Consider the following 144,179-nt stretch of genomic DNA (forward strand, 5'->3'; position numbering starts at 1 on the left):
CGTTATGGTTCCAAGTAAAACCGAAAAACCCTTGAAATTCGTCAGTTATGGTAAGCTAAGCAACCATAACTCGCGCCACCACCGTGCACTGCTAAGACTAACACCCAGGACATCAAAGATGACATCACAAATGTCATTGATGACATCACTGATGACATCACATGTGTATGTACTTCTCATGAAATATGTGTAGAAGGGATTCTTGTTATGTTGCGAAAAAAGTGTCAAGAATCATTGCAAGAAGGGGGGGCGTGGCTTGATGGCTACGTGAGAGGACGTTCCCTGGAGGAGCTCCTGATGATCCGATCCTGATCCTGGGAAAAAAGTGATGGTTTTTGGCAGACTTTCGAGCCCACGGTGCATCTAAAGGCGTATGAAAGTGGGGGGCATACGGTGCGTGCCTTCCCCAACGGCGGGACTGCATATTCACGGAACTAGACCCCGAAGAAGTTGGCGGTCGCGCAAAGGAAGGGGAGCACCCAAGATGGCCGCCTGTGGACAAAGGGCCATAAAAGGTCCGACGAGCTGAGGAAGACAAGGTTGGTCGGAACGTGGGCGAGCCCAACCAGATAGACGGGTCGCATGCGCCTCGGGCCGAAAGCAAGCAAATAAGGGCGAGCCCCTACTGCAGCGGCCATGGGTTGTGGCGGACTAGCATATTGAACCCGCTAGGATACAGCTGGGCGTGTGGGCCCAATCGACGCAACAGGATGTCTTCCAAGGTGGTGCGACCCCGGATCAAGCAGTCTACGATGGAGACCTATGCTAGGTCGCCCTCGGGCGCGGAAGGGGGCAAGAGCCAAGAAACCCCAGCGGCGGCGACAGAGCCACCGGGTACCATCCAGGAGGTGCTGGCAGCAATTGCTGACCTGAAGGTGGCCTGGGAGACGAAGCTGGGCCTGGCCATGAAAGAGTTGCAAGAGGGCCTAAACCTCAAGATAGGAGCGGTCCAAGAAGAAGTGAACCTGTTGCGCCAGGATGTGCGAACGATCGCGGAGCGTACTGGGGAACTGGAGCAGGAGTTGGCCCCGACGGTGGAGGCGTGCAATACACACGCCAAGGAACTTCATGCCCTCGTGCAGCGAGTGGGCAATTTGGAGGACAGAGCAGAGCAGGCGGAGGGGCGCGCCAGGCGCAACAACATTCGCATAGTGGGGGTACCGGAGGGAATGGAAGGATCGAACCCCACGGATTTCGTTGAAACCATGCTTTTGCAGGAGATCACAGGCGGAGAGCTGACCCAGGGGTTCGCGGTCGAAAGGGCGCACAGGGCCCTGACCAGGAGACCGGCCCCAGGAGCCCCCCCGTGGCCGCTGATTGCTAAGATCTTGAACTATCGTGACCGCAAGAAGATTCTCGAATTTTTCCAGAAAGGGGGCACGATAGAAAGGGGGTCAGCGAATATAACAGCGTACCCGGATTACACGTTGCTTGTACAACGGAGTCGAATGAACTTTGGAACGGTGAAGAGGAGGCTCAGAGAGGCAGGCCACCGCTACATGTTGCTTTACCCCGCCAGGTTAAAGGTGATACATAAGAACAGATCCCTCTTCTTTGAGACGCCGAGCGACACGATTGAATGGCTCGATATGCAAGGTCGACCACAGGAATCGGATGCCCAGACAGAAGCGGATGGAGATAAGTAGCACGCTGCAGAGGCACCCGTGAGGCCATAGCTATGACATTGGGACTAGAATATAGTTTGATATTGTGCTTGTGAGGTGGAAGTCACAGCATCTGCCGGCGGGTCCCGTTGAATTCACTTCTCCTAAACAGATGACTGAGAGCTCCGGGGGAGCAACCTCTGTACCCGATAGTAGTATACTTAGTTAGGTCACTGTTAGATTGGTGACACCACGCGGGGTCCTTGTTCTTGGTTACGAGACGGGTCCAGACGTGGGTAGGCCTGAGATCCAGGGATGGAGCTGGGCTATTGTTGGGGGTTGGTGAGGAGGGGGGGGAGTTGTGTGCAGTGGTGTGAGGTTGGCGAAGGGGAGGGGAGAACGGTTTGTTAATAGTAGGGAAGGAGCCAGGAAACAACCCTATATGGGGAACATTATGGGGAGGGATGGGATGGAGATAGACCGACTAGATGGCATCGGGTAATCTCAGAATTGTGACCTGGAATGTACGGGGCCTCAACAGCTACCTTAAATGCAACAAAGTGATGATGTATTTAAAGAGGATGCGCGTAGACATAGCCCTGCTTCAAGAGACCCACCTCACTAGGGAAAGGCTGGGGGTGGTCGGGAGGAAATGGAAGGGCACCGTTGTGGGGGCGGCGTACTCAGCGTATGCCAGAGGGGTCGTCACTTGGGTGGCGCCCCACGTGCCGTTTCGAGTGCTTGCTTCTTCGGTGGACCCGGAGGGTAGAATGGTGGTGGTAATGGGTCTCTTGGAAAACAGAGAAATACACATCATAAATTTGTACGCCCCCAATAACGATACAGCGGCTTACTTTAGGACCCTCTACGGTAAACTTGGCCCCCTGGCGGGGGGTACAGTAGTGTGGGGGGGGACTTTAACTGTACCGTAGACCCCAGTATGGATAGGTCCAAGGATAGGGCAGGGAAAATGGCACCGGCGGCTAAAGCGCTGAATACCCTACTGAAAGACCTAGGCCTGGAGGATGCGTGGAGGAGGCTGCATCCCACGGATAGACAGTACTCACACTACACAGCGCCACATGATTTGTACACAAGGTTAGACTACATGTTTGTAACAGCCGGGATAGTGAGAGAAATAGAAGGAGCAGAATACAAGGCCCGAGTGCTGTCGGACCACTCGCCCTTGGTAGTAGACTGGAGACACCAGCCCCCATGCCCGCAGATCCCTACGTGGAGACTTAGGACCGAGGCTCTGCAGGATGAGGGGTTTCGGGAGAGCCTGAGAGACGCCATTGAAGAATATTTTGATAAAAACACGGGAAGCGTAAGCTCCGTGGGCACACTGTGGGAAGCGTTTAAGGTGGTGGTGCGTGGGGTAGCTATTTCCCAAGTCAAAGGGCTACAGGGGGGGGTTGAAAGGGAGCTCCGGGAGGCAGAAAGAGAGCTAGAGGAGCTCACGCGTTGCGTGAGCGCCGCTCATGATAACAGAACTAAAGTAGAGGAGCTACAGTCGTCCTGTGGTGCACTCTGGGATAGACTGTGCAGACTCAGCTACAGGAAATATATGGAGCGGATACACGCAGGGGGCGATAAGCCGGGCAGATTGCTGGCTTGGTTGTACAAGAGTGAGACCCCCCGCTCGGTGATTAGTGAGATTCAGGGCAAAGAAGGTAGCATATGCAACACCCAGAAAGAGGTAAATGAGGAATTTTATAAGTTCTACAGACACTTGTATGAGGACACGGGGGAGGATATGGGTCAAGACATACTAGACACCTTGGAGGACATTGAGCTGCCCACCTTAGATGATCTAGAACGCTCTGAGTTGGACGCACCCGTCACCTCGGATGAGCTGGAGGTAGTGATTCGGAACTTGCCCACTTGCAAGGCGCCGGGTTCGGATGGGCTGTCCAGCGAGTTCTACAAAACATACCAGCAAGAGTTGCTCCAGCCACTGCTTGCCACTTTCAATGAGGCCTATGAGAAGGGAGAACTCCCGTTGTCTCTCTGTGATGCCGTAATCATCCCACTCTTGAAACCAGCAAGCCGGCCGTGGAGTGCGGGTCTTACAGACCGCTGTCCATGCTCAACAAGGACAGCAAAATACTCACGGCAGTGCTGGCTAATAGACTGAAAAGGGTGATTAAGAAACTGATACACCCAGATCAGACGGGATATGTTCCGGGCAGGAACATCACCGACAACCACCGGAGGCTACACCATGTCATGGACCAAACTGAGGAGGACACGGGCGAGCTGGCCATAGTGTCGTTAGATGGCCCTGGCTGAAAGCGGTCCTGAAGGGGTATGGAGTGGGACCCGGATACCTCAGATGGGTCCAGTTGTTTTACAGCACCCCGATGGCGAGGGTCAAGACAGGGTCCACGGTCTCAGATTCTTGGCAACTGGGCAGGGGGACCAGACAGGGATGTCCCTGGTCACTAATGCTATATATACTGGCGTTAGAGCCGCTGGCAATATGCCTGCGCCAACAATATGGGGAGGTGGGCATAAACACGGCCAGTGGAGAGCATTTGATATCATTATATGCGGATGATATGCTCCTTTATTTACGCTATCCCGAAGAAAACCTACAGTATGTCATAGAGGTGATAGAACAGTACGCCATCCTCTCCGGTATATCGGTGAACCCTGGAAAGTCCAGCCTGTTCCCTTTGGGTAGATATAGGAAAGTCCCGGTGCAGAGGCTGCCTATTCTGCCAATACCATGGCAGCCCGTAACATTTAGGTATCTGGGAATAAACATTTACCACAAGATCGAGACAGAACACAAGCACAACACGGAAAAGGCAATAGAGGGGATTAGGAACAGTATGGTATTTTGGTCCAGACTGCCCCTGACCATGATGGGGAGGGCGGCCTTGCTCAAGATGGTGGTCCTGCCTAGACTCTTGCACTTTTTTACAAACGTCCCGTTTCTGATACCCCGAAGCCTATTTGCGAAACTTCACAGCATTTGTAGGGGTTTTGTGTGGGGCAGCTCTAGGAATTGGGTGGCTCTGTGGAAGCTCCAGAACCCGTGCGACAGGGGGGGATAGGCCTGCCTAACTTAGAACTCTATTACCTGGCGGGGCAGCTGCAGTACGTGGCCAGGTGGCTCTCGACTGAAGATTCGGCGGAAGCCAGGCTCCTGCGCGAAGATACAGCCCCATACTTTCTGATGGAAGTGGTGTGGTTGAGTAGAGATAAACTGGTGGGCAAGGGGCGGTTACTGAGGTTGGGCTGGGAGATCTGGCACAGGACATGGAAGATGGGGGGGGATTCGGAACCATACTCCCAGCAAGCCCCTTTGGCGGCTCTGTGTGGGTACGACTCCCAACTACTTGAATCGGTCCGCAGATATTGGGAACAGGTAGGCCTAGCCACCCTCGGGGACATATGGCAGGAAGGGGAGGCGGTGGACTTTCAGCAGCTGCAGGAAGAGACGGGAGTACATGGTGGCCAATATATAACCTACACTAGGCTGGTGAAAAAGACTAGAGAAAGATGGCCGGAGGCAGTGCTCGCGGAGGATCCAGATGCCTCCCTGGAAACCATGTACGATGTATCGGAGGGCGGGCACGAAATATCGAGGATATATGAGCTCCTGCGGGCAAGGGCAGGGAAGGAGTTGCTCCAATTGAGACAAGATTGGGAGGAGGAGGTGGGAGGACCCATGACGGATGGGCAGTGGGAACGGGCCCAGAGGTACCATAAAAAGGTGTCCCGCAATGCGAGATTCCAACAGCTTCAGTTGTATGTTACCCACAGGGCCTATTTAACCCCCGGGAAGATTGCAAAGTTTGGGGGATCAGCTATACAGCAATGCCCCAGGTGTGGGGAGGTGAACGCGGGACTGCTACACATGTTTTGGGCTTGCCCGGAGGTGCATAGATTTTGGAATGAGGTCAAGACGAAACTGGCTGGCGGGGGGTAGTGCTGGATCTGGAATCGGCCTGGTCATGCTTGCTTGGACTATTCCCTAGACCCCGGCATTTGAAACACATAAGCAAGATAAAGGACCTGGCCTATGTCTTGGCCAAACACAGGATCGCCATGGGCTGGAAGGCGGCCCATAGACCCAGGGTGGAGCTGTGGTGGACAGACCTCTTGAGATGGGCAGAAGCTGAATCCGTAGTCTGGTTTGAAGCGGTCACCAGGGGGGGCGAAGAAGAAGTAGGGCCCTTGTTGGCCTGGCGGCAATTGGTGGCCTCGTTGGCAAACCCTCACCAGGGTGAAAACGAGACGGAGGACCCGGTTGATGGCAGTCTAGGTAGTGTGCCACCCAGTGATGTTCCCGTAAATAATATGTGAGAACTGTTTCTAGTTTAAAGGGGGAGGGGGGAGTTGGGGAGTTTGAAAATGTGTTGAAATATGATGCTTTTTATGTTTTGAAACGGTTGTAGTGTGTTTGTTTGACCTTAAAAATAAAATAAAAATATATAAAAACAAAAAAAAAAGAATCATTGCAAGAAATATACCCTAATAAGTGCATTGAACGATGCATTGATATAAATAGCATCCTATTATGGGGTTCTATCTAGTATACTAAGCTACTCATACAGAAACATAACATTGTGTGCAGCGTACAAGATGAAGGTATGATATTCGTAATGTTAATATGTTGAATAATGAAATGATAATTGTTTTCTTAACAGATTTTTGTGTACTGTGAAATATGTAATAAGTAGCTAATAAAACCCATGTATAACATAATTGCATTACTATAGACAAAACACAAAGACACAAGAACACATACCAATATGGGTATATACAGGGAAAGTGAAGTTAGCAAAAAAGCACAAGTAGTAGCAGAAACAATTCATAACTTAACAGATTAGTTTCATGCAAATAAATGATTGCTCTGTTTCAAAGCTGCTATTTACCCTATGTATATGTATCACTTGATGTGATTGGACCCTAAGGAAAGTAGTGTGAGTACAATGTATACAAATATGACCACATACAGGGAAAGTACAGCCATAAAAAAACAACAGAACTATCAGAAAGTGCTCATAAGTCTAGTGATTATCTTTATGCACAAAAAGGATTGCTGTCTTTCAAGCTTGTGTTTTCCCATATGTATATGTTTCATATGATGTGACTGTACTCTAAGGGAATTACTGTAAGAACCTACTAGAAGGATATGTCTACAAATAAAATAAAATTCTTAGTTTCTGACTGTTACTGAAGAAAACCATGTGGCCTAGATATGTCAGCAAAAGTAAAAATAGTGAGCCAGACATGTGATGTCATCAGTGATGTCATCAATGACATTTGTGATGTCATCTTTGATGTCCTGGGTGTTAGTCTTAGCAGTGCACGGTGGTGGCACGAGTTATGGTTGCTTAGCTTACCATAACTGGCGAATTTCAAGGGTTTTTCGGTTTTACTTGGAACCATAACGTCCCTTTAACAAAGTTTTTTCACTGAATTTCATAGGTTTTTAGTAGCGCAACTTAACCATAACGTCCCTTTAACAAAGTTTTTTTCACTGAATTTCATAGGTTTTTAGTAGCGCAACTTAACCATAACGTCCCTTTAACAAAGTTTTTTCACTGAATATATATATATATGTATATATATATATATATATACATATATGTATATATATATATATATATATATATATATATATATAGAGAGAGAGAGAGAGAGAGAGAGAGAGAGAGAGAGAGAGAGAGAGAGAGAGAGAGAGAGGGTACATAGAAATAGGTAAAAAGGTAGATAGTGCGGAATACAAGCTAAATATATAACAGAATATAATAAACATGGAATCAGGGTGGCATTCAGTAGTGGGTGGAGGTTTATTAGATATCCTTAGTACAGAGCCAGTTCAGAAGGTTACGTCTAAATCTATTCCAGGCCAGAGCAGCTTTGACTGGGAAGCTAGCTCCTCCAGCTTTAGACAGTTTGAACCTTGGAATTTCTAGGCATAGATTGTTAGAGGCTCTAGTGTGGTGAGATGAGGTTCTTCTGGTAAGTCTGGCGGAGATATAGGGAGGTGCAGCATTGTTGAGTCCTTTGAAGGTAAGGGATACCGTTTTAAGGAGTATTCTATCGCAAATCTTTAGCCAGTGGTGGTCTTTCCTGATGTTGGAAATATGCTCTCTACGGGGTATGTTCAGAGCTGCTCTTAGGACATTATTTTGCAGTATTAGCATTTTGTTTAGGATATTTTTGTTAGCGCCTGCATATAGGGCATTACAATAATCAAGCGTGGACATTATTAGTGCACTGGCAAGTGTAATACAGTTAGTTTTGGATAAATAGGGTCTGCAAGCCCTAATCAATTTACAGGTATAAACTGTAGAGGAAGCCATGGAGCTGACTTTTTTGAGAGATAATGTGGAGTCAAGGTGAAAACCTAGTGTTTTTACCTCGGTTACTACTTTGATAACATTGCAGTCAATGTTAAAGGCAGCGTAGCTGGGGCCAAGTCTTTTGAGGTTGGAGTCAGAATCCAAAATCAGGGGGCCTCATTACACGGTAGGCGGTAAGGGTTTACCGGTACCGGTAAGGGCACCGGTACTGGTAAACCCTTACCGCCTTACTACGAGTTCCCTTTGCGGGACCCGACCTTAATGGCTGGTTTTACCAGCCGTTAAAGTAGGGTGCCGCAAAGGGACCTCGGTGCTAATTACGGTACCGCAATTTGCGGTACCGTAATTAGCTCCTTCCCCATTCCCATTATGCCCTATGGGGGCAAAAATGGGAATGGGGAAGTGCCTTGGTGAATGGGGAATTACCGCCCCCGCTCACTTTGGAGTAGGGTGGTAATTCTGCCATCCACCAAGGCGGACATGGTAAAATACCGGCAGCAACCATGGCGCTAATAGCGCCATGGTTACCGCCTACCGTGTAATGAGGCCCAGGATCTCTGTTTTGTCGTCATTTAGGCAGAAGCCGTGTGAGGCCATCCATGCCTGAATGAGGAAGTATATCTTATTTACCAGAGCCGTGTCTTCGACAAAGTTGCCCGAAAGGGGTATGAGGATCTGGGTGTTGTCAGCATAGTTCGTATATGTGACACCCAGCCTGTCAAGTATGTCAAAGAGTGGCTTAGTAAAAATGTTATACATTGTCGGAGAGACACATGAACCTTGTGGAACTCCACAGGTGATTTGGATTGGGTCTGCTGAAGCTGAGGGGAAGAACACTCTCATTGTACGGTTAGCTAGGAAGGATTGAACCCAGGCTATAGCTTCACTTGAGAAACGGGCAGCTGACAGTAGGTGTTTGCATAACACTGCATGGTGCACCAGGTCAAAGGCTGCCGATAGGTCAAGGAGTAGTAGCATAGCTGTTTTACCTTTATCCTTCAACTTGTCGATTTGTGTTTTGAGGTCAAATAAAGCTGTTTCAGTGCCGTGTTGTGGTCTGAATCCAGATTGGCGAGATCCTAGAAATTGGTTTGCCTGCAAATAATTTTGGATTTGGATATAGGCTACTCTATCGATGATTTTAAGGAGGAATGGGACCATAGTAATGGGTCTGTAGTTGGTGGGTGTAGCCGGATCTAGAGTTTGTTTCTTAAGGAGTGGTAGCACCCAGGACTCTTTGAGGTTCATAGGGACAGTGCTCGAATTAAAGGAAGCATTAATTAGCTTAGAAATAAAGGGTGCTAGGTCTCTAGCTTCATCCTTGATTATTTGTGCAGGGCAACTATCACCCTGGCAGTTGGATGGTTTCAGAGATAAAATAACCTTTTCTGTTTCCAGTATGGAAATATTAGTGAACCTGAAAGAGTCACTATTTTGTTTGATAAGGCATTTTGGATGCTAGTACACCATTGTTTGTCTTTTGGGATATTATCTGAAGGTGTAATAGGATTTTCCATTTCCCGGAGGATGGTGAAGAGCTACTTGGAGTTGGAATTGGCCTTAATGATTCTATCATTAAATGTATTCATTTTGGTTTGGATTATTTCTTTCTTTCGATTGTTGAAATCGAGGTTGGAGAGCAGGTCTTCACGATGTTCAGGAGAGCAGTTTCCGTACTTCGGGCAGCTCTGAGGCCAGACTGATGGTCATGGAGACAGCCAACAGTTTCAGTGTGAAGATTCAGCTGGGAGATGGGCAGCTTTTCCAGTTTGCCCAGGAAAGGAGTGATGGAGATAGGGTGATAGTTAGCAGGGCAGAACGGGTTGGCAGAGGGTTTCTTAAGAAGAGGGTACACAAGGGAGTGCTTCAGGGGGGAAGGGAAGACTCCAGTGGTGAAGGAGTGGTTGCAGAAATCAGCCAGAGCAGGAGCCAGGGTGTCAATGTGTTCCTTGATGGTTTTGGAGGAACAGGGGTGAACCTGGTTTGATGAGACTTTCATAGATCAAACTTGTCTAGAAACCTTATCTGGGGAGAATAGGGTAAAGGCAGAGAAGGAGGGAGGAGAGGTGGCCAAAGAAAGGCCAGAGGAAGAGCATGGAGTAGAGGGGTAAGAGGAGAGGAAGAGAGAGGACAGGATGTCCTGAGTCCTAGAGATGAAATGAGAAGCCAGAGCCATGCAGAGGGCAAGGGAGGGGACAGGAGAGGTAGAGACTGCAGCAGGATTGGCCAGTTCCTACAGATTTTAAAGAGTTCAGGTGAGTTGTTTGATGTGCAGAGACACAGGCTTGGATGTGAGCTCACTTCTTGGTGTGAACAGAGAGCCAGTATTTCCTTTGGAGCAGGCAGCAGGCCAGTTTGTTAGAGGATGTACCGGAAGCATGCCATTTCCTCTCAGCCACCCTGCAATTGCGTTCGAGGGTGACGAGGTCTGAGTCATACCAGGAGATGCACTTGGCTTTGGGTTTCAAGCGGATCCTCATGACAGGTGCAAGAACATCAAGAGTATCAGATGTAGCAGAGTGGAGCAAGGAAAGGGCTGTGTCAGGGTGTGAGTCAACCAGAAGGGGAGGGGGTGAGAAAGTGGCGGCAAAAGCCACAACTGACACGTGCTTCATGGGTCTGATAACCGAGAAGGTGGGTGGCAGTGCTGGAGTTGGCTTGGCCAGAGGTTGAGCTGGGAGGAAAGGAGAAAGTGATCACTCCACGAGAACAGGAGGGACGAGTGGCGGTCCACCGACTCAGAGAGGAAGAATGAGATCTGACCAGGTGGCCGATAGATGGTAGCCACAGTAAGGGAATGGCTAGGAGAGAGAGAGAGAGCCTGCAGACGAGGCATTTGAAAGAAGAGTAGGCCTGCGTAGGAATGACAGAGGGAGGAATCCACTTGGGGAAGAACCGGGCTACACCCCCTCCGGAGAGGTTAGACCTGGCATGGAGACGCTCTTGTAGCCATCAGGGAAAAAGAGTGTCAAAGCTTGTGACAGAGCTGACTGTGAACCATGTCTCTGTGAGACCGAGGACATCGAGGTCAAGTTCTTCCAGGAGGCAGCAGATTTCAGAGGAGTGTTTGACAGCTAAGCAAGAGTTAAGAGCGGCAATATGGAGAAGGATGACATCCTTGGAAGACTTCTGGGGAGGGGTATGAATCAGAGGTATGCCCTGCAGAGGTATAGAAGAAGAGGACGGAGGAGAGGGCAAGGTAGCCTTGGATGAGGCAGCAGGGGGAGGCAAGGAAGCTATGGAGGGAAGAGAGCGGACAGCAGGAGAAGGAAGGAAGTTGATGAGGCACAGGAAGCGTCTATCAAAGAGGTGAAGATTGGCCTGAGAGCCTTGGACCAAGACAATACCATTCAGGTAAACATTGTCGCACTGGGTGCCACCATTAATGGAAGAAGAAGAGAGAGGAGAAAGCACAGAGACCATATGAAGAGTTTGTAGGTCTGGCGAGGGAACGACAAAGAGGATGTCAGTGTGGGTTTGCCTAGAGGAGGCACTGGTATAGGTGTCAGCAATAGGGGGGCCTGGGTTGGAGACCAGGGTGTCCTTTTTAAACGTCTTCCTCCCAGATTTAGTGAGGAGGGCAGGATAGTCGATAGAGTAGCAGATGGAAAAGATAGGAGAGACAGCGAGAACCATAGAGTTTGTGGGGAGAGTAGAGACGGGGGGTATGGGTGGCAATAACACTAGGGAAGGACATAGGGAGGGGCACAAGCAGACTAGACAGAGAGAGATGACGCAACAGTAGACAATTGGACAAGACGATAGGCACTCAGATACTGGTTAAAAGTTTGCTAGATGAATGCTTTGCTAAGAAGTCAAACCCAGAGAATGGCACTACTTTCACAATGCCATTTAGATACTGGAGAGAAACAACATCTACGTCTGAGAGTCCTGTAAAGTAGGGAAAGGGCCTAGCTATCACAATTCAATTTTAAATATTATCACAGTGTAATTTAAATAACAGAGGAACAAAACAAAGAAAAAAGAAAACACACCTAAATCTGAGAGACTGCTGTGTGGCCAGGTTATTTAGGGCAGAGTGGGGTTCTAGTCCTAACCCGGGCCACTCCTAACTTACTTAGTAGCTGCTGGTTGACGGCTGGCTGCTGGCTTCCCCTGCTGACACCTGCAGACACTAGTTGGAGATGCAAAAGTGGGAGCCGCCCTTTGCCTAGGGGCCCTTAGCTCTGGGGCTGCACGGGCAGAGGGCTGCCCTGGGAAGGTCAATCTGACTATCAATGCACCAATCAGGGATTGTGGGTGGGCTGGGAGGTGGGTGGGAAGCACCAACAAGGAAGTTGGAGCACGGGCAGCGACACAGGACACAGAGGGGCTGGGGACGATGCAGCAGTGAATAAAAAAAATTTTAACCAATTTTCAAGCCCAGGAGGGTCGCTGCAGCAAGCTGCTCACCTGCCACGAAGAGAAGGCTTAAGTAGCTGGCATGGTGTGCAGTAGGCCGCTAGACCTCACGGTCTGGAAAGAATGGCCAATCATGATTGGTGGGTGGGCTGGGAGGCGGGCGGGAAGCACCAACAAGGAAGTGGGAGCATGCACAAAGACACGGGACACAGAGGGCCTGGGGACTACGCAGCAGCAAATAAAAACAATTCAATTTCCTATGCCCTAAATTCATGACCACCTCTTCAGACAGACCTGCCACCATTAGGTCTGGCACTGTGCCAATCCTAAAAGAGCGCATGCCATTGTCTTTTGCATCAGGCCCACCTTCCACCAGACAGCGCCTCATGACACGGCTGAACTGATATTGCGTTAGCGGTGACCCTGCTTGTGAATCAGCAAGCTCCCTCCTTGCCTGCCTCTTGCCTGCATGTAGGTCCTAGTGGCTTTCAACTATCTACATAGTAATGCAGGTAAAGACGTATGGCATTCTCAAAACCACCAATGCCACATGGGCAGGCAGTTTTGTATGCCATGCTCCTTCCAACCATCCCTCCACTGCACCACCCGGCCAGCTTCCCCTTTTCATCCCTTTACTGCAAGTTCACTCACCATGGAGGCCCCATTAAAAGCCAGTGACAATGCACACTGTTCAAAACCATCCATGCATATACCATGCAGGCAATCCAGGAGGTCCTGCAATGTTTTCCCACGAAATCGCTTTCCTATTGGCCTTCATTTTCTTCACTGTTCTGCCCCAACCTGTGAACATGCTCTTAGCTAAAAAGGATGATATCAGTTTTTTCTTCCCCCTGGCAGACACCCTCTGTGCTGTCAATGATTGGTTTTGAATCGCATGCCAGGCCCACAAAACAAACGCCTCAGTTTCCTGCTAACCATTGTGACCCTCCATTGAAGGCTATCCTGTACCATCGCCAGTAATCACGAATGCCTGCAGGATGCTTGACTTTACTTTCTTTGGGTAGTGACCGCATCTCCAGCTTCTTCATTCCCGGACAACAAAGATCAGGGGTTTTGCGGGATGGTGGATAGCTTTTTTTCTGTGTCTGGTGTCAGTTTTTAGAAGGTGTATAACTTGAAATGAAATGAATCATCCGCAATTACGTTCACATTCATGGATCCTGTTATGGGGCCCAAGGGGTGCCAGGCCCATGTAGTTAGAGGTACTCCGGTAGGCAGAGCGCCAGCTCCAGCTCCATGTTCATCGTGGGGACGACGCAAGCCGAACTGCAATAATGAGGCTGGAGCCAGAGTTGGGAGGCAACTGGCGGGCGGGAAGTTAGCTGCAGGTATTTATGAAATATTTACACGTGACACAGCACACGCCCTCATTTTGACGTGCTGTAGTCACAAGAGACCCCTTTACAAACTTAGCAGAGAAAAAGATGTTCAGTTCAGTAGGTGTCCAGGCCTTGATCACTGTTTGATCATCACCTGGTCAATAGGCTAGCTGTCAGACTAGAAAGCAATCCCTCTATTGATCAGCTCCTACCCTAAGATCTTCACTGCAACCAGGATTGGGAACAACTTCACAAAGTTTTTTCTTACCCAACTCACCGCTGAGCCACTCTTTGGGCCATCCTATTTACACGTTTTACCCAAGAATGCCTCATAACCAATACTGTCTGCTGGATCTGGGCACAGTTCCAGAGCAGTGCTACTCACATTGTCACCTCTCCACATACATATCCCTTTGAAATACATCAAAAACGCATCCCAAACTTTGAGGACATGATTTTCTCCAACCATGTTATTGTAAAGTGATTCTTGTGTCTGAGACCTGCTGTAGATCTGTCCATCCATTTGGAGAAGAGGTGACCCATTGAAATCAGCCTGCTTGCAAAGTTCAACTAACTGATAACTGAAGTACTGAAAGTACACCCATGGGCACACACCTATCATAGTATTAATGTCCCTTTATCAAAGCCCCAGTAACCTTGAGATATGTGGAAGCACTGGTAAGAGCCCGATTGTCGATTTAACGTGTGCCTCTGCCAACATCACCCCTCTACCAGTTGTTCTGAACATCTGAGCCACCTGGTCTCGAGGGTTTTCTACCACTAAGTCTACCTTCCTTATATGGTTGTTGACCAAGTTACCCTCCCTCTGAGCGCAATAGATGGTAGTTACGCCTGAATTCCCCTTCTCCTTTTTTTGAAACAAACTCCATGGGGGGATGCTTGAACATTGTTGAAAGTAAGGGTTGTGAAGGACCCACGACCCTCTCCGCCTTTTGCAATAGCACTGCTGGGCGTTCCCTTGCTGACTTGATTTCATTGGCCACCTTTTCTGTAAGTCCCTTCAACAGAAACTCTGCCACTCTCTGACTTTGGTAGCCTCCTTTAATCATGCCAGTTTAATGGAGTGAGGAGCTGCCACTCTGCCAAGTGCTGACAAGCCACAGCTCTTTCTTTGTAATCACTGGTCTGTTCTAGCTCCTCTTGTAAGGGTGGGAGACTCCCTATAGGCCCCTCCCAGCACTGCAGCCTTCCACTGGTTCCCACAGCATGGTTTCCAGTCCCTGCTGCTAAGAGGTGTGAAACGCTGTCGAGAGAGAGAGCCTTCTTCCTAAAACCCTGTCCCTCCCAGCTGCAGGGGGGCTGGACAAAAAGAGGTTGTGTGTGGTCCTTCCATCTCCTGCTTCCACAAGTCAATGTGCATATTAACCCATCCATGTGAGGGGTGGTCATAAAAACAATACCCGCCATTACACTGCCAGTCGTCCAGGCACTTGATCACCTCCTGATACTCCCTCAGCCCCTCCATTAGGAAAATTACTTCTTCCCACAGAATGGTTGCCATGACCCTCAGAACCGACCTCGAGGACTCTATAGTGCGTGACAAGGCACACCAAGGACAGTGGTCTAGGTGGGCGGGAGCGGTGCTCCTCTACTTTTATTAAGTTTTACTGTTCCTGTACATTTAGTTTCAAAAGAAACTGTTCCGTAATGCTTCAGTTTCAAAATAAAAGTCTAGGAAGAGTTGAAACTTGCACTTCAGTGCAGTGCACTGAAAATTCCCCTAAACAGCAGGTGTGTTTGGGGTTTTGCATTGCGCGTGGGAGTGGGGTGGTAATGGGGTTTGTGGGGGGTGGGGTCAGGCCAGCAGGGAACATAGCTTCAGTTCTTCTTTTCGTACACTTCTTCCACTGGCCAAGGAGTCTTCTTCTCCAAGTCAACACACATTTCACACATTTGATAAGACACCTTCTATGTCGCTTTTTCAGGTAGTAAGAACAGGTTAAAAAAACACCATTGTCACCACGTTGTCTCTAAGCTCCCTAAAGAAGTGGCTGTCTGTGTTTACTCTCTCTCCGGCTGGACATGCGCATGTAGGCCTCAATCATTTAGCATAGGGTCGGCGGTGGTGACGTGTGGCACTATAACGGGAGGCACAGGCACCACCTGCAACACTGGAAGTTGAGGCATGGTCACTGCCTGTGTACCTGGAATGGAGGCCCTGGCACCATCTGTGGCACTGTGAGGGGAGGCAATGGGTCGTCCTGAAAACTCTGGGAGGGTAGGCCTAGGAGATTCCTGGGATGGTGGAACAGGAGGCTTGTTCCTCACTTGCCAAGCCTTACTTCCAGCCTCATTCCTTTTTTCTTCCCATCCAATTGCTATTGCCCCTTTTAACTGGAGGGTATTTCCCCAAACTCTTCCATACACTTAATACTTGCAGCTTTCCCCCTCTTTGCCAACCGTGCTTGTCCTTCCTTCTCTGCCACCTCGTTTCTCCTTTGTGCTCCTACCCACTGTCACATGTCCTCTTCTTTTCCCTGTTCTGCCATCCCACTCTGCTCTGCCTTTCCTAACTTCTTCTTTTCTCTGTTCGCTCTCCCACTTGAACTGTGAAATAACTTGGTAACAGAAGTCAACACCCAGACCAGCAGGTAAGTTACTTGTAGGTTTGTTTGTAAGTATATGCCAGGAATACACTGGCACGTCCCTCCATGCCAGCTCACACTATCAACTGTAACTGTTAGAACCCCATGTTCAGAACATAACACTCTACATTCACTGACATCACAGCATTCCAGGGTCAGGTCAGTGATGTCACCAGCACTCAGAGATACACTACAACACTTCTCTCTCCTTACATCTCTGAAAAAAAGAAGGATCTTACACTCCAATACTTCCACCCAGAACAATTCCCCACCTGTACGTGTGGCCAGCACGTAAATGCACCAATACACCAGACCCCAAATGGACACCACAAATATACCTAGAAGACGCTGTCCAACTGGAGCTCGCTCACAACCAAACCAATCCTCATAATACTAAAAGACTGGATGTCAAACATCCTAAAACAGCACTAAAGACCCTGCGCCTCACATAACACCAAAACCACGGCGCAATCAAAAACCTATGTGGCACCCCAAGAATCTGCACCCTAAACATGCCAACAATAAAATGGTACAAATGAACCTGTACTATAAACCGTGCCAGAAAATGCATTCAATTGCCTGCTGCACACTAACCGTGCTGCGACTAACTCCACCGAAATATAGAATACACTCAACTCCACTCCGTCCCCACAAAGCCGCAACCAATGAGGAACCCACCGAAGTGGAATAAGGGCTACACCTGCCCTAAAACCTGAACTAGAAAACAAACACTCGAGGATCAAAATAACAAACTACGCACTGCCGCCAGTTTCAAGCTACCCCTTGAAACCTAGCACCTGCCACGTTCCAGCGTTCCCCAAAAGTACAATACACTAACACTCCCAGCCTTCCGTGCACCAAACAACCTTCCACCCTAGTCTTCACCCTAGGGCACCAGGGCTGCCACCCCCGGGCACAATCCCAGCTCAACAGTGAGCATCAACAAGCACATCTCCGCTAGCATCAGTCCACAACAACACTCATACACAGCCACTAACACACACTAACACACACAAACACCATAAAAACCATGGTCCACCTCAACTGCACCAATCATACGCCTCAAACCACCACACCGCAAGACCCCAGGTCCCTGCCAACTGCCCACGACAGTACACCAAACACACACCTAGGACCCCTAGTCCCAGCCAACTGCATCAACGCAGCACACCATCACTACAACCCAGGACCCCTAGTCCAAGCCAACTGCACCACTGCAGCACACCATCACTACAACCCGGGACCCCTAGTCCTTCCAAACTGCACCAAACATAGTACATCACCGCACACACAGGACCCCTAGTCGATGCCAAAATGCACTTGCAGCGCCACATCACTAACCTATGGGACCCCTAGATCAACCTAGGCTACCATAAGGACACCCATTCCGCAACATACCAATCCGCGGAACACACCACTTGGCATAACACACCACAACACAGGTACAATTTGCCTCCAGAACTATTGCTCAAATAAAATGTCTTGATTCACACACCCAGGGGAAATGTCTTGATTCACAAACCCAAAAGTAATTTCTTAAATCACAAACCCCAAAGGAGATTTCTTCACTCACACGCTACAGCCTCCACACAGAAAATGTGGAACACCATACACAAATGGCTACACGGATGAGGATACCAAACGCCTTCACTGAGCGATGAAAGATCCAGCTCCCTTTGCTGCAACAATAAGGAAAAGGACCATCACCATGAGATCACCCACCAGCAAGTCTTTAGTGGACCAACAACCCACTATTCCAACCCACCTGCAAGTCCAGGTCAGAAGACCAATTCGGGCCCACCTGTAAAGTAAAATCATGTTACATATGACAATAATCTGAAACTCAACAATACAGTGCTATAAAACTGCAACCCGCCATCCACGAGTCCGAAACCCACAGTTTGAGTCCACCTGCAAGAAAAACGCGTTACTCATAAAACACAATCCATTTTTAAAAACACACTCAATTCAAAATAACATTTGATTTGAATCGCATCTGGGCCACAACAAAAACACATGCACCCGTACTGGCTCTTGACACAGACTTACCGGACGAAACACACATGCAGGCCACAACATGTAGACAAAACATCATACAAACGGCCTGACACAATATGTTCACTGCTGTCCTGCACCAAAACATGTTGTCCTCTTCAAGGTGAACTGGCAGCAGTCGCAAACTAACCCAGATACTATCAGGGTCCGATAAAAATACTGCTGCACCAAGTGATGACAAAATATAGAAACATACGCCAGCCTTACTACACCGTGCGTTGTCCCTGGTTCCGTCCTCGTGAGGTGGTCCAAAACACAGCTCACAACTCCACACCGTAGTGATGCGACCACGCAGTTCCTCCTTGCGGGGCAGCCCAATGTTGTGCCACCATCTAGACAGAACAAGTCAACAGCGCAATCAAGCATGTTTCACGCTACCCCTGTGCTCCGTGAACTCCGGAACGCTACGTGATGACCCTTCAGCGTCACCATTTCACCAAAGGCGCTGCCGAGTGCATATCTCCAGCACTCTCCATTCCGGCGACCTGCTCGTAGTCCAGAGCAGCAGATTACCACTTCACCGACCCCCTCCATAGCCGCAGACACTCTCCACCAAGGACACTCAGCCCCTTGATCCTTCCAGCATATAGCAGGTGTCCACTCTATCTACCGCTGTGTGCAACGTGCCTCACACTGACTGGACCACCCGGCCTCCAGTCACGCCAGTGGGAAAACTTGCTTGTCTGCTATTCTCTCACACACTACCATGAGAGAATATCTGAGTGCCCCTGGGCTACAGGCTACACGCAGAAACTCAAACGCCACAGCTGACGATGATGACACAACACGGTGTGCCGCACAACACAGTGTGCCTTTTCCTCCCCTGGATACTTTCCGGCCACGGGCCTCCTCAACCCTCAAAACTCCTTGTCCTCCTCCTGCGCCGCCACAATGGGACCGGTCCTCAGCCAACCTGGTCGCTGGCTCAGCGCAAACTCTGGGAACCACCTCAGTGCTCCCGTAACCCCAGACTCATGGCTGTGCAGCTCCCAACACAGCACTGAGGTGAAGCTTGGTCTCTTCAGCCCCACCCAGCCTGCTGAAGTCCAAATAAGCACCCAGAGTACAACTACTGGGGCTAACTCTTGCTGGCAGCAACAACATGGGACATGGACTCAACAGAGGGTGATGTTCCTGGCTCTGCACTGTCCCCTCCTCGACAGGATCCCATCCTCGTTGCCAGTGAAATAACTTGGTACCAGAAGTCAAAACCCGGACCAGCAGGTAAGTTACTTATAGGTTTATTGGTAAGTATATGCCAGGAAGACACTGGCACGTCCCTCCATGCCAGCTCACACTATCAACTGTAACTGTTAGAACCCCATGTTCAGAACATAACACATAGCACTCTACATTCACTGACATCACAGCATTCCATGGTCAGGTCAGTGATGTCACCAGCACTCAGAGATACATTACACTCAGAGATACACTACAACAAACTGCAATGGTGGCATGGACTTCTTCCTCCCCCTACTCCCCTTCTTCCGTTCAGCGCTGCCAGCTTTTTTCATTTTCTTGCTTCCTCCTCAGTGTGCGAGAAGAGGTCTTCCCACTGGGAGACCCATACTTCCACCCACTCTCTGCACTCCACAGCGACTCCTCAGGTGCCTAGGTCTTCTGTGCATTTCCTCGTCTCATTCCCCTGCGACCGCTCAGTGATCCATCAGAGCTGCGAGGGTCCTCTGTCTCCCTCTCACTCTCTTTCTCTTCCCCTGAGTGTCCCGACACCTCCTCCTTGTCCTTCTCTAGGTTTGCACATTCGCCTCTCTGTCCTGCACTTACTCTAGTTTAAATTTGCCCATCTTTTTCAAGAGCAGCAGCGTAAAGCTCCGTACGACTGCAGGGCAGGAGGAGAGGTCTTTTGTGACGTTTTTGTCATGGGCGCCATCTGCTGTAGGGGATACAGCCAATCAGTAAACACCTATGTGTGCACTACACACGTTCAAGATTACACAGGATGCATCAGACAACGCCTATGCAATGATTTCCCACAGTAAAGGCAACCCACTGTATAAATGCAGACAGACAGTGTAAAATTGCAAAAATAGTCCATTTACGGTCAAGCCCATGACATTGAAGGTAAATGGTACAGATGCAGTCAAAAACAATCTGACTCTGAGCAAAACACAAAATGAGGGCAAACAAGTAAAATGGAGCTAAATGGTGTAGGTAAAATGCACGAAATGTAGTAAACGCAGGCAAACTTGTGTAATTGTGGACACCCCTATCTTCATTGAACCTTTGTAGGCCAAAAAAATCCCCCAATTCTTGGTGGTCTAGTGGGCAGGACTTCCCCCACCCTATACCCCTCTATGTTTGCCGGTGGCCTCGTGGGCATGTTTGTAGTCCACTGGTGTCCTATTTGTCCTTTCCTGTCCCAAAAAATCCCTACCGGTGTAATTGAGGCACCTACTCACCTCTTTAATCCCTCCTCAATAATTACCCGTTTTAGGGGCACTGATGCAAGCCTCCCAGAGGTCCCAACCCTGTCCTATCATTCACCCTTAGAGAGTAATGAAGTGTCATGGGCATCCTTCTTGTGTCGCTGCCGCACCCGCAGGGGAACAGAGATATACTTGGAACAAAGAATTCCAAAGGGGGTGAACATGGCCTAATTATACAGCTGCTCTATGGGTCAGAGCCGGAGTGGAAAGATCAAACCAGCGAAGGCAAGCTCCTAATAGGGACCACTGGTGGAATACCAGTGTGATGAAGTCATTGGGAAGGTGTCCCGGCACCACAAGCTGTGAAGGGATGTGTCCGCCCCATCCTCCCTGGGCCACCTAACTCCCAACGGCAACGCCCTCACTCACAGACCTGATACTGTGTCCCCAGGGGCATTCTGTAACTTGAGAACTCACGCAGACACACAAAAATGGTGTTGTGATGGGAAAGGACATCCTGCCTGTTCAGTGACACCTCCAACTACAGCATTGAAAGGTCTATGATCCTGTACATACCACTGTCCCGCAATAGAATCGGAAAGCACCATCATATTCTAGGGGTGCTCAGTGCTGTTTAGGGACGTTTTGAGGACAATGCCAAGGCAATATTTTTCTTTAGCCTTGACGCTTGGCAAAGCCAATCGTATTGGTCAGTTGCCGGATTAATAATTCTATCCCTCAAAACTAATCTGGGATATGATTATATGGCGATGGTGTGCATAATGATTCTCACATGTGTACCTCAACTTTGTGTAGCTCCTTATATTCTGACCTAAGCAACAGTGTATTGATATATTGAATTGCTCAATTAATATTGTTGGCTAGCGCGTGCCCTTGAGAGATTGAGAGATTGTCTTATTGTTGCCTTGTAGTGATAGTTTTCCTCATTTTTGGAATATATTGACTTTCTTAGTTAATTATTCTATTGAAACATAACTGGCAAAATGTTACATTTAACATTTAGGTAACATCTCAGCCAAACTATGCTCCCAACCCACCATAATCTATAATGTTAATGATAAAACTTTCAATTTTACCCCATCATCGTCCAGGTAGTTATACTTTAGCAATAATTCTGCGTTCTGCAGACTACAGCGGCCAGTCACAGGCCAGGGCCCAAGTTACAGGCCCGAGTGTCTTAACGTCAGGCCCTGTTGCTGTTACCAGGCTGGTGTAGCCTGCAGAATGCAGGATTATTAGGCAAACCCCTGAGGTGCTAATAGCAACAGAAGAAATAAAACCTGCTTTTGCTGCTTTGTTCGCAGCAGCAGCCAGGGATTGTCAGGGTTCCCGTGGAAATGGAAGGCTGGGCACCGCTCGGAGCTGCTCTTCCATTTCCATGGCACTGAACCAGGATGCGTTGTGGCCTGGGCGGTAGGATCCCCGGAGGTAAGAAGTGTTGGATTTGGGAGAGGTGGGGGTGTGGAGGGACTGGATTGGGGGGCAGGAGACAAGGGAGCAGGGAAAACGTCAGTGTGGCGACCACTTGGGTTGCTCCGAACCCAGGCTTGCATCAGTATTTCCAGCGCAGGTTAGGAGCACCCTGATTGGCTGCTGCATCCGCTGAGCGTGCTAATTTTCATGCTCATATGGGGAAATGAACAATTGATTACTTTTGTTTATCGATTTCAAAGTGGAAATGTCTTCTAGCTTTTTGGAGTGTTATTAAATGTTCACAATGACCACTTTGCCATTTTTTGCGGATATGTTGGCCATTACCAAGACACAACATTTTCCAAAAACTGGAAATGTAATGTTGGCTTCCTCGAAGAATTACTTAGAAGCATGCTAATGAAGGAAATCATTTTTAGATCTAACTACCAAGCGATTACGTCTGTTTTGGACTACTATGCTGAGAAAGATGTGGTCTTGAGGTACTATTTATTTTTAATGACTCAGTGATATTTTTTATACAGAACGCAGACGTATTTCACCTACAAATGGTTCATGGTACGATTCAAGTTATCGTCAGGCACTAAAAGAATTAATCACCTTGTTAAAAGTGCCTAATAGTAGCAAATCACAGGTAGCACAAAAATGATCAGAGTACAAAACATTCCAATACCAAAAGAAAATCAGCTTTAGACATCGAGGCTTGGAATGAACATTCAAAGTCAACTGTTGACAATAATTCCAGATTGTTTTAGGACCTGGTGAATCATGGACCTTCGCACATTCCGGCCAGCAATACAGTTGTTAAAAATGTTTCTGATTTGGCCTGGGTGTCCTGCTTTGGTAGTCTCTATAAGGCAAAGCCTTTGAGGTACATGAATCCATTTCCCACTTGGTCCCTGTGTAAGTGAAAAAAACTGAGAGTAACCTTAGCTGAAGTTAAACATGCATTGTGCTCCCAAGCAGCTGCTAGAAGCCCTGCGCCTGATGTTATACCCGTGCACTTACTTAAAAAATGTTCAGGATCTTTGGACACCCCTACTCACCATCTGAATGGATTTATGGAACGGAATAGTTCTCCCAAATCTTGTCAGTCTGAAATTTCTCTTCCAGTTTATGAGAAGGGGCCAAAGGAATTGAACAATTCCTACAAGCCAATCTCTCTTTTGAACCCACAGTTTAAAGTCTTTGCAAGAATCCTTCTTGCTAAACTGCAAGAATGGGTAACTAGTAATGATATACTCTCGAAATTCCAACTTGAGTTTCAACAGGGATTGGGGATAAATTTGTATTTGGTGAATACTAATTCACCGTGGCTAAAAAGGGAGAGGGTCTATCTTGCCTTCATGGACCTTAAGATTGCATTCGACAAAGCCAACAGGAACACACTTTGGCAGTGAATTATGGAAATAATTAACATACTTATCCTGATTCACCATAATCTAAGCACATGTGTGAGAAGGTATTAAAGACCAGTGCACCAAATGGTGTCCTGTTGAAACTGGCTTGAGATGGGGCTGTGTTAAGGCTCTGGTTCTGTTCTTAATTTACATCACTGGATTAATGGAGAAACTCACAGCATTCAAGGCCGATGTCCCGCACTTTGGTAATGTATCCATTCCAGTCTTGGCATACGCAGATGGCACTGTGATTATTGACCGAACCCCATGGGCTCTTCAAACACTAATTGACAGTTAGACCAATTTTATGAATACTTTGGATCCTGAAATGAATGTCTCCAAGTCGGCTATGATGATTTGTCACTCTGAAGGATAAGTTACATCCTTTCTTTGTAAAAGATGAGAGATTAAATCAAGTAGATTCATATAACTATCTGGATGTGACGTTCACCTTTTCTCTTCATGGATTCAGGCACTCTATCAAGCAATCATCTAGCCCTGTTCAAGCTATGGGAAGGGTTTTCCGTTTTGCTAAAACCTTTAAGTGTTCTCTAATTGAACTGATGCTAAAGATCTATGTGACTAAAGTCATTTCTGTAGCTAAATATGATATAGGATTATGGGAGATATACTAACCTGTTCCAGCTACAGGTAAATAAGAACACATTTATCCAGCAACTTCTGGGATTACTATGCCATCTGCTACGTATGCGGTCCATCAAGAGCTTGGCCGTGTATACTTAGAGTATATTCTTACAATGGAGCCAATGTGCTTGTGGCTACCTATCTGGGGTAATACAAATGCTATTTTGATACAACAGATTATTAGTTACCTGTTGGCACCTGAACACAATATCATGGCTATTCCATGATTTAGGCACATAGAAAATGCAGAATTTGTATTCACTACTCCGCTACTGTTGACATGAAAGTTGCACGCATTTTAAGAATAGACTTTAGGAGACAATGATTGCTTTTAGAAAGCAAAAGGAACTTGTGAGAAGTGCTAATCGACATCATGTCATATTAACTTCAAATAGCCTTCAAATATATTTGGGATTCTCTAAGTATCTCGAAGACTGATGCTTTATATGATATGATATTTTATTTGTATCGCGCTCATGCATAAGTGTTTCAGGGCGCGAAGAGGCAAGTGAGGGGAACAAGGGATGACAAAACAACAATCTTAATAAGCCCAGTGACATTGAGAACGTGCAAGTGCAGGGGAGAGGGAAGGGGGAAAGTGCAAGGGAGAGGGGAGAAAAGGAAAGTGCCAAGCATGGGATAAAAACAACAACTGGTAGTGCAGCCAGCAAGGCAGGGAGGTTGTTCCAGAGTGAGGCCCCAGGTGAGGAAAGAGATCTATCCCCATATTGTTGCTTGGAGAAGCGACTGACCCTGCGGGAGTTGGAGGTGGAGGAGCGAAGAGATTGAGTGGGAAGGTATTTACGGAGTGAGAGTTGAAGGTATTTCGGACGCAAGCCCCAGAAAGCCTTGTGGACAATGCAAAGGGTCTTAAATGTAATCCTTGCAGCCAGTAGGAGCCAATAAAGAGATTTCAGTGCTGGAGAGACACGATCCCAGGGCTTGAGGCCAAGGAAAAGTCTTGCAGTCCTGTTCTGCATGAGTTGCAGAGGTCGGATTTAGAAAGAGGCTGTTGCAGTCCAGCCTGAAGAGAACCAGAGCTCTAGAGACAGTAAGCTTTTGGGGGAAGGAGAGGAAAGGAAGAATACCTCTGAGGGGGTGCAGTTGGTAGTTTGACATTTTAGAGATATCAGAGAATTGGAGTCGAAGATGACTCTGAGGTTCTTTTTTAACATCTTTATATATTGTTTTCAGAACAATTATATTCGAGAATACTGTACATTTTGAACAATACAAGAGAAATATTATGGATCCTAACATATTCAGCTACTAAACATTGCATACGCCCAGAAATTATTTATAGATTAAATGATTACATTCTCATCGGGACAACAATCATCATTCCTAAAAAGCATCAAAATAACTACGAAAACAATTACCCTATTTTTCACACTTAGACAAAAACACAAAACAAACATTTAAACATACATTGACAAGAAGAATAACAATACCTTTTAATTTCCATCACCTGACTATTTAGACTAGTGAGTTACTCAATCTGATGCTCCACTGCCATATAAATCATTAAAAGGCATCCAACGGGTCTGATAAGCTTCTTCCTTACCCTATCTCCGAAACATGATCCGTTCAAAATCAGATAATATCAAAGTATCATTAATCCAATTCTCAACGTTCGCCTTCGTCCTGGTCTTCCATACTCTCAAGATGTGCTTTGCTGCTATCACAAGTACTTTGCCAATCCAACTCCCATACAACTGAGCAGATATACAGCGACCCTTATTCGATAGTAATAGCACCTGCAATGGCATTCTTGGAAAGTTAATAGATAATATCACATCTAATCTGTCTAATACCTCACCCCAGAATGTATGTACTCGGGCACAGTACCATAGCATATGGAGTAATGTCCCTTTCACTTTTCTACATCCCCAACATGTATCACCATCCACCAATCCTAATTTGTAAATGCGGTCAGGCGTCCAATACAGTTGTCCTAAAATGTTTTGATGTATAAGCCTTAGCTTGAGGTCCAACTTACTGTTGTGTCCAACCTGCCACATCTGACCCCAATTCTCATCAGTAATAGTGCATCCCAAGTCTTCTTATCAGATACCTCCATGATTCAGCCACTCAAATATTCTCAGGTATGAGGTTTTAATATGTGGAGACTGTGTGTGGCAATAGGCAGAAGATAGTACAGCCTGCCGGCTCTTTCTCCATTGGTACAGAAAACAAGCTCAAAGTCTGGGACAGGAGAGACTCTCATTCCCTAAATCTATTCCTTTCCCTACTATTCAAATGAAACATCTCTTGAAGCTCTTTGAATGATAACATTTGTCCATCACACATTAAATCCCCTATCTTTAAGGACCCCTTCGAAATCCAACTTCGCCAATGTAGGGTCTTGTTCGCAATCTGTAGTGCAGGATTATGCCAACTAGATGCCTTGTAATTTAGAAACAAATTCCCATTGAAATTAATTAGCCAGCATGCCATCAAAACCTCAGTCACCTTAATGGATGGTAGCTTAACGGCCTCTTTAGGTAGCTATGGTACTGAACACATAACTGGTGCTGAACACAACGCAGCCTTGCGCAGATCAAAAGCTTTCTGGCAATCCGTGTTCCACGGTAAAGGCAAAGAAATGCCCTTCTTTATCAATGCCAACATTGATTTTTATCATTAATGAAAAGTTAGGGATCCATTCTCTACAGTATGAAGTGATGCCTATCAAGGCTGTGACCTCTTTCTGTGTATTTGGGACAGACATGCTAGAGATGCTTTGTATCCATTCAGGTGTCAGTCTTCTCCCCTCTTTTGACAGGCGATAGCCTAAATAGGCAACCTCCTGTCGACAATATTAAAACTTTTTTAATGAAGCCTTATGCCCATGTTCTGCTAGATGGATAAGCAGCAACACGGTGCCCTCCTTGCAAGTAACTTCTGAATCTGCAGCTAAAAGAACATCGTCAACATACTGCAACAAAGTACGGGTGGAAGGCAGCTCAAGTGTATCAAGCTGTTCCTACAAAGCTCTACTATAAATTCTTGGACTCGCAGTGTACCCTTGTGGCACACGAGTGAAGGTAAACGAGCGTCCCCCTAGGGTGAACGTGAACAAATATCTACTATCAACATGTACAGGAATACTAAAGAAAGCATTCTTTAGATTGACAACACTGAAATGAGTAGCTGAGGCTGGAATAATTGTCAATATAGAAGTCACATCAGGCACAATGGGAAATTGTGGAGCAACAATCTTATTGATAGCTTGTAAAATCAATAAAAAAATGGAAAGGAATCGCATTATCCCCTTTCTTATACACCGGTAGAATCGCACTACTACACAAACTTCCTGAAATTTCCTCAATCACTCCTCGATGTACAAAATCAGAAACTATACTCTTCAAAGCATGTTCACTGTCAACTGAAATCTTATACTCTGGAATCCGTGGCAATTTTACACCTGGTTTCAACACAATTTTAATAGGCTCAATTTGTAAAATGCCAACGTCATTATCATCAACCGCCCATAAACATGTCGGAACCTTATCCAATTCAGTTGGTAAAGGCCTAGTCAAGAATTGTGAAACAGAAGTTCGTTGAGGTGAAATCGTTAAATGCACTCCATCCAGAGAACAGTAAATTACAGCATTCAATTATTTCAACAGATTCAACCCCAACAACTTTTTGCCCCAATTCGTCATCAAAAGAAATGGACATGAATCGGTAAATGGCCCCAGTGAAATCGGTAACGGCTGAGAAACCGGACTAACCACTGGCATACCAGAGAACCCTACAGAAATGTTGTTCTGCCCTGACAGTGGAATACCTGGAACCCGCGAATGATCAACGAAACAAACACTTCTGTGCTCCTGTATCTATCAAAAATAGATGCTTCCTATTTACCACCTTCATCTCAATGTAGCCCCCCCTTTCTGATCGATGGGAATAGATACTGGTTCCAGACTTTGCTTCGGGCTGTCCTAATGGAACAGTATATTATCAAATGCAAGATCCTCAGAAAAATAGACAGTCGAAGGTTTATCAAAAATGTTCCCATCATTAACACCATGCTGCTGACTATCTGGTGAAAATGATAGTTGATTCTGAGCAAACTGACTTCTACCAGGACCCCCTATCCCAGGACGGCCTCTGGACCGTCTACGCATGGTACCATATATGTTTTTCGATCGCTGCTGAAGGATCGAGCACTATGCCACCAATTACCTTCTTGTCTGTAATAGGCACATTGGTTCATTGAATTAAACTGAAATTGAAATGTATTTATACCGCGCATCACTGACCCTGAGGATTAAGAGCACCGATATACAAACAATTACAAAACAAATAAATGTCTAAAAAATAAACAGGAAGACTATAGTACATAAACAATTAACAAAATGGCCACATGAAAAAATAACAGCACAGTATGTTATACAGAAATATCCTTAAAGAATAGACAGGCAATTCAGAACAATTCTTAACTTGGAAGGAGAATTGGTGTCCAGATTTTTCATTCTGTTCAAAAACAGAGGAAGAGTACTATGGCCACATCCAATAACAATGCAATCAGTGTTATCAGTGGAACACCAGTTATTTAACTATATCCTTCAAAAGAATTTCAGATCCTGCGTTCTGATACAGTTGGAGCCCACTCTCCAATTGAGCCATGAAAGAATGTTATTCTTCAATTCTTTGATTCAAATTCCCTAGGCTTATCAACATTTGTAATGATAAGATTTCTGGGGTCCAAGACAAAGCTCCTTATATTAGGATCCTCGATTTTGGTCATTGTAGATTTTCTTTGGCGGATATCCTTAGGTAATAGAGGGACCGGAGATAGAGCTGGTTTAGTTGGCTCAGGATATTCTCCACCAACGCAGTACCCCCTGTGTCCAGATTAGGGTGCACTACCCTGGTCTGCAATGATCGATCTTTGAGAGCAGTCTCACTACGGTCCGTTTGACAGCCTTGATGGAGCCCACTTCAATAGAGGGGGGTTTGACAGGACTTATCCGATCTATGATGTTCTTTCTTTCCCGACTTTTGATCATTTAACATTTAACGATCATTTAACGGATGGGAGATGAGCACAATGGAACTAATGGAGGTCACCCATGCTTGAAAATCCTCGAAGTTAGTGCAAGCAGAAAAATCTTGCTGCATACCTTCTTTAAATAGCAGTCAATTTTCTAATGACTTGGAAGCCCCCATTTCGCTGACGTTACTATCCCTATGCCCTTTACATACCATGTGTACAGTACCCATTTGCGCATTACTCTGTGGTGCAAACTGACCTCTAAACTGTCTGGTTCCTCTTACTATTTTTTTGCAACAAAACATTTGTTTTCAAGTCTCCCTTCTTTTTTTCTATCTTCTCTTTTTCAATATTAACCATATTCTAATAATAGTGATCCATATGCAATTCTTCAGACTGCGATTTTTTACTTGCCAGGCACTGAAGGACATCATAATTTGTGATTGGATATCGGGCAACAATCCACGCACAAATTTGTCTACAAACAGCCTTTTTCCTGACTCAGTACTTAAGTCCTGACCACTAAAATCTGAAAACTCTTGTTTGAACCAATTAAAAAATTTGGTAGCGCTCTCAGATTTCCCCTGGATGGCAAGCTGTGAGCTTGTCCCAAACTATTCTTCTCTCTGGAACCAACGTTTTCAATTTAGTTACTATTCTGTCTGGCAGTGTCAATATCACCTGTGGCGGTTTCTCACCAGCATTCCTTTTCTCCATCTATCTGTACCAAGTTAACCCATGTGTCACCCATTCCTGCCTGATCATCTACAGTTCTAATCTCTTTGCATAAATCAGCAGGTAGGATATCAGGGAACAACAAGTCTATATCACCCAGCGTGAAAACCGACGAATGCAAGACAGATTCTATTCCTTTATAAAATCCTGTCGGATTTTTCCTGATATCTGAAATTGTCTATCTAATGGTATTCCCTTCCTATCTAGAAAATGGGACATGAACAAACTGTGAGACATAATGAGCTTCAATAGTAGTGGCTGCTGCGCCTGGAATTTCTACTTTAGGAACACATGTCAGAGGAACTTCCCTCATTGGCAATTGAGAAATAGGCAATTCTGTACTTTCATTAAGCAACACGGCTAAATCAAGTGATAAAGTAGCCAAAGCAGTATCGGGTGAAAATGCTCTCTTATAAAGGACCATCAAATCTGCAGGACAACAAACCCTTCTCTTCATAAACTCATCCTGTAGGTACTCTATCATTACCTGTAACACTTTCCTTTGCATTGCCGGAGCATACTGACTAAACGTGTCATATACTTCAATGGGAGAAATTGAAAAATCCGAAATCCATCTAAGCGCATCTCTTCTGCAAATACGCGTCTCTTCACTCATTGGTTTACATGAAGGAAGAAATTGTTTCTACACATATGATGCTTCCATTCTATTACCATCTATTCCATCATTTTGTAACTTATCTAACTCCCTTTTAAACTCAAATACTCTCTCAACATGCTCCATTGCAAAAGCTAGGATATTCAAATCCCTCAACCCCTTTGGGACATTCATGTCCGTCAAATCACTCCAAACATCAGCCAAATGCATTCCCATCCCTTCTATCAAAATATTATGTTGAGGAATACTTTCTTGGTCAGAAATCGCTGTTAAGACAGCTGATGTTTCACCTTCTTCTATATATTTCTTAACCCATGCATACAATTTTCTTTTTCTTGCTTTAGATACTGTACTACAAGTAACTATTCTTGAATCAGCACTCGCTCCTTCAATCGCTACAAGTGGAGCACTACCACTTGGAAAAGAAAGTTCAGACACATCTTGTGCAATAGGCAGTGGAGACACTACCACTGGCGGTGGAGACGAAATTAAGGGAACGGAAACTGTTGGTAAGGGCGAGGATGCAGAAGGAGAAACGACAACAGGAAGAGGAGCTACAACTGGAGGAGGCGCAACAAAGGGAGGAAAAGGAACAACGGGAGGAGGTGCAACAGCGGAAAGAGGTAAAACAACAGTGAAAGTCACATAAGGAGGTGGTGCAGTGGCAACAGTCCTACGCTCATTCAATAGCTTATTGATCAGTTCGTCTGAGGTATGAAAATCCTGAGAGGGATATATTTTCTGTGCTCCAAGTTGAAAAGCCCTATCCATACTTCTAATAGATTCCAACTGTTTCTGTTGCTCATACAATAATGCTTTTTCAGTGTTAGACATATGTTGACGTGCGTGTTTCTCTTTACTCTTAAGTTGCTGTATAGCTTCCTTTCTTCAATCCTTAATCACATCAAATGCTGCAGGCCTAGCCTTTTCTTTAACAATATAGACTCTAAGTACTCTATACAGGCAATTTCAAAACTACCATGAACTGGCCACTGAAATTCAGAAGCATGTCTAGTTTTTCTGTGGAATAAACCCCTGAAAACAGGCAGACAATTTCCCAGGCATGTCAGATTACTGGTGTTACCTGCCATCATTTGTACTCGCGAGTGCAAAACTGCAACCAATATCAGGATTCTTAGGAATCGGGGCACGACTCACCTGATTTCAAAGACTAAGGAGGTCCGATCAGATTACAAAGGATCCTCGTGGTTGGCGATTTGGTCAAAGAGTCTGTCTTGATATGGGGACCCACGTCAAGATGCCCTCTCGAACCGCTTGCTCACCGTCCAGGGATCGGATCGTGCAGTGCTGTCGAGGTGTCGCATCTTATACAGAGGAGCCCCCTTTTCTCACTCTCCGATCTCAGTCCGATATCCGCGTCTTCTTTTCAGCGAGGTGACATCAATCTTGAAGGTCACTATTCGGGCGCCATCTGAAAGAACAAAGAAATATTGAGGCTTAGTACCACAAAATGAAATACGCCAATCAAGGGTCGAAAGATACAAGTATCTTTATTTCTGTACAGAATTCAAAGCAAAACAGATAGCTATCTGGCTCCCAACACCTCACTGTGTGTACCAGCAGACACAGTGAGGGGTGAGAGTGCTGGAAATCTTAATGTGGGCTCTTTTCATACATTTTTCCAATCATTTTCCAGCCCCTCTGCAAACTAATAATTTACATGCTAGGGTTCATGCCCATTTCATATGACAAATATGACAATATTATTTAACAAATTTAACAAGTTTCCTTGTCCATGAAGATATAATGGCAGTATTGGGGCTCCGGCTCATAGTAAGCCTAGTTTCAGGAAAGAACACAATATATTACAACCAAAGTACACGGTTTGAGTTTGTTCTACATTGTTATGTTGTTTAGATGAGGATGAGACTTGTGAGTGCAGACAACACTTGGATTGCAGTTCATACGAGTCACAAGGTTTCTTTGCACAGAACAAACAGTCTGCTCTCGGTTAGCCTAAATGTTGACACAACTCAAAGGTTGTTGAGCTCGGCTGTAGTTGAAAACACAGTCCACCATTTTAGGACACAAAGAAAGAGTTAAAATCAAAATGGTGAATAGTTCTTAAAAGGCGGCAAAGTTGATCAGAAATCAGAGCATTTCAAATGCGGTTTTCCGCACAACGCAAATGGGCTTAGGCCAATATTTATAACAAAACGGTATTATATGAATACAGTTTAACAGGTATCACCGATCAGACCCTGGCATGGCTGACCTCCTTACTCTCTGATAGACCCTCCAAGGTCCAACTCGGGTCCTTCCTCTCCTCTATCTCCATCTCTACCTGTGGTGTTCCACAGAGGTCTAACCTCTCTCCATGGCTGTTCAACCAATACCAGGCACTTCTCGCCCACTGCATTGCCGCTCTGTGCCCCAACTTTGAGTGCTATGAGGATGACACCCAACTCATTTTCAGGCTCCCCTCTGCCACTTCTTCTCCTTCTCTCATCTCTGACTGTCCGCTATCTAGGAGTGGTGTGCCGCCAATGATCTCTGCCTTAATGCCAGTAAGACCAGGATTCTCCTCATCGGCACACCTGCTCCCTCCTTCCCTGTCACTCTCTGGCAGGTCTCTCTTGGCCCCCTTCCTGCTCCCACCTGTGAGGCTGAGAACCTCAGGGTTTCTAGAACTTGCAGCTACAGGGATGGCTGCCTGAAGGCTGAGCTCCTGTGCCTGGACCTCATCTCTCCTTGAACTCATTACAATGGCTGAGAAGATTTCAGAAAACTCACAACCATCTAAGAGGCAAAACGGAGAGGAAGCTGACTCTGAACAGAGAGAAGATAAATTAATGGAACTTTTGATGAAAGTAACTACAGCCATTGCTGACATCAAGACTTCACTTCTGGCTTCAGAAAACAGATATAATGAACTATCAGGGAAGGTTATCACTATGGAAAACCACCTAACCACGATAAATGATGATTCATCAGGTGACAAGGGAAGGAAGGAAATATCCCCTTTGGAGGGTGGATTTAAAAAGGAAAAGAAAACATTGATCTCATCCCTTTGTATTGAAGGTTCTGAACCAGGGTAATGTAGTGGGTCAGACCTACAACCTGCAGGAGTGATCAATGGAGGATAGGGCATCCTAAAAGGAAAGGGGAAAACAGGGGACAACCGGAATAAAGTCATTGCATGGGAAGAGATGCCTCCACAAACCACTTAGTGCCAATGCTGTGCAGAGTATTTAACTACTGCATAGACAACATTGATATAAGTTTTTAATCCCTCAACGCACTTACCGGCAATCCTTACAAAGACCACAATTGGTGTAGTAATTGCCAGTCTCGTTCATTATTAAATGTGGATATGAAAATAATGGCAACAATACTTGCAAGATGACTTTAGGAATCTATTTATGAGATAGTTCATCTTTCTCTGTTGGCGGGGTTTAGGACTTGGTGGGGTATGAGTAACATCAGGCTGCTTGTTGACATCTTAAGCACCTGTCGCAATAGGCATGTCTGGGGGATGTATTCTCCTTTGATGCTATATAGGCTTTTGACAGTATGACGAGGTGAACGCTTTTGAAAATGTGAGTGTGGGGCTCAATTTGTTAAACTGTTTTGAACATTGTACAATTATGCAAGAGCAAACATTTTGTCAAACAGCATTGTATCAAAGGTCCTGACCTTAAACTAGGGGGCACTCCAAGGGTGCCTTCTACCCCCAACCCCTCTTCCTAAATATTGCTGTTGACCCATTGGATAGCAAGATTACACTAGAAGGCAACGATAATGGGTGTTGCCTGTGGAAGTACACAGCTTAAGCTGTAACTATTAGCTGATCATCTGGTGAAATTGGCTTTCAGATCTGAAGAATAAATGAATTTGGAACAGTGTAAGGCCGCAGGATAAACTGGGGTAAATAGGATGCATTTCAACTCACCTATGCATGCTATAATGAAAAAATCTAAAACTGGGATGCAAAATAGTCAAAAGATGGGATTAAATACCTGGAAATATGCCTGGTGATGCAGTGGGAAGAAACTGTTCAGATAAATATTGACACGGTCTTGCTAAGCAGAAAGTTGGATTGTAGGAGGTGATGCAAATTCAAACTCTTTTTAGGAGGGATTATTAATGCAATTTACTATGCCTTTATTTCCTTGCATTATCGAAATCCTGCAAAATCTACCAGCCCCAACATCTGAAAAGGAATACGAAAAAGTTATATGGTTTTTAATTTCTTCTTGCGTGGTGAAGGTAAGAGACCACAAATGCATCATCATATAAGGTTAACAGTGAATTTGGATTCACAGAAATGGCTTAAATACCGGGCATTCATAGTTACATATGCTAACTTTGCATTTAGGGACAATCCGAGAGGTAGAGGGGACTGATAGAGTATGAAACACAAACTGTTAAGCCATAGGACCTGTATGAACTGGTTTCAACTGATAGGACTGCGTCAAAACGTCTGGTCGAATGATAGGTGAGTAAACAGTTACCTACATGAAAATGCATTTATTTGGTGGAGCTCAGTGATGAGCACTAAGCTAAGGTATCCTGGAAGCAATGCATTTCGGTAAACATAAAGGTGGATCAGTGGGGAAATGATTCCCTTGAAGAAGGCAATGGCTACCCCAAGACACGGAAAAATGATACAAGACACTCCTAGGCAGGTCCTAGAGAGAATCACGATTCTTCAGAACAGGAGCCTCTTAATAGAACTAAAGCTGGGTCCTCTGTTCAGGGGGTAGCCCCTCACAGTAGCAGACCTTCCAAGGGGTCAGAATGAGGAAATGGTTTCCATATTGGAGGTAGCTGAGAAAACGTTTGGAAATTGGAATTCAGGGAGGAACTGTATGCAGTGCTGTGCACACTAGGAAGTTGGGTCTCAGCTTAAAAAATTATCCTAGAGAAAAGCCTGTTTTGATTATACTAGACCACACTGACAGCGTGTAAAGTGAGCTTACGTGATAGTGACCATGTTTGGGGGTGTAACCAGTGCTCACTCATGCTCAGACACACACATGCAGTGGGACTGTACCAGGAACTCTCAGTTCTAGGACCAGGTACTCAATAGAATTCAGTCAGAGGCCAATCTGTCCCTAGATCCCTCCACCTCATGTCTTGTTTTACTTCAGACTTCACAAACAAAACAAACATCAGACACTGCGGCTGCGTAGAAGCCTTTCAACGGCCAAAATAAAATACTAATGCTTTGGAAGACAAGGAAGAAGCCAAAACTGAACAACTGGGTTCATGACCAAGTAGTTACCCTTTCTAAATATGAAAAAATAGTCCTATTAGGAGGATTGAGTACTGATGCACACCGTTTCTTCTGTATTTCTCGATTCCTTTTAGCTGCCAATCTGTGCAATCCATTGCATGTGTGAAGCCTGTGTCCCCTCCCCTTCTCTGTCATTCCTCCCCTCCTTTTTTAGTCTGGCAAAACTCTGAGATTTGCTTGGTTGTCAAAATACATCTAATGGCTATCTGACCTTAAGTAAGAGCTAATATCTTTCTATTATTAATGCATATTTATGATTATGATACTAAACGTTTTACTATGCTGTTTCCGCTTGGTGACGTGTATTCTGTTAAAACAATATAAAGTTGTCACCAAAAAAAAAGGTGCACAAATGCACCTGCTCATGCTATTCTCACATTGAACTCTAGAGCACCTTGAGGGTGGTAACACAGAAGGAAGGTTCTCACCCGTATGTTCAAAAGCAAAAAGGGGAAAGCGCCGGGTAACGGCCGTCAGAGGAATTGAGTGTTCCCAGGGAAATCGTTGATACGTTTCCCACCTTTTCCCAGAAACTATAAGAATCAGAGCTGCAAGCTAGTGCTAGGGGGATTTGGCTATTATGTGTGCTCTTCAGTACAGCAACAGATTACAGGGGGAGGGGCAGATGCTAGGCAGCCCAATAAAACTTGATGAACTCAAAATGGTGCTGTCTCCTCATTGCTTAAATACTTCTGGGGATAACGTAGTATCATGAGGCATTCTATTACTTTTTCAAACGCTGGTTCTGTCTCTGACCCTTGCGCTCCCTCTTCCCTGTTTACTTCTCTTCATTATTCCAAAACTGGGTTAAGGTGAAGTGTCATAACAAAAACTGGTCACAATATTATTAGTTTCGCCTCACTTTTTAAGGGTGGTGCCTGTGCAGTGATCTGATATACCTTCAGCTCTGCTGTTAGTCAGAATCGCAGTGCTTTTGTCTATTCCTGAATTTCCAAGGGAGGATTAGATCCCAAAAATTTGGCACTGTCTTGTGTAAATCCATTTAGATGACAAAGCGGAGTGTTTAGAGAAAGCAGGGCTCTTGGCTCAGAGAATTGTAATGTTGAGACCATGGCCCTCTCTGACATGTCCCGCAATCAGAGGTGTTGCTGGGGGGGGGGTGCTTAAGGGGCTATGGCCCCGGGTCTGTTGGTTGTAGCCCCGGATAGAAGCTCAGGGGCTACAACCAGGTAGCTAGCTAGCCCTGAGTCCTGATAATGTCCAGACATTAGCGTGACCCCGGATATTTTCCACACCTAGCAACACCCCTGCCCACAATGTTGGCATGTATAGATCTTCCAGTCATCTTGCACTTCTGCTGATTGTTGTGCTTAGGTGGTCTCTCTGCTCAAAATAGATATATCATTCTCTACTCACTGATAGGATGCCTGAACCAAGGTGTTTAAATTGGCTAGTATTTCTAAAGTCTCACTTGGGTGCCTTCTGACATTAATTAGAATGTCTAGAAATCTTCTGTGTCGCATGGTAGACCACCACAGAGTCTGTCGCAGAACCCCGGACCCCATCTCCTCCGCCATTCACTCCCTTTTCCTACCCTACATTTACACGCTGTTACTCATACTCCTCACCTTTCCAAGCATCGTTTGACCCAATAGTTCAATGACCAATCCTTTAGTGCCATATAACACACCTTCAAACATCCCTGTGCCCACTCATCATCACCCATCCAACACAACTATGAACCTGTTTCTCTGGTATGGGGGCCTTCAACATCATCATTGAAAACTGCAGCAGTTACCCCAATAATTATAAAATTCTCTTTAGAACTCTTCTTATTCACCTAGAGTTTTTCATCAAAGCTCTATAATAATAATTATTTTTTTGTTTAATATATGATTCTTCATTTATATAACCTTTATCATATATACACCTTTCTTATTCCGAATAAAATTCATGTCTAGGTAAAAAAAGAAATCTCAAACTCAGAGGCCTATGAGGTTAAATACTTTTTGCATTCAATTCAAACACCTCTTTCAAAAATGTTATGATGCAAAACATTGCCGTGAAATGTTCCCCTAAAAGGAGAAAAGACCAGATTGCTTCTGTGTCTCCAGATTGTCTGTCCACAATCAATTTACCCATGTACCTAGTTCTAGGCTCAGTCAGCCTAGGGCAGAACAATGTAATGTGCTTAAGTGTCTCTTTCATCTAATTTTTAGCACAACATCTGCATCGCAGAGTAGAAACCTAATTGTAGATTTGCAAAATATGTTTTGTAGGATACAAGTTCAGTCTAAAACGCATGAACTGATATCTAAACCACAAATTAGGAAACTTAATCAAGTAGTATTTTGGGACAACTTCCCAATTCTTGTTTTCATTTCGCATAGTGGTTGACAATTTATGAGAGTTCTTTTCCTCTTGAGTTTTGACCCGGTCATCCTGACACAACTTTCATTTGACCATTGCTGGGTTATTGATCAGGGCTTCCCAATCCATTTGCAAATGATCCAAACATTGATGGCAGCCATTATTCCATTGCTCAAGCAAGACATTCCTATCTTCCTTCTGATCTTTCCACAAAATTTGATAGGGTCGTGCAGGCTGCGGCATCACACTTTTGCGATAAGGGTCAGGGTTTTCCATATTGGTTTTGCCTGTAAGGATGTCAAACCCAGCTCATATCTAATCACTGTAGTTGGAATTAAATTTGGGAGCCTCAATATTTTTCTCCCAAAACAGCCCTCCAATGAAGGCCACACTGGTAGAATAGAAAACTTGCCATATTTTTTCTGAACCAATCTGCCTTGGCCTGTTAACATTTTCAGTTTGGCTTTCAGAGCTTGTTGGCAAGGTAAGTCGATATTGCTGTTGTTGATAAGGGCCTCCAAATATGTTGTCTGGTTAATCTGTACTAAGGGATCATGATCCACATGCCATTTAAAAGAGGCCTTCAACCGTGATCTTTGCGGGCCTAAAACGAAAATATGAGTTTTTTCGGTATTCATCATCAGTCCATTGGTGGTCATGTATCCTTTAAGGCCCTCCAAAATCTGCTGTAACCAATAGCATCATGTCGATCAGGACAAGGTCGTCGGCGTAGAGAATACTTGCCAACATTTGCTCACCTATCTTTGGTGAAAACGCTCGGACCTTGCTTATAGATAGGCACGATTATTGCCGATCTCCACAAACTCAGAATCTTACCTGTTTTTAAGATCTGCTTAAAGAGTTCAAGGATGAAGGGAGACCATGCTTCAGGTGATTCCTTAATAAAAGAGTTTGAGATGCCATTCGTACCCGGGGCTCGAGAATGGTTGGTGTTCTTAATAGTTCAACAACTAGTTGGTCCCGAGAAAATGGCCATCCTGACTTGACTTTAGTAGGTGAAAAAAGTACTTTGAGCCATCCCTCAGGCCAAATAACGTTTGGTAGAAATGTGTTCAAGCTTCTTCAGAAACCACATTAGCCAAGGTAATTGAACACAGGGTGCCTGCCCCATTTAGCATTAGCCAGATGGCTCTCACATCTTTTTTCAAGAGTGCAGCTAGCATACACTTAGCCTCCTTCTGTAGAATCTCAGCCTTATAGAAATTCAACCAGTTCTTATATTTTTGCTTTCTTTTTTTTGCCAGTACTAGTTGCTGAATGTCTCTCGGGTTGCTAATACATTTTAGATCGTTCCTTAAAAGGTTCTTCTCCTCCTTGATTCTTTCATTGAAGTTGTATTTGTCAGTCAAGGTCGATGATGAATCCTTTTTAGACTGGGTCTTGAATTCCAGAAGTAGCGGGACATAGTTCTAATCTCCCCCTTGTACCAGCTGAGAAGTATATTTTCTTAACAATTAATTTATGTCTTGTTCTCTTAGTCTCAAATGATTAGCCCCCTGGGTGGATTCAATGCCAATGGATCTAATATCCGGGTTCAGTCTATGATTATTGTCCCAAGTAAGTTTCTTACAAGGCATGGTCGCTAGTTTATTTTGGGATGACTTCAAACTAACTTATTTTGTGAATCATGGTACTCGACACAAAGACATAATCCCACGATGCTGTACATGGTGCCGTTGGACCAAGTTGGTGCTGGTGGGGAATCCCCAATGCTTTGACCATTGAGAGTGTGTAGGTCTCTGGAATTCATCAGGTCAAGCCATTCGGCCACTCTAACTTTCGTATTCAATGAAGATACCTGGCCCGAGATAGGGTTAGTAGCCCTATTCCCAATACAGTTTAGTTTAGTTTAGTTTATTTATAGAGCGCACCAAGTCCTTAGGCAACTGGGGGCTTAACTTACATGTTGCGATTTACAGACAATTATAATGATACACAATATACAAAAAATATATATATGTATATATACAATATACAATGTCCAGATAATAGTCAATGGAAGGAGCACATTAAAATATTTACATCATATTTGCATAGTAGGAGATATGTTCAAGCATTTGGTAGCCTATCTTGCTCATGGAGCCAGGCTTTTGTCTTATTCCTAAATGCGTGGTAAGACTGTTCTTCGCCGATGGAAAGGGGGAGGTCATTCCATTTTCTGGCTGCTGGGACAGGGAAGTTGGCTCCGCCTGCACGTTGTTGCCTGAGTAGTTGGGTGCTTGATTAGACAGGCACTTGTGAGTGAGAGACAGGGTTTTGTAAGCTATGTTTTGGTTGATGTTGAGCCATTTTAGAAAGACTCTAGTTACAGAGATATGGTGATTCTTAGGAATATTTTGGGCTGCTCGAATGGCATTATTTTGCAGGACCTGCATTTTGTTAAGGTTTTGTTGAGATGTGGTGAGGTAAGGTGCATTGCAACAATCTAGTTTGGAAATGACTAGGGGTCCAGATAGTGTGATGCAATTGGCTGGAGAGAGGTACACTATGCAAGCTGTAATAAGCTTGCAGGTGTAAGCGGATGAGGAAGCTAAGGCATTGGTTTATCTAGTTAATGTTAATGCTGAGTCTATATAAATCCCTAGTGTTTTCACCACCTTGGCGACTTTAATTAAGTTACCATCAATGTTAAAGGAAGAGAATGATGCGTTCAGGTTATTCAGATTGGTCGGCGAGCCCAAGAGCAACAACTGTGTCTTGTCATCATTGAGACAGAGTCCATGCTTCGACATCCAGGCTTGTATGATGGTGTACATGTTGTTGAGAATCCCACTGTCCACAGTGTAGTCGCCAGTAATGGGGATGAGTATCTGTGACAGTTGAGGTCTCCCCCCACAATTACAAAATGCGGGTTACATTTTAAGACCAATTTGTCAGTCCAATACACAACTGCATTCGTAAATGCCTCAGTTGTTATGGCAGCTGGATTCCAATAAACATTGAGGATCAGAACCCGATGCGCTTCATAGCCTACAAATTCTTTGATGTTTACACCAATAGTTGTTAAAAAGGGATTTGGGCTACCAACCAACTCCACCGTTATCCCATTTCCGTTCTTCACAAGGGTAAGCAAGCCCGCAGCAGGGCGCCCTCTGATACCTCTATTAGCTGGATTAAGAACTGATGTATATCTGTCTAACATAGGAGGCAATAAAAGCCAAGTTTTCTGTAAGCATATAAAATCGAGGAGACTGGAACGTGTATCTGTGTCATTTGGTAAGTGCAAAGAGCCCCTTGTTAGTGTTTTAAGTATCCGCTGCCTTTTCTATGTCGTCCGCCTAATTACTTTTTGACTTGGTCTTATCGAGGAGATTCTATCCCACTCAGTTTGGCAGCGGTTGCTTCTCTCCTTCATAGCAAATCTGTATCTTTGCAAGGAGTCACCCTGATTCGAAGCTGTGAGTCTCAATGACAACGCTTTTGTCGGCAAGTCGGAACATTCAAATCCCATCGGGAGAAGTAAATGAGGAGTTTCCACTAAGGATGTTCTCACATCATTAGATCTTAAATGGAGGATCACTTTGTCCGTTTTATGTTCTTTTGGGAACTCCACTATGATGATGTCCTCTGATTGAACAAAGCGCAGCAAGGGAACATTGTGCAGAAGTCTCAAAACGTTGGAGCGATTAATGATAGGAGCAACATCCACGCCAATAAACTCTCCAAACCTACCATAAAAGCCCCAATGTTGTTTCTGGCTGGTTTTGTTGGTCAGTTTTTTTATCCTGAGCTGAATTACTGTCCCCCATCCTGCGAGTTCAATATACACTCTCAAACTCCATAGGAGGGACAAATCGATCCCCAATTCTTGGGTCTAGACAGTCCTGTGTGTGTTGAAGAAACCTCTTAAGTAAAGTTGCTCATCTTTTGTCAGTCAACGTCAAAAACAGCTTGGAATCTTTGTCGCTTTCAAGGTGTGGGCTTTGTCAATCACTGTGGTGCCATAGATTGAACCAGCGGTTGCTTTGACCCTCTGAAGATCCGCTTGAACAGACTCTTCTGATTTTTCCATTTCACCGGCAGCTAAGCTAACACCGCCGGAGGCTCAGACGTATCCTCACCAAATTCTTCACCCTTGATCGTGTATGTAGACAAATATAGACAGTCCTCCACAGATCCACAGTTATTACCAGATCCATCCAAGCCGAGACAATATCTATTAGGAGATACACTTACTGTGTTAACCGATTCCTGACCACAAATAGACAGGGCTTGTTGTCTGGAGGCCCAGGAATCTTTATCTCATGAAGTAGGGAGGTTCCTGATGAACGGCTGGGTGTTTCTGTTCTTGGGCATCTGCAAGTACTTTGACTTTTTTGAGGAATCTCTTTGGTGGCATTTTGCTAAGTTTTCTCTTTTTGCACATCTGGAATTTAAAAAAATGGCTGTAAATCAGGAGTTGTGCCCAGGGCCGTTAGATTATTCACCAGGAGAGGGACAGATTGTAAGTCCAAGGTGTAGGCCACCTGGGATACTGGTTTACAGTTTGGTTTTCTATCCCAGGTTCCCCCATTTTATTTATTTTTTACATTTATAAAGTGTACCTAACCCTCAGGCATCTGGACGCTTGACTTAAGAAAACAGTTACATGTGTGTTACTTGGTTGTACATTGACAAATTATATATGATCAACAAACAACAGACACCAGGGTGCTTGATATTGAGCTACTAGGTTATACAGTAACAAATGCAAATGATCATCAGGCAACAGGATGCTTTAGATTGAGAAGGGAGTAACATCAACATATGGATTGCAAGGTAGCTAGACAGTACAATTACACATGCTTGCGAGGTTTCAGTCAGGGCATAAACGCAATTAGTTAAGTAAGGTATGTCTAGGTTGCAGTAGGACATGAGGATTGGGCAGGCTTAGTACCCATGGGGTAGGCTTGGTACTCATTAACAGGAGTTGAGTTGATTCTTAATATCCTGGTTAAAGAGCCATGTTTTTAGGTTTTTTTGGAAGGACCATAGAGACGGGTCTGTCCTGAGATTAGGGGGCATGGCATTCCAGTAGTTTGTTGCGAAAACAGGGAAACTAGCTCCACCAGCTGTCTGTCTTTTAAATCTTGGTGAGTTCAGTTGCCCTAGGTAAGCTGAGCGGGTTGGTATGGCTGATTGAGTTTTAGAGATCAGGTTGGAGAGATAGTACAGAGCAGTGCTAGCTAGGCATTTGTGGGTGAGAGACAGTACTTTGAATTTGATGCTATCCATGTTATCCATTACAATTGAGGGCGAGATAATCTGAGTTGCTGTCTTTCCCCCTCCTACAGTCACAGGCACTTTAGAGGAATACTGACTTTTTACATTGTACTGTGGATGGGTGGCCTCATCTACTCGCCATTCACGATGATTGACACCTCTGGGATCTGAGGAGTCAGAGACCCTGCTTTCCTATTTTGAACCAGCAACTTCAATTTAAGCAACAACGAATTCAATAAGCATTCAATAAGCATTCAATAAGCATGTTTTATCTGCCCTTTCCAGATCCAAGGCTTCTTGCAGCTTTCTTTGCATCATGTTAGCGGATTCCGCCTCATGGTCCACTCTAGATAGTATTGATGTTATAAATGATTCAATGTATATACATTTTGAGTGGATCATTGCATCAGATAGTAGTATTTAGGTAACATTATGTGTTACTACTGACTTCTGCAATTGTATTTGCTCTCCACGCTTGCTTCTCCACTCTTGTTGACTGCTTAATCTCTTTTCTCTCCTCCTTTCCCTTCTCCCTTTTCCTATCTCCTCCCTTTACTTTCTTCTATGCACTTACTCTATGAGAATTGTCCCTGGACCTAATTTGATAGCAACCTTGTCTGTTTCCTCCACCCTCCCATTACAGTTTTTTTCCTCCCCACCACCCCTCCAGCACTATCTGAAATGTCGTCAGGCCTAGTATGATAGTCGCTTGTTTTGTTCCTCCCCTCCCTTTCTGCACCCCTCTCCCTCACCTTTTGTTTTTCTCCGGCTCTACCAGAAATGTTGTCAGGCCTAGTACGGTAGTTGCCTGTCTGTTTCCATTTCCTTCCCACTCTCCCCCTCCCTTCCTTATCTATGTCTTAGCTCTTGCACTATCTGAAATGTCGTCAGGCCAAGTACGATAGTTAATTTCACATCCTTACTGTTCATGGCCTGTAAGAATGTGGTTGTATTTTCCCTTGTTCCCTTCCTTGCCTTGAAGCGCTTTGAAACACATTGTGTATAGGCGCTATATAAATAAACAATCATATCATATCATATCTTCATATCCTTTTCAGTGTCATTCATTGTCTCATACAGCTTCAAAAATGGCTCCAACAAACATGTGAAGACCACCCTCATGATACATTGGGACTTAAATGTTGTAGAATTCAAGCCCTGACCAGGATCGCTAAGAGCTTTAGGCAAAAAATCGGAGTCATTCACAAATGAAGGGTGAGTCTCCGGAGGAGCAGGTTGCTGCGTTCCAGTAGCTGTACAATCTGTATAACCAGGATCTTTTGTATTTGTAGATAACAAAGCCTCTGGCCCAAGCGGACTGAAGGCATTAGATTCTGCTCTCACCCAATGATCGGAACTGTACTCAAAAAAGGAACGAATGAGTGTGATGAAAAGGCTAGATGATAAGCTTTAAAATTCGAAACCCCTAATCCACCCTGATGAACCGGAAGTTGCAATTTCCAAATACTAAGTCTCAGTGGCTTCTTATCCCACAAAAATTCTTGCATGAAACGGTCCAGATGTTTCCAGTAACGATTTTTAATTTTTAGAGGTAGCATACTAGTTACAAAATTAACTTTGGGAGCTAAATTTATTTTTAAGGGCGTTTACCTTACCCCAAAGCGAACAGATTAAGAAATGACCATCTATCAAGATCCATTCTGCATGCCTTACTAATCGCACACATATTCTCATCAACAATATTAGAAACAGATGAGATCAGCCAAACGCCCAAATATCGTAATCGTGTATCACACCATTTAAATCCCATTCCTGTGACCAAAGACTTGGGGATCCCACTTTAGATTTCAAGACATACTAGGAGATGACTCTGGGATTTCTGATCTCAGCTCTCCCCATAAAAAATTGCTTTTTAGGGTTGCCATTGTGGGCAAACGCTTGGTACTTCGAGGCTGGAAAAGCACGATTTCTCCTTCTCTTGACGAATGGGTAGAGGAGATGCACAAACTTTCAAGAATTGAAAAAATGATTTATAAATTTGAAATGCAAATTGACTTTGTATGATAAAATCTGGGGAAAATGTAATGATTACTTTTTAAAGAGTGTTTTTTTTCTCCTTTTCTCTCTGCCTTTGATGTTTTACACATATACATATATATATGCTGTTTTTGATATACTATGAATTTTACTATGTGCAGTTTGTTTTTCCCTTGCATTTGTATATCATTATACATAAATAAAAACAATAAAGAAAACGCTGTTGATCTTTGCATAGAGAAACAACTTCCTTGCTGTATGTTTTGAGACTCATCTTCATTTGTGTCTTAGGGTCATTTGTAATTGAGGCAGAAGAAGCGTTGGCGTGGGATATGATATGATAGATTATTTATTACGCAGTTAAAATACCCAGAGGTTTCTAAGCGCGGACCTGGGGATCGAACCTGTATTTCTCCTTATCGTCTTGCTTCCAAGATGTGCATGTTGCCGCTGCGCTATCTTCCCGATATCACTTTGCTGCCTTTTATTACACACCTCTTATATATGATAAGGGGAGAAAGCTGTTTATTTTCCCCTTTGTTGGCAGTGTACTCTGCACGTAGTTGCTATTAGAGCACAACAACCTCTTTTGTGTTTACGGAGACTTGTGGGTAAGGAAAAAGTACAGAATTATATGGGGTCCCACAAAGCTACCCCACCTCTGCACACAGAGGGGGGTCAGATATGGTGTGTTCAGTGTAGGCATACTAAACCTTACTTAGTAAAGCCATCGGGTCAGTATCACATTTCCATATCACCTGCATCCATTAATGGGACGCTCTTGGACAGAACACAGACTCTATAATAACAGAGCGTGAGCATGAGCGGAGTGTGTTTGACCGTGGCGATATTGCAGTAAAAGCCTCCTTTATATTACAGCTATCACAGTTACTATTTCTGCGCAAAGTATTACTTGCCTCTTGCTGATTGACTGCTTGCCTCTCCTTAGTACCTAGACATCTTCTCAAGGTGACTGTATAATTACAAACTATTTGTGAACATACCTGGCAAAACAACTACTAAATCAAAGCACTACAATTTGTGAAAAACAAAGCCATATGGAAAAAGTTCTGGCTACCAATGCGAAGAACGTGAGGCTTCAGTTACTGACCCATGTGGTAAAATGTCTTCTCATTATGTAACAAAAAACATGAATGGGCTAGACTTTAATTTTTAGTGTTGTTAGTAGCACACGTGAGATGGCTATTTGCAATATCAATAGGAACAGCAATCTCCTATGAGTGTCAACACAAAATTGTATTTCTGGAATCAAACGGGGAAAGTATTGACATATCAGTTCCTTTTCAAATGTATACCCTTTAATCCTTCTTCAGCACACAAACGAGATGTTAAGATTGGAATTTGACACCTTCTTCTTCTTCTCCCATCACGTGCTACATTTCTTTATTGTGAGTAGGGCTGAACAATTAGGGTGCACGTCATCCACTGGTGCAACAGGGGGACTGCATCGCTCTCTCCTCATGAGCTGGACGTTATCACTGAGCCATGGTTACAAGTGATCGACAAGTCGTAGACGGCACGTCTGTGACCACTTTACCAGGGACGCTTCTCGCTGTCTTGTAATGTTCCTGCTTGTTTGACCATACGGCTGTGCCCTTCGCGTTCTTGATCCGCCGCTTTTCAAAAGTCATTTGCAATGGGAGGCGGGAGAAGCCGTGGTGAGAGAGATCACATTACCGGCATTTTATTACACACCTCTTGTATATCGATAAGGGGAGAAAGTCATTTATTTCCCCCGTTGTTGGCACTGTACTGTGCACTCAAGACAGCGTTATTCGCCATCGGCAGAGTCACAGTCATCCCTTGGTCACCATCTTTCAGCAAGGGATCGGGTGCAGCCTCTGACCTAAGGCCAATAGGAGGAACGGGCAGAAGAGGGACACGAGCAACAGTGAATATCGGCAGCAAGGAAGTATTTTGTTGCAAGCAGCGGACAAGGAGAGAAGAGCGGCCTTCCTGTTGAATGTGAGCTGCGGACTCCTCTATCCCCACACTCGGCTGAAGAGCAACTGTAGATCCTGTCTTTCTCATGGACCCATTTCTGCATGTCACCGAATTGTCTAAATCAACTTCACTTTGCAAGATCTCCACATCCGTGAGGTCAAGAGTGTTGCTTCTAGTCAGAAGGGGGAATTCTGTAGACATCGAAGCCGGGGACTCATCCACTTGTTTCTCCTTCACTCCCAGGGTGACCAAGGACCGTAGATGCTTAGCGCCAGTGGTTTCAGTTGGTAGTTTTGGACGCTTTTTCCCCTTTAAAGCTTTTGCTAGACCCAAGCATTCCACACCACCGTTGGAATCCTGGAGCCATGTTTTACTATCATTCATTGGCAATTCAGCCCCCCACTTTTGAGGGGTGTCTGATAGTGGTAAACGTGGTGCGGAATGTTTTTGGCTCTTAGAGGGCATAGAAGGTCAGCCACTCACCTGTGACTTTAACTGCTGTCTGGTTTGTGGCATTGGAAAAAAAATGGCCAGCATCCATAATCTGATGTAACCATCCTCACATTAGCAGGCAGAGAGAGAAAACATAGCCAACACTTGTGCACACTCCACGTCGCTCAGCGACTGGAGTGAGTTTTTTAAAGTGAAACACCTCTGCAGGAATGGAAAAGGATGAAAGGCTTCGGTCTTCGGTCTTCCTCACGTTAGCAGGCAGCGAGTAAAACAACACAGCCAACACTCCTGCGCCCTCCATGTCGCTCTGCAACTGGAGTGAGTTTTTAAAGTGAAACACCTCAGCAGAAATGGAAAAGGATGAAAGACTCCAGTCTTTGGTCTTCCTCACGTCAGCAGACAGCGAGAGAAACAACACAGCCAACACTCCTGTGCATCCCGCATTTCTCCGTGACTGGAGTGAGTTTTTAAAGTGAAACACCTCAGCAGGAATGGAAAAGGATGAAAGGCTTCGGTCTTCTGTCTTCCTCACGTTAGCAGGCAGCTAGAGAAAAAAACACAGCCAACACTCCTGCGCACTCCGCATTATCCAATACAAACATTTTTGGAAATCTGCAGTCGAGGGTCAGTTTCATTTGGTGTTCCCCTGGTGGACAGGGAGTTGCTAGGGGCTTCATGTTTACCACCTAGAACTACCACACCTGCTGTAAAGGTTTGAGCAAGTCAAGACAAGAGCCTCGGAAAGTCTGGATTATTCACTTGATGATTAGAAACACAGGAAGAGTAGATGTAAGTGTTAATGGCATTTATAAAAAATAAATGCTATATGTGAGCCTTCCATGTCCCAACATAGCTCTATTAGACACCACTCAGAATGATAAAGCTGGGTTTATGAGATATCAGTGTTGGTAGCAAGGTGATAACTTGAGACACTGGAGGACTATTACTGTTCCACATGCAAATGACTGACTTCAGGAGCAGAGTTCACAAACAGTCTTTGTAAGGTCTGTGTATCGTCAAAATCCAATATTTGCAAAGATTATATAATGCACAAGCTGTCAAAGTCCCAAAGACTTCTTCATCAGATGGTAACCACATAATACAATGATTAACAGAAATCTGTGATTGAAATTGCTTTCAAATAGAAAATGTCTTCTTTGCCTCTGTGGCTGCCATCTGATGAAAAGGCCTATGGGACTGCAAAAGCTAAAGCATTGTACCGTTAGCATCTTCTTTTCAGTTAGTCCAACAAAGGGTATCTAAAGTTTCATTTTTCTAACACTGCACGTACATGTCATCAAACCTTTTCTTCTATAATGTCTTTGTATAAAGATTGTGCTAACATGTATTCATTTAATCATATTGAGAGTCATTTGTTGAATATTGGTATTAAGGGGGCTTTGGTACTTGATATACATGACTTTTTAACCGTAATAATTATCAGTTCAGTTGTTCTGTCATGCTATATTCCTCTTGGGGTTCGGTGATGTTATAATAAAAAGAAGTAATATGGTGTATGGAAAGATGAAACAATGCATATGTTACAGATGTGTGTGTTTGTGGGTTTGCACACACGTGTGTGTGTGTGTGTGTTTGTGTGCACGTAATGTACACAATTACTCAAGGAGGAGCCCGGGAACGGCAACAAGACCCTGGTAAGTATACCCAGAACATCAACAATCACCCATGTATATTTGACTGTGATGAATTGTCATCTGGCAAGGGTGTGAAAGCCTTGTTTTCTTTTACACCTTTGTATTGAGTAATACAATGATGTGGGTAATTCATCTCTAAAAGGGAAATCCGCAAATCAGATTCCCCTGTCATGAGCTCCATGACAGAAGCATAGTGTGTGCTTGTGCCCTGCTGCATCAGTATCCTGATTCACAGCACCTGCTCTACCAGTGGCACAGAGCAGGTTCAGAGGTCACAGGTGGACCCTTGATAGCTGCAGTGACATTCAAGGCTCTGCAGCGCAGGGGCTGCATTTTTAATATCCACACCTGTTTAAAATAAATTGTAATTCTGGAGATCCTGTCCTGATGGCACACTAAACTGTAAATATAAGCCATGCCATAGTTAGGGTATGGTGGCCAGCATCTCCCAGAGTTATACAAGCCATATTAAAATGATTCTGCACATGTGTCAGCCCTGTGGACCCAGTTCAGCTGTAGAAGATTATGTGCATTCCTCCCAGACAAGGCCCACCCCTATCCCCCGCCAGGGGAATTGCTTCTCTTTGTTCCTTTGTAAGGTCAAGTAATACCCTTTCCCCCACTCATCCACTCCAAAGGACACTGGCCTGGGAACTGAAACCAAGAGGCACACCCATTCACAGGCAACTAGGCCTCACACAACAGGGCTGCATTTCTAAAGGCCTTTGATGCTATTGAGAAGGAATGGGGTGGGTTTAGTGTAGCCAGAGAGGGATCTCTACAGTTGTGATAGGGTTCTGCCATCTTGATACTCTCTGCCCCTTTCTCTTTCCTGTCCCCTCCACTTCCTCTGGAGCAAAACACTTTGGGTGTGACATCAGAAGGGCAAAGTCCAGTCATTGAAACGGCAGGGATTGGACACCTGAAGCAGGCTACCTTTAGTTGAATCACCTGGGGACTTTTGCCTATGATTAAGGGGTCTCCCATCACTTCTTTAAATCATTGTGAATCATCTTTGGATCATCACTGGAGAAGATTTCACTGGAACCTGCAGAGAGAGCAGTCGTTTTCAAAATCCTCCAATTGTGAGGTAAAGGCAGGGTTCCAAGGCAGAAGCAAGCTCTGCCTAATAACCATCCTCAGGGACCATTGTGCATGATCTGCTGCTGCAATAGGACCTGCCTCTCCGGCCATCCGTGGTGATACTCAGGTCCTCACTGTGTTGGAGGACCCCTGCAGTTGTGTGGCAGCCTTCATCATGTTTGGAAGCCCTGGAACAAGTAACCCATCTTGTCACTGAGTCCCTGGAATAGTGCTCACAGCACCGTAAGAAGTGACTTCCTGCTGGAGCAAGACTGCCTCTCTGCCAGCCTCAGTGGCACACAGGATCTCACCTTGTTTAATGTCCCCTGCAGTTGTGTGACAGCCTCCAGCATGTTTGGGAGCATGAGAAAAAGACTCATCTTGTCCCTGAGCTGTGTTCTTTCCTCAGAGGTGGGTTCTATGTAGTGTTTTTCAAGTTAGTTATTATTGTACATGGTGTGTTTAATTAAAGAGTATATATTTGTATAGAACCTTGATTGGACATTCTTTTATTTTGGACTGTTATACTTCACTGTTGGGGTTGCTACTGACACACATCCCTCTTAAAAGGATAGCCTTCCACTTAACACAAAAGGCAAAGGTGGTATATCTCTTAACTGTGCCTGTTTTACCTTTATGATTGGGTTGGCTTTTGGTTGTTTGAGTGGGTGTGAGTGAGGGCTGAGTGGGTGTTTTAGCCTCTACTCATACTTATACTCCTGCAGGGCAGAAGTCAATTCATCACAATGACCTACTATGGATATATAACAAAGGAATAGAAAGGCTGATGTCTGACAGACCGGACTACTGATGCTGATAGCTCCAAAAGCTACTATGAAGTATTCTCGAAGTCCTAAGACCCGACCTTGCTTTTCAGCACCTCTTCTGCTCTGACAGGCTCTCCTGGACGTTCTGGGGCTCTCTGGGGCTCTCTGGGGCTCTCGGCATTTCAGCACAAGTACTCAGACAGCAGGCAGGAGATAGAGTCAGGTTCATCAGGTTTTATTCACGCCAGACTGACACAAACGGCATCATTGTCAAGTACACAAACCCCAGCCCCATACTGAAAACAGAGCTTCCTTTTATATCTTTCTGAGAAAGAGAGTCAAACCCCCACCCTTTTCTAACACATGCCCAGGCAAAACTCTCCATTGACTTTACTCGTGCACAGACAATTATTCCTTATCTGCTTAAACCTTCAAATAGAAAGACATTTTGGCACCCACCCTTGGATTTTCCCGGACATGCTACCCAAATATGGTCACACAGCTGCTTTCCTTGGCTAGAAACTCAGACATGGCCTCATTATCTGTCTGGTTTCATATTTCTTATCTAGTTTCTGCAGGGCACTGTGGCCTTGAAACTTTCCTGCTCCGGGCTGACTCATGCTACCACTGTCTGCAGAGCTTCTTCATTTGATGCATTCAATGTACTCATTAAAGGCATTTGTTCGAATTAAAGGCATTGGGCCTCATTACGACCTTGGTGGAGGACCATGGCGCTATTGGCACCATGGTCCATGGCGCTAAGTTCCCAACTCCGCCATGGTGGATGGCGGACTTACCGCCCCATTCTGACCTTGGCGGGGCGGTAAGTCCCCAATCCCCATTTACCCTTCCCCATTCCCATTTTTGCCCCATAGGGCATAATGGTAGTGGGGAAGGCGTTAATTACGCCACCGTAAATTACGGTGGCGTAATTAACATCAAGGTCCCTTAGCGCCATGGATTTTAACACCTGCTAAAAGCAGGTGTTAAATCCGCCATGGCGCTAAGGGATCTCGTACTCAGGCGGTAAGGGTCGGCGCTGTTTACGCTGCCGTAAACCCCTTACCGCCTGGGTCGTAATGAGGCCCATTGTCAGTTACACAAATGGTAGAGTTATTTTCTGTCTGGAAATAGTTAAACACCTACTCATTTTCCTACTCAATTTTTTATAATATGTATTCTGTACCTTGTCTACTTACTAAACAATGATAAAAAGTATTTTTGACTTTATAAACATAACACCATTAAAGTACTAATGTCTTTCAACCCTATGAGTTCTATTTTCACACTTTTACAATACTAAATCAATCCACGCAAATTTCAGTAGGGCTGCCCCGTACTGCATTCCGTTGCTGGTATCTCATCTTCATGTTGGTACCTCCGTTACACTCCCTCATCTTGAAAGTTCTTGGTTGCTAAAACAATTACTTTCAACCATATCCATGTCCAACCTCCTTGATACTTATCTAAAAAATATTCTATCACAATTCTACAATTTGTCAAATACTAACACCTTATTATTCTTAAAACAAAACATGTGTGTGTCTAAACTTCTTTAATCTTCTTTCATCTAAGCCCCACCTTCCTTTCTCAATTTACTTTAAACGAACTGTATGCCTCAGATAATTTCACAGCCATTGTAAGACTCGAGAGTTTGGTCAAGCTTTGAGATGACCCATTATCCCATTGTCTTTTCATATGTCATGTCCTGTCTGCAACTCCCACCTCAACGAAATACAATCTCTCCTTGATCTTCTTCTTCTGCCCATGCATGTATATACAATGTTTTCAACCTGTATCTTTGCCTCTTGTTCCACACATTTTCTTCTTCTGCATCTTCCACTTGACTCACTTTAGTTTGGCATCGGTGGACAGTCTGTGTCCTGTCGCTTTTGTCGGTTATTTTGAGCTGTTTCACAGTCAATCTCCCAGGTCCTTTGATGCTTAGACCAGGTTGGGGGAGTCTTTTGCAGACACAACTCAGAAAATGATCTTTGGCCAGGCTTCCACTGGGTTTCTCCATGACCTCCCTCTTTCCTCACACGGTTCGACATTCATTTCCTGAGGCATACAAGTCGCTCGATATATACCAGTAATATAAAACTGAATGAGTTTCTTTTGTGAAGTAAACATGTCTCTTTTATTTTACACATTCCCTACCAACCCATCTCCTTTAAAACCACAAGAAATTCCCTCTTATTGAACACCCCTGCCTCCTAGAGAAACTACAAGACATTTTCATTTAAGCATTTCTTTTTTATGGGTCATTCCTGCCTTCTAAACAAACTACACCCCCATCATTCGCTCTGTGTCAGTCAGCTAGAACCTGAGTTTGTTTTCAATAACATGCAATACATACTTTGTCCTTCATGGGACACGTGTTCCTCTTGAGGGTGACACATGCAACCCTAAGGAAATAAAAATAACAATTAAAAAAAGATCTTCCTCTTTTCTGGTTTTCTAGGCACGTCTGTAGTAGATGACAGAGACGTCCTTGGGGATCCCCGTTGTCTGTAGAAAGTCCAAATAGGAACAAAAGTCATTTGGGTACTGGTAAGGGGTCAGGTTGTCTTTCTAACTTCAACCCTTTCCTCCTTTTCTGCTATCAAAAATACTTTCTGGATCATTCTCCCCTACTCGTTGGTGCACATAAACAACTATTTTCTAACCACCCTGCAGGATAGTTTAGGATTGGTTCTTTGCTCAGCTTAGCTGCACGTGCTTCCTGCTTAGCTACAAGAGCTTCCTGGTTAGCTGCAAGTGCTTCTTCAGCTCAGCAGTAAATACTTGCTCCTTAGCAGCCATTCTTCCTTTTTTCTTTTTGTCTATTGGACCATGGCCTTTGCTTGTGCTTTGCGTTCATCCTATGGAGACAAAACAGAGGTGTTTCGGTGCACACCGTCCCTGCCTAACTTAATCTAGTTTACCCCTGTTTTTCGAGACTATGGAACCAATTCTTACTATATGCCTCCATTTTTTATCGTACACAACAATGTTTGCCTCTACTAATAATTGCATACCCCTATCGCATCAACCTTCTTTGGCATTATGAACACAAACATAATTACTCACCTTCAATGTGACTTCTGTTTTCTGTGGTTGTCTGAAATGGCCATGCTGTCATCTATTTCCTACTCTTACCACACCTGATTGCACCTATCTTGGGAAAAACAGCAAAACACTTGAAGACATTGGGCCTCATTACGAGTCCGGCGTTAACCGAGGCGGTAAAACCGCCTGGTTAACGCCGGACTCGTATTACCATTCCGCCTCCGTGATTCCCGGAATTACCGGGGCATCACAACCCCGGTTTTCCGGGAATCACGGAGGCGGAATGGTGTAAATCCCCATTCCCATTGAGTCCTATGGGACTCAATGGGAATCGGGATCATGGAAACACCGGCAGCATCTTGTAATGCTGCCGGTGTTTCCTCGTCCGCCTGCAGGCAGGCGGTGTTAAACCCGCCAGGTCAGACCTGGCGGGAACATCACCTCCCGCCTGCAGGGGTCGGGATCAGGCGGTCCGGAAACAACGGTGGCGGCGGGTTTACCGCCACCGTTATTTCCGGACCGCCACGGTCGTAATGAGGCCCATTGTGTCTCTTACTACCTCTTTTCCTGTTACTCACCTGGATCCTCTTACTTTTAGTGCTGATCAATTGTGTGTCCACACCCTTTTAGCGAGAACTAGTACTTACCTTTTTCTTTTTCTCCCTAAATAAGGCCATGCAGACATTTCTCGTGCTTCCACGCAATGTCCACAACTATTATCTGTAACATAAATCAAAATCGTTACAGGCACTCAAAAATGGTTTTTTACTTACCTCACTATATTTTCTTAAAATGGCTTTGTTTACAATTTCCCTTGTTTGATTGACCCATTTTTTTTGTCAGCCATACTCTTTTTCTCAGTCTTCATGGTCCCTGATGCTTTTTATTGCCCTACGCTTCTTTTTACTGTTGGCCAGGAAACCTCATTAGTGCTATTTGTTTTGATTTTGTGTCCTTTTTATGCTTTTGGGTTTATTCCCTATCCTTTTATTCATTTGTCCAATTGCTCCCTTCCTCAATTTTTCCTTTATTCATTTTTTTCCAATTTATTTTTCTGATTCTGGGTAACAAAGGCTGAAAGTCTCCCTAACGTTTTGAATCCTCTTTCTAATCATCTTTTATTTATGTTGAGCACTTATGTTATTGTATTTTTTCATTTTTTTTAATGTATACTAAAGCACACGCCCTTTCTTTTTCTGTGTGATGCTGTAAAGAAAGTACCACTTTATACTCCATTAAGCCCTGCATGGCTGTATTGTCATCTATGACGTTGTTTAACCTACATTTCTTTATATTTTTTTTAATTCTGAATCATTACTGTCCTTCCTGATTCTTATTTCATTCTGTTTGCTTCTTAATCATTTGCCATGTTTCCCTACGTTATGGCTGCCTCTAATGACCTGGAGGTCATCTGTCTCTCCCTCTTTTTCATAAATGCTCATGGCCTGCACTATTTTTCTACCAGGTCACACAGCTGGCTATATTACCATGCTTTGCCACAATAATAAAATACTTTAGTTTTTACCCAAACAATCTGCCTTCAAAATTATGCTTGTGTCTAAATGGTGCATGTGCCAAATAAACAAAACATGCTTCCTTGGTAACCTAAAAATATCATTATGCTTTCAGGCTTCGTCATTCAATCCTTTCTTCAACCATCTGAATCCTATAATAACAGACTCTCAACTGTTAGTCCTGAATCAAAAAAGGGTTTTTCACTATTTTTCAAAGGATTTTCTCTCTGCCAGCTGCCAAGGCCTCTAAAAAAATAATCATAAAAGAAAGACTAACCATTCAGGCTGTCCCACCACACAAGGTGGAGCTCCAGAAAAAGGACTTTTAGGAGCACCCCAAAACCCCCCGTTCAGTACATTATGCTATCCTCAAAACTCCCCAAAAAACAGAGGACCCAGTAACCCCCTTCAACTTCGGAGGGCTTTCGAAGTCAAAAATAATAGAGAACATGAATAACATTAGACCATTTAGCTGCAAAGGCGAAGCCTGCCCATGACCGCACGTTAATTAAAAGACCCGTGTAGAATCACTTACTGCATATCTCATGACATTCACCAATGCCTCCTTTAATCCCAACACTATTTCTGCAGCTGTAAAACAACCCTTAGGGGTGTTCTTTGACTCACCCTTGTCCATGTCATGCCAGGTTAAATGCTACAATCTGTTCTGTTGCACTTATCATTGAGTGCCATCGCCTCCGCTTCACTACCACGTTCATTAATGCCATCAGCCCTTTCCTTTCCCCACAAAACTGCTTCTTTATTTCTGTGTCCTCATCAGAGTTAAGTTGGACTATTACACTGCCATCCTTGCAGGCAGCCTAGCAAAAACTCCACAGGTTCTAAATAGTACAAAGTGATGCTGTGTGCAGCTCCCAGCATTCTCAAAAGGATACACATTACTCACGCCAGGCGAGCTGCTCACTGGCTACCCGTGAAGGAACTGTTAATTTCAAAATCCTAACCATCACGCACAAATGCATGTCTCACACAGCACCAGTATATCTAACTGATGCTGTCAATAGAGTCAGTTCAGCCTGACCCAAAAATAAGTCACCATGCCACTCAACTGCAAGTCCCACTAATCAAAAGAGCTAATACCGGAGGTCTAGACATTCCCCACATTGCTCCCAAACCATGGAATGCTTTTCCTAGCGAATTTAGAGCAGAACTACCCCTCCTAATTTTTCGCCGGAACCCTCAAAACTACCCTGTTTAACTACCCCTATTAGTTTTCCCAGCAGTGTCTGTACGTATTCCCCCTGCTGCTTAATTAACCTCTATGCCATGTGGTTACTCAATTTCTACTCTATCCAATGTAAGCTAAACATGCAACTCATCCATTGTAACTACACTGTGTATTTGTTTGTCCTATAACTACAGGCAAAGCTGGAGCATGCAACCACTATCTATGCCACTTTCTTTGTAGCCTGCAAGTCTCTTCTTTAGGGCTTCTGTATGCTCTATACATTCTAGTACATACATAAAATAAAGGGTTTTTCATGCATTTAAGCCTTTCCTCTCTCATAGGAATTGCTTATCCCTTTCCAAACTACAGTAGACACCATTACTGGATCACTACAATGCCCCTTCTCTGGGCACTCATGGACAACTCCTCAATAAAATATATATCACACAGAATAATGCCTCTAGGCAATACTGAATATTCCCATAAGGAAGCCTTTCATAAGCCAAGAAAGGAGCACACTGGCTATCAGTAAACAAATGCATTCCTTTTTTAAACTCATGGCCATCACACAAAAGATGCCTTTTTGTCCACGTCCCTTCATACTTATCAGAGTGAATCACTCTTATTAGTCCATCAGACCCTCCTGGTCAGTCCAATACATGTGCCTGCCTTTAAAATATCCACAACTGGAGGGCCAAACTTTAGCCATATGGCTCCTAAAAAGCTGGAATGCCCTCCCACCAGCACTAGGAAATGAAAGAATCTTGCATTGCTTTCCTCAAAATGCTGTAAACATTCATGTTTAACCAAGCCTCTTTGTGATCTCATCATGATGAATAGCTAAACTGGCTACGACAATGCCATCCATGTGCTAATTCTTCTCTTGTTCAATGTATTCCTGCCTGTACATGTACCATTGAACACTCTGTACTCGCGCCACAATGCCCCTGGGTTGATGTGCGCCTTTATGTTTAAATAACTATCACTGAAAAGTGCCTATTGAAATTACACCACAGCTAACACATTCTCCTCAAAGACTGCTAAACCAATGCCACATCTGTAATCTTAAAAGCTGTCTTTGCTCCGTGGATACACAGTCCGAATGTCTATCTTTAGACCAGAAATCATTTTTTCTTTGCCATATTTCTCCTTGCATTCTAAAACTCTATTGCCACTTAACTCTTCTAAACACATCTGGTCATCCTCTGTGGCTGCCCTATCAGGAAACACATTACTTTTTCTGTTTTACAAAAATATTCCTTATATTCAGGTTGACACCTTTTATTCCTAGGTGTCTCTGTGTATCCTATGTTTACGTATTGCTGAGCCTACATGTAATCTCACTTACTCGTCCTCTGCAAAACATTAATTTTGCATGTACTGCTCTTTATTTTCACAATAAATGCAACATATAAAACAAAACTAGCTGGGAATTTTCCAGCCTCACTCTTATCGCTAAAAAATAACTTTCATTCAACAATTACACCAACTGCACACAAAGCTGATACACCCACGCATCATACAATGCTATCTCTCTCAACTGACTTGACCTATGGTTCTCGAGGGTGTTCAACCTATCAGTGCTTTAAAGTAATGCCACTGATATGTAAGGCGCTATATGACTGCCAAATAACATGACATGACATCCTTGCTCTTATTAACGTGTCTTTTTACCACACATTTTAAAATAATGTATCTAGTTTACCACCCTGCTACAAAATGACCACCACAAGTCATATTGAAATCTAAATGCAGAATGCAATGACACAACCAAATCCGAGCCCTGCGCCCACGAGAAGTGGGCCACGCAAACACAGGCCACATCAACTCTCTTCTCACTTCACCAGTTGCGCTATCCTGGAGCACATAAGAAATATCCTTCATCCAAAGAATGCCCCACAAACTTTCAAATGTTTTGACAAGTGTTTAAAAAATGCACGACAATACTTGACAAACAAACGCCTCGTAACTACAATCTGCATTTGGCACATGTTTTTGCTCGCAATGCGCATTCTGCACTCCTTCAACATAGGCCAATTTCCTGAACTTGGCAATGTTACCGTCAAGGCCAACACTGTGCATTCCTGCCCAAAGCCCTTTTGTTTGAGCTCTGGTGCCTTGCTTTTAAGCAAAACGAAAACACAATTGTATTCATGTGCCAGTTTGCCCACTTCATTCTGCACATAGCACCACTGCCTGCATCTCACATGTTCCTTAACTGTGCGCTTTTAAGCAGTTTTCTCTGACTTTATATTCAACAATGTTTTTTCACCTTATAAACAAAATGCCAACTGAGTTTTTTAACACTGCATTTCTCTTTAACAAAACCGCAGTCTAAACATAATATAATTTTTCTCTCTTTGACAAAGATACGCTTAGTTTCAAACACACAAACAGACTGGAATTCCACAATACCGCGTTTCTTATCTGAACCCCATTAAATCATTCCTTCACATCCCCACCGTTCCTTTTCCATCAATCACTGTAAATCCAACACGATTCTCTGTTTGCACAAAGTTTCTAAAGGTCCCGACCTCTCATTCTGTCTTTCAGCTCTTCACAGCTTCAATGCTCACATACAACCGCACTCTTTAAATCACTGTAACTTGTTTTTTTAAATGGAAAACTCTATCGTTCTTGGTGCGATTCATGAATGATCTTGTTTGGTACTAGGAAATCACAAATCTAACTCCATAGCTGCTGGTTTGAATTTTTTGTAATGGCTACAAGTGCAACAGTTTATCTCAGAACTGTTTGATTTTTTGAGGTGAAATCACCACAAATTTGTGTGCCTTAACTCATAGCATCTGCTCATTTACATTTTTGTTATGTTTTGGCATTTTCAAAAACTTGGCTGAAAGCCAAGTTTTTAAATTAGCTTGTAAATATAATTTTATATTTTTTCTAATATTTTACCGTGCACACAGACAATATGACACATAAAACAAAATCAAACAAGCAACATAACATATAAAATCAGACAAAACAACATAACATGACATGTGACAAAATCAGACAGACTCCGGCCAGCTACATGAATATCTGCCCCTAAAACTTACCCCGACATGGAGTTTAAACTCATCCCTTTCACGGGTTTCTTTAACCGCTGTGGTGACCTATTTGTTTCTCTTTATTCAGGACTCTGGATGCAAGTTTCTTCTAACCGCTATATTAAAGCATAGGAATTAGGCGAATCCTCTCTCTTCTCGGGTACCCCCCCACCTCGGTATCCTCTCTCTTCTCAGGTATCCTCCTGGTATCCACCTCTCCTCCTCTTGGGTGTCCTCCCCGGTATCATATATATATATATATATATATATATATATATATATATATATATATATATATATATATATATATATATATATATATCCTCTTGCATCCTCCTGGTATCTCTCTCTATTGCTCGGGTCAATATTTTTCCTCAGTATTTAAGTTCGTACAGAACAAGGAGGAGAAAAGTGGGCGATTGAATATGACGACAACCATAGAATGAGAGATTAAGAGATGGAAAGGAGAGAAGGATAAAGCTGACAAGGTAACGCTCGTACACAATGAATGGATGGGAGGACATATATTACTCAAGCTTGATGGGAAAAGTATTGAGGAAGTTAGGCAAAAGGAAGATCAAGACGAAAAGGACAGGAAAGACAGAGAATGAGAAAAGAGATTTCAAGAGGATGAAGCCAAGAGAAAGAGCAGGCAGAAGTGAGAACAGGTGTATCAGGAATAGCAGCAAAACAGAAAGAAAGAAAGGGCAGAGGAACAAAGAAAGTATGACAACAGGCAGAGAGCAATTGAAGAACGGGATAGGCAAGAAAGGCAAAGAGAAGAGGATGAAGTGAAGAAATTAAGGGATAAAAGGATACAAAGACGAAGGGAAGTGGAAGAGCATAGAGTGAACAAAAGACGAGAGGAGAAAAGACAAGAAGAGGAAAGAGTTAGATGGGAGGCATGAAAGCGAAGAGAATTAGATGAAGAAGTGGAACAAAAAAGGAGACAGCAGGAACGCGATATTGATTACATTCAGGAGGAGTTAATGGAACCGAGTCCAATAATGGATGAGGATAATTTAAGGTGCAAACTCCCTAGTTTAACGGTGGGTGCAGGGAAATGGATTTATGAATTAGAGAAAATGACAGGGGGAAATGCTCTGGCCATAGGGAACATTAAAGGTCTCCTAGCAGCCATTCTTGGGGAAAGAGCTGATGAGATTTGGACAAGAGTGTTCTATTCAAGTGTCACAGCACAAAACACAGTGCATGATGGAGCACCATTTAATAATTGTAGAGCAGATGTCTGTAGAGCTCTCAGGGTATAGTATCCTGACACATCAGACATGTATGCAATTCTGACACCTAAGATGAAAGAAGACGAGGATCTGCTTGCTTAAATTCAGGACATTCAGGAACGCTGGATTCTTGAAACTCGTGAGCCGCAGGGAAAAACAGTGGCAGTATTTTACCACATTTTATCACAGAGATTGCCCAAACAGGTACAGAGGCAAGTCAAGAAACTAGTGGGAATGGAAGTGAAGCCATGGGCAGAGATACAGTTGACTATAGTGTATCACTATCGGCTGTTACAGGAGAAAAATAGGAAGAAGGAAGATGCTAGAAAACTTGAGAAAACCAAGTTAGTTCAGAAACATTTTTCAAAATATGCCATAGAAAGGGCAGTATTGACAAGTGGAGAAGGACTGGGAATACAACAAACAGTGGGCACATCACAGGTGAATAATCAGTGCCAGATGGGCCAAGGAGGGTATGCATTTGTGCCATGAGGCAGAGTAATGGAAAATAGAGGCAGATGTGGTGTTCAGAATGATCTAAGCGGTTTTCAGAATATGCAGAATGATAATCAGAATGTACAAGGAGGATTTGACCAAGGGGGACTAGTCAGAAGTGCTCCTCCTGTATGTTGGACATGTGGGATCACAGGGCACATTGCGCGCACATGTGGGAGCCAAGGGTATGTACAGAATGGGCAATTTTCAAGCGGGAGGACTGGTTATCCTCCAGCATACAGCCCACAAGCTAGGGATGGGTACGCTCAAGGTCAAAAGGTGTATACGGTACAAGCGCTGCAAATACAACAGGCATTGCAGCCACAGAAAGCACCATTGTATCCACTGCAAGGGAAGTTGCAGCATGCACCCATGCAGATGCAGACAAATGCAAACACGGGACATTTACGGACACCTACAGTAGGGGGCGCATGTATCCACAATAGGACAGCTCACAGGGCGACTTGATGTGTTCAATACTAACAGTGACACCAGGCCCCCAAGAGGAACCGAGGATTGATATGACGATCGGAGGCAAATCTTTTTCTTTTATAGTAGACACTGGTGCAATTTGTTCGTGTATATGAGAGGGAAAATTCCCAATGTCAGGAATTGCCATGAATGCACAAGGATTCTCTGGAGCTACGAGTAGGTTTCCTTTTACTGACGAATTACCAGTCTCCATAGGAGAGTGTGACATGTCTGTTTCATTATTATACTCAAGGCAGACACCAGTCAACATTCTAGGAAGGGATTTAATGACAAAGCTTCAAATGATGATTTCTTTCACTGATGACGGCATAGTCTGCTCGACTCCAGGGATACATTATATGAATGTGGGTGAATTTATATTGACATTTACATGGCAAATGGCTCTGCGAGGAAGGTCACTGGAACCAGATTTATCTTTATGGGGTACACATTCTGTTGACATGGCTGCCCAGCTTAGTGGGAAAGATTATTAGAATACCTGATTAATTTTTTTTCAGGTCACAGATACCTGTGGACAAGGAGGGGGGACAGACTATTCCCCTAGAGGTAAATGCAGCTATAGTACAGGGGGAAATGGCAATGCTCTAAGGAACAAATGACGAGGGCAGGCCATATAGAACAGTGATTGCCATTGGGGAAGGGTGTAGACTGACTGATGTCACTGACAATGACATGTTTAGAGATGATCCAACAGATGATAAAGTAATATTCAATATGAGTATTACATATTGGATTAAGATAGAGAAAAGAGAGATCCCACAGCGAATGGCGATAGTGCGGATGAAGACTTGGAAAAGGTGCCAAGCGCTTAATGGACTACATGCCCCTATGACGTAGGCTTATTAAAGAGGATAGGGGAGGTTGAGATAAAGTTGGATCAAGGAGCAATTTTATCTCGAGCAAGACAGTAACCCATATCTCGAGAGGTGGATGAAGGGATTTTAAGACTATTTCAGCACTGATGCAACAAAGTATTCTGGTACCGTCAGAATCATTGTGCAATACTGCAGTGTATCCGATCAAAAAATCAAATGGAGGGTCATGGAGATTCATACAAGATATGAGACCGATTAACCAGATAGTAGAGACAGAGTTTCCTTTAGTTCCTAATCCAGCAACGATACTATGCAATATCCCAGTAGAAGTGTGATATTTTACGATGATTGATTTGAAGAATGTGTTCTTTTCAATCCTGTTGCACAAGGACTCACAAGTCTTGACTTCCTTTTCGTTCCGCCAAATCCAAATGAAGAACACTCGTTTGCCTCAAGGGTACTATGAGTCCCCGTCGATCTTTAATAGGGTCCTTCAGATGGACCAAGGCAATATTGATTTAAAGAGCATTGTGATACAGTACGTAGATGACATTCTGATTTGTAGCACTACAGAAGACGAGTACAGGCAAGACTTGATCCAGTTAATGACTCCTAGCAGGCAAGGGATACAAGGTAGACAAGGAGAAGTTACAGTATTGTCAAGAAGAGGTGTTGTACATAGGCCAGTTAATCTCACATGAGGGAAAGAGGGTCACACCTGAGAGGGCTGAAGCAATCATGAAATCAGCAAAACCGCACATGGTGAAGCAAATGAAGCAGTTTTTGGGACTATGCAATTATGTTAGGGAATGGGTGTTTTATTATAGTTTGTATACAAGATCCCTTTTGCAAGCTCTAAAGAAAGCATGCGTAAACAATGAGAAATAGAATGGACTGAGGAAATGGAGGGAGGGTTTGAAGAATTTAAGAAAGCAATTTGTACAGCTCCAGTTTTAGGAATTCCAAATTATGCTGAGGAGTTCTTTTTATTTTCACACAGGAGTGGGACGGTTATGACAGCAGTGCTAGAACAGAGAACCACATCACGGTATAAACCTCTGGAATATTACAGTGGGATTCTAGATCCAGTTATGAAGGGACACTTTCCTTGCGAACAGTCGCTGGCAGCAGCCGCGTTCACAATTGATAAGTCTAACAGTATTGTAATGGGGTGTCCTATAACACTCTTTGTGGATCATGCTTTGTTTGCTATTTTGAAGAAACCTAAGAGTACATTGAAATCTCAGAGAGCTTCAACGTCTTAGGTTAGCATATCAAACCCAGCGATTAAAATAGTCAGATCTAGAATAGTGAACCCTGCCACGTTTGACTGAGTCAGTGACAGAGGGCGAGTATGTACATGATTGCGCGAACTATGATGACATCCTGCATGTAAAGGAAAATGTGCTAGCGGGGGGGCTGGATTCTCTTCATTGATGGTTCTTCAAAAATTGATTAAACTAGTGGAGAAAGTCATTCCGTCGCAGCTGTGGTGTGAGGCATAGAGCAAACTGAGAATTTGAGGTTGTAAGAAGTGCAAGACTATCATCTCACTTTTCAGCGCAAGCGGCAGAATTGGTAACCCTTGTTGTCACACTCACAAATCAAGAAGGGCAGGAAGAGACAGTGTACAGTGACTCCGCCTATGTGACATCAACCGTACACGCAGGATTAGCATGTTGGAAAAGGAGGGGCTAGCTCCAAGCGGATGGCACTCCAGTGCAACATGCAGTGTTATTGGGCAGGATTATTAAGGCACTACAACTACCAGTAGCCATAGCAATAGATAAATGTGCAGCACATGCTAAGCAAACTGATTTTATTTCTCATGGGAATGGAGCCACAGATGTAGAGGCCAAAAGGGTTGCATATTCGCAAGATATTTAATGTTTTGATACTCCAGAGGTAAAGAAGAAAGTATTCATTATTATGGTACTAAAACAAAGGGTTTCATTATTTACCAAGAACAAAGTTGATGGAAATTCAGGGCAATGCACCACAGGAAGAGCAAGAATTATGGAAACAAAGGGGGTGTTCTTTAGCCCCCTTGGAAGCATTATGGTGGCAAAACAGCACTAGAAGCCTGTGATGCCAGTAGCATTGTTAAGGGTAGTGCTTGAACAGCTGCACTACCCTGCGCATATAACTAGGGAAAGCCTTGCAGCAACTATTGCGGAGGACTGGTTGGTACCGAACCTGTTAGAAAACGTTGCATTTTATGTGGTATATTGCATCATATGTCAAACGCTTACCGCTGGGCATACACTGTGAACGATTAGAGGAGTGATTCCTCAACCAAATGGTCCTTTACAGCATTTACATATTGATTATGTTGATATGCTGCAAGTATGTAGTGGATACAGGTATATGATAGTGGTGGTGTATCCCTACTCCAGGTGGATCGAAACAGGTCCTTGTACACACCCTGATGACACTTGCGCAGCAACATTTTTAGTACGAGAAGTCTTTCCAAGATGGGGAGTGTGAGATGTACTGAGATCCGATAATGAGCTCCATTTTGTTAATGAAGTATTTGAACATATTAGTCTATTATTGAATATTAAGCACACGTTTTGTTCTGCTTATCACCCGCAAGCGAACGGAATATGTGAGAGACTCCTTAAAGAGAGGATTGAAAAGCTTAAATTGACACTGAAGAAGGGATGGCTATATTGCCTACCCCTAGCTTTATATGCATTAAGGAATCAGCCTGGGTCCACCTCAGACCCCACGAGTTAGTGACAGGGAGGTGATTTTGAATGCCTTTGTCTCCTCCATCGAGGAGCAGAAGTGATGCCCAGAAAACTCCAGAGATGTTGGGAAATGAGTTATGTGCGTACTTGACATGTATGACTGCTAGTATCTCTGTCATTTCAGATCAACTCAAGAGCCAGGGGAGGTCGGTCTCAGAACACAGATGAAGACCATTGAGCAACCAAAATTTCTGAACTACTACCTGTACCTAGACTTTTTACTGGAGACACAATGTTAATTTGGAACATTACCAGAAGGTGGCATGAGCCGCGATTTAGTGGATCTTACATAGTGGAGTATGTTACTCCCTCAGCAGTGAAAGTCCAAGGAAGACGTTCTTGGATCCATTTGAATGATGTGAAGCTATACACTGGTGAGACTGTCGCACCCCTAACAATCGAAACAGAAACAAGATAAGAGGAATAAGTTCAACGTGATCAATGACGAGGAAGAAGGACGCTAAGGTTGCTGATTAAATAAATGCAAGTGTGCATTTAGACTGTGGCTAACCCCTTTTTAGATATCATAGCAGGAGTGCAAACTAAGTTCTTGAGCCGCAGGAATCTTTGAAAAATGACCTTTAGAAAGGTGTTGCCATGTTGTGGATATGTCTCAGCAGCAACATTTGATAAGAGATTGGAACTGTGAACAATACGTTGATTCTTTTCATAGAACACAATTGTTTGGTTGAATCTATCGTTCTGACAAACAACGATGCCCATAGGCTCCTTCTCGCTCTTTTCATTATTATTCTGCAAGCTTATCCTTCTCTTGTTGGGCGTAGTGTCGACATACCTACTTATATGCATGATCCTAAAAATGGCCCTGTGATAAGGAGGCTGCTTGTGGCGATAGTTGAACAGATCCTGCAGCTACCTGATTTACCAGAAATGCATGATTAAAAAAGTTTTTTTCCTTCCTTAAAAGCAGCATACAGGCACAATGAGGAACTTTGAAAGTGGTACAGTTTTGGAAAATGAGCGAGTCCCAAGAAGTTCAAAATGGCGTAAATGCTTGGGATTAGCATGTTGGTTCATGATATATATATATGTGCCACCATACTTTGTGTCTTTCTGTTTCTCTTGCTTAGCCTTCCTTATTATCTTCATGCTCCTGTTGTGATAGAGACTACTCTGATTTCCCCCACTCCAGTAGCTCGTGTAGAGTTTCCCATTGCTGAAACAAATGTCCCGGGAGGATAGCTCAGCGGCAACATGTTCGCCTTGAAAGCAAGACGACACGAAGCAACACAGGTTTGATCCCCGGGTCCGCGCTAAGCGCGTTATAAATACGTAACTAAGAGAACAACAAAAAAAACCTGAAAGAAAAAAAGCGCCTCGATGCCTGCGGGCTGTGTGAGCACTTTAAAAATGCAAATACACATAAATGTTCCTATAGTCCTCCCTGAAGGGAGGACTATTACAGATATGCTTCTTGAGTATTATACAAGTACTTACTTTGCAAAAGGGAGACACAGAGAATCACAAGGGAAGATGATAATGAGTTAAACAATTATCTAAACAATACAGTGCACTTGGGTAATAACATGTGGTATCAGCACATGAAAAAGGTGGGAGAGAGACGTCCAAGGAGAGTTGCTATGTTGCACTCTGCCAGACGAGAGGTCAGTTCCAGGGTCGAACAGCATCCTTGGTATGGGTGACTGAGAAGACATCTCCAAGAGAAGATGTCTATGTGCAAGACTTAATGACAAGAGAGAAATCAGAGACAAGGAATCAAGTGATAAGATATGAACAGCCTGGAATCAACGAAGCAGGAATCAGAAGAGAAGAAAACAAAATGCTCAATTGTCAAGGAAAGAACACTGAAGAGATACAAAGATGCCAGGAAAGAGGTCAGCTGCAAATCAAGGGAACAGTGCTGACTCCGGGAGGATGGGCGGAAGGCCTGATTGGGTGCAAGCCACCAGCACCAACCAAACAACCTGAAGCAATTGTGTGGCATTCAGAGAATGAATGCAAGCATCATTGGCTGAACATTGTGAAGATGCTGACGTGGTTCGATGCTAAACGAGGACCTTTGCAGATAGTACCTCTAGCAAATGCATCCTGATTTTTCAGAAATAACAGCACCAGAAAGGTTAGATTGAATCAGCAGTGTGGCTGAATTTATGAGGTACCAGGCATGAAGGATGGCACAGCAGTGTTAATGGACCACTACCCCCTTCCTGTTGTTCCAGAGCTTATATGAAGTTGCCAAAGATTGGGGAGGGCTGTGTTCCATTGTACTTATTCATGTTCCAGCATTAGGGGTTCCAAAGAGTGACCTGAACATTGGGGAGTTTCCAAAAGCAGATGCTCATGTGAGGAAGAGAAGATCATTTGGATTTCTCAATTGGACAAAAAGAGAGAATTATTTCTCAGCTAAATCGATAGAAGCTTTCAATTCTATTCCATCTGAACACTGGTTGTTCAGTCAGATTGCTGCAGTATTCATGACTATTTTTATGCCAGGGATCCAGATTATGGCCAATGCTAAATGGTTACAGATTACCAGATGGGAACTCCTGCAGATGATCAACACTACCATAAAGGGATTCAACGCGATCCAGGAAGAATTTAGCAGCATAAGACTAATGACTCTCCAGAATAGGTATGTCCTGGACATAATTACAGCAAAGGATGGAGTTGTTTGTGCCAAAATCAGGGAATCATGTTGCACCTTCATACCTTCGCATGACGACGAGAATGGGAACTTGACAGAGGCCATAACATTGCTAACAAACTTGCACACCAAGATGGAAGATGAGACAGAAGATATTACAGATGACAGCTTTTTTGCATAGATCTTCTCATGGGTTCCACAACGGATGGCGAATATCTTCAAGTTTCTTGGAGCATTATTGGTGATGGTCATGTTTGGATTCTGTGTGATCAGGATAATAATCACACAAAGTAAGAAGACATCAAAGAAAGCAGTAGGAATGAAGGTCATGATTGATGTTGAGTCGGGGTTTGAACCCAAAGAGCTGACAGATGAAGAAATCAGAAAATATATAGATGCAAGCATTCTAGCACCTGAGGTAACGAAGTTCCTATATCCGAGAAACCACAAGAAGTATGTTGGACGATGGATTTACTGCAGGCCCGAATGGACAATGTAGTCACATGACCTGGAGTGTTGATGACCATGTAAAATCAACAGCATCTCTAAAAGGAGTAATGAAGGTATAGACTCACATTTTCAGACAAGGATGTCTAGATGTGAAGGCTAATGGGAAAGTGGTCGATGAATCAACCAAAGGAGGAGGAGCCAAATGCCTCTACCAGAGGTCCCGCCCCTATACTGCCTATATGTTGAAAGCTAGAAATTCCGACATGCACAACGCCGATAATGAAACCTATAAAGGAAAAATTCTTCTTATCCATTGAGAAAGCCATATAAGATGTACCCGTTGAGAGATGACGGTCTCCTGAGAGAAAGCCCTGAAGAAGTGTCAAGTAGTGAACAAAAGAGGTTGGTGACATCACAAGAGAAGAGATGAGAGTGACACACTGAGAAGGATGATTAGAGAAGAGAATGTATAGATCTTATGGAATCTGATCAGGAAATAAGGAATGGAGTAACCTTTCATGTTCAAAATGAAGATTGAACATGTGAAGAACACTGAAGAAAATATAAGTTGCTTTACAACTGTACAAATGCTGCAACTCAAGGAGACTAAGTAATCACGAAGGCTAGCTATATGTAGTCAATATACTGTAGGCAGGGACCGCCAATGTATATATATACATATATAGAATCTGGATATTCAATGTCACAGGACCTGTGAAAAAGAATGGCTGAAATGATCACGCAGCAGAGAAAAACAGCTGCAAATCGAGCCAGGGTCGCGAAGGCTGTCTGGCCTAGTGTCAAGGGTTGGGGCAGCAGAGAACAGGTTATCTATTCAAGAAGATACAACGAATGTGGGAAGCGAGACAAGCTCCTGTTAACATGTGACGTAAACCATATGAGTGTCAAGTTTTACTCATTTAATATCATTAAATACGAAGAAAGGAGCTAAAACCGGTTCTCCTTACACATGGGGTAGATGAAAATAGAACATGGGAAAGCAGCACCGAGACTTGAAGATAAGAATGTGCTCGCACTCCCTTCCATTCTCAGGAGTAGTGATCCTTTGCAAGGCCAAGATCAAAGACAATTTGAATGGCAGATGGCATGAGTGATGATGGATGATTGGCTAATTGGGTGAGGAGGCAAGATCAAGTGCACGCACAAGCACCTGTGGTACCAGCTTATGCACTGCTAGCGAGTTGAATGTTTCAGAAGGGTACAAGCGTGCCAACCAGTTATAGAGGGTCATGTATCGAAGAGCCCTATAGTTTAAGAGCCATGAGGATGACTTGCACAAGGGGTGGGCATAAGTTGACCACCTGACTATAGACATCCAATCACAATCCAATCCCCTACAGAAAGTATACTTAGATGTTCCCAGTAGACCTATCGCAAACCTAAATATGTTTTCTTAGTTTGCCACGCAGTATGACGTCATATGCGATGAGTTTTTAAGTGTTATTTTTTCTGTGATGCATTGAGATTATACTGTGTGACGTCTGTTGATGTCTGTTGTACTGCCTGTTTTAGATAATTGAGATGAAAACAGATTACGTTTGCCAAATTCCTGAGTTGGTCTTGTTATTGATGTAACAGTTATTCTGCATCCCCATCCATGTAATAACGCGCTTCCTCATTTAAAAGGGCCAAATGGTTCAGTAACATCAAACTCTCTGCTCAAATTGCCTATTGTTTTAGTTCAAAGCAATTTTATTGAGTTAATGGCTTAAATGGAGTTGTTAATGGACCACTATTGTATGTCTTATTCTAGTATGCCTTTAGCCACTTTATTTATAGGAAGTGTTTGTGTCCTTTATTGAAGTCCTGTTAACAAATGTGCCCAATTGCTCGTACCATTTTGCTGCTACCATTAGTGCCTACTTAGTACTATTATGGCAGTGCCTGACAAATGCCTATCACATGCCTACACAAAACCCAAAACTGTTGGCATTCCCAATGCTGGTTAATAAAGGCATACTGTTGTATCTTGGCATGCCTGCTAGGAATAGGAGGGTACATGTCTGACAGCCTTACACTTTTTTTCTCCAAAGGATTTGTCTGTAGTATATAGAGGAACAAAGGTAAGACCAATTTCACATTTACCCTTTTTTGGAAAAGAAAAATGGAAAGAATTTATTCAAGGTAAACTTACAGAAAGTGTAATTAACCCTTTCACCTGGTGACCCTAGAGCAGCCTCCTATAAAATGGATGTTGGGTTGAATTAAAGATGAACTACATAATACCCTAATCCAGATATAGTGGTATAAATGGAACTGAAATTATTACCAATGCAAATCTGTTGGTTAAACATATTGTCTGCCTAGTTTAGCTTTCCACTCATTTGTAGGGCAGATGAAAGAACATATACAGAGAGATTCTTACCCCTGGACTGAACTAGGAATAGCTTTCCACAGGAAGTACTTTGTGACTCTAGTGGATATCTTCACATCCCACTCACATGGGAGTGATGGCTTCTCCTGGGAAGGTCTTGGCCATGTCCATTTCAAATGCAATGTCTAGTCACGGGAGGGCAGGCTCAGTGTACACATTTATCAATGGGATTCTTTGCTCTGTAAGAGACAAGGGTGAGAGGGAATTGAAGAGGAATGGGAAGGCCAGTGGTCCAGAGAAGAAGGATCCTGCCATCTTGGATCATGATGCAACATACCTTTCTTAGACCCTCAATTGCTTTTGTGCATTATTAGAACTCTGGATATGACAGCAAAGGATATGAATCATTTTGTTAAAATGGCTCTGGTTGGTTACTGGAGAAGGACTTGAGAATCCACCACAACAATGGTGGCAACGTTCTTTCAGTTATACCACACAATGCTGTATATGAAATGCACTCATATATATATATATATATATATATATATATATATATATATATATATATATATATATATATCCTACTATGGATATGTCACTGCAGGTTTCTATTGCTCATATACACTCAAATGACTAATTTATCAAAATGGTCTTTATAACAAGTATGTTTAAATAATATATATTTATTTATGAACTAATTTACAAAACATATGTTCATGTAATTCCATAAATAACACCATCTAAAAAAGTTTTATAACAGATTTCTTCCTACACAAAACTCAGTATGTAACTTCTCTGTAAATTACAGTACTATATCAGCAATGCATCAATAGCATTCATATTTATAGCACTGAATTACAATCATCAACTGTGTTTCACTATTTTAGACAGAAAAATACCTGTATTCATTCATTTTTTCTATTTCCAAGATATGTTGTTGATACTTATCATTAAACAACACACTCAACATGTTTCAGTTCATAGGCCTTTGTTACAGAACTGTCATCAGGAGTGTAGATAATTTTTAACCATATATAAACATACAATATTTCAAAGGAGTATTCCAATGGGTAGGTTAGTTTTCCTTTAATATATTTTCACACATTCTCATCCTATGTCCTCACACTAGGAAATCATGCATGAATCTTATTTGTAGAAATCATTGGTTAAATTATCCCAAAAGCATCTTCTTTTTTAGTTTTACAATAATGGTGGGTAACCTTGGCACGACACCTTGCTGTAGCTTCAGTCCGATCCTATTTGGAAATCTGAGCATCAGCATTTCCTCCGTCCTTCAGTTACTATAGGATGTAGCACATAGCCATTGAAAGATCTTCATGCCATGTGTGCTGTTGTTCTGTCCTAATCACACGTCTTTCTTGTTGTGTTCACAATGCGGTCTGTCAGACATCAGCCTTTCCTTTTCGTTGGGGGGGCAGTAGTGCAGCTTGGAAACTGTATATTATATTAGTCTCTTACCCTAAAGCCAGTTTGGCTTTGAACATAAAGTTAAAGGAAGGCTGATTTAAGCCTTCATATGCATATTATTTTGTTTGCATACTACAATTTTAGGCACCTCATAACTTCTGGCATGCGCAATAACGGATACACAGCAGAACATATGTATGGGTTTTCTTATATTTGAATATTAGAGGTTAATTCAAAAACTGATATCGTATATGTACCTAAAACCACTAATACCAGCTGGTGAAGGGCACCGTCTACTGCTGTCAGCTGTCAGCTGCCCCGGCCCCGGAAAGTGTCTTGGGAGTTGGCCCCAGCCCCTGCTGAGGAGCAGAAGGAGGGAGATTGTGGCCATAAAAACCACAGAGGCTCACCCTTGCGGCGTAAGCCAGATGGTGAAGGGTGCTGTCTACTGCTGTCTGGAGGCTGTTTGGAGGTTGGACTAACTACCCTCAGAAGTAGGGGGCATTGACAGTGCCAATGATACTACTGAGTACGTCGTAGCTAGTGGCCTGGGTACCTCCTTTATATTTCCCCCTCCCCCTCATTATGCCATGTGGTGGGCTCCCCTTGAGACAGAGGCTGTCTCACTTACTGAGTGCATAATCTGCAATGCTTCCCACCACACTTAATTAGACATTGCAAAGAGTGAATGAGAATTCAGGGTTTATACAGGGGTTTATACAGCGACTCACACAGAGGACATGCGGGTACATCGGCTCATGAACAGTAATTAGCAGTCAGTATTCAGTGCGCCCCCACTGCCTATTCATAAGGTGCACCAGTTTGTGGGGGGCTACAGTTTTTATACAAGAACTAGGACTTTTTAAGACTTTTAAAACCTTTTAAGACCCTTAAGATTTCTTTAAGATTTCAAGACTTTTGTGTTTTTTTAGACTTGAATTTTGTGATCACCTTTTTTATTATTTTCATTTTATTACCAAACCTGGCATATTTGCACATTAGCTTAAATCTGCTCAACTTGCTCAATTGCTTAACTTAAATGATCCTATTTGCACTATTATGATATTTGGACACTTGTCTTTTACCCAGGGTGCTTAGGCCTGGTGTTGTTTACTGAAGGAACTCTATCAGGTCTTTCTTAACGATGGGGAATAGGGCAGCTGTTTAAATTGTTCAAACCCATTAATGATGTCAATATCCTCATAATGGAAATTAAGGACCTTTTGGGAGACATTGAAGCTATTGATGCTACTGATGCTAGCGATGCCCGGGAGGGTGCTGTTTGGGCACCTGTAGGAGGTCAGTTGAATATTAACTGTAGTGTAAACTCTAATGTTTCACAATTGTCAGCTATATTTATAGACCCCTCATACCCTGGGTATTCTTCACTAACTGCTAGACATAAAGGGCATTTTGTCACAATGGAGAAGAAGGCAGCAAACCCATTGGAGGCTTACAGAGTAGAAGATCTCATCACTGTGATAAAAATTACATCATTCCAATTTCCAGCCTGGACATATATCCTGGAAGAGGGCCTGTAGAATGTCCCCCTCCTGTATTGGTGTACACTTCCGAGCTGATTGATGAGCTCTGTGAAGGACGGGTTAATGGTATGGCCCCCCCAAACCATTAAAGCGACTGCAGTAGATGGTTGTGGATTGTCCCCTGTCAGCACCATGAACAAGGAAATATTTGTGGATATGTCTGAGGCAGTCGACATAGTGCAAGTGCCAAATGGCATCAACAATCCCATATTGGGGGACTTAAATGCTGTCTGAATGCGCCCACAGATATCCAGGAACAGCTATCTGCTAACGTTGGGGAGTCGGGTAGTGTAACTCAGTTACTGTACCCATCTCTTCAAGTTGATAGTAGCCAGCCACCATAGTCTCTTCCAAAATGGGTGGACAGTCTACCCTTATTAGCCTTGACAAAACCTCTGTGCCTGCCATCCTAATATCAAATCATTTTGAAGTGCTGAGTGACTTAGTACTGAGAGAGGAAGAGGGGTTTGGATGGAACAGATGGATAAGTAGAGAGGGGGACAGATTGAGGGGAAGGCTACTAGCTCAAATGAGGTGCAGGCCAACCCAGGAGAGCCTGGGTCCCTGCGCACCTCTGGCAGTAACAATATTGATGATGATGATTGTGCCAATAGCACCGAAAAACATGTGACACAATGGCCGCCCTGACATCAAAGAAGTATTCAACTTGAAGAGTGAAGCAGTGAAATTGATTAAGGCAGTTGAGGATTGGTTGGGTCACCGTGTGGTATCTGATGTAGCTGACGGTAGTAGAGCCCCGAATATGAATTTGATGAGAACGTCTTCTCTGACCGGGGCCACTGAGCAATCAGATGCTCCTTAGGGGTACCAATGGTGTTGGAGAGACTCTGCTTAGATTATGGCCTGCCAGCTAGTGGGGCATCAGTAATCTTACTAATGGTCAAGGTGACAGAGTTTTACTATCCACGCTAGCCACCCTGACTGACAATGTCTATAGAACTAGGGGCTTAGCCAGCAACCTAAACAGTCCCTGGAAGGCCACTAGGTATGTGCCGCATGTGCATGAAAGTGTTGCCACTTGAACAGCCCCATGGAGGCACCCAATGCTGGGTTGTGGAAATAATGTGTATATGTATAATGTCCAAAGGCTGGTTAACTGAAGTTTTGAAAACTTTGTTGTGTGCGGACAAACTCCTGGCACTTATCTACACAGTTGATGTGTTTTTATTATGTACCACCCATATAGGCCTGAAACGCAACTTGCAAGTTTTTGTCAGGAAGTGCCAAGAACTTTCAATGGTGTTTAATTTGTCAAAAACGAAGGTAATGGTATTTGGTCGCTAACACAGTAAGAAAATTAAGTTGATGAATTTAATTGAAGGTTATCTTTTGAAACAGGTATGTTTTTATGATTACTCAGGGATAAGGTTTACAGAGGACGTGTCATGGTCAGCCCAACACATTGAATCTGCGGCCATTTTATAAAAGTACAGTGGCATCATTTGCAGATTATATAATTGTCATGGCAGGGGAGCAATCTCCCCTGCCCTAAAATTGTATAGGGCTCAAACCTGTGTGGCGACTATGTATGGAGCCAAAATATGGGGTCACTGTGCCTATGCCCAGTTTAATGTGGGTGATAGCAATTTCTTGAAGGCCCTACTTATAGAACCAAATGGTGCCCCCATGGCGAGTCTTCGATATGAATGCGATTTCAAACTTCGGAGGTCTTAAAAAATAAGCCATTGACATACTCGACTAAATTAAGGAGCTGTCCAGAACTTGTAAAATATAGAGAAGCACTAACAAGCCTGCAGAATGTCTCTGGCTCTGATTACCTGCCCCGGCATAGTTTAATTCACAAAGGGTTGGGTGACATGGGCATGACTTTTTTCTGGTCTAGTACTGAAGGGCTATTACCCGGTGCTAGAGATTTGCTTAAATTGACGTGTAATGAGGCAATTAATAGGAATATGAGAGGGACATGTACAGGGTTGTCAGCGGGATCCTTGTAACTACTGTCAAAACAGAAGATGGCTTTGAGCCCTATTTAGATTGCGTGTTATGCACCTAGTTATGCCCGCACCCTATACTTACAGCTGCATACTAACAACATGAAGGTGCCTACTTTCACGGCAAAATGGTCGAATCCAACGGATACTCAATGTAAAGTTTGTGGCAACTTAGAGGAATCAACTAGCCATTTGCTATTTTGTTACCCTGGATAGTCGGGCTTAAGAAAATGCTATTTGTTGCCACTCTTCCGTCTGAGGGAAATTAGACAGACTGCTGTTGCTATGGCATTTTGCAAGAACACCAACGGTTTGACCGCAGTATATTTTATCTCGAAGTTCCTACATAGGGCCTGGTTAAGAAGATCAAAGCTTATAAATTAATTTCTGAAAAATCTCTATGGGAATGTGCAATGCACCTGTTAGTATCTACTGCTGCTGAATATTCGTATGATATGAATTCCCAACTTGCTCTGTCTGTGTTTGAAATGACCACGATTGTTTAAGTTCTTGAATTGGTAACGTGTAATTTTATTGATGAAATTTGTTTTTAAAATTGTCCTATTTCCTATTGTGATGTAATTTTGCTTGTATGGTTTTAATGCTGAATAAAGCTATGTTTTTACACACAGACAAACTAATACCAGTTCGTAAGAGCATTGTTTTATTGTTTAGCACACCTGACTTTGATGTGGAATCCATGTATTTAAGCTTCTGCCATTCTGGGAAAAACCTATGTGGGTGCCCTAGCAGATGGAATTGTGTTGGTGATTTATGTGTTCTTTTAGACAATAGTAATTTAGAATGGATATGTCACCTGGAAACCTAAAGGGCGTGGGCTCATTATCTTCAGAAATTAAGCTGTAACCCTGCATGGGGGGGTGTAAACTGTCTGTACGGACAAGGGGATGATAGCTATTCACACCAAGGGGCTCCTTTGAGAATGCAAATAGTCTTAATGGTTTTGTTTTGGCTGTAGATGAGCTCTGCATATCAACAAATAAAACCAAGATGTCCACTGCCATAGTGATTAGAAAACGGGACAGGTACCTTTTCTTGTTTGCAGCCCAATGAGGATGGAGCATGGGTGCCAGAGCCAAGAGCCCATGGAGGTAAGTGGGTCCGAGGAGTTTTGGGGATAACATGCGGGCCAGGGGTTAGGGCAGGGGGCTGGCATAGGGGCCAGTGATCTACGTGCAGAGGTTCCCCAATCAAGATTGCGGCACCCGGGAAAGGGGCTTTGGTGGGTTTTGGAATGCTGATGGGACACTGGTACTTCTTACCTGAATTTCCAGCTACCCTTCCAGCTTCCACAGTTGCCAATATAGAATAGTCCCAGCTCAAGGCAACTGGTCATGGTCTGACTAACAGAGAAATCAATAATTCTCCCCACTGCTGCTGGTGAGTCCTACCTAGACCAGAGGAATTTAAAATCTCCTCTCACATCAGTCACACTGGACAGCTTCTTCCAATTAACCATCTCAATTGCAATGGGTGTGGGCAATGCTGCATGGGCATCCAACAAGCGAGGCAGGGTAACTGCTGTTACCATCGGCAGCTGGGAGAGGGGCAGCCCCAACCTCCCCGTGCCTGCTCCTCTCCTCCCCCCAGCTACGGAGACACGCAGTCTCGGCAGCACAAAAGCCACGGAAGGGTAAGGTGCGAACAGTCATCCCTCCCTGGGTTCTATAAATGAGAGCAGCATGCTCAGAGTAAACACAATCTGTTTGTGGACCCTGAACGGGGACCCAAGCAAACAGGAGGTTCACTGTTTACTCAGTGTCTTCCAAATCTTCTTGCTTCTTTAGCAATTCTTGAAGTTCGCTGTACATCCCAGTGTCTTTTTTCATTCCTGAACATTGTACTGTTCAAAGCAATTGCAATGCAGCCTTAACGAAGGAAGAAGCGGCAAGCGAACGCCCTGCGCGGACGCTGTCAACCTCAACATCTCGGCATAGAGGGAAAAGCGAGTGGCGAGCGTGTCCAAAACAAAATAAACAAAGACGTGTGCTGCGGAATCATCCCCAAAACCATGCAAACGAAGGAGGGAGAAGCACTCGAACAGCACGGCGCGGACGGCGACTGATTCAACAACTTACAGGTGAGCCAGCGCGCTGGGGCTACGAGGGAGGAAAAATAGACATTTATGACCGGAAGAGATACATTTTATTACAGTAGACCGGAACCCCCGTGTTATAAGGCAGGCGGGGCAAGATAACACAAGCCAGTTTTAAACTCGGGCAGAGTCACAAGCCAGCTTGGTAGCACGGCGAGCCGGTAGCTCATCTTTTCTTGACAGCCACGCAGAGCTGGCGAACACAGTTTCAAGCTCGGCGGGCCCAAATACTGCAGATTTAAAATAATTTCTGTAATATTGCAGGGCGACCTCACAAGCGAAACCATTTAATTAAATCCGGTAAATCAAGCCTGGGGGCTGCCCAATTTTCTGAACTCGGTCAAGAAGGCACCAGTCAAGAGTTACCCAGCACGGGCAACAAATAGAACAGGCGCAAAGAACTCGCCGATAGCAACAGTTTAACTCCTTGATATAACCTTTTTCCTTTTCCTATAGCAGGCATAGAAGAACATGGGGCCCAAACGGAAAGCACGGGCACCCCCAACACCGGTGCAGAAGCCCAAATCACCACAATTGCTAGCAGCCATTGAAGCAGCAGAGCACTACGGATGGGCATGGGTTAGAGAAAACATGTACGGCCTACCCAGGGAAGGAATTAGCAGCCCACCCAGCCAGGAGGAGGTTTCTGCACCATTAAAAAGGAGAAAAATATCCTAAGGCACCAGAAAAGGTACCAAAAAATTGTCAAAACTATGCCAGAATGTAGCGGAATTACAGCAACTAATGGTAGAAATAAGGGGGAAACAGACACCGCCCACAAGGGAACCTGGGGCCTCAAACCCTACCATCGCAATAGAACCTACAATAACGGTTGTCAACCCACCCGTAACACTACCTACAGCAATCCCACCACAAGTACAGCAGTTGCCAATAGCGCCCACAGCTATAAATACAACAGCCTCCACAACTCCAGCAACAGATTCAGCAGGTGCCCTAAAAGCATGGGCAACCTCAGGCACAGACAACACAGGTGTGACAGGGACACCCGGCAGCAATACAACTGACATTGTAACAATCTGTAATGCACAATTAGACCAAAAAATTAAATCTTTCCAAACAGAGATATTAAATAGATACAAAAGATGCCTGGCATGTATTGATACCACGATCAAAGAAGCCATATGGGCCAAAGAATTTATAGAAATCTTTTCCCTAATAGAAGCCCAGCGCAAAGGGAAAGACGCTTTCAGAGACCCCAAAACCAAAAAAATAGAATAAAAAGCTATTGCCAGAAACGCCCAGGTCGAACAAAACTGGGACAACTGGTTACAGGCCTTTGCCATCTTAGCAACAATATATGAAGAAAAATTCCCCATGGATGGTAGGAAGATCTGGGCATACGTTGATAAAATAAGGGAAGTAAAAGTAACACAGAGGGGGAAGACATGGCTTGCATACAACATCAGATTTAGGAGGAGCATGTCAGAAAGGCCGCCCATTGAGTGGGATGAAGTCCAGAACGATTTATACACCCTCAACACCGAACCTCCCCAGGAAGAAGATACCATGCACTCTTCTTCCAAAAATAGAAAAAATCGCAAGTAAGCAAATCCCATGACAATGATAAATCCAAAAAAAAGAGGAGCAGCCCTTTCGGAGGAACCAGCCTTGGGTGGCTAAAAATAATGCCCACAGACAGAACAAACAGCAGGCTGTCAAATCCAACATCCCATGCAGAAATTTTGGGAAAAACCAGTGTACATGGGGCAAAGAATGCTGGTACAAATATGCCTGCACAAACTGCAATGGCGACCATTCAGCAAGCAACTGCACCAGACCACCAGCCAAGAAAGAATGATATACCAATTTTAGAACCAGGACGAACGCCCATCAATCCGGGCAATTTTAGGGACGCCCTAAACAGCTACCCAGACAAGGAAACCAGCAGGATAATATCACAGGGTTTCACCAAAGGTTTTTTCATCCCATTTAAGGGCACTGGGTCACAATACATCCCGATTAACCTAAAGTCAGCCAGGGACAACCATCAAGAAAGAACTGCAACTGGGCAGGGTAGCAGGTCCCTGGGACGCCATGCCTTTAAAGGACTATTTAATATCTCCACTAGGCCTGCTCCCCAAAAAAGAACCCGGAAAAATGAGACTAATCCATCACCTCTCCTACCCTAAAGGCCAGTCTTTAAACAACGGCATCCCACACACAGAATCTGCTGTATCTTACACGCATTTCCAAGAGGCGGTAAGGCTCATACAAGAGTGCGGCAGAAACACCTTGATGGCTAAACTGAACATTGAATCTGCTTTCAGACTCTTGCCAGTCCACCCAGAGTCACAGAAGTGGCAAGGTTTAACTTTTAACAACACATTCTACGTAGATAGATGCCTCCCCATGGGGTGCGCAGTATCCTGTGCACTATTTGAGCAATTCAGTTCCTTTTTTCAATGGGTTTTCCTAAAGCAGAGACCAGGGACAAAAATAGTTCATTACCTAGACGATTTCATGGTCATAGGGCCACCAAACTCTGAGGAATGCGGCCGAGCTTTAGCAAAACTGGAGCACATGGCCGCACAGTGGGGAATTCCACTAGCGAGGGAAAAAACCAACAAACCAGACACAAACATAATTTTTCTGGGCATCGAAATAGACTCAGCACAGGGGATCTGCAGAATCCCCAAAACAAAAATATCAGAACTCCTGGCTAAAATACAAAACCTGATAATGAGAGAAAAGGGGACTGTAAAGGAAATGCAATCCTAAGCAGTTAGCCTCAATTTCTCATCCAAAATATTACCTCAAGGGAGGATATTTTCCAGAAGCCTGGAGTTCAAAATCAAATCACTCACCAAACCACACTTGCATATCCGGCTAGGCAGAGAGGTGAAACAAGACCTGGAAACATGGGGAAAATTCCTCGGAGATTTCAACGGGTCTTTACTTTGGCGAACGCCTTTAAATACCCGATCAAACAGGGTCCTATGCACTGACGCAGCTGGGAGCAAGGGGTTTGGAGCCATAGTACACTCCGAATGGGTGGCAGGACACTGGCCCAATTCATGGCAAGCAGCAGGGTGGACAAGAAACATCACCCTACTAGAAATATTCCCCATCTGGCTAACATTACACATCTGGGGCAGGCGACTAGCGAATACGGAACTTTTGATCTGGTGCGATAGCATGGCTGTTGTGGGCTCCATAAACAGAAGGTCTACAAAATGCCCTTTAGTACTAAAAGTATTACGGGCCATTACAACAGTCACACTACAAGTAAACGTTGTACTCAAAGCGAAGCACATTTCAGGGGCAGATAATAACATTGCTGATGTCTTATCCCGTTTCCAGTGGACAAGATTCCGAGAGCTAGCACCGCACGCCCAAGAACAGATGACGCCAATACCAGCAGAATGCTGGGCAATAATGGGAAGACAAGAATAACGGCATCAACGCCAACGCCAGAGAGCACAGGCCGGGATGCCCAACGAAAACCAGGCACCTCTAAAACGGGTGCCAACAAATTGGCATCAACGCCAGCACCAGAGAGTGCAAGCCGGGATGACCAATACAAAGCAGGCACCTCTAAAACGGGAACCAACAACACATTGGCATCAATGCCAGCACCAGAGAGTGCAGGCCAGGATGACCAATACAAAGCAGGCACCTCTAAAAGGGGTGCCAGCAACACATTGGCATCAACACCAGCGCCAGAGAGCCCAGGCCGGATGCCCAACAAGAATCAGGTACATCAACAACGGGTGCCAACAACCTCACAGGCTTCCTAACGGAGATGGCAGAGAGTGCAGTGGCAAGCATCACTGCAACATAGTACAGTAAGTGTTTGCAAACCGTATTTAAGGCCACAGGTGTAAACCACGTAGAACTAATAACGATTAAAGATATAGAAGTATTTTTAAAATGGGCTCGGGAACAAGGTTTCAAAAGGGATTGGGCTAAAAGACACATGGTGGCAATTTCATACTTTACAAAAATACGGGGCGATTCAGACCCCACCCATAACGCCCTCATCTCTTATGCAATGAAGGGATGGGGCAGAATAGAGGGTCCGCAAGTGGACACCCGCCGACCCCTTGATTTCAGCAAACTGGTGCAGATAGCACGCCATTTGGAAGCCATATGTTGGCACCCATACGAGATAATGTTATTTAAAACAGCCTTTTTCCTAGCCTACTTCGGGGCTTTCCGGGTAGGAGAACTCATCACTTCCAGCACCAAGGCCACAAACGGCCTGGGCGTCATGGAAATCAGGGTGAGACAGGAGAGTGTTAACATAGAAATGCAACAGTCGAAAACGGGTGCAAAAAGAACCATCAATATTTGTTGCATCGATGAAGCAACAAACTGCCCGGTGTGCATCACCAACCTCTATTACGCACAACGACCCAAAGTGGGGGAGAGTTTTTTAATCCACAAGGATGCATCGGCCCTAAGCCGCTACCAATTTAAAGGAGTGCTGATGAAAGCAATCAGCAGAGCAGTGTGGGATCCCAAAATTTTCAGCACTCATTCCTTCAGGATAGGTGCCGCCACTGCAGCATGGCAAGGAGGTTTAGCACTGCAACTACTAAAAAACATAGGGGGATGGAAGTCAGACTGTTATAAAAGATATATCAGACCACAATCGATATAGCCATCCGCCCTAAAATTTTCTTTATTTTCCCTCCCTCCCACCACCACAGAAACAACAGGCGAATCGAGGACCACACTCCGATCAGCATGGATAGTTGGCCACTCCTTTGTTTTCAGGATAGGCAGATGGGCAGAAGAGAATAAAGAAGGGCCACCTTTCAGAAACACCATTACTTCATGGTGGGGATACAGAGGCCTACGTTGGGCTGACGTCCACAAAACACTAGCGGAACTGGTGACATACAGGGACCCCCCAGAATTCCTGATCATCCATCTAGGGGGCAACGACCTAGTCAACACAGCTAGACGCATCCTATGCGAAGAAATCTGCTCCTCCCTAGCAGGCATTTTGCACAACTGGAGGGGCACTGAAATATACTTCTCAGCCATTTTACCAAGAAAGAAATGGCTAGTGGTCTACTGCTACAAATCTATAGACATATCCAGAAGAAAACTGAACAGGACGATAGAGAGATTCTGTATGACAAGAGGACTGGGTTTCATAAAACACCCAGCCATTACACTAGGCGACCCAGACCTTTTTCTCCACGACGGCACCCATTTGTCTAGCCAGGGCATGGAGCATTTCTTTCGGGAAATCAATACAACACTTGCTCACAGGGGCTGTGTCTAGGGCATACTCTTGGGGGAACACAGTCAGCCGGAAACCTGCCCGTGTGTGGCGGCACAGGTCCGAGGGGGTAACCTCAGGACCCGGTGCCCAAAAGTATGATACCATCATGATATGTGATATGTTTATTGCCATAAACCATATCTGTACAATAAAATCCTACGGCCTTTTATTGCCAACACTTGATACAAGTTGTGAGCCTATCATTATGGGAGAGGGTTTGGGGTTCGGCCATTACTAATGCATGCATATGGTTTCAGCAGTTATCAACTTAACCGTGAGACTTGATGTTTTATTGGAGATTATAAACATCAGTATCATGCCAGTGAGTGTCATATCAACAATAAGACTTAAGTGAAAGCTACTATCCACTTTTCCCATCGATTTCCAAGTGAAATACTACACATCTGACCAGACAATTGTGACTATTAATATTTCACTACTGTTAACCTATATAATACAGTTCTTGTGTAAACAGCCCCATGATTCAACAGGAATGTTTCTTTATTTAAAAAGAATTCAGGTCACAGACATCTTTCCGTCAAAACTTAGTAGGGTAACAAAGAGGGACCTCGGTGAGTAACTTCCAAGCCTGAAAGGACATTTTGAATCTCAAAATACCCACAAATCAGAGCATCAACTAATTGGGGACGGGTGGGTTTACAGCAGAAAGTGTGGTGCCACTCTCCTCCCACATGAATATAACATTTCAGAATCCACAACTCACCACAGAATATTGAACTTTTCAGTTCTGTTATTTGGACGTTTGTTGTCAGATGAAATTCTGTAACACGCATACAGTGTTCACTGATTATGTTCCACTTTGAGCTCAGGCAGAGTATGAAGTGCATGGGAACAACTAGGACTATAGTTCCCCAACTTTTTCCTTTTACTGTTATAGTTTCACTATATTTCTTCAATATTAATTGTCAAAGTTGTCTGTTAAAGCTTCAACATATCCCTTAATTTTGCTCAATGAGGTCTTTGCAGCTAATTTCTTCACCCGTACACCTGCTGACCTGATAAACTAACATGCATGCTATGCTGAAGAGACCTATCTTTGAAAATATGCTGCACACGTGGGGACGCATTTGGCACTTCCTGGCCCAAGTTGGGGTCATTATCAACACCTCCAATAGCATTTCCCAGAAACTGGAAACAGCAAGTGTGGCATAGTTGATAAAATGATTGTGCTACAATTAAGACTTTCTCTCCTCCCAAAGAATGTAGGTTTTTCGAAAGCATAGAGGCCACTGTAGAACTATTATTTTTAAGTGTTTTAGTTGAAGTTAATCAACCTTTCAATATTCTTACAACATGATTAATAACTTTGATATAAATTAAAAATGATGATATAAATAAAATTACAGATCAATAAAAAAAAATAATCAGTAACAAAATTAATAATTCACATAAGACTGATCATAGAGTCGTAGGCAAACTGACTTCGTGGATAACATCTCATCATCATATATTGCCAACATAGGTAATCTCCACACTTCATACTTCCAATTGTAGACTGTTCAAGAAATGAATAGTGGCCAGCTGAATTCGGGGATGTTCACCACTCATGATGATAGCCCAACAATCGTTTCATTCCCTAAAGCCTAAAAATGTGCAGTGTCTGGCATAATGTATTTGTCTACGTTCTCGTAATGCAAGACACTGGGTAATCAAATGCTCCAGAGTTTCTGTTGCACCTATATTATTGCAAAATCGACAGATGTTCTCTTGTGGGTCTAGCAAGTGTCGTTTCGTGAGAACCTCTTTTGTGTGCCATAGATTGAAGTGCAGGCGAAGTATTGCTAGCCTATATTTAGATGAGGGTGTTCTAATTAAATAGGAAGATATAGTGTGCATTTTCTCTGGCAGAAACCATTCTTATATTTCATGCATAGCTCACAAGTTCGGATCCAATCCATGTTATATAGTGTTGTTTGGCATTATCAGGTTTGGTGATCAGCATCTCAATGGTGATATCAAAGGATGCTAGAATTTGACACACATTATTTACCCATGTAACCATGAAGCAGTGTTTGGTCGAAAACATATAGGCAGATAACAATCTCAGAATAGTGTCGACATTCCTGGAAATCAAACATTTCCTAAATAATGAACATAGTCTCCAATTATATAGGGTGTGGAGAGAAACCAGACCCAGTTCGTACCTGAGCCAGGAGTGCGGTACACACACCGGTAGATGTAAAATTTGCCTCCAAAACTTTGCTTCCCACTTGACAAATTGAAAACCAGAGTCGATAGGAAGGTTTTCCAAGCCATACAATAGTGTTGGCAACGCGATTCCAGTAAAACCATGCCGGTTTGATGGAAAATTTGCCATATCTATACATGATTACTTTCGTTTGACATATCGGTGTGTCTAGTTTCTTCTCCAGACAATTGATCTGGCTTTTTGCATTTACTGAACCCTCAAAGCTCATACCCAGGTAAGTACATTGAGATACAATATCCAGCTGTATCTCACTAACCGGCCAGACAAAACCTCTGGATCCAACCCTTCTTGGTGCATATAGGACAATCTGGGTTTTCTCTGTGTTCAGTCTCAATTCATTTTGTTGAATGTAACCTTCAAAATCTCTCAATAATTTTTGAAGACCCACTTGAGTTTTGGAAATTAAAACAAGATCATCTGCGTACAGCAATGCTTTTATGGGATGACTAGCAAGTTTTAGGGAGTCTGAGGTCACTTTTGCAAATACATGTCTAATATCATGTATGAAGTAGTTGAACACAGATGATGCCAGTAGGCACCTTTGTTTAAGGCCACGTGCTTTGGATTGGAGCGGAGAGGACACCATCAAGTGAAGACGAACATGCACAGAGTACCAGAGTGTAAAGCCTGAATAATTTCATACAGGGTCACCGGACAGTGATCTCTTGTTAGTTTCTCCAGTAACATGATACGCGAGATAGAATCAAACGCGCAGTGCAAGTCCACGAAAGGAAAGTATACAGCTTGCCTCGTGGTCTGGCACTGAACCTTGACTGCATTCAGGCACATTAAATTGACCTGGGTGACGATACATGACATGAATCCTATCTGATTCGGATCACGCAGATCTTTTTCAAGCGTCCATGCACTGAAATCCCAAAGAACTAGTTTTGTAAAAATTCTACCTGGGGCATCCAACAATGTGAAAGGCTAGTTTTGGGGTAACGTGCAATCCCCCTTCTTAAAAATGGGACCGATCACAGAGGGTTTCCAAGACAATGCCACTACTCGTGTTTGTATAACCAGTTGAAAAATCGGATCCAGAATGAATGCCCATTCAGATAAGCATATAGTTGCTGAGTCCATCGGGACCGGCGGCCTTAGATAAACTAGCATGACGTATCAAGTCTTCAATAATAGTTGGAGAAAAACTCAGGGACCAACCTACTTTTGTTGACTCACCACTATGATACTTATAAAAGCCCAGATTGGCATATAAATTAGAGTCATACTCAATCCACTTTTCCTGATTAACCACAATTAATTGCGTATCTGCCTGTGTGTGAGAGAGTTGGTTATTAAGTACGAGCCACATCTGGGCTGAATTTTCTTCTGCCATTGCCCTTCCCATTTGTTCACGATCGTGTTGAAACATGAAATATTTTTTGACTTATATTGGCATTTGGCATTATTCAATTCCTGCTGACAGGTTGCTGATTCGGCCGCTAGCAGACACCTTCTTTTTTTGCGATAGGCAGCTCTTTGTATCTGAATATCGGAATCAAAGGCATGCCTATGCTTTAACCGGTCCTTCAACAAAATGGAGACTGTGTTGGTGTATGGGCACAATAGTTCAATATAATGGACCGGTGCAGCAGACCTAGCATTTCTCTCAATGGTATGCCTATATGTTGAAATTTAGCATCAGTCCATCTTCATCTATTCTTTGCAACATTAATTGCCAAACATTGATTTACGCTATGCTTTCTCTGTTGCTGGTAATCTCCTGTAATTGCCAGAGAAAGCAACTTGTGATCACTATGTGGCAATGTAAGGTCTCCAAACTCTGAACCTTTTGGAATAGTCTTTAATCTACATATATGTAGTCAATCGTGCTTGTACATGTGTTACGAAACCACGTGGACTGAGCAGGAATATCACCACAAACTGCCCCATTCACCATAATAATCTGTCTTTCGGCCATAAATGTAGTTCAAGTGCAGGCCTCTTTCGTATCACGCTTGATGTTCAAACAATCTAAATTTACATCACCCACAATGATGGTGTATGTGATGCCCCTTGCGATGTTAATTAGATGTAAAATGCGACACAGACCGGCATAAAAGGCCTCATCTGTTAAAGCTGGCGGATTGCGATAGAGGTTGACTAGGGTCAAGCTTTCAGATCCACAAGTGATTTTTGCCAATAAGATATGGGCACTTTCAACCCCCCACTCTGAGAAAGACAGACCCAGTTTTAAATTTACTGCTACCAATAGTCCTGATGACAGCCTCCCTCCTGTCAATAAGGCTGGTACCAAGATGATATCATATCCATCCCTCGCTGGAGAGGTGGTTAACCACATTTCTTGCAGGGCCATTATATGAAACACATGAGGAAAGTTTAGAATCGAGGTTTGTAAATGTGAATGCCCTCTTGAGTGCCAACTCGCAATTCGAAGGGCCCCAGGTGACACCGACGATGATGGTTACTTTCCTATCAAAGTTGGCAACCTGGTGTCCCTTTGCTCACATGAATGTGTGCTTTGATAAATGTTTGGTTTGTGGACTATACTTCGGTTTTCAAAGGTTGTTCGGGCATGATCTTCTGCTAGCAAAAAGCCCATGTCAAACAGAGTGATTTTGCCTGCTATATGATGTTGGCTACCACTCCCGACGGGATCCGTAATCTAATTATGGATTGAGAAGTCTGTGCAATAAATTCAATCTGTTCAATATCTTGTGATGTGACCTCATGCAAGGCACTCACATCACTAAACATGTTGAGCACACTCTTTCTGTTCAAAATGTAAGAGGGGAAATCACCCTCTCTACATTTTAGAATGAACTAATGGGCATTCCTACATCTTTGAAAAGCTTCTTTAGAGGGCAACGTAGAGACCTGAGCAGAGTTGTAGCTGGGACCGCGTGGGGTCTGCACCCGAGGAGTATACTTATAGCTCCGGGTGCTAGGTCTAGCGGTATGAGGAAGTTGTGGTGTGCAACATGTTGAGAAGGGGCGTTCGCTCCCTACTTGCTGATGCCACTAAGAGGAAATTGTGACGGGCACACTGTGGGCAGTGGAGCTTGTTCTGATAAATAGGCCTCAATCATTTGTTTTATTGAGTCAACTCTCTCTATCGATTGTCCCCGTTGAACAGATCTGCAGAGAGATCGATGTATGAGGCGTCTCTCTCAACATCAATGACCTCTGTCATAGGTGCCACACTTACAAGACGAATGATGTCCGCAAAGGCAGGCAAAGTGGACACTTGCGCCGCCCGAGGTGACTTAATAGAAGGTATGTATGTACTGGGCAGTGATGTAGCTTTTTCAGTATCGTGAGGCACTAGCATGGTCAACGGTTCACTAACACCCGGACATTTCAAAATGTATTTTATTTTATTTTTATTTATTTATTTATTTATATTTGTAAAGCGCACATACAGCCCACAGGCATTGAGGGGCTGTTGCAGCAGTTGTCTTATTTGCACATATTTGGCTTAGTTACGTGAGTATGCTTGGCTAATGGTTACAGTGAGCAGGAAACATGCAAAAGCGTTATTGCAAATGGAGATCATCATACAATAGAGATGATTTAGCTCTCGGTTACAGTGCACAAGATACATTTTAGGTGTACAGAACAGCAATAGGCTGGTGTGACAAATCAGCCACATTGAAGGGGCAAGGCCCTTAGGTGAACAGCATTGTTTTGATAGCTTTCCTGAAAGCAAGGTGCGATTCAAGTTTTCTGGCTGGGGGAGGGAGGGCATTCCAGTGTGTAGCAGTACTGGAAAGCTGGAGCCTCCTGCTCGCATTCTCTTAGATTTAGGCACAGAGATCATGTTCGTGTAGGCTATTCTGGTAGGTCTGGTGGGTACCTGCTTAACAACTCTTTGTGCTAAGTATAGGGGCGCACGGTTGTTGATGCACTTGTGTGTTAGAGCAAGTGCTTTAAAGACTATCCTCTCTTTAATGGGTAGCCAGTGAGCTTGCTTTCTGGTCTCAGAAATGTGTTCCCTTTTAGAGATGCCAGTAGCTGCCCAAGGGTGTTATTCTGGACTATCTGCAGTTTGGAGAGGTTTTTGTTGGAGGTCCCTAGGAAGAGGGCATTACAGTAGTCTAATCTGGATCCGATTATGGCTCTTGCAATGGTGAGGCAGTTGGTCTTTGAGAAATAAGGTCTGGCAGCGTTAACTAGTTTGGAGTGATAGGCGGAGGTCGAGGCAATGGAATTGAGCTGCCTATTCATCGAGAGGTCTGAGTCCAGGTAGACACCCAGTGTCTTTACAGCTTGTGATATTGGGATTGACGAGTAGTCAATAGTAAAGGAACTGTATTGTTTGTCCATTTTCTTGAGTGTGGCCGGTGATCCTATTATCAGGAGCTCGGTTTTCTCCCCATTGAGGCATAACCAATTCTCGGCCATCCAGGTTTGGATAGTGGAATAGATGGACTTGAGGGTGGCTGAATCGGCTCCATAGTCACCTGTGAGTGGGATGAGGACCTGTGTGTCATCAGCATAGTTGGTATATGTGATGCCCAAGGCGTCCACGATTTGGAATAGAGGCCTTGTAAACAGGTTGTAGAGGGTGGGAGAAATGCAGGATCGCTGTGGGACTCCACATTTGATGAGGCTTGGGAGGGCACAGGCTGAGTACGAGAAGACTTTCATGACCCTTTCCTGAAGGAACGAGGTGATCCAAGCAATGGCTGTAGTGGAGAAGTTGGCACTAGTGGACAAGTGGTGACAGAGGGTATTATGATCCACTAGGTCAAATGCTGCTGATAAATCAAGGAGCAGGAGAAGAGCAGGTTTGCCGGCGTCTCTCAGGTCATCCATTTGATTCTTTAGGTCTAGGAGGGCAGTTTCGGTGCCGTGTCCTGGACGGAATCCTGACTGCCTAAGGCCAAGCACATTATTTTCCTCCAAGAACTTTTGGATTTGCAGATAGGCTGCTTTGTCCAGAATGTTTAGAAGGAAGGGGACTGTCGTGATGGGTCTATAGTTTCCAGGGATAGTAGGGTCAAGAGTTGGCTTTTTAAGGAGAGGGCAAACCCATGCTTCCTTGAGACTAGTGGGGACATGACCAGATTGGAAGAAAGCGTTAATGAACGCTGTGATGAAGGGGGCAAGGGAGAGGGTGCATTTTTTGATAAATTGTGCTGGGCAAGCATCCCCCTTGCAGGATGATGGTTTAATTGAGTTGAGGAGAGTGATAACCTCTTTTTAGCTCATGTCCTTGAACTATAATGAGGGGGAGACAACGCTAGCACAGGTCTGAGATTGAGATATCTGGTGACTCAGGGCTTGTTGATGGGCTAAGATTTTGTTCTGGAGCATGTTAAGCTTGTCCAACATAGCCGTTTGGATTTTGTTGCACCAATCTTCATCCTTTTAGAGTGTTGGAGTGGGGGTAGTGGGAGTTTCCAGCTCCCTGAAAATGACAAAAATGTCCTTGGTGTCGGATTTTGCATTTGCTATCCTAGAGTTGAACGAAGAGGCTTTTGCTTTAATAATTGCCATTTTATATTCTTTGGATGTAGCCTTGAAGGTGGACTTGGTGGCGTCATTGGGTTTTGCTTTCCAATGGGAGAGCGCTTTCCTTTTTTTGGCTCTGAGGTCGTATAGCTCATTGGAGAACCAGGTGCTGGAATGCTTGGACCTCTTGGCCTTTTTCAAGGTGAGGGGGGCGATCGCGTTCACTGCCTGAGAGATGACTGTTTTAAACACTTCAGCAAGGGTTTCTGGGTCACTGGAGCCAGGGGCCTGGAGGGCTGGTACCAACAGATAGGGTGTAAGCCTTTCTTTAGTTAGTTGCCGGGCACTTCTTGCCATGGCAGTGGGTAGGGGGTGGGTTTGAGTTGGTCTCTGGTGACCTTAATTTCAAACATGATAGAATGGTGATCAGACCATGGAATGGGAGAAACGTCCGTGACTCTGATGGAGCAGTTGTGATGAGCAACCCAGTCGAGGGTGCGGCCTTTGCTATGTGTGGGTACTTTGATGGCCTGAGTGAACCCTAGAGTGGATAAGGCTTTGCTGAGGGAGGCTGTCTGGGTATCATTAGGGTCGTTGAAGCCCAGATTGAGGTCTCCTAGGAGAATGGATTGGGATGTTTTCTTTAAGTTGTCTGAAAGAGCATGGATTAGTGCATCTTGGAAGTCTGCCAAAATGTGTTCAGAAAGCAGTTCATGATTAACGTTGAAGCCCAAAGCTATTTCTTTCAAGAGATCGGCTTGTTTTTCTATCCTGTGGTCCAAAATTTCAAATAATTTTGTAAGAGTTAGCACTGATGTGTTAATAGCTGTTAATGCTAACTCTACGGTCTTGTGGTGGGGATGAGATGATATTGATGCTTGTGGAACAGGTGCCTTGAGCGTTTTTTTATGAGCACGAGGCGTTGGGTGTGCAAAAGAAGGCAAGGTGGAACAAGGGAGTGAAAGAGTGGATGTCAACCTCTCCACAGACACTTTAAGCGAGTTAATATCATCCCGCATGGAAATGGAAGACTTGCACTGGCTGGCGTATATGGAAATGCCAGCACTGTCTTCACTGTTTATAGGAAAGGGAATGGGTTATAACAATGGCAAAACAAACTTTTGTTGCAAGGCTACATTACATTTTACTGAATCAAGGATAGTCTGGTCTGAGAGAAGACAGTGATTGGTAGGCAACGTTGTAATGGAGCCTAAGTGAGGATTAGTTGCATTACCAAACGTGCGTGCTGAGGCTAGCTCCGCACCCTCAAAAGATGGCGCTGATGGTAAACAGTCCCCCGGTAGTCCACCAGAGTTAGTATGTGACGGGAAACAAGTCCTGAAGGGCGTTAAGTTAATGACAGTGTGCGAGAAATTAACCACACTGGTAGGCAAGAAAGGAGCTTTGGCCAAGCCACCCGGCATTTTGGAAATCAAAGTATACATACTGTAGAAAACAAACACAGCAAATAATAAATGCACACAGTCAAACTTGGTATGACCACTCCCTAGCAGGCAGAACCTGTGAGCCTAGACAACTCACTGGACCGCAAACAGCACCCGCCGCACCACCGCGGCGAAGCAGCAAAATGGTACTTACGAGTACTTGCCTGTTAGCGCGCACGTGCAAAATATATAGTAAACAGTTCTGGGATCCAATCCCCAGTAATCCAAGGCGGAACCAGTAGAACTGCCAATCAAAGTTCGCTATAGGGAACAAAAACACAAAAAACGAGCGTCAACAAAGTCGTTAGCAAAGTCGTTGACAGTGAGCAGTGGCAGTAGCTGAAGCTGAAGGTCACAAAGCCAACTCCTAGCACTGGTGAAACAAATGAATAAAGTCACCTTGTGAAAGCAGCAGACAGGAACGGAGCTCCCCAAAACATGACACATTGCGGCAAATCAGTACTTACGAGTACTTGACCATTTCTTTATGCTTGGGCTACTGTAAATTGAAAGCATAGAACTGTTTTACAACAAAATAAGATGCCGCATGAGGATTGACCTCCTTGTCCTTTTTCAGGATGCTCTGGAATCTGATCTGCCGGAGTGTTATCTCCCAAAGCACTTGCAGTTAAATCTAACCCGGAGTTAACTTGCCTGCCTAGTACAATGTGAAAAACAGTGCAGGATGATTAACTTTTTTTCTCATTCGACCCTCACAGCTGCCACTACCCGTCCCACACCTAACACTCTGATGCATGTGAAGCTAGCGGGTCGCATCCATCTCAGACCCTGACTGGGGTGTGTGTGAGGACCTGATATGAGAGATCTTGAGCAGCCCAAGATTTTGTCAAGATCACGCTCGGGAAGTGCACAACGAGCCGGAAGCGCTGCAGATACAGAGTGAGGGACCAGGAGTATGGTTGTGTCCTGGTGCTCCTCATGCCAAGCGAGGAACCAGCTCCTGAAGTGCAGCCTGCATTTTAAGCAGGTTCCTCTATTTACAGAGTATAATGTCATGGCTGAATGTAAGCCTTGTGGGAGCTCTAGCAAGTGAGAGGGTGTGAATACCAATGTACTGTGCTGACAGTGCAGTGAAGCCAACTGTACAAATCCTATAACATTGAACTGTAAGTAACAACACCATCCCCTGCTGTGCAAGGTGTCCAAATAAACTTAGGGCCTCATTACACGGTAGGCGGTAAGGGTTTACCGGTACTGGTATTTTACCGTTACCGGTAAACCCTTACCGCCTTACTACGAGGTCCCTTTGCGGGTTGGGGAATTTAACGCCTGCTTTTTCCAGGCGTTAAAAACCAACCCGCAAAGGGACCAGGGAGCTAATTACGGTACTGCAATTTGCGGCACTTTAATTAGCGCCTTCCCCATTCCCATAGAGCCCTATGGGGCAAAAATGGGAATGGGGAAGGGCAATGGGGGAAGGGGGAATTACCGCCCCACCAACCTTGGAATAGGGCGGTAATTCCCCTTTCCACCAAGGCGGTGCCTGTATTTTACCGGCATGGACCAAGGTGCTAATAGCACCTTGATCCACCGCCATCCGTGTAATGAGGCCCTTAATCTCCATCCTGTGATTATTGGGGCCACCACATAATTGGCGATGAGGACCAGAAAAAACCTGTTCTGAAACCATGCAAGATGCCACACCTCCTCCTGCTTTCCCCCAGTCCCCCGGCAGGCGTGCCATTCCCGGCAACAATGGGAGACACTATTTTCGACATATTTGGAGGCGTTGGGAGGCACAGGCTATTCACCGGCCAGGAAAAAGGCTTCTGAATGCCATGGGGCTTGAAGGGCAACGCATATTCATGGGCCTGAAGGCTAAACCCCTACAGATGAAGGCGATGATGTCTACAAGGAAGTGATTAAGAGGTTCTCCAACAATGAAAATATGGTCCTACACAGACTGAAGTACGGAGCCGGTTGACAATTACATCACCCGCATCAGAGAACTTGCGGCCCCTGGGCGGATTTGGGGATAATGTGGAGCAGGTCATTTGTGACATGTTGGTGGTTCACACCAATTCCTGTAAAGTTGCAGATAAGTTCATCCAGGAGAAGGAGCTGGACAAAGCTATTCATATAGCGAGAGCCAAATAGGAAATGCGAGCAGGTGCAGAGAAATTGTAGGACCCTCACCTGCACCCGATATGGTGGCTGTGCAATGGAAAGGGTTCAGAGACATGCAAGCAGGCAGTCACGAGAAGCTACCAAAGAGAAGGGACCCAGGTGAAGAGATTCACAAAAGTGTTACAAATGTGCCAGCACCAAGCATCTGGCCAACTATAGAGACTGCCCCGCAAGGAACAAAGAGTGCTCCAAGTGCAGGTGATTTGGGCACGTTGCTGTAGCCTGCAGGTGGTGGGAAAAGAAAGTTACTCACATCAAAGGAGACAGAGGAACGAGCGATGAGGATGAAGCAGATGATAGGCCTATGGAGATCACGGTAAACTCATCTCACGCCAGAAGGGAAAAGCACCATTTCATAGTGAAGACGAACATATACGAAACACATGTCATGGCTGACACTGGGACAGACCTGACCATCCTCCCTATCCAGACATACAATAACATGGTAGGATGTGACTTGGTTGAGATTAGAAGCACCAGGCAAAAGCCCACAATCTTCGGGGCAGCCACTGTGGTCCCCCTAGGATACATCAAAGCTAAACTCAAGTTTAAGGGCAGATGCAGCACAATGAAAGTCTACTTCTCAACTGAAGGTTCCGCAGTGCTGGGATGGAACGACTAACAAAAAAATGAATATTCAGTTAGACCCCAGCACTGATGAATAAGTGCTGCTGGTTTCCTCAGGAGGAGCGTCAGATCTGAGAAGTGACTTCCCCTTGCTGTTCTCTGAAACACCAGGAAAGCTAAGAAATAACGTTCACAAAATTCACCTAAAATCCAATGCTGTGCCAGTAAAACACAAGGTCAGGCCCGTTCCAGCGACGGCATGGTCAGCTCTGTAATCCCAGCTTTGCAAAATGGTCGATGAGGGCACAATTGAGACCGTTGAGTCCTCTGAATGGCTAGGTTTGGTGGTCTTATTAAAAATGAAGTTCGCAAACGACTTGAGAGTGTGTGTAGACCTACGCAGCCTCACCTTGGAGGGGGCCACAGACAGTTTTCCCTTGCCCAGCATTTACAAAATAATCCTGATGATGAAGAAAGCAAAAAATGTTCTCAAAGCTCGACATGCGTGATGCATATCATCAGATTGATCTGCATAAGACCTTGCGTCCTCTTACAGCATTCATCATACCAGTGATACAGTTCAATACACATGAATGGCGTTGAGTTTGTCATCAGCTGCTTCAGCATACCAAAGGATGATGAACTCACTGTTCCACGGCATCGACAACGTGTCATATTTCCAGGACAACATCTCGGTATATGCCAAGGATGCGAAAACCCACGATGGGGTGCTGAGAGAAGTCCTCGACAAGCTACAGAGCACAGGAGTTTGCATACCCTACGAGAAATGTGTGTTTGGAGCGCATGAAGTGGAGTACCTGGGCTACTGGATCTCGAAAGAAGGGGCCAGCCCTAAGAAAAACGTAATTTAAGCTATAGTTGACGCCCCAGCCCCAACCTCAAAGTATGAGCTCTGGTTGCTCTTGGGGCTTGAAGAATGTTATGTAAAGTTCGTTCCACAATTTCTGAGACCACGTCTGCCTTGAGAGAGCTCCTGAGGAAAGGAGTGGAGTACAAGTGGAACTCACAGCAAGTTGCAGCCTTCACCAAAATCAAGAGTATTCTGCATTCCCCGTGTTTAAAACCGTTCAACCCTGAATGGGAAACATACATAGCAGCGAATGCCAGTGCATACGGCTTGGGTGCCACTCTCACCCAAAAAGGGAGACACCAAAAATATAGTTGCCTTCGCTTTCAAAGCACTATTTGATTCAGAGAAAAACGTCTCCACGGTTAAGAAGGAGATGCTGGCGTGTTCCTGGGCCATGGAGTACTTTAGGTAATACCTTTGGGGAAGCAAGTTTCACCTGGTCACTGACCACAAACCCCTGGTGCACATGTTAAGCCCTGGGGGCACAAAGACAGCAACGCTGCGCCTAGAAAGAATTGCAGATACGTACAAGATCACCCATATTGCCGGCTGGAAGAACGTCCAAGCGGACTGCATGTCCAGATTACTGGATCAGAGAACCCCGGGCACCACCTTCCTGGAAGACGAATGCATGGTGGTATCCATAGTAGATCTAAAAAATAAGGGCTTCATGGAAATCAGCTAGTCCTACTGGCAGGAGGAAATGGGACACAATGATGCCCTGGGAAGAGTAGCAAAATGGACCCGCACGGGTTGGTCCAATGAGAGAACAATCCCAGAAGGTCTGCAACCATATTGGAAGGTCAAGGAGATCATAGAAATGGATGGCCTAGTGATGAGAGGCGACCAAGTAATTCCTCCAAGAGTCATGCACAAGGTCATACTATGTAAAGCCCATGCGGGTCATCTGGGCAGCAATATGACATGATGCAGAGTGCGCGACACATACTGGTGGCCCGGCATGGACCAAGAAGTGAGGGCGATTATTGAGAGGTGCCATGAAAGTGCCAATAGTGACAAACTGCTAAAGGTCAGGCAAGCACCCATGATACCCACAGAAATTCCAGCTTGTGTATGGCACAAAATAGGGCTGGACTTCATTGGCCCGCTAGAAGGCATATTGAGCGACAAAAGGTATGGGGTAATCATGGAGGACTACCTTTCCAATTGGGTGGAAGTAGAATTCGTGCCGGACATCACCACAGCCACAGACATTGAAGTGCTCAACTCCGTCTTCCAAAGTGAAGGACTGCCAAAGGAGATTGTGATGGACAATTGAGTTCAATTAGTTTCAAGAGACATGGAAAGCTTTCTCAAGACGCACAACATCCAGCAATCGCAAGCAAGCCTGTATCACCCACAGGCCAACGGCTGGTAGAAAGGGCAAACCGATTTGTCAAAGGAGCTCTACAACTGGCATGTGGATCGGGCATGAATCCCTATAAAACAGTGAAAGACGCTGTGGCAGCATACCGTTTGACACCCGATGCCATTACGAACATGTCACTATTTCAGATGCTAAAAGGAAGAAGGGCTGCATCTACACTGGTACCACAGTGGCTACAGAATGTCAGACAGGATGGTGACATTGACATCAGTGAAATCATGTTTAGACTGCAGAAGAGCAAAGAGATCATGTAATCACAGAGCGACAGAGCAGCATATCGCATGGAGGTCAACAAAGGTGACTAGTGAAGATACGCCTGCCCCACAAAGACACACTAATGGGCTCCAAGTACAGCCAAGCAATAGAAGTCACACTGTCTATACCAGTGATGGGAAAAGGTGAAACCTGGAAAGGGAGGCTGTGTACAAGAAAAAGGCGTTGTCAGCCCGCCCCTCCATGGGAATGGGAGATGTCAATGACCCGTGGGGATCAACTAACGGCCCTCAAAAGCCAGAGAGGGAAGTCAGGGTAGAATAAAACCAAAGTGAGAGCGTCCTTATAAGTCCCACTCCATTGGTGAGAGACTTACACCCAGAAGCGTCCCCAGCAGAACAAAACCCCAGCTACACATCTCGCATTAACACTCATTCTCCAAGGCTGCCATTGACCAGAATCAACCCCAACATGAAAGCAGAAAGGCAATTAAATTCACAGACTTTGTCAAGGACTAGGACAAAGCTTTTCTAACAAAAGGAGGTGTGTGAAGACCTGATATGCGAGATCTCGAGGAGCCTGAGATCTTGCAAGATCATGCACGGGAAACGTGCAACTAGCCAGAAGTGCGGCAGATGAGGGTCGAGGCACCAGGAGGACGATTTTGTCCTGCTGCTCCACCTGCCAAGTGAGGTACCAGCTCCTGAAATGCAGCCTGCATCTTAAGCATGGTCCTCTACTCGCAGAGCGTAATGCCGTAGCTGAATGTAGGCCTTGTGGGAGCTCTAGCAAGTGAGAGAGTGTAAATATCATGTAGTGATCCTATAAGACTCAACTGTGAGTACCGGCTCTGTGGGATCAGAAAAAATACAATATTAAGGCTTTTACACCATGCAAAGGAAACACGGGCTTGTAAAGATTCCCAGAATCTTTATTACAAAACTGAACAGTATCGAACAAAGTACACAAATAGCTATTTGGCCGTCAATACATCACAGAGACCACCAGCAGGGTTCAATGTGAGCAGTGAGCAGGATTTGCTAGCTGGACATCAGCGTATTTATACAGTTTGTTATAATGATGTCCAGCCTTTTTACAAGTTAATTATATACTGGGCTAGGGTCGCGCCAGGTTTGTTTCCTAATTTACATATCTCGTGCATGCGGTTTACTTTTCAACATATTTACTAACACACACTATTATTCTTTAGTTTAACGTTACACTCTTTACACATTGCTTTAATACAGATCAAACAAATGTTTTGCATGTCGTATTTGGATAGCATTATTGTTCTTGAATACTTGTAGGTTAACATCGCTGTTTCAAGAAATCCCCTGATCCCGGGGTCAACGAAGGACAAGGTCTACATGACCCTAACATGTAGCCTGGAGGCAGGTTGGACATTAACTCCATCTCCAAAGGTTAGAAAGGTTAAAGCAAGAACAAGAGCACACGAGACAGGCATTTTAGACTACAGGGTGACTTTGTACGATAAACTAAAATGGCGGCTCTAACCTAAAATGGAGGCTTGATTCACTTGAGGTCACGACCTTGTAATACGGATTTCCTCGCAAAGCGACTGGGCATAGGCCAACATAAACAATGAGGACGAAACAATATTATATCAGTTCTAACAGCTCCACCCCCTCTGTTGTGCAAGGTGTCCAAAAAAACGCCTTCATCTCCATCCAGTGTCCTGTGCTCATTGTGGCCACCACAAAGGGATCATAGTTCCATGTTGTTTTTGTTACACTTCTACCTCTGAGCTCATGTTGTAAACAAAGCTATCTAGTCGTTGGCGAGTATCCAGTGAATTCTCTGTTAGTACAAAATCGAATTTATAGATGCACATGGTTTAAACCACCATCTAATTTATTTTGCACCCCACTTCCAGTTAATTCGCAGTAGAATATTGCTTCGTGGTTAGCCATTGATCTGCAACGCGACTCTTTCTGACGAGTACATTGCTCTAGCATTATACGTCGGTCATCATCACAGCTACATCTAAGAAGGGCAGCATCCTCAGCCCAGACGCTGGGTAAATGCGTGTGCTTGGCATCCCTTCATTGATGAGATTTTTAAAAAGAGACCATTTGTTGCTTCGTCCGCAGTAGGAAAAATAGAAAACTGGATCATGCTGATAACAACAAAATGGAGCTGCTCCAACAAAACCAGTAATGTGCGCCCGGACAATGTACCGCTTCAATAAAGAACCAATAGGGCGTTTTCGTAGTAAGCAGCAAACTTGTTATGATGATAAAGGGCCAAGAGGAAAACCAGTCATAGCCTGAGCGAGCAGTGGGGTCCTTGTCAACCCCATAAATCGAATGTTTTCAGGTTCATCTGTTCTCTGTGATCCTTCTCAAGCATTTAAGCAGTTATAAAAGCCTTTTTAATATTTAATGTTACATAACTGTCACTGGTGTCTGTTGCCTCAGATACCAAAGCATTGGATGTTATGTGTTAATACAATTTGGCCTTCTTTATGTTAACCACTACTTTGGCCTTCTGTTTAAACTTATCTGCAGGAGTGGGCGGAGCCTACAATGATTCCTTATTGGAATTCAGGACGAACATAGACGCCCTTAGCACTTAATTAACACTCTGTACATCTTCTTGACTGACTAAATGGATTGATCTTAACACAGAGCACTGCCAATTAATCAGGGAAAGGAGCATGTTTAGGATTTGCCTCAGAGATGGTGCTAGAATGTAATCTGGTTGGGTCAATACTAATTGTATGGAGTCTGGGGAGAAGAAAATAGCGTTGATGGATACATATACGCCTTTGGCTATATGCCCTCCTTCTCCACGCTCCTGGGCTCTTGATTTGTCCAAAGCACTTACCTGTCATCTCCTGCTATGCACTGCGCTTTCCAAATTGGCAGACCATTGTTTTCCTTTTTCTTATAATTATTTAATTGGAAAAAGTTGTAATTTATGATGGTGTTGTTTCTAATTAGATGCCTTTCTACTTGCAAGTGGGACAGTTGATTTAATGAATTTTCTTCTGCTGGGCTTTGAACTCAACTGAACTTGACTGATTTAGTGTTTGTATTTACGTGCGTGGTGAAAAAAAAGGGAATTTTGACCAGCTGTTGGTGATGTGGTGTATATTATAGGGCGGCAGTGGAAGCCCTAATGTAAAGTTGAGTCGGAGTTACATATGAAATTGAAAAATTGAATCGCTAACAATCTTTGACTCATGTGATGGACTTGGCCAACATTTTGCAGATGATTTTGACGTCTGGGCCACCCCAGAGTGGAGAGTTTGGGTAAGATTCTTTAAAATATAAAAAAGTTATTAAGAAAACAAAAAAGGCCCTTTCCGCCTAGTCCCCATTTATTTTCCCATAGTCAGAAAAGGTCACTTTTTGCTCGACCGCACAGCCAAAACTGACATTTCAACTGAAACAGCATCATAGAAACGAGTGTTGTGGGGGGAATGGGAGAGGGCCATCAGGGGTGTGTGAAGAGCAGGCACATATGAGGGGGGCACTTGGTGAGGGTCTGAGAGGGCAAGGAAGCATTTTCTTTGCTGCTTATTCCGATAAACGCTGCTATAATGGCTTCAAATAGCCGAGGGTATATCCACGGGTATCTGTAGTTCATTACAATGTAACCGTGGATATAAAAAGAAAGTTATACAAAAAAAGGTATATATTTTTACCGCCAAAGTGACGTCAGGGGTGAAAAATCACTGGCAGTGGCTTGGTAGTGTTTTAAACACCTGAAGGCGTGGTAGAGTTGTAAAATATAAAGTGGGCATGGCCAAGGGCCATGGTCAGTGGCCTGTTAGTATTAATAAAATAGAGAGTGGACACGGCCGAAAGCCATGTTGACTTGAAAGAAGCATGGATTACGCCACTTCTAAAAAAGGAAAAGCTTGACCCCTCAATTCCTGGTAACATTAGGCCTATAACAAATGTGCCTTCCTTGCTTAAGATCATCGACAGGATTGCCTACTTACAGTATCAAAAATTCACAGACACAAACGATCTATTGGCTAATGAGCAGTCCGTATTTAGGGCTAAGCATGGAACTGAAACTGCTCTTTTGGATCTTCAGGCAGACATCGCCAGCATTATTGAACAAGGAAATACTGCCTTGCTTATGCTGCTTGATCTCTCTTCAGCATTTGATCTTATTGAGCATGATCTCCTGGGGCGAGAGACTGAGAACAATGGGAAGATATTCTCCCTCCGCAACTAACTGGTTTAAATCGTTTTTGGGCCTCAGAATGGCTGCAGTTGTAAAGGGTAACTTCAGCTCCTTAAAGACACTGTTGACCTGTGGTGTCCCACATGGATCATGTTTGTCACCATTGCTCTTTAACATTTTTTCGAAATTGTTGTGTGACATGCTTCAAAAGATGGGTGTCCAGTTCACGAACTACGCTGATGATACCCAGTTGGTATTTGAACAGTCAGGTTCCTATGAAAAGGATGTGGTAAGAATCAACAAAGTCTTTAACGCTATCCATAAATAGATGGCTAATAATTCTCCTGCGCCTAACGAAGCAAAAACTGAACTCCAAATACTTGGCACACCTCAGAAAATAGGAAAATTAGATCTACAATATAAAAAACTTAAGATTAACAATAGTTTCATTGAAGTCTCGGAGCATGTTAAGCCCTTGGGTATTTTCATGAACTCACATCTTTCGTACAAGAAACATGTCTCCTACTTAAAATCCACATGTGCTTTTTACACTAATCTTATATGGCAAATCCAACTATACTTAACTGAACAAAACCTGGCACTGATTGCAGGAGCCATAATTAATGCGAAATTGGATTACTGCAATAGTCTCCTGATGGGTACTTCTAAAGGCAATACCACTAAACTGCAGACCGTACAGAATGGTGCGGATAGGGCTGTTTTTGGATTGAATCGTCAGGAAAAGATTTCAGCCACCAGAAGAAAACTTCACTGGCTACTAGTCCAACAACGGATTACGTTCAAATGCTCCGTTTCGGTTTTTAAGTGTCTAGCTGGCACTGCCTCTAGCTATCTAGCAAAATTAATTAAGGCCCCTTTTCAAAGAAATCTTTGATCTAATGACAAATATAACCTACAACAACCACGTAAAATCCTGGAAAGAGTAGATGGCACGAACTTCATTGGGCTCCTATGATCTGGAATTCTACGCCCCTTCTGATTAAAAACAGTGTGTCTCTTGCCAATTTTAAGAAACTTCTTAAGACACACTTGTTCGATGAAGGAGAAACTTAAAAGTCCCTCTTTTCTCTCTTTGACCTGAGCTTCTGTTTTGTGTTGTCTGTTTTTGTGAGTGCTTTGAGGCCTATGGGCGACAGGGCGCTATATAAAAACCATAATAGATAGATAGATAGATAAATAGACCGATAGATAGATGATAGCTAGATAGATAGATAGATAGACAGATAGAGGCAGTTTGTGTTTTAAAATATACAATGGGCACGGCCAAAGGGTGTGGCTACTGGACAGGACCAAAGGCCATGGACAGTGGTGCCGAAAAATATACAGTAGGCACGGCCAAAGGCCATAGGTCATGCCCACTGGCCATGTCCAAAGGCCATGGACAGTGGTGCTGAAAAATATACAGTAGGCACGGCCAAAGGGCATGGCCAGTGGCGCCGACAAATATACAGTGGGCACAGCCAAAGGCCGTGAACACAGGCCCTGACCAAAGGTCATGACCAGTGGCACTGAAAAATATACATTTGGCATGGCAGAAGGCTGTGGCCACTGGCCATGGCCATAGGCCATTGACAGTGGTGCTGATAAATATACAGTAGGCATGGCCAAAGGCCATGGACAGTGGCACCGAACAATATACAGCAGGCACACCCAAAGGCTGTGGACACCGGCCATAGCCTTCACCTCAAAAAATATACAGTGGCCACTGCCGAAGTCCATGGACAGTGGCGCTGAAAATTATACAGTGGTTATGAAAAAAAAACTGTGGTATAACAAAACCCTTGAAATTCAAGGAAACTTCAGCTGAAGTGCAGTTAAGGTGAGTAAACTTACACAACCACATCCTTGAAATTGGGAAACTCAGGACCGGATTAACTCAGCGCTTTCCTATTGCAAAACCGGAGAAAACAAATATATTATAATAGAAGGAATTTACAATGACATACAAAATGGCATTATGGGGGATATGGTATTGTGGGGAAAATCAAAGGTAATGAGCAATTTATATAGCGGAAATTCCATTTTATATACCCGTGGCAATAGTGCAGCTGTAGCCGTGGTTTAAGACAATGCGCCTTTGTAGCTGCGGTTTTCCAATACTTTTTAAAAGTTGAAAACACTGCCTTAAAGATGTGGAAAAGCTGAAATTACTTCAGGTTATATGTGGGGAAATAGAAAAAGGACTGTATGTGACATTGCCAACTCAGATATTCTGTAAATATTGATTTAGAAAAGAAGTAGTTTGGTTCTAATGGCAACTATAATCCCATCTATGGTATACAAAACATTTCAAAGTTGGAAATACTACTTTATAGAGGTGTACAGGCTGAAATGACTTTAGGGTAGATGTTTTGGAGATGTAGAAAGGACTGTATGTGAAATTTGGGACTATGAGATTAAGGGAGTAATGATTTAGAAACAAAGTAATTGGTCGATAATTGTGGCTATACCCGAGGCTATAGCTGCGGTTATTGGGCAAATCAGTATGCTAAATATGTTTTTTTTCTCACACAAACTGTATAAAGTGATTCTTAAAACACTTTTGGATCCATTTTATGCAATTTGTGTTTTTTCTCTATTTTTATACCTTAGAGGATGGCCCTAAAAAGCGCCTTTTGGGGGGGAGGAGCAAGAAGCGGTGGAAATTGGAAGGGGAGAAAATTGTGAAGGACCATGAAACAAAGGAGAAAAAAAGGGTAACATATTTTTATGTTTTTATTTTTTTTATTTTTTCATACTTTTTATTTTTTCAAAAAATGGGAGGGGGAAATTGCCACTTTAAAAGAAAGGAATCCTAGGGATGGCAATGGGCCGGGTGTTTTGAAATTCCAGACACCCATCCTTCTACAAATCCAGTTGTAGCAAATGCAGCACAGGATTTTGCACTGCTGTGGATTCAGTGTCGGTAGTATGGGACGTGGTTGGGTTGTAGGTTGTCTTGAACCAGCGGGTGTAATGGAGGAAGGTCCAGCAACAGATGGATGGTGATGTTGTGAGGTAGTGTGAGACTGATACAGTTCCATGTGTCTTGATTTTATGCTGGATGTGCGCCTTCCAGTATGTCCCATCCACCTCGTCCCAGTGTACAAGAACCAAGTGCTGGATCAGCGTGGATGTCCCAAGGCTCTGTGATTGTACGATTGAAGGACCTCTCCTTAGTGTCTTTCTACAAAAAGTGCATTGTACTTCCCCTATTTCATTTTTAGGGTGGTGCTCTTTTACATGGAAATATTGTCAGCTGTCTGCAACTCTTTTCATCGCGCAGAGCTTCTTTCTCGTTGGCGAAGCTGTGGTGAACCAAACCACATCCTCATCACTACTTGTTCAAGGCATTATAGGACATTTTGGAATAGGGAGCATAATTGAAAAACTGTAAAAAGATGTCAACAGGCAAACGACTATGCCACTGTAAAGCAAAAGATTAAAAAAAAAAGAAAATAAGAAGCTAAAATAAAAACTATACACAAACTACAAATGTCTGGAAACGGGAAAGAGGTACATGAACCAGGGAGGAGGGTAAAGGGTCAGGAGAATGAGTTTTCTGCTTTTAGAAACATCTCAGAGGCTCAGATCCAACTGCACCATTCAAGAGGCAAAAATTAAATAAGGAAAATCTAGGCTAGTGTGTTTGGGTGTGGTTTATAGCCACCTCCACGCCCCTGGGTCAATCAGGAGCCGAGTTTCATAACTGGCTTTATGACGAATAGCTGTGTCATTGCTGAAGGCCAATTATATTGCATGTTGCATTAACACGGCTATGCCCAGACATTATGATCAATACCCGCGCATGTGGTATCAACCAATTGGATTGTGCTGTGCGTTAACGTCGCTATGCCCAGACGCTATGACCGATTTGTTGTTTGTCTATTTTTATTATTTTCTTTTTTTAAACTCTTTTTGATTTTTTGTGGGCCAGTCCTTTTTGTGTTTTTGTATTGTTTTTGATTTTTTCTCTCCAGTTGGATATCATCTCAGCATATCTGGAGACAATAGTGATAGCAATGATGACATCCAGCGTATCATTGTTCTTGGTGACGACGATGATGTCATCTGGGTTCCAGCGCCGTCACCCCCCCTGTAAGAAGTTGTACGCAATGAAGAGGAAGGATGATAGCTGGAGATATGTTCTTGTTAAAGAACACCAGAGTTTGAAGGAGGTTGATGAAGAGCAATACCTTTTTTGTCATATGGTGCTCTGCCGGGGGTCATCAACTGCAGCTTCACAGAGCCTAGGGATATTGGTTCTAATACAAAATGGAGTACGTGTTTATTGAAAAGATGTTGATGATGCTAACCAGCTGGCTCACGAGCGGCACAAGGTTCAAGCACATGGAGTTCAAAGTCCGGCACCAGTGTTGCAACAGCCGCTTCTTCTGTGGCTTCATAGTTCATGTCACGTGCAGGAGCATCTGTTAAGCGTGTTGCATCTTCCTTAAGCGGGGCATCGACGGCCATGACATCTGGGAATCAGACTGATGCTATACTGCCAGCATTCAATTTAAGCATGTGCAAGGTTGTGTGCACTCGGGATGCACATTGGATTGTCATGGGAGGTGCCACTCTAGCTGCATGGGACATGGCTATTGCAGAACACCAGCATAACTACCATAGCAAGATTCTTTTTTTAAAGTGGCAATTTTATTTTCCCTCTTTTTTGAAAAAAGTTATAAACTATAAATGGAAAAATATATGTTTTTTGTAATCCCTTTGTTAGATGTTCTTTACCTACTGTTCTCCTCATCCAAGTCCCCCCTCTCTCCATCCTTCCCCCAAGTGGTTCTTTTAACAGCCACTCTTTCAGTTTTAAAAATAGACATTAAAATAAACAGACTATTTAAAAGGATGAATAAATGTTATATTATCCATTCCATTTAGTAGTTTGAGTGAGAAAAGTGACACATCTGGAATATTTTTCATAACCACGGCTTCAATTAATGTCTATAAGTACTGGTATATTTTCTGTGAGCATTTTCAATAGTGTTTCCTAGCCGCGGTTATACACATATATACACACTGAAGATGGACCCTGCCAATGCTTATGCACGTTATAATTTTCATTTTAATGTGTAACGCCCCCACACCTCCAAAGATCTTCCCTTCGTCTTTATTATGTCCTCCTGCCCTCCCTCTGAAAGAACGGTACATTTTTTGTGAAGCACTTATGCTTCTTTCAAAATGGGTGTATAACCGAGGAAATAGCTGCATATTTTGCGTAATTCTTTGATTTTATAATGATTATTCAGTATATCTTGAAGTCTACAATTTCACATACAATAATTTGCCTTCTCTCCACCGCCTGCTTTTATTTGAAAAGGTATTGCATTGCAAAGTACTGTGTTAGAAATGCAGCAACAGTCAGGTAGGTAGCCACGTCTACTGAATGCCCAAGACCGTAGCCATGAGAAAAACCCAGCCAGTGTGCTAGTGTAGCTGCGGTTACAAGGTTTGTGATAGCCGTGTGTAATGAGACAGAAATCTCTATGCAATTATCATATTATTTCATGAATGTTAGACCCCAGAATTGTACACGTCATTCTTTTTTCACCTCCTCGCCTCTAGCCCGATGTCATTTGAACTTTTAAACCTCTGAACATATATTTTTTTGAGTATGTAAAAATGTACCTATAACCGACACTACATCGGGGATGTTTAAACTTGCGGCTATCACTAGGCCAATGGGACGTTGTGTGTTTTGTCGGGCGTCTGTAACAGCGGCTCTAACGGTTGTTTGAATGCCGCACGTATATACACACATTCTTATTTTATAACTGCAGCTATCGAGGTTAAGTTGACAATTTTGCTCCAATCACAATAGCAATTTGAAGTCATTATTTCATTGTTTGCTCGACAGCACAATTTGAAATATGTTACGGTATTGGATAATAGTGGTATTTATTTCACATTGTAATGAGAAAGAACTGTGTCATTGGCAGTTGTATGGGTTGAAGGGTGCATACTTTATTTTTTTTTTTTATTTTGACATTCCTAGAGCCCGCGAAACCCAAGGGCATCAAGGCTTTTTGATACAATCCATAGTTCAGTTTGATTCATACATCCTGTTATTGTTGGATGTTTGAGGTACATATTATTTTTGGTGGAAGGTGAAAAAATGGAGAATAGTTCTGAACCAGTAGCTAGCAATTCTTGTACTGATTTGTCAGATTAGGAATCTACTTCTTCAGATGATTATGAGGGAATAAGTATTGTGATGCTGTGACAAACAGTGATGTGGAAGAAATTGGACAATTTACTGAGAAGCATTGGCTAAGTACAATTTTTTTGAACTGTGGAAGTAGTTTTGGAAGGAGTAGCTATGTGGATGGATTGAAGATAGATTTTTTTTGATTGGGAGAACAGGATATTTTTTGGTTGAGAAAAGAAAAATAATAAAGCATTTAAAGGAAGATCACAGAGATAGATTAAACGTTTTTTGGATCCTTCAAACATATCTTTTAAAGGAATTATAGAAGTAGGCACACTGTCTGAATAAAAAAGTATTTTTGGGTATAATTTTGATTTAAGAACACAAAGGCTCTTTTAAGAACCACCCGTAGAAGATATATATTCGTATTGAAAAAACAATTGTGTGGTTTAATTTGTTTTTTATAGTTGCAGCTACAGCCGCGGTTATAAAATAATATTTTGTATGTTTTATATATATGCATATGTATTTAATATGTAGTCCTTATGAGCACTATTTTGGGATACACTCAGTTTGTATTTCAGCACATTTGGAGTATTGAATTAATGTTATCAAGGAAGAGGGCATTTCCTTCATCAGTCAGGGGTACCTTCATCATGTTTGTACAGGTTAGGCATGTAAAACTGGATTCTGTTGTTCGAGATCCATAACTGTTTTTGGTCTCTGAGGAAGGCTGAATCTATCTTATTTACATTTCTCCAAAATGTTTCAATTTTGAAATGAAATCTGGTGGTCCAATTCCATTTTTGCCTCTGAGTCAGATTGGAAAAGATGACGGTGGTGTTTCATCAACTTTTCCAAGTCTTGTTTCATCATTCAAACAAGAGACATGCCTCATACATTACCCAAATCATTGCCAACAGAATGAACGAGTATGACATCTGGCTGTCCTGTGCTTCTCAGACGCAACAATTTAGGTAAAACTTGCGACTATCGCATCCTCTGTATTCCAAACCATTTAATTCTAAAATCAGTCAAATTAAGGTGCATGTTAATATTTAGTTTCTCACAATAAATCAGTAACCAAAAGAGCACGCTATCTCCAATCAGCCACACCATTTTAAAACCAGCTATGATGTCTACGCTCCTTCTCTGTCTCCAGGAAAATGACTCCTAGATTGAATGTTTACTAACAGTAGGAGTGGGATAAGGATCATGTGTCTGTTTGTGTGTCTGCAATTGTTGTTATTGTTACAGTTGTGTACTTACCATCACAAGTAGGGGACAAGTGCTCACAATAAACCTAATGGTGATTCAAATATCTTTTAAAATGAAGGGAATGGGCAGACAAACCTGATATTTGATTGAGAGCAATATTTTCACTCAACAACCGTGCTGTGTTAGGAACAATTTTAGGGAGAGACAGACTATGTTAATACACAGGCCTACAAAGCCTATTAAATGCTTTTCAAGTTAATGTTTTTCAATTATTGTTTTTGATATTTGAATGGTGTATCGGAAGCAAGGACAGAAAACTTGACAGAGATGTTGTGATTGACCCTGCTTCTCATGACGAATGTCTTTAGTTTGTGCTGGTGCACTGCCTGTCCATTAGCGGATAGAAGAAGAAATTAAAAATATTTCTGTAGAATTATTTGAACAGCTGTCAGGGACTGCAATGGGGACACATTTTTTAAAATGTTATTTTTGTTTATTTTTTTATTTATTTATTGTGCCTTTGACTAATATTTGAAACCTTTCACACAAGTCATCAAACAAATTTACACAAAATTTACAAATTATTTCATTTGACAGAATACACACAATATATTTAAATACGAAGTAAAACATCGTTTTTGATCCAATGACGGAGGACAATATTTTTTCTAAGAATTCAAAAGTTGCAATTAAAAGACCTATTTCATTCAGGTTTAAAATTCAAATCTGCAACTGATCCTCATGTATGGCCCCTAGATTAGAGATACATCTACCCAGCTTCTCATGTCGGAGGTGTGCGATCATAGGGAACCCCACACAACAAGTGTTTCACTGATTTCTGAACCTTATTACAGAACCAGCATAGTCTAAGGCTGGGAGCCAGACCCTCTCGTGACCCTTGACCCTCCCTTCCCAAGTATAAATTAAATCTCAGTCTCGGGGCCTTCATTCGAAGGTCCCATGACAGATGCTTTCTCAGGTAAGGGGACAAAGTGTTAAAACCTTTTATGTTCTGTTGAAAATGGTCATTAAAACATCAGTAATTCATCGGGATAGTGGTGTTTTTTAATCATTCATGTGTTTGTAACTTAAGCTTCACCTTGTTGGGGTTACTAACGAGTTCAGCAGCTGAGGATACAATCCTTGCGAATATTGACTCACAGTTTTCATTCCAGGCCACTAATGGTTTACAGATCGCTTTGTTAAGTTCTTGACCCAGTTTTATTTACATTGATGTGTGCGGGGGAGCCAATATTAGAGCATATTTTTTAAACACTTTCCATTCAACCAGCGAACCAACAGGCAACAAACCCAATTTGTGCTTTATCGATGCAATAAGAAGTGAGTTGGGCAGGTGCAGGGCCCTTCTCCAAAGGAGGGCCGCTAATGTTGACCAATCTATGGAAACTCCCAAGTTTTCCACACCAAAGATAAGCCCTGGCAGTATGTTTCGCCTATACAATTTCAGCATGGGCAATGTTGAAAAGCAACCAAACTTGTTGTCAAACAGTTGCAGCTGGGAGGCCAAAGCCAAAAAGGACGATCTGAATTTCCTATAAGTTTCAACTTAACATTTATTTGACGACGCCATACTGCCCAAATATTTAAACTCCTTCACCATTTCCAGGGCGTGCCCCTGGACCAACCATTTGAAGGATTTCCATTTGGCTCTTACTTTGTTTAAGATCAAGACCTTTGACTTGTCAACATTTATATTTCATTTCAGCCTTTCGAAGTAGAGATTTAGTTTGTCCAAGGCCCGTTGTAATCCTATTGGAGTCTTGTCAAAAAAGATTACGTCATCTGCATATTTTAAATATTGAATCTTAGTCTCACCTAAAAGAGGGGAGTTTGTACGGACAAATTCCCAACAGAGGACCGTATCCATTATATGGAAATTAAATAGGAAAAGCGCCAGGATGCATCCCTGACGCAGGCCCCCATTTGTAGAAATCCAGGTGATTCAGGAGCCATTGGCGTTGAGCCTGACTCTGATCTTTGTAACCCTGTCTAGTGTTACAAGGATATCTATTAGTGCACTGGGACAACCGTGCTTGGATAATTTTGCCCATTGTAACTCCCGATATATACAAATGCCTTACTTATATCTAGAAATGCCAAATATACGCACCTGGACATCTAGTAGGTTTACCAAAAAATTGTTTAGGCCCGTCCCCACTCCTTTGTTAAACCCAGATTGGAATAAGTCAAGCTTATCTATGTTTCATGCCCAAATGAGCAAATCCTGTAGGACCAGCTTCAAGAATATTTTGCAGCTTACGTCCAATAGAGATATCGGCCTGTATTTAAGGGGTGAGAATCTATCCCATCCTTTAAAGATGACCACAACTGTTGCCAGTTTCTATGATTGAGGGATATTTCTCTCTGTTAACAGGTTCGCAAACAGGGCTGATAGTATCTTTGCCCACAGTGTCGTGTCAGACTTCAATGTCATAACTGACAAGCCATCAGGGGTAGGAGCGTTCAAGGCCTTTCTGGAGCCAATAAGGGTCAGCAGTTCATCCATATCCCAGGTGAGGTCACTAAGCCATGACACCCTATATCAGCTGTACACACTTCTTTGTCTGCCTTGTATAATTTTTCAAAATGGTCGACCCAGATTAGCTTTGAGAAGGGTTGTACCTTCAAAAACGGGTCAATCCTTTTTGCCCTAATCAGCCGTCAAAAGTTAACCAAATTGGACCCTGACAAACATCCCAAAATTGTTTCCCCATCATTAATCGACTTCCGAAACCTGTGCTCTAAGACCCAGTTTTTAAATTTAGTCTTTAGGCTGTGACCTTCAGCAGGAAATGTGAGGCTTTTTTTCTTCAGCCCCCTAATGTTACACCTCAGCCTTTTCTCACAAAGCCTCACTGCGCTATCAAAGGTGTGGGCATGGGCATCTAAACATGCACCTTTTATCAGTGACCATGCAGAGCATAAAGCAGCCAGAGTTACTTGAACAGTGGGTCAAAAGCACTCGGGGGTGCATAGTCAGGGCATATTTTCCTGGAGCCTCAATTACATTATCCCATTCAATTGTCGTGCAAATCTATGTTGCTAGCGGATACTGTGGTCCCTTGGGTTTACCATGATTTCTAGTTCCACAGGGCCGACACAACAGGACCACATAGCTGGAAACATATACACTAACATTGAGTGGTTGCTTAACTGAGTATGCCGTACCTCCAGAGAGCCACGCACTTGATAGAAGCACTGAGGATACAAAAATATAGTCATTAGTCAAGCGCCAACAATTTTTGTGCCATGAAAAGCTAGGTAGTATATCGGGCTGCAGGACTCTGTTCAAAAGGACCAAATCCCATGTCATAAGTCCTTGGCGAATCAGGCTCCGGTTTTGGAGATTTTTAGCTGAAACACCCAGTCGGTCTTGTTTTTGGTACTAAGAATGCTCGAGGCCTCTTCCTCTGGGGTTTCACCAAGCATAGAGTAAGAAAAGTCAGACAAACAATCCTCCAAACCTACACGTTCAGGATTGAAGTAGACGTTAAATAAAAGGCACTTGTGAAATTCTCAGAAGCCGACGGCTTCCAGGACAAGAGCTGCTCAACGTGTCCAATCTTGATGGATTAATTGGGGTAGCCTGAATTTCCTGGGTATGTTTAACAGGATTGGTAGAGTTTAACTCCCTATTGTCTCTGTGTGCTTGAACCCCTTGTTCCCCGGGGTCCAACCCTTCCCTTTGATACACAGTTCACCTTGTTTTCTTGGAAAGTGTGCTCTCCGTCCTGCTTTCAGCGCAGGGGCGCATTGATTAATGTGGGCTCGTTGCTGCCTAGTTTCTTCACTGGCAAGAGTCTGACAGGTAAGTATAATTAGTCTTTTGAACAGTTCCTTTCCTTCCTTAGATGATGGCCGGTGTCTGGGGATGGCAACGTGCTGCTGAGATGAGTAGTGCTGAAGGTGAGTGAGAGCGCAATGCATGATGCGACCCTTTTGTATTTGTATTGAACTGTGTTCTTTTTCTGTGTCTTTTAGGTGCCGCAACGTTTTCAGCGTGGATGCCGGTTATGAAGAAGAAATGCGGTGAGTAAGCAGGGTATGCTGCACCTCTAGATGTTTCCACGCTAACTTGGAGTGTCATTTCCCTCTTGCAGATGGATGAGAAGTTCCAGAGACAGAGTTTCCCCAGAGCGGCTGGGATTCAGGTAAGCGTTTGAAGCTCATACAGTCTTTAAAAATAAGCAAAGATATTTGCTGAATGCTTACTAATGCCTTTTTTCTGTTCTTTTCCCTTTCCTTAGGAAGCGGCGTACCGGGATGGGAATGACACCATCGAATATGCCCGCAGAACAGAAGAAGCGATGAATGTTGGGCAGAAGCGCCGCAAGGTAAGGCTGTTCCTAACAGTGTTCTTGTTCTTGCAGGAGCTGAGCGCAGAAAAAAGATGCAGGCCTACTGGAGACCGAACTGAACACGGTGAGTGTCATGCTGCAGGTGCAGAAAACACAAAGCATGTTTCTCAGCCTGGGCATGGCTTATAACCCAGGTGTCTCTGGGCTGAACCACACCCAAAAGACTAGACTGCACATGCAGTTCTGGGAACCGAAATATGTGGGGGCATCCATCTTGTCCCCATCAATGCACTACAAGTCCAATCCCCAATGTTATCCTATGGTAGTGAGTGAGTCTGGTGCCACAAGCGCCAAGTCTCACTCCAAGTGGGTCTTTGGAGAGATGGAGAGGCCCTTGAGGGCCATGTAGCTGATCGTGGCCTGGCTCCAGCCTGAAATCTTGGCGGGCTGGGGACATGAGGGGCAGGAATCATGACACTGTCAGGAGTCCACCATAGGGGTGGCCTCTTTCGCCCCATTCTGCCTTAATTGCAAACACCTCATATCTGTCCATGATGGGAGCATCACACATAAGTGTTTCCTGAAGTCAAACAACAACAAAGGCACTCAGTACCTTTTTGTTTCTAGATATATTGTTAAAAACCCAAAGACACCATAGATGTTAAAGGTAATCATGCCTGGGGGTGGAGGTAACTGATTCCCCATGCAATGCGTTCACAATCCAGACCCAATCATAATTTACTTTTCTCTCGTCCTCTTCCTTATTGGACTGTAACTTATGGGGCCCTTGGGACTGTTTAGTTCACAAATTAATTGTCAAACATTGAGTCAGCTCTCTAGATGATCAATTATCACTCATACTGTCCCTAGTTGGCAGGGGTGAGGGAGTCACTACATTCTCAAAGTTCTCGTAACCCATTGACAGTAGAGATTCACGCTCAGCAAGAATTACATTCATTACTATGTTTGAACATAAACACACTTTTACAACATTCAGACTGTCTTCGTAGACAAAAACCACCTAGTTGAAGTCTTTAGAACCAATAAGCCCTAGGCTTGGTACCTCTGAGGACACAGACATCATGTGCTGACGATTTAAAGGATTGTTATCGTATTCCTACACTTGTGTATAGGCGCGTTATAAATGCCATATCATATCATGTCAAGCACCCAAAATAGGCATAATATGGCTCCTCTACAAATTTCACCTTAGTGTTAATCTTAGGGTTACCCCCCTTGTATTTTTTTGATTCTGTACCAGGATTGATCCCCTTTTTTGAGGCTGGCATCATGGGCTGTATTTCACTGCACTTTTGTAGTGAGCACTTACCGGTGATCTGAGAGAGAGGACCCTTCCTTTTTCCTCCAGGGTGCTGAATATTGGAAACACCTCCTTCCTAGAGGGCGGGGATTCCATATTTAGGCCCGGTATTTTAGGCCCAGATGGTTCAAACCTTCTCCTATCTTTCAAAGGGGGTTCAGGCAAGGTGTGACATTTCCCTGTACCAATTTTAGTCCAACTTTCGTCACTCCCTCCCGGGAGAGTACCCTTAGCATAGATCTCCTCTTGATCTTGGTTTCCAGAATCTGAATACACAGAGATATTGCTCAAGTCGAAGGATTCAGTTATCTTGGTTACCTAGACTAAGAGACAGGAAATAGAACCCCAGGTATTGGCAGGCGTAGCCTTAGCGGGACATATACCATTTTCTTCCCTTCCAATCCCTTAGATCCTCCTTTCTTTCCACAATTTACCACTTTAGAGCCACCACCGGTTCTCACAACTAGTTCATCCACCTTTAATCTTAGGTTACACAGCAATTTCCTGGAGCCCTTATTAGCTTGTTATTCCAAACGTTTTAAATGTTGGGATTTCACCTGATTTTTAGGTTTACAATCCTTAGATTTCCCTCTATTTGGTAGTATAAGTGGGATCACTTCTGGAATTTCGGCCATACTTCTGCTGTTACTTACTTCACATACCCTCTCCTGTGGGACCGGGCTATTTTGACCAAGCATGGAAACAGTGGGGCAGGCTCCTTCTTGAGAGTCAATTTCACAAAACTCCTAACTGGAGTTTGCATCTCAACCATCGATATATTCTCGGAAGGTAGCGGAGCAGCTATCCACATATTAAAAACAGGGTTGGGGACTTTCGAAATGGGACTCTGTGAGGTTTGCAATTTCTTTACTCCAGGATTCCCTGAAATGATGGGGTCTTTTGTCAAGATACCTGTAATGAAACCCCCAATAAAATTAACCTTTGCACAAACATCCTTCAAAAATCAACCGAACCTCCCTTAATTCAAAGTTAAGTGTATCCTAGTCCAACACAAGGGAAAAAAACAGGAAGTATAGCTTGTCGACCACTGTCTGGTCCTGGACAGGAACACGACCCCAAGGAGTTACTACTGTGGGCGACAAGTGAACCCACTAGTCACCCCTTCTAGGGACTTCTGTGACACCATAGGTCCATGGGCCTCTTCCTTCCAGTTAGGGGTTTGTTGATACATTTGCTTAAGGGGATTCCCCAATGTACCTTTTGGGCGAGGGGCCAAGCACAGCAGGCCGGTGTAACATGACCTCAGTGACGTTATCCTCCTAATCAATAAGGCCTGTAAATACCCACTGGTTTGATTTAAAGGCTAGCGAAAGTCTCAATCATTTCCCCAGTTCATGATAGATCGTGGGGGCAAGTTTAGAGGCATCAGAAAGTAGGTCCTGTTAATTTGAGATGAACGCCTGCTGAAGGCTGCATTCGGACTGAAATGGGGGACCTCCCCCACCCCCCCTGCCGGGGCCAAATGAGTAGGAGAAGTGTAAACAGTTGTGAGGTTTAACTTTACAGTTTTATCAACGTGCTGTAAATTGTGGGCTGTGGTACTCTCTGTGGCGATTCTCTCTGGATTTTTAACCACAGGCTGTGATACGGACTGGGGTCTTTCATCAGACACAGATGGGGCAGCAAGCAATTTTGTTGTAGCTTTGTGTTTTGGGGATTCCCACCCTTCTTCTGACCTGAGTGCAACATCATTAGATGGGCCTGTGACACTTTGGGCCTTGGGGCATACTTTTGTGGGCAGTAGTATACCCTAGGAAATCTCCACATAGCGTTGTTGAACTGACAGCATGCTGTGGAGAACAGCCACCACAGTCGATGAGAAGGGCCGAGCTGACACTCTTGTCTAGCATCCTCGGTTCTGGTGAGGTTCAAAGGACCCGGTCCTGCAGTCACCTCACAGCAACTGCAGTTTGCTTAATAAAACCCTCACAGGGCCCGGGGCACAGACTGAGCCTTTCCCAAGGTAAACCCTTTCTTCTTCTTTCACCCTTTCGTAGACAATAACAATTAAGCAACTTGTTGTCGCAGGAGAGGGGGGCGGCCAGCAAAGGGCTATGGGCAGCACGGAGGCAGCAGACTCACACTCCCGGCACTCGATCTCTGTCTACTGACGGCCCAGCAAGATTGCACAGTAAAAGAATGCTTATCCCTGAGGTGGCTTTACATGCCAGACACAAATTAGCCACATGCTTCCTTGGGATTCCACGTGTGCAGGACATAAACGCTTCGGGGGCCATGAACAGAACCCCTTATCTGGCCGTCATTGCAGCACTGCAGCACGGACTGCACAGACTGCAACTCAGCTCTCAACACCACTCCACAGTCTAGCTCCTCCTCCTCCAAGCAACAAGGGAAAGCAAAAGCAAAAAAAGACACAGGGCTAACTGCACAGACTGCAACTCAACTCCCAACTCTGCTCCGCGGTCTGGCAGGGTTTTTAAAGTCTGGCTCCTGCTCCTCCTTCAAGCAGCAAGGTAAAGCAAAAGAAAGACACAGAGCTGACTGCAGAGGCTGCGACTCAGCCACATTTGCCCATCCCTTACTAACCTGTATGTGGCTAATTTTGAAAATACCCATATTTACGACAACAACCAGTTCAGTGGTCGAATCTCCCTATGGCACAGATACATCGACGATGTACTAATGATCTTCACAGGGGATCAGGCACAACTGGCCGAATTTATCAACTGGCTAATCAACAGGAATACATACATGGAATTCACCTTTTCCTCAAGTAAGGAAGAAATACATTTTCTAAAACGGACTTATGTAGACCATGAAAAGAACAGACATGAATTCTCTGCTGTAGTTCAAAGGTTCCACCCCGAAAGGATTAAAGGACAACTTGCCATTCAGGCAATATTTCTGGTTTAGGATCAACTGTTCCGAAATTGGCGAATATGATGGACAAGCAGATGTGCTGAATGTACAACTAAGATAAAGATGGTATCTGAGGCAACTACTGAGACGAGCAAGAAAACGTGCACGTAACATCCCACGGGACATCACATTTCAACAAGACAAAAGACCAGCACATGACCAGCAGATCACAGCAGTACTTAGCTACTCATTCCAACTTAACAAAATCAGGAAGAAAATCTTTTATGGCCTATCAGTGACATTTGTGGGGGAGTTGATAGCAACAGTTCTAAAGTTTGAGCTGAGTAGGCGTTTTGTGATCCAGAGAGTGCACAGGATTAGGAGACAGAACAGAAACTGAACAAAAGCACCCCGGTCACTTATTGCAAGCTTACTATGGTACCAGCTGGTCCGTCAGATCATGGCGCTGGCTAAGAAAGGGAACCCCACGATGTAAGAATGCCACAAAATGGATATATCAGTTTATTACTCCAAGGAGACTATGGAGATCAGAAAGAAATCCCTGGCACTTAGACCGCAACTGAACAAGCTAGACAGAAGGTATGGGCTGGGCTGCTCTACCCCGCCACAATGCTGATAACAAAGGCACAGAAGACGTTGGAATTCAGAGAGCTGGAGGGGCTGTGGGACATTCTACAGGAGCAAGTACCAGTGTCAATGTACAAATCCCAACTGGAGCATAGTTGAGAGCCAAGGCATAACCTGAGTACCTGTGGAGAACTGCAAGATGGGAGAAAATGGGGCACCTTGGACAGAATGCCAGAGTGCAGTAAAAAATTAATGGCTGACTGACCCACAAGGGGAGAGGTAAAGAGCGAAATCCAGAACTCCAATACAATCACCTCCATGAAAAGGCTTGGGAGGAGGAGAGACAGAATGAAAAAGGGAAAAAAAGGGGAAAGGCAGCAGAGGACAAGGACACATGGGTTTGGAACATATGCGCAAGTCTGGAAACGAGTGGCAAAGGAAGCCTAAACGGGCATGTTTTCTGGGGGACGTAGAGGCAGGCAAAGCACGCTTCTGAGGAAAAGAACAGGAAGAGGAGGTGGGGTTGTTACAAGAACTGTTCTAACAGGAATTCCTTGACAATACCACTTTGTGGAGGAGAGAGAATAGGAGGGGAGGCTATGGAACCTCTCTGGTTTCAGTTTAATGTATGTAGTTGTTTTTTTTTAAACAAAAAAACACTACAAACCAAACTGGCAGCGCTTTTTGCAACAAACACATGAACATCAATTAGTCAAGACCACTTCTTCCCCAATCCCTCCCCCCTCAAGAGCTTGTTTGTCCTTCTCATTCCGTATATGCAGCGTGTGGCAGGGTATCACCTCCTTCTGAGACTGCAGAATCCGTTATTGTTCCAAACAGTCCTGCTATTAATACTCTCCATGGCAGCAGGGTACTCACTTCTGCTTCCCCACACTTGCTACATGCCTCCTGCCATACCACCATTTCAGCCTCCGCCCATTTCTGCAAATCCCGCCACCATACCTCCACCCGTGGCTTATGGTGCTGCTTCCATCCCATGTCAATCCTTCGTTTTGCGAGCACATATGCCAAGTCCTTCAATTTCCCAACATGTTTAAGTTTCCGTGGTCTGGGAAACCCTCCCAGCAGGCAGGCCAAGCCCGTATCTATAATGAGCGTGACCCCTTTGTCCGCTAGTTTTTGCGCCACTTCTCCCCAGAAACTCTCAATCACTGGGCAAGACCAAAACATGTGTGTCATATCAGCATCTTCCTTATCGCATTTTGGGCACGCTTGTCGTCCCGCATTTACAAACTTCGATATTCTCATCGGGTCATGTAAGCTCTGTGCGTTATATACAACTGTATTTGTTGCAATCTGGCATTTCTTGACACCTTCTTGTGGTATCCCATAGCACGCTCCCACATCCCATCTTCCATCTGTGCTCCAACCTCTGTTTCCCAGTCTAACCTCAAATGCGTCAATTCCTTCCCAACCCGGGTCATCGCCATCTCATACAATCTAGAGATCTCATGCCCCCCTTCTGATATGTCATATATTGTCCCCATAGTGGCGTCTGGTTCCTCCGCCAATACAGTCTCAGGCTAGATTTTATGAATATTCTGCACCCGCCTTAGATACGTGACATACTGGCCTCTATGCAAGCCCGCCTCCTCCCCTAGTCCTTCAAAATCCCTAATGGCCCCTTCTTGCCAGACATCCCCCAATGTAACCAGCCCGACCGACTCCCAGTAGGTCCTGATTATCCTCCTTAGTTGTTTGTCTTCCCCTGCCAAAGCAACCAACGGCACCTGCTGGGAACACGGGTACAGGTCCTCCATCATTCGACATACTCTACGCCACATCTTCCACCCAAGCAACATCATTCCTGGGCGCTCCTTCATTTCTGACCTAGGCAACCAAATAATTTCCTTCAGGTAAAACGGAGTGCAGTCCTGTCCAAACAGCCTAAATTCGGGAGTTACCTCATCATAGAGCCATTTGACCACATAGTGCAACTGACCAGCTACATAATAGGCCTCAAAATTAGGCAGCTTAATACCCCCTTTTTCATAGAAATTCTGCAACTTCCATAGCGCCACTCTATTCCAAGTGCCATGCCATAGGAAGGCTCTGCACATACTATTCAGCTTGGCAAAAAACTTCTTAGGTATCATGTACGGAATATTGTTGAAAAAATGTAAGAGCCTGGGTAGGACCACCATTTTGAGCATCGCCCACCGTCCCATCATCGCCAACGGCAACTTCTCCCAAAACTTCATGCTTATACAGATTTTTCCTACAGCCACCTCGGTGTTGTGCAAATGTTCCTCCTCTACCATGTGATACACATCTATTCCGAGGTAGCGGAAGGAACCAACCGCCCATGGTATCGGCAACACTGGCAACCGCTCCGGAGGGGTTCCTCTGTAGCTACCCAATGGGAACATGCTCAATTTTTGGGGGTTCACCGCTATGCCAGACAGTTCTGCATACCTTTCTTTTACCTCCAGAATATATTCAAGATTTTCCTCCGGATATTTCAAATATAGTAGCAAATCGTCAGCATACAGGGATATTAGGTGTTTCTCTCCCCCTAACTCAATGCCTATCATGTCATATTGTTGTCGAAGGTACACTGCCAGGGGCTCCAGGACCAGAATATATAACATCGGGGACCAGGGGCACCCCTGTCTGGTGCCTCTGCTAAGTTGCCACCTCTCGGATATCACCGCTCCTGTACGTACCCTAGCCAGCAGCTCACTGTACAGCAACTTCGCCCACCTAACATAGCCCGGCCCCATCCCGTATTCCTTCAGGGCCTCCAGCAACCACAACCACCTAACTGAGTCGATAGCTTTAACTGCATCTAGGGACACAAACGCCATTTCACCCTCGCTCTTGCTCCCCCATTCAATCACCCGGTGGAGTCGCCTATGGTTGTGGGTTATATTTCTGTTGGGGACATAACCTGTTTGGTGCGGATGTATCAATTTACTAATAACTCTCCGCAATCTATTGGCCAGGACTGCCGTCAATGGGCCTCATTACAACCCTGGCGTGAAGGGGTCAACGTCGCCGTAAAAGGCTGCGGTGCCGTTAAACCCTTAACGCCAGATTCACACTTTAACGCCTGCTTTTTGCAGGCGTTAAAGTCCAACCCGCTAAGGGACCTTGGTGCTAATTACGGCACCGTAATTTACGGTGCCGTAATTAGCGCCTTCCCCATTCCCATTGAGCCCTATGGGCCAAAAATGGGAATGGGGAAGGGGCCATGGTGAATGGGGATTTACCGCCCCGCCAACCTTGGAATGGGGCGGTAAATCCGCCATCCACCATGGCGGATTCCGGCATGGACCATGGTGCTAATAGCACCATGGTCCAACGCCAGGGTTGTAATGAGGGCCAATATCTTGCCGTCCTGGTTCAGCATTGACAAGGGCCTATAGGAGCCGCAGCTATGCCCTGGTTTGTTGGGCTTAGGGAGCGGTATTATTATCGCTTCTCTAAGCGATTCCAGCAGCCAGCCCACCTCAAACGATTCATTAAGCATTTCTAGCATGGGGGGGAGTACCTCCTCTCTATATGCTTTATAAAATTTGCTAGGGAGTCCGTCCGCACCCGGGGTCTTACTGGTGGGCAGCTGCCTCACCACCTCTTCCAATTCCTCCAAAGTAATCGGTGCATCCAGCTCCTCTCTTTCTTCGGCACTAATTTTAGGTAATCCCATATCTCTTAAACTTTCCCTTATCTCCTCCCGGCTGCCCCCCCCTTTGTCCTCATATAGTGCCATGTAATAATCTAAGAATGCCTCATTGACTCCTTCTTGGGTGTTCACTACCTCTCCATCCTCTCTGGTTATCGTCCTAATCGGGGGCCTAGGGGTCTCACTCTTGTATAACCACGCCAAGAGACGGCCCGTTTTATCCCCACCTGCATGCTGTCTCTCAACATACTTCTAATAGTTGAGGTTGCAGAGCCTTTCTCAAAGTTCCGCACATCGCTGCTGTAGTTTAAGTACTGGCTCCGCATCCCCCCCTCCCCTATTGAGTTCCCGTTCCAGTTCATCCTCAGCTTCCCCTAACTCCGTTAGGACCCCACCCTGCAGGACCTTTGATTTAGCAATGGCAGCACCCCGCAATACAACCTTAAAGGCTTCCCAGAGCGTGCCCGCCGAATCCTCACTGCCAGCGTTCTCTTCGAAATAATGTGTGATCTCGTCCCTGATATCCTCTCTGAAGACCGGATCCTTGAGCGCCTCAGCCCGGAGGCACCACGTCGGTATCCGCGCTCTGGGGCGGCAGTACTGCCATCCCAGGACCAGAGGCGAGTGGTCCGACAGGACCCTCGCTTTGTATTCTATTTGGGTGGTCTCTACCACCACATCTGGCGTGGCAAAAAAATAATCAAGTCTTGTATGCAGTTGTTGCAGGGCTGAGTAATGCGAATACTGTTCCTCATTAGGATGTTTCAGCCTCCAAACATCTGCCAGCCCGAAGTCGTCAAGCAGTGTCTGTAATACCCTGGCCGCTGGGGTGGGCCTATCAATCTTATCATCATATCTGTCTACCCTGGGGTTCAGCACACAATTAAAATCCCCTCCCCAAATAACCGCCCCACCCACACACGCACCCAGGTTGGTACACAGAGTCCTAAAATAAGCCGCCGTGTTTTGATTGGGGGCATACGTATTTACAATGCACACCTCCTTATTCTCCACCAGTACCTTCAATATGACCATCCTCCCCTCCGTATCCACCACCTCTTGTGTAAGTTGGAGCGGAACGTGCGGTGCCACGCAGACCAACACTCCCCTAGCGTAGGCAGAATATGGAGAGCCCACTACAGTACCTCTCCACATCTTCCCCACCAGTTCCAACTTTTCCCGAGTCAGATGCGTCTCTTGCAGCAGTGCAATATCAATCTTCTGTCTTTTCAACTACATCATGACCTTGTTCCTCTTTAAGTAACTATTGAGTCCCCTGACATTCCACGTTACAATCTTAAGATCCGCCATAGCTCATAAGTATCCTCCCACCTTCCGTGCAGCAAATCCCACCTGCCCACAGATACAGCCTTCTGTGATACAGATACAGCCTTCTGGCTTTTTCTTGTAGCCTCATGTACAAACTCGAACTCCCCATAACTATACACACCCCAAACTCCCCACTTCCCTCCCCACCCTCTACCCATCCCCTCCCCAACACCACACTCCCCAACTGCTGCCCAGCTCCATCTATGGAACTCAGACACCCCCACATCTAGCCCTGCAAGCACAAACCAATGCCCAGAGCTCAGTAGGGCGAAGTCGCCCTAATGGCCACTTAACTAAAGGTACTAAGTGGGGTAAGGAGATCCGCTCTGCAAGGCTCCCCTAAATACAGCAATAGTCACATTGCTCATAATATATTGTGCAACAGTCTGACCTTCTCTGCCTAAGGCCGCTCAAATGACTATAATCAAGTCCCAGAGACCTATTCTGCGCTATCTTGTACCGCCCTCCTCGTGCACTACTTATCTCCTCCATCTCCTCTTCCCGTCCGAATGTCAGGCTCCTGGGGACATCCCTGCGCGTCTAGCCATCCCATGGCATCCTCCGGAGTCTCAAAAAACAAAGTTTTGTGTTTATGAAAAACTTTCAATTTCACCGGATACAGCAACATGTATTTATGGCCCGCCTCTCTCAATCTCCGTTTTACCGTCCCAAAGTTCAGTCAGGGTATAGTCCGGGTAGGCAGTTATGTTTGCCGCTCCTCGTGTAATCGTTCCTCCCTTGCGGAAGTGTTCTAGTATCCTCTCCCGGTCCCAGTAATTAAGGATTTTGGCAATTACTGTCCTAGGCGGGTTTCCCGGCGGTGGCCTCCTTGTTAGAGCTCTATGCGCACGTTCCACCGCGAATCCTTGAGATAAGGCTCCTCTGGGTATCTCCTGCAACAGCATAGATTCGACGAACTCCGTGGGATCGTGGACCTCCGATTCTTCTGGCAGGCCCACGATGCGAATGTTATTCCGTCGGGCGCGTCCTTCCGACTCCTCCGACCTGTTCTCCAAGTTGCCCACACTCTGCACCAGCTCATGCAATTCGGCCTTAAGGGAGGCACAATCCACGGTGTTGGGGCTCACCTCTTTCTCGAGGGTCTCAGTGCGCTCCGCCAAGGACCTGACGTCCTGCCGGAGCAAATTCACCTCCTCCTGCACCTCACCGACCTTAAGGTCCAATGCCGTTTTCAGCTCAGTTACGGCCAGTTCTAGCTTAGCTTCCCAGGCCGCCTTCAAGTCCGCAATCGCAGCCAGGACCTCTTGGTTAGTACCCGTCGCAGGCAACTTATCCTTGCTCTTGGAACTTTCCGGACCAGGGGATGTCTTGGCGAAGTCGTCCAACGTGGGCTGCTTCGCCTTCGGTCTTACTTGTTCTATTAGACATGACCCAGAGGACCTGCGTTCCGTGCAAGTTACAAATGCGCACACAGTTCGCTCCTATCGCTCGACCACCGTGCGGCCTGCTCCTTCCTTTGTTCCGGTCGTTGATCAGCCATTTTGTTTCGTCTTCCGTCTCCGGTGCTCCTTATCTTTTTCGCACAAAACTCCACCACCGTTCCTCCGACGCCTTCCAAATGTTCACCAAGCGCAGTCAGACCGTTCACACATCGACATGTGTGTTTTCAGCAGTCATAGGCATGTTGGTATGCACTATTTCAGCAGGATCATTTCAGGATCTCGGGAGCTCCTCCAGATCGCGTCCTCCTACATGGCCCTCGTAGCCACGCTCCCAGTTTAATGTATATAGTTACTCGGCAAGCGGTTTGGCGCTCATTCCTAGTACAAGCCCTCTCTGGTGGCCCATGTTGGTGGAATTAAATAAGGTTTGAAAGAGACGGACAGCGGTCTCAGTGGTTGACCCCAGCATGTCTAATGCCTGCACCGTCAAAGACAGGGACGTCAGAAATCAAACAAGAGGGGCATACAATGGTGGATAGGGCTCTGAATATAATCTTGCTGTACGTGAATGGCCTTAACCATTATGTCAAGTGTAAGAAGGTACTGCAATATCTAAACACGAAAAGAGCAGATGTGGCATTGTTAAAGGAGACCCATCTGCTGAAGGTGGAGGCCGAGAAGCTGCCTCAGGGGTGGGTGGGGAAGGTGTATCACAGTTGAACGGAGAAAGGGAAGAAATGTGGAGAAGTCATTCTTATCCGGAAGTCCTTACGTGCTAGGGCTAGTAAAGTGTGGGCAGATGGGGAGGGGAGGCGGGTAGTGATTTGGGTGCATTTGGGGGACACTACACTAGTGACTGGGTCAATAAATGCGCCTATAGCAGAAAAACAATCCGTTTCCTTATATCTTGCCAGGACATTGAATGAGATACCCAACACCAATATATTAGGGGGGCGGGGACTGGAACCTGACCCTTGGACCCCTTCCTGGATAAGTCAGATAAACACATAGACGGGCTAAGGAGGGAGAGGGAAATCCTAAAGCAGATCATAATAGACCATGGGCTGGTAGATGCGTTGAGACTTATAAACCCGACAGCCACAGAGTACACATTTACATCTTGTGTCCACGGCACGCAATCGATAATAGACTTCTTCTTAGTGTTAAGGATAGTGGTACCTCAACTAGAATGGGGGGAAATACTTCTAGCAGGGATTTCAGAACATGCGCCATACATATTAGCCCTAGATACAGTGCTTAAACACCAAGGCTCCAAGTGATGGAGGTTAAATGTTAGCTTGTTGAAAAACCCAAGGGACAAAAGACAGGTAGGGGACAAGATAGAAGATTTCTTTGCACACAATGTGGGATCAGTAGAGAGGGCCGTCACATCATGGGCAGCGGCAAAGGCATATTTCTCGGGCGTACAGATCTAGAAGTGGGCTAAGAAGACAAAGGGGGATAAAGAGAAGCTGTTAGGGCTAGAAAAAGAGGTGAAGGAGCTAATGCGACAATTTGAAAGCAACCCCAAACCTGAGATATTGCTGGTGCTTAGGAGGACAAAATACGAAGTCAATACATATTTTCTTCAGATGGCAGAATATTCCCTTTTCCGGATACGTGCCTCCCATTATGAGCAAAGGGCAAAAGCAGGGCACTTATTGGCAGCCCAGCTTAAGAGGAGAAAGGAACAAGGGGGAATCACAATGGTTCAATGCAAAGACACTGTGAAGCAGATGACACAAGTTGAGGAGATCTTGCAGGAATTCCGTGCTTTCTATAAAGCTCTGTACACTGCAGAGCCTGCTGCTGACCTCACAGCAGAACAACAGTTTCTAGACCCCTTGCTATCCCACACTTAGAGCCAGATTATCTGGGGATGTTGAGAAGCCTGATACGAGCATAGTAAGTGTGGGAAAGTATTGCAACTATGCACAGCAGGTCTAGGTCACTGGGGGAGGACTGCTTGTTGATGGAGTCTTATAAGGTTGAGGGATTAGGCTTGCTGCCAAATTGGCACAGGTGTTTAATGAGGCTGTGATACTAGGGGAGATTCGGGCTGCGTTTAATGAGGCACTAATAATGGTGCTTCCGAATCCAGGCTGGAATCCTCTCTTCTGCAGCAACTACCGACTGGTCTCGCTGATTAACACGGGCATCAACATTTTTGTTAAGGTTTTAGCTTTAAGGTTGAAGAAAGTCATTCCAAAGTAAATCTACGAGACACAAGTGGGGTTTGTCCCAGGCAGGTCGGCGAGGGATAAAATGAGATTATTGCTGCACATGTTATGGCAGGAAAGAGGAGGGATGGAACCCAGTATAGTGCTATCGCTCGATGCTGAGAAAGCGTTCGACCGGGTGGAGTGAGAATACCTGTTCAGAACGATGGATCGCTTTGGGTTAGGCCGCTGTTTTGCTGCAACAGTCTGACTATTATACAAGTGCCCCAGCACCAGTATTAGGGGGAGTGGCTCTAAATTGGAGGCCTTTGACATTGGCAGGGGGACTAGGCAAGAGTGCCCGCTTTGCCCCTGCTATTTATTTTCTCGCTGGAGCTGTTATCCATGGCTGTAAGATTGAACCCCAGCATTAAAGGAATAGAAACACTGGTAGGGGAACAGAAGGTGCTTCTATACACGGACGATATCATGGTAACATTGGGGGATCCGGGTTCCTCTGTGAAGGAATTGATGAGACTGATTGGCGTTTTGTTCACCCTTCTCTGCATATAAAATCAACTGGGAAAAATGCAAGGCAATGCCCCTGAATGACAGTATTTATAAGAGGTGTGTACAGAAGGCCCCAATGAGATGGGTGCTGGAAAGACTCAAGTATATAGAAAAATATTTAAATAAGGGCCTGGCTAATATGATCAGGGATAATGTGGAACCAGAATGGGGGAAAGTGCAAGGGGAGTTTGAAAGATGGGAGGCACTGAATCTATCCATTTAGGGGCAGACCCAGATAGTTAAAATGGTTACGCCCACCCGGCTGAACAACATATTTGGCATTCTAACCCTGAAAGTGCCGGCGAGATAAATGAAAAAAATAATCCAGGGTAACAAGCCATTTGCTTGGGAAGCCGGAGACCATGACTAAAAGCAGCCAAGCTATATGCACTGGCAAGGGCGGGGGGACTCAGATGGACGTCCATTACGTTGCCCAAGAATTGTTCCAAGTGGCAGAATTCTCTCTGGAGGAGGCACAAAAGCCGGCATGGGTGATGTGGGAACTGAAGGTCTTGCGGAAGTAAGGGTTGGGAGTCATCTTTGGAGTGGACGGGGAGATAGAGAGGCCCCAATACTCGGCACAAACATACTGGTATGGGAAAGAGCTCATGATTGGCTCAAAGTAGATAGTTACTGGCATCTGTAGGCCTCAATCTGGCATAACAAAAGGATAAGGATAGGGGGAGTGCAGGTCCATTGGAAGAGATAGTAAGATGCAGGAATAAAGCAAGTGAAGGACATTCTGTCGGAGAACGGCTGCATGGCATTTCGGGACCTTTGGGCCCAATGGGAGCTGGGGGTGGTCGAAGGGTGGAGACACAGGTGGTTGACGATTTGTATGCAGAAGGTTTTTAGAGAGAGGCATGGGGAGATATGTAGCTCACCGCTCATGGTTTTGCTAGAGAAATGGAGCTGGGGCAAGAGCCTTGTGGGCAGATTCTACACAGAGATGATAGAGTTGCTGTACACAAGCCGCGTCAGGAAGGGAGTAGTGGACACGTGGCAGATGTTATTAGGAGAGCAGTTTTCAGAGGACACGATTCACAGCATTATCCGTAGCTTTGAGAAAGGGATGATGGAGGTGAGGTTGATATTAATGCACTACAAGATATTACAGACATGGTACTGGACACCAGATAAGCTTGGGACGGCCCGGCTCATGCAGGACGATAGGTCATCTTTGGAGTGGACGGGGAAATAGAGCGCACCCGATACTCGGCACACACATACTGGTATGGGAAAGAGCTCATGCATGGCTCAAGGTAGATGGTTACTGGCATCTGTAGGCTCCAATCTGGCATAACACAAGCATAAGGATAGGGGAAGAGCAGGTCCATTGGAAGAGATGGGCAGATGCAGGAATAAAGCAAGGGAAGGACATTCTCTCGGGAATGGCTGCATGGCGTTTCAGGACCTTTGGGCCCAATGGGAGCTGGGGCGGAAGAAGGGTGGAGACACAGGCGGTTGATGCATTGAATGCAGATGATTTTTAGAGAGAGCCAAGGGGACATATGTAGCTCACCGCCCATGGCTTTGCTAGCGAAATGTAACTGGGGCAAGGGCCTTGTGGGCAGACTCTACACAGAGATGATAGATGTACTGTCCTTGAGCCAGGTCAGGAAGGGAGTAATGGATAGGTGGCAGAAGTTTTTGGGAGAGCAGTTTTCAGAGGACATGATTCACATCATTTTTCATTGCTTTGAGAAAGGGGTGACGGAAGCGAGGTTGATGTTAATGCACTAAAAGACAATACAGTGATGGTACTGGACACCAGATAAGCTTGGGGCGGTCTGGCTCACGCATGACGATAGGTGCTGGAGATGAGGTGGAAGTGGGGGTGGGGCTAGGGCATACATTGTGGTATTGCCCAAGGGTGCAGGGATACTGGCTTGGTATGGGAGATGATGCAGAACACCCTAGGATGGAGAGTCCAAGGGCACCCAAGATTATGCATCTTGCAAGATATGTCGCTATTGCTGAATATAACCAGGGAGGATGAGAAGTGGTTGGGTATAGCGCTGATGGTTGCAAAGCAGAACATTTTACGACTCTGTAAATCAGACATAACCCTGTCAGTGAGCGCGTGGGATCAAGTAATGGTCATAATGGCCACCTACGAATGGCTGATGTACAGGGCAAGAGACAGGGAGACAGACTTCCAGCTGACCTGGAATACATTTATTTAGGGCACCTAAGCAACACAGTTGGGGCGGAAGGCAAAAGCCCTAAATGGGATAGATAGCAGACATGAGCGATCATTGTAAAAGAGTATTGAGGGTATGATGGGAGAGCACAATCAGGGGTGGATTGAGGGATCACATTACTGAGCCGAGGCTATAGGTTTTGTTTCTTTATATGTTTGTTTCTTAGTAAATTGTTCACCAGAGATGGAAGTTTATTGTCTGTACATTGTTATGGCTTTCACACTCAAAGCATGATCTAGAGCATTGCTGTAAGGACAGCCATGGGATGGAGCTTGTCAAGGAAGATGGCACTCACCTGAAAAGCGAACAGGTCGGGTCAATAACATGAGCCTGACCATGGGGGGGCCAGAAGTGAGAATCGGGGAGGAAGGTACTGCACAGTCATTATCAAGTAGAGTTCAGAGGGGGAGGCGAAGAAGAAGGAAGTAAGGGCAGAAAACAGAGAGAAAGGAAATGGCCATGGAGAATGACAGCTGCACACAAACTGGGTGCTAAACAAGGTGGTAGGATGTAATTTGAACTCAGCTCAATCAGCTTTCCTTGTATTAATTTCTGTAATGGTACAAATTAATTACGACAATGGATGAGGTTATGGACTCTGCTCAATTAACTGTCCTTGGAAGATGACCAAAAGACCAACAAGTGGTGTTTTGGTGGGGGGCAGGAAGGCTAATGAATTGAGAAGTGATTGTCACTGTTATGCATGTTCTTGTCATGAACTAATTGTAATGTAATCTACTTCATTACATGTCCGTGCAATTTGAAATATATTGGAATGATAAGCAGATCGATAAAGCAGAGAATCGAGGAGCATAAATCCTGTATACGTACTAAAAGAACTAATGCACCTCTGGTAGATCACTTTTCAGAAAAAGCAATATACAGATAGTTACTTAATTTCGACAATTATAGAAAAAGTAATACGTCCACCAAGGTGCAGAGACATGCAGTCCATTCTACTGAAAAGAGAACAGAGATGGATATTCCGGCTAAGAACGGACCAAAGGGGGCTGAATGAGTTGATAATGTAGCAAACATTGTCCACCCTATAATTGGTTATTAGGCCCCTAGATCCACTTCAATATCATCCATTTATAGTATAATAAAATGTTCCAATATGTCACTTGATGAGATTGCCCTTAGCACTCAGGATAGGTGCAGTGACAAACTTTACCAAATCTTTAACGTATATCAGTTACTTGGCAAATTATTTCTACAATTTTATTTTTGCAAATTTATTTTTGCAATTATCTTTGCAACTGAAACTTTGCAAATGAGAGTGTTCCTGATGGAGAAATAGTACAAATATCACTTTCTAGTAACTCTAAAAATGATACAGATGGGATCCAAACTAATTGAAAGCGGTATAAAGCATTGCGCCATTATTCTGCTCTAAAATGGTCCTCTCAGTGGAGTGTAGAAACATAGTTACTGCTGGTACTTGGCTGCAGTCACATTACCTCTCAACACACATTGTTTATTTTGCAATTTATTTCGCATTAAGACCTGCTCTGATAGAGAAACAGTATAAACAGTACCATCTAGCAATCCTAATGTGATACCATTGGGATTCACTGTGATGCCAAACCGAAACTGTACAAAACAATGAATGAATGTCCCACTCCTCCCAGATGGCACCTAAATGTAGTTGAGTGAAGTGGCAAGGCACAATGCCAGCCATCTGAGTAATATGACCACACGTGTGTTACATAGACCAGGAGAAAACAAACCTGGTGAATGCAACTGTTTCCGAAATCAGAATTAATGAGAGCGGGGCTTCTGACAGACTATAGGGGTGTGTCAACAGAACAGCCTGTACTCGCAAGCAGGAGTGACATGTTAATTTCACCCTGGTAAGGAGATGAGAGTAACTACAAACCATAGTATCAATCAATTTCGGCACTATGTTATTCGTTCACAATTGTACCCGCAGCGGTCATGGCACATAGCAACTAAGGCTTCCGTTTAGCATTCAGAACAAAAACTGACTGTCATTTGACATAACGCAGAGTACTCACTATTGTACACAATGAGATCTGCTAGACTGTGCTTAAAATAGCACAAGAGCAAAATTCAAAATGTAGAGACCTTCGCAAACCACTCAAGTTCCCAACAGTTGTAATGCTACCCTCCTGCTTTGCACGTTATATAGGATAAGTTCGTCCTCAGCAATTAATTCAGCCAGATACTATGCTGTCCTACATAGCGCACACAACTGGGCAGCAAGGAAGCTTGTGATGATAACATTAAGATATAAACACTAAAATGCCTTATGTAAGGGAAGCATGGCATCACAAGTATGACACTGACACAAGAGCTACAAGTTTCAAAACATTTATTAAAGTCGTGGGGTTTAGAAAGACTCCAACTTTGCCCCATATCTAAAATAAGGAAAACACAGTCCTAGTCAGTCTATGTCAAATCAAAATGGCCTATACTAACAAAACCTAATATCTGCCCTATGTCTTGTACAAATAGTGTGTAAAGAGAAGTGTACATGCAAAGGAAAGTCAGTGTTATAACATAATGGATCAAGGTGGCTGAGTCAGCTCTCCTCCCCACGTTGGACAGCACAGAGTAAGGCGGATCCTGTATAAAGGATGACCCACTCTGGCTCAGGTTATTCAAAAAAAGGCAGTTCAAAGTGTGAGTGAAGGCCAGCTTGGCCTTCCACGTTAAAGTCACGTATTCCAGTTTTCCCAAAGGTTCTTTCACAGTGCAACAAAAGTTCATGTAGGTCTCCCTCTGACGGGCTCGGACCTCTCAATGCATTAACAGTTCACGTAGGTCTCCCTCTTTTGGGCTCGGACCTCTCAACATAGAGTACCTGATTTTATGTAGATCTCCCTGAGCCAGGCTCAGAACTCACAATCACAGCACTTACAGGGGTTCCTGTCCCCAAGTTTTATTCACCTTTATTCACAGTTGTTAGGGGTTCCCTTCCCCTAACTTATTTCATATTCCAGGTCTCCCTCAGTCAGGTTCAGACCTTTCACTGATGTCGAAGACTTTTGAATGTGTGAGGCTTTTTCCATAGACCTCTGCAGGACCAGTTTGACTTTCACTTTATCTTTCCCTTATGGTATTTGCCCCAGTGACTCTTGGTCTTGGTAATTCCATAACACAATCAGCACAGTTCAAAGAGATGTTACTCTTAAAGCAATCACATTTTAACTTCCCCTTTTGACAGGATTAATCTTGACAATTCCGCATTTCAGAGTTCATTAACTTGCAGCTTTATAACACGACTTCAAACATTTTGCGGAGACCTTCCTGTGTGCTACTTCCTTTCGCTGCACCGCTCAGCTACTGTCATGATCACCTCCAGGATTGTAGGTTTGGGACCAGGTATTCAGGACAGAAAGGGTTCTTTGTGCAGATTTCTGGGGATAGATGGGTACTAGCATGGCATAACAGGCATTCTCACAATCCTCAGTATTTTAATTACAGTGGGCTCCCATAGAGATCTAATGGTTAACTATATCCCTTAAGATGGCTGCCCTGCGGGTCGCAGACTAGGTATCAATAGAGAACTAGTAGTTGGGCATGGAGGACTATAAAAGCCCCGCCCGTGCAGTAACACGCGCGTAATTTCCGCTGACAGCGATGTAACGCTACCAGCGCTCTGCTCACAGACCTGTAAAGACAATAGAAAAGTCATGTTATGAACTTATCGAGTTAACAGAAAATCGACAGACCAAAGATTCAACGTACCTGACAAGAATTTCCATAGCAGCAGTCCTCCAGCAGGTGGAATCTTCCTCCGAGGTCCGCGGTTCAGTCCGCAACTGTCTTCCTCAGCCGTGGCTTCACCGTGGATCCTCCGACCTCTGTGTAACCTGCAAGACAAGGTACAATAGTTAAAGAAAAAAAACATTTAAATATTAGTCACGAGTGAAAATAAACTACACGCTTACTTACCCGATGTTCCTATAAACTTTTCCAAGCATTCCAAAGCATGGCCTAACAGAGAGAGAACCATTAGCTTGATAACAAAGTCACGCATCACTGCGCGCCTTCGCAATTACACCCCCATGCTTAGCTCAAGAGAAGGCTCCATATTTTTTCTTCGACGACGCCTGTGTTTCCTCAAGTGTGATTCTCTCTTCATCAAACCTGCAAGAGAAAGAGAGAGGTTTTAGACTTTCATCAAGAGAACCTCTCTTCACAGTTACTATTTTCCCTAAGAGGCTTCAACACCCAACTGACTACAACCAAAGCCCCTCACCAAGCACCAAGACACTTACCTTTTGAGGCCTTTTTAACGTTTTCCAGCCTGAAGGTTTTTCTTGTGCCTCATCATCAACACATCCCTGCACGAAAGCAGCAGGATGGAGAGCTCCCTAACACAAAAACACAAATGAGGAGGAGAACGGGGCACATAGATATTATAAGGGCACTCAGCAGGGTGGGGAGGGTGAGCCATAGTATTGTGACCCACATTATATTAATTCCAATTCCCCTCCTGTTTTCTCTCCTTTGATGACAGGAGAAATTCCTGCTTAACCAGAATTGGCAGATCACAAGGGTACCCAGGCCATTTACGCTCCTTCAGAGAGAAGGTAAGCACTACAGAACGTGAAGCATTTACTTAAAATACTCTGCCTGAGCATAATGGAGATCACAGATATATATAATTTGTCCCAGTTGTTGGAGGAACTATGTGCTGAAGTCCATGCAGCACAGTCTGAAACCAATTCCTTGAGGTGAGATTTGGTAGTTTATAGGGATTGCACAGATGAATTGGGCAAACCGCTACTACAAACAGGCAGGACAGGCCCCACTTCCTGGTGGTCTTCCCCCAGTGCAAGTTCCTCCACCAGTGCCCCTGTTCCGGTTGTTGTACCAGGAAATATTCCATTGGTACCCCCAGAATGGTTTATGAGGGATCCTAAGCGTTTCGCAGTGTTCATGAATCAGTGCCATTTTCATTTTGCTGTGCAGACCAGGGTTTTTTCCATCAGACCAGTCTAAAGTGGCATTTGTATTATCCTATTTGGGTGGGCATGCTGCAGATTGGTCCATTCCTCCGGTGTACAGGGATGATCCTTTATTACAAAATTACCCAGGGTTTCAGCAGGAACTAGAGAACCTCTTTGCCCGTCATACACACGGGCAGGCCTTGGACAGTAAATTACTTTTGCTGCAACAAGGCAGCCAAGATTTGCTGGCTTATGTAGCTTCATTCAATCGGTCAGTGCAGAAACTAACTAGCCAGAAGAAAAGAGAACAACCATCTTTTACCGGGGTCTGCGGGGGAACTAAAAGACATTCTTGCTCAGGTTGTGAATCCTCCTGCAGGATGTGCGGAATACATTGATCTCACAATTCAGCTGGACCACCGCTTGCAAGATCGTCAAGTGGATTGCTCCCGCTCAAATAACAGATCATACTATGTCCGTCAGAAAGAAAATGGGGGCCGTCATGCATCTGAGAGCCATCCTGAGCCTATGCAATTGGGGGGTATTCAGGGCCCCATCTCAAAAGAGGAAAGGGAGAAGAGAAGACAGCAGCATTTATGCCTCTATTGTGGTTCGGCTGGACATTAACTCCGCAACTGTCCTGTGAAACATCCCTGGAAACCAGTAGGTACCTTGGATAAGACTCAAAAAGAAGAAAGATCAGGTGGAAAACTCCATTGTCCGGCAAGCTTAGAGGTCGGCTTGTCAAGCCAGAAGAAGGAATCCCCATCTCTCATTTCGTTGTACCCGTCATCCTGAGTAGCCACCATCAACCCTCCAAACAGCATGCTTTAGAAGCATACGTGGACAGTGGTGCAATAGGTTACTACATGGATCATGAACTAGCAAGCAAGATTGGTATTGCTATGTACCCTAAGCCAGTGGTTGAGAATGTCACAGCGGTAAATGGTACACAGTTAATATCAGGACCAGTGACACAGTGCACTGAGGTTTGCACCTTGCTCTGCCAGGATGGACATCAAGAAAAGATATAGTTTGACCTAATTAGTGCTCCGCAGTTCAGATTTTTCTTAGGTATCCCATGGTTAGAAGAACACAACCCACAAATTGATTGGCGTGCCAGGACCTTGACATTCCCCAAAGAGTGCAAGAACTCATGTTACAGAGTAGAAGAAGAATCAGGAAACCAGGTTCAGGCGGTATGTAGAGGCGGTCCTGCATTGGGGTTGTTGGGAATCCTACCCTCACAATATCGACACTTCCAGGACGTTTTTGAGAAGGAAAAGGGCAATGTGCGAACGCCGCATCAGCCCTATGATTGTCAAATCAATCTGATCCCTGGATCGCAGACCCCATGTAGCAGAATGTATGGCTTGACTGAGCAAGAGAATACTCATTTGAAGACATATCTTGGTAAGTACCTCGCTAATGGATTTATTCTACCTTCAAAATCGCCTGCAGCTTCTCCTCCATTCTTCGTGCCTAAGAAGAAGGGGGACGTTCGCACCTGCATAGATTACCGTGCACTAAATCATATCACAGTAAAGAACAGGTACCCACTTCCACTCATTCCGGTGTTGTTGGACCAAGTCAAATATGCTAAAGTTTTCACTAAGTTAGAACTTCGGGGAGCCTACCATCTGGCGCGAGTCAAGAAAGGTGATGAGTGGAAGACTGCTTCTCCGCACTAGGTATGGATTATTTGAGTACCAAGTGATGCCCTTTGGCTTGTGCAATGTACCGGCAGCCTTCCAGAATTTCATGAATGATGTGCTATGAGAGTTGTTAGATGTGTACACAGTGGTGTACATTGATGACATCTTGACCTACTCAGCTTCAGCCCAGGAACACATTGCCCATGTTCGAGCGGTACTTACTAAATTATGGCAACATCAACTGTACATCAAATTGGAGAAATACTCTTTTCATGTGACTTCTGTGGAATTTTTGGGATTTGTCTTGTCACCACAGGGTATTCAGATGGACAACAGAAAAGTGAAAGCGGTTTTAACCTGGCCCTCTCCCACATCGGTGAAAGGAGTCCAAAGTTTCTTCGGATTCGCCACTTTTTATCGGCGCTTTGTACATGGTTACTTTCAACTCGTCCATCCAATAACATTGTTACTATGGAAACACAGAAAATTTGATTGGATCGATGAGGCAGAAGAAGCATTCCATGCTTTGAATAATAGGTTCACAACTAACCCAGTGTTATGACATCCTCAACCCGAACTGCTGTTTGTGGTGGAGACCGATGCTTCTAGTGCTGCCATGGGAACAGAACTGTCCCAAAAGGACTAAGACACTGGACAGTTGCACCCAGTGGCCGTTTGGTCTAAGATGTTTTTGGCAGAAAAATGTAATTATGCTATAAGAGACAAGGAACTATTGGCTATCAAGAATGCATTCAAGGAATGGAGACATCATTTGTTAGGAGCTCGGAACACTATCACTGTCCTCACAGACCATAGAAACTTGCAATACTTGTGATCTGCAAAGACCCAGTCATTGCGACAGCTCCGTTGAGCTCTGTTTTTTGTGGAATATGATTTTGTCATCATGGTCCACCGTGGAGTGTGCAACAGCAAGGCGGACGCTTTATCACGCATTGGTGAAGGTGAAGATATCCATGTAGCGCAAAATCCGGTGAACCTCATTCCTGAAGAAAAAATGTTGGGTGTTACTGGCTGCTCCATAGAGGATTTGAAGACAAAGAATTGGCTTAGTATGACAACCTCAGAGTTAGAGGCCTGGGAGTCCAAAGGGCCTTGGTGTTCAATCTAAGGGAACCTACCATATTACCAGGAGCGTCTTTCTCTTCCTACACGGGTCCTGCAAGAGCAGGTCCTGGAAGATTATCATGGTGCGCTATTGGAGGGTCATCCAGAGATTGCTAAAACAACAGCCAAAATTAAGCGATTATTCTGGTGGCCCACATGGAGTAAGGACATTATCGCTTTTGTTCAAATTTATTGAATATGCGCTCAAAATAAAGGTTCAAAGCAAAAACCTTCAGGACTTCTTCAACCTTTAGCTGTTCCCCCAACCCATGGTACACCATCTCAATGGATTTCATTACAGAGTTGCCACCCTGTTCTGGTTATAACACGATCTTGGTGGTGGTGAATTTGTTTTCTAAAATGGCCCACTTTGTGGCTCTAAAAGGAATTCCGTCAGCATCAGCCTTGGCTAAGGTCTTCTTGGAACACATTTTACATCTACATGGTTTTCCGTCAGTTGTGGTCTCTGATAGAGGCAGTCAATTTTTATCCCAATTTTGGAAGAGGTGTTGTGAGATGGCCAAGATAGAGGTGTGTGTGTCCACTAATCACCATCCACAGACCGATGGACAGATGGAGCAAACAAACCAAACCATAGAGCAATATCTCCGATGTCTCCTCCATCAAACGGATAACACTTGGATGGATTTGCTTTGGATTGCAGAGTACGCCTACAACAATCAAGAGGACGCATCTACCGCGCCAACTCCTTTTTACATTTCGAATGGTTGCCATCCACGAACCTCCACCTTCGATCCACCAGAGCCATTAGAGATGCCAGCAGTGCAGAGTTTATATGAGAACATTTCCCGAGCTAAAAAGAAAGCCGTGGTACATCTGGCTGCAGCGAAGGAGAGCCAAAAGAAAAGTGCTGACCAGCACCGAAGAGACACTCCGTTTTATCAAGTGGGGGACAAGGTGTATATATACATTGCTCTTAAGGGGCCGTGTAAATTCCAACCTTGATTTTTGGGCCCGTTTCCAGTGGAAGCAGTCAATCCTGTAGCTCTGAAGTTGACTCTTCCATCTCAAATGTGAATACACCCTGTGTTTCATGTTTCCCTATTGAAGCCTATGAGTCCAGTAACCAGGATGCAAGAATCCCCAGACCCAGTGGTTGTAGAGGGTGAGCCCGAGTTTGAAGTGAGTTTCAGATTCCAAAGTTTTCAGGAAATTGTTTTACCTGTGGATTGGAAGGGGTTTGGTCCAAAGGACAGAAGTTGGAAACCTAGTTCTAACATTCATGCTCCTCAGCTTCTTAAAAGATTTCATCAGACTCAACTGACTAAGCCAGGGCCGAAAGGCCCATCCTTAGGAGGGGCCTTGGGTGGGAAAACTGTCATGATCACCTCCAGAGTAGTAGGTTTGGGACCAGGTATTCAGGCCAGAAAGGATTCTTTGTGCAGATCTGTGGGGGTTAGATGGGTACGAGCATGGCGTACCAGGTGTTCTCACAATTCTCATAGACATCTAATGGTTAACTATTTCCCTTAAATTGGCTGCCCTGCGGGTTGCAGATTAGGTAGCAATAGAGAACTAGTACTTGGGCATGGAGGACTATTAAAGTCCCGCCTGCGCATTACCACGCACTTCGCGTTAGTTCCGCTGACAGCGGTGTAACGCTACCGGCGTTCTGCTCACAGACCTGTAAAGACAATAGAAAAGTAATGTTATGAACTTATCGAGTTAACCGAAAATACAAAGACCAAAGATTCAACGTACCTGACAAGAATTTCCATAGCAGCAGTCCTCCAGGAGGTGGAATCTTCCTCTGAGTTTAACGGTTCAGTCCGCAACTATCTTTCTCAGCCGCGGCTTCACTGTGGATCCTCCAGCATCCGTTTAACCAGCAAGAGAAGCTACAATAGTTAAAGAAAAGAAAACATGTAAACATTAGTCGCAAGTGAAAATAAACTACGCGCTTACTTACCCGAAGTTCCTACAAACTTTTCCAAGCATTCCCAAGCCTGGCCTCGCAGAGGGAGAACCATTAGCTTGATAACGAAGGCACGTATCACTGCGCGCCTTCCCAATTACATGCACATGCCTACCTCAAGAGAAGACTTCATGTTTTTTCTTCGACAACGTCTGTGTTTCCTCAAGTGTGATTCTCTCTTCATCGAACCTGCAAAAGAAAGAGAGTTTTTAGACTTTCATCAAGAGAAGCTCTCCTCTCAGTTGCTATATTCCCTAAGTGGCTTCAACACCCAACTGACTCCAACTGACTCCAACCAAAGCTCCCCACCAAGCACCAAGACACTTACTTTTTGAGGCCTTTTCAACATTTTCCAGCCTGGTGTTTTTTCTTGTGCCTCATCATCAACGCAACCCTACACGAAAGCAGGATGGAGAGCTCCCAAACACTAAAACAAAGGTGAGGAGGAGAACGGGCACCTAGCTATTATAAGGGCACTCAGCAGGGTGGGAAGGGGTGAGCCATAGTACAGTGACCCACAGTATATTCATTCCAATTCCCCTCCTGTTTTCTCTCCCTTGATGACAGGGGAAATTCCTGTTTAACAAGTATTGGCAGATCACGAGGGTACCCAGACATTTGCGCTCCTGCAGAGCTACTCTGTATCACTGGCTTCACTGTTATCGTATCTTTAAAGTTTACTACTAGTTGCTTTCTTTCACGTCTCACCAGCATGCGCGCAACCTTCAATATTGAGATACACTGTTGCGGCTTCAATCTTTCCTTGACACAAACTGGCCTTTCATTTATTTCGCTAACTCAGCGGGTGTGTGCGTGCCTTTCTTGTCTCTACGGCTTTGATTCACGAGTCAAGGCTGATACCACAGGCTTGGCCTCACCTTGCCAACTCTGTCATTCACTGGTTGCTGGCATCCTTGACACACAATGCAGGTTTCTTCTTGTCTGGGATTTGGCTTTTTCTGCATATCCTTCACGGTTTCCTGGAGGCAACAACATCCTGCAGGGATCCTCAGGGTTTCTCTAACCCTTGCTCTGGTCCCTTGATCGGTTATCCTGCTGTAGTAGGTTTGCCACCACCCCAAAAGATCTGCTCCTTCTTGTGTCTCACCTTGCTCAGAATGGGTCTCTATGTTCCCTCTTTTATCCATGTGGGGGGAGCTAGTGGGCATCAGATGTATGTGATTATGGTCAAGTGCCTGACCTGATCAACGGGACATGTCCAATGAGATATGTAAGTGTTAGTCTCTTTACTCTTAGTTAGCGTCTTCCTCGGCTCATGTGTATGTGTATGTGTATGTGTATGTGTAGAAAGGGGGGGTTGGGATGTTGGAGAAGCATATCAAATAGTATGGGCTATGGGCACAGAAAGAGTGGGATACCGCGTCTCATCATCGGTTGCCTCACCCCCACTCCCTGAAGATCCCTCACCCAGGTGATCCTACCGCACTGGTCCTCCTCCAGGGTCTGGATCCAAAGGCGATGGCCATGCCCTGGCCTCCTGAGAGAAAGCTCCCCGGTAACTAGCAAGTGTGCCATCCTTTTGTTTCTCACACTTTGTTATGATTACAGGCTTCTCACGTATGAGGAAACCATTTGAGAAAAACGTCCCTGTTTCCCCAGCAATTTGGGTACCAAGGAGAACCGCGCGCTGTGAGTAATATAATTAGATGCATACCAACACTATTGAAAATTGAACTACATTGTGTGTTTTAACAACCAAGACAGAGAAGTGATCCAATTCCTTTTTTGATTCGAGGGTTCAAAATCATGTTTTACCAAAGAAGGTGATGGTGAGACCATACCAAAGTTTATGTTGCCATAGAAGAGTTGTGGCAAACTAGGAAACACCAATGTATGTATGCACAGAAGACTTACATTTGAAGAAAACAGTCCTGAAGAAGGTGGTTCCACTAACAATTAACACTGAAACCGGTAGACACACATATAGAGATGGTCAGGGCTTCCCTGCCACATACTATATAATACCAGTAGGGAGGAACAGTTATTACACTGGTCTTCCCACTGGCTTAGTCTTCATAAGATATCCAATTGATTTTATGTTGTAGATTTTATTCAGGAATAGACAACTAGAGTATAGACTGATAAAGTTGTTAATTGCCATGAATACCGACAACCCTAATCCCTTCTTAATTGTTTTGTTTCAAATTAAAAAGGGCTTAACGAGTTGGTCGTTTGTAAAAAGTGACACTGTAAGAATTGGGAAAATCACATTTTTTGGCCTCAGAAAATACCGAAAAATGTCCTTTTTTTATTCTATTTATAAAGTCTTACAGTAATCAGGGGGAGAGATTACACACACCTTAGTAACTAGATATCTAACCAGTACAAGGAAAAACCTATACTTTGTATTTTTTTCTGAGGGTCAAAAAAGCATTCTTGCCCCCAATGTTTCTTTTAAATTCACCTTCATTTGTCATGGTAAAATAATATATATAATCAGAGACACTTGTCAACTTGCAAGTTTGTACATAATAAATATAGATACAATCCAGTCAAAATGACTGGAATTATTGGACATAGAGCATGTTTTTCCTTTTTTTTGGGGTATAACGACAGGAATCAAGATACAAATAAAATGTGAACACAATACAAAATTACAGTGAACAATATCAGTGTTAGTGGTGGACACTGGGATTGTAAAAGAGTCGTCCACACTATGGTGTTTCAGCTAAGGGAGTGAAGCTGGTTATTGGAGCTTGCAATGTGGTGGTATTCATCAGGACGGAAAGATTGGTAGGAAAGACAAGTGTCCTGATAGTCTCGTATGCAGAACTCTGCTACGATGTGGGGCTAGAGAGCCGTATCCCTGTTTTGATTGCAGGAGAAGTAAGAAAACAAGTTTCTTGATGGTGGAGGTGCAAAAATAGTTTACCTTAATGCTGAGAATTTAGATTATATGCTGTGCTACATGGGCATTTCTTGTGAAGAAATAGCTTTTAGTTTTCTGTGCATAATCCATATTATGCTGCGGTTATTTATGAAAGACAATTGATTGCATTTATGTGTTCTTTCTTACGGTTTTGCTGTACCTTATAGTTTAGAATATGCTCTTAATATGGCTTTAGTGAGATATTTGTTCTCCCTTACTATAATTTCTAAATATACAATGCTACATCTGCATATCTAAAACTGGGTGGCAACATTTGCCACAGGGGTTGAAAATATGTGCTGGTGGTCTTTTATTTGAAAGAAAACTGGATTTTGGTTTTGATAAGCAGTATGTACATTGAGATGTTTGCTGCAGAAAGACTGAGTGTGCTAGTTCCACTTACAAACCGTACATGCTTATAGAGCAGCCCATATTTGTAAATATAGACAGAGCAGTGCTGTTTGAGCATTTACACATGTTAATGATTCTCGGTTGGAAGCATGACTTTATCAGGAGGCTCAATTGGTTGCAGAAAATTAGGTTTTCAACAGATAGACATATTTAACAAGGGGTAAACATTTCATAAAAAACACTGGAATCACATACACTTTGGTTGACTAAGAACAAACAAGAAGCTTCTTGGTATATAAGTAACTGGTAGATATGATATGATATGATAGGATGTGGCATTTATAACGCGCCTATACACAAGTGTTTTAAGGCGTGACGAGGTAAGGGAGGGCAACAGAGAGAAGACAGAGACAACAATCTTACTAGCCCAGTTGACATTGAAATAGAAACAATAAATAACAAGTGCGGCCAGCTGGTGGCAGGTCCAAGGGTAAGTGCAGACATCAGGTGTCAAGTGCTGGTAGGGGGCTGTAGGGATACAGAAACAACCACAGAATGCAAAGGTTGCCAGGGGGCAGTACAGGTGTGCAACTGGCGGGGAGGGGACCTGGGCCCGAGAACAGAGGGTAGCCAGGTGGCCGGTGCAGTTTCAGTTTCAGACAGTAGTTCAGCAGGGCAGAGGAGGAGAGAAAGCAGAAGCAAAGAGGAAGGTCCTGAGGTGCTTCCAGAACCAGAGATGGTTCTCCTCAATTTTCAGAGAGGCAAGGAGGCTGTTCCAGAGGGAGGCCCCAGCCAAAAAAGAGATCTACCACCAACTTGTTGCTTGGAGAAGCCACTGACCTTGAAGAAGTTGGAGACGGATGAGCGAAGAGCTTGAGAAGGAAAATATTTAGGAAGAGAGAGGTAAAGGTATTGAGGCTCCAGGCCTCAAAAGGCCTTTTCGACAATGCAGAGGGTTTTGAACTTAATCCTTGCAGCCACTGGGAGCCAATGCAGAGATTTCAGTCCTGGAGAGTATCTCTCTGGGCTTGAGGCCAAGGACTAGCCTCGCAGTCCTGTTCTGGATGAGTTGCAGAGGGAGGAGAGTAGAGGCAGGTAGATTTAGAAAGAAGCTGTTGCAGTAGTCCAGTGTAGAGAGAACAAGAGCTCTGGAGACAGTGAGCTTCTTGGGGAAGGAGACGGAAGGAAGAATACCTCTAAGAAGGTGCAGCTGGTAGTGTGACTTTTTAGAGATGTCAGAGATGTGAGGAGAGAAGGTAGGCGTGCAATCGAAGATGGCCACAAGGTTTTTAGCCTTACAGGTGGAACCAGGAAGAGGGCCAAGAGAGGCCAGTCAGAGTGAGACAGGAAAGGAGGGAGGAAGTGTGCCGATGAGGAGGATCTTAGTCTTACTGGCATTAAGGCAGAGATCATTGGTGGCACACCACTCCTGGATAGCAGCAGACAGTCAGAGATGAGAGAAAGAGAAGAGGTGGCAGAATAGAGCCTGAAAATGAGCTGAG

Source organism: Ambystoma mexicanum, chromosome 6p (assembly GCF_040938575.1).
Source record: "Ambystoma mexicanum isolate Mex_15411 chromosome 6p, UKY_AmexF1_1, whole genome shotgun sequence".
NCBI classification, from domain to species: Eukaryota; Metazoa; Chordata; class Amphibia; order Caudata; family Ambystomatidae; genus Ambystoma; species Ambystoma mexicanum.